The sequence below is a fragment of the Petromyzon marinus genome, chromosome 43 (genome assembly GCF_048934315.1).
Source record: "Petromyzon marinus isolate PM22_M1 ecotype Great Lakes invasive population chromosome 43, UKy_Petmar_22M1.pri1.0, whole genome shotgun sequence".
Classification (NCBI taxonomy): domain Eukaryota; kingdom Metazoa; phylum Chordata; class Hyperoartia; order Petromyzontiformes; family Petromyzontidae; genus Petromyzon; species Petromyzon marinus.
The window spans coordinates 17,424,059-17,537,900 of NC_133709.1; the positions used below are offsets into that span (position 1 = coordinate 17,424,059).

The 113,842-nt window shown below is 50.1% G+C and overlaps 5 protein-coding genes across 7 annotated transcripts; 3 read left to right on the top strand and 2 right to left on the bottom strand.

Annotated features, from left to right (window-relative positions):
- Nucleotides 1–1,653: 1,653 nt before the first annotated feature.
- On the bottom strand, nucleotides 1,654–17,856 carry LOC116957806 (delayed-rectifier potassium channel regulatory subunit KCNS3-like). The gene is made up of 5 exons (XM_032980183.2): nucleotides 17,065–17,856; nucleotides 6,392–6,869; nucleotides 5,969–6,211; nucleotides 5,264–5,677; nucleotides 1,654–4,600 (listed from the first exon to the last, which is right to left on the bottom strand). Exons 2-5 carry the CDS (start codon nucleotides 6,811–6,813, stop codon nucleotides 3,736–3,738), a joined length of 1,944 nt encoding a protein of 647 aa, XP_032836074.1. The 5' UTR covers nucleotides 6,814–6,869; nucleotides 17,065–17,856; the 3' UTR covers nucleotides 1,654–3,735.
- Nucleotides 17,857–34,139: 16,283 nt separating this feature from the next.
- Nucleotides 34,140–41,772, top strand: RPL30 (ribosomal protein L30). The gene is made up of 5 exons (XM_032980158.2): nucleotides 34,140–34,262; nucleotides 34,363–34,410; nucleotides 38,020–38,165; nucleotides 38,884–39,014; nucleotides 41,647–41,772. Exons 2-5 carry the CDS (start codon nucleotides 34,393–34,395, stop codon nucleotides 41,706–41,708), a joined length of 357 nt encoding a protein of 118 aa, XP_032836049.1. The 5' UTR covers nucleotides 34,140–34,262; nucleotides 34,363–34,392; the 3' UTR covers nucleotides 41,709–41,772.
- Nucleotides 41,773–43,546: 1,774 nt separating this feature from the next.
- LOC116957803 (recombining binding protein suppressor of hairless-like) lies at nucleotides 43,547–69,334 on the top strand. Its single transcript, XM_076073881.1, has 11 exons — nucleotides 43,547–44,880; nucleotides 47,246–47,350; nucleotides 50,042–50,106; nucleotides 56,023–56,147; nucleotides 57,654–57,828; nucleotides 58,911–59,048; nucleotides 59,630–59,742; nucleotides 60,134–60,274; nucleotides 60,784–60,972; nucleotides 62,969–63,072; nucleotides 65,499–69,334. The coding sequence occupies exons 1-11, from the start codon at nucleotides 44,432–44,434 to the stop codon at nucleotides 65,899–65,901; spliced, it is 2,007 nt and encodes a 668-aa protein (XP_075929996.1). The 5' UTR covers nucleotides 43,547–44,431; the 3' UTR covers nucleotides 65,902–69,334.
- Nucleotides 69,335–88,295: 18,961 nt separating this feature from the next.
- Nucleotides 88,296–102,273, top strand: MRGBP (MRG domain binding protein). Of its 3 annotated transcripts, none has more exons than XM_032980174.2 (5): nucleotides 88,296–88,591; nucleotides 95,505–95,638; nucleotides 98,471–98,561; nucleotides 99,051–99,116; nucleotides 100,878–102,273. In XM_032980174.2, exons 1-5 carry the CDS (start codon nucleotides 88,462–88,464, stop codon nucleotides 101,033–101,035), a joined length of 579 nt encoding a protein of 192 aa, XP_032836065.1. In that variant the 5' UTR covers nucleotides 88,296–88,461; the 3' UTR covers nucleotides 101,036–102,273. The 3 variants fall into 3 exon arrangements, with proteins under 3 accessions (XP_032836065.1, XP_032836066.1, XP_075929997.1); XM_032980175.2 differs by having other exon boundaries at nucleotides 88,298–88,591; nucleotides 100,914–102,273; XM_076073882.1 differs by lacking the exon at nucleotides 88,296–88,591 and adding an exon at nucleotides 94,575–94,611.
- Nucleotides 102,274–102,896: 623 nt separating this feature from the next.
- Nucleotides 102,897–110,075, bottom strand: CIMIP5 (ciliary microtubule inner protein 5). The gene is made up of 3 exons (XM_076073883.1): nucleotides 108,872–110,075; nucleotides 106,020–106,059; nucleotides 102,897–105,584 (listed from the first exon to the last, which is right to left on the bottom strand). The coding sequence occupies exons 1-3, from the start codon at nucleotides 109,099–109,101 to the stop codon at nucleotides 105,327–105,329; spliced, it is 528 nt and encodes a 175-aa protein (XP_075929998.1). The 5' UTR covers nucleotides 109,102–110,075; the 3' UTR covers nucleotides 102,897–105,326.
- Nucleotides 110,076–113,842: the final 3,767 nt, after the last annotated feature.

Below are 113,842 nucleotides of genomic sequence, written 5' to 3' on the forward strand. Positions count from 1 at the left end.
CAAAAGAATTATGTCATCAAAACGTTATACCACAGGGCTCATTGCATTTCGGACCAACACCACTTGACCAGTGAATTAAAACATGTGCATCTGGCCCTCAAAAGAAATGGATACTCTGACCGTACTATCCGCCAAGCTGTTTCTCCCTTCATACAGAAACAACCACTTGATACTCCGATCAAAACCATCACACTGCCATATATAGCAGACGTTACTAAAAAGATCTCCAAAATTCTAAACAAACACAAGATCCTGGTCCGGTTCAATACAGTACACAAAATCCGTGACCTGATCCCATCCGTGAAGGATGTCATTCCTGACTTACAGTACCCCGGGGTTTACAAATTGAGCTGCACCTGTGGTGACTGCTATATTGGGGAGACGAAACGACATGTCTCTGACCGAATTCGCGAGCACAAATCAGATTTGAAACACGGCAGAACGAATTCTTCTGCCGTAGCTGATCACTGTTACAACGTTGTGGGTGATCACGATATAATTTTCTCCGATACCAAGGTTCTTTGCAAACCCACGGGTTTTTATCAGAGATTTGTTCACGAGGCAATTCAGATTTACAAACACAAACACAATTTCAACCGAGAAGATGGTTTAAAATTAAGAAACCATTGGAAACATGTGCTAAATCGAACCAAACATTAAACTAATTTTCAATGGTACAGTATATATTTTCAAGTAGTGGTATCCCAATCTTTCGCAGCTGCTTAAATTCCCTTTTCACACCATCAATATGTAAACTCCCCCTCCCCCCCTCGCCGGTCTGCACATGTTCACCCCCTCTACACCATTCACCATGCTAAGTCCGCCAATTGAATTATAATTTTTATGCTAATTCCTTTGTCAAGGCACCTTAATTCCTCTCACACAAGCTTAAAGGTCGCGGTCTGAGCGTGGCAGTGTTCACTCTAGCGCTGTCCTCGAGACAGTCTGGTCCCTTCACCTGATGAAGGCCACTTGTGTTGTGGCCAAAACGTCGTGAATTTTTTTTTGTTGTTTTATACTTTTACGTGACTTTACCGAATAGAACCAAAGACTATGGATCCTTGCAGTCACGAAAGCTTGAAATCTAGAAATGATTAACTACTCTCTTGAGCTGCGTGGCTGAGCGGTTACAATGATACAGTAATGCAGAATGATACAGTAACACGGCGGTGTACCCCCAGTATCCGCCATCTCACCGCATGATGTGCACAGTAGTAACATTGTACATTTGCCAAACTTCATCGTTTTCGCTCGACGCCTTCTTTGCTTCACACGGCACTTTAACCGCATCTACGGGGTCGATTGTTCGCGCGTTAAACGAGGACTTCCCGTGTTCGGGAATGGCGCGTTCGCTGCGTAGCGAGGCGAGCGGAGCGGCCGCTGTACGCGCGATGGCACGCACGCAGCTCGCACATTACTTTCCACGTCGTCCACGTATTTATTGTCGCGCGTGCGAGAAGTCAATCATGCCCCGATTCGTGATCATAAACCCGGATCGTCATCGTCGTCGCCTGCAACTGCTTTGTCCATTTCTGAGCGAGCAGTTGGGCAACTCCTCTGGGCGTGGCTACAGAGTGGTCTAGCCACGCCCCCATTCACAGGGTAGCCCCACCCCTAGCTCTACCTACTCCCACCCGCCCCGCCCCCCCACCAATACCAATACAGCGACTCCTCTAATTACAAATGAGTTAGATTCCAGAAGCTGGTTCGTAAGCCTAAATTTACTCCTGTCGATTCTGAACACATTGTACGGCGTGTACACTAAACATGGGGAATTGCTTTAAAAGTTGTCTAATCTCCTGTAGATGCTACTAGTTTTTCAGATTCTGCAGATGTAGATGCCACTGGTTCTTCACGTTCTGCAGATGTAGATGCCACCGCCGCCATTTATTGCGCGGCGGTTGAACTTACGACTCTTGGTTTGAATGGGCAACTGGACATACGGACAGGTTTGTTCGTATCTCTGAAAGGTCGAAATATTCGTAAGTAAAGTAGTACCTGTACCATTATTCGCCATTTGCCACTAAGGCACAGTGATGTCACCACGGCGCCTGTGCCAGGCCAGGTGCACTCTGAGGCCACGTGAAGTGTCGAAGGCTCGCTGACAGGAGGTCACGGGACAGACCCAGGTGCCATGGGTTGGCAGACTGAGATGACCAGTAGATGCACCACCAGCTGTACCCCCTACTGTGGCAACTTGCTGCATTTTAGCTGCCCGGCGCTCTGCTCGTTGTTGTGAGCGTCGCTCCTCTGCCCTCTGTTTTTCGAGGGTGACTACTGTGCCTCTGCAGTGGTGGCGGTGAAATGCGTCACCACAAATCGCTGAGCGGATCGACGCTCAGCTGGTTGCGCCCGCTCATCTCTCTCGCCGTGTGTGGGCGGGCAGCAACTGGCTGCAGAGAGAATGTCGAGCGTTTAGGTTACTCACAACCGAGCCAATTTTTTCGTGAGAGAGCCAACCCCGGCGTCTTTCAGCCACGCTTACGGGAGGGTGGCCAGGGGATGGGAGGGCCTGTAACGCAGTCAGCGAGATAAATGAAAGGGAATAGTGCGTGGCATCACACCCTTGGACGGGCGCGTCTTTGCCCCATCCATGTTACGGTCTCGAGTCCCAGATTTGGAGGGTAATCGAGGGCTTAATCACCGCGTCGATTTTATTGCCAAAGCGATCCCTGGATCGAGTATTCCCATCGGTTAGTCTTGCGTGCCGCGTGGACCCCCTAAATGTTTTGTGACCTGCCAATATCTGCACTGACATACGTATGTGTGCATGTTGAACTTCTGCCGCACCGCACGTAGCCGAACGTGCTAATCGGTTGTGCGGGGGTGAGTGTCAGAGGTTGAAAATGGCTGACGAGCATGACAACAACGACGACCGGTCACGCTGTGCTTCGGGCCTGCCGTGTTCCCCGCAGTACACCGAAGAAGCTGAGCGAAGGTCGGCGATATCCATCGCGGTCCGTTTGTACTGCATCAATAAAATCGTACGGAATCACCGATGAAAGAATTTGCCCCCCCTCCAATATATGGAAATATGGAAGAAGGTGGGCATGGCATTAACCATATACGGTGTCGTGGCCCGGGAAATCGAGCCTAATCCCATGGATCGAGAGTAACGATTTGACACGGAGACCTTCGTTTGAGTGCCTGATAATCAGCAAGGTCAACGATTCCGTCACAGTCCTCTTCTTATTGTACCGCCGGCGCAATTCGGCGGAGGAGTGGCAGCGCATCGGTCGGTGCATCTGCGCCTACAAATGGGAGAGACCTGCAGGTGATTTCCCGGCCAAAGTTGAACGGCAACGGCGTAAACGACGACATCAAAACTCCTCGTCGTGGCCCCCCTTGGGCCCCTCCTGTCCAAACACAACCCTTGCATCCAACATCGCTGCCATCATCATCATCATCGTCAATTTCCACGGGTTGACTCTGACACCAAGTCGGCAAGGCTACTGAGGCTATGGTAGTCGAGGTTGGGGTGGAGGCTCCACCGTCGACGAGCGATAGTGGCAGCAGCGGCAGCTTGGCATGAGGTTTGTTGGCATTCCGGAGCTTAAGGGGGTGTCTGGGCCAGGTGAGTGCTGTAGCTGTAATTCGGCAGGGTGGTGGTTGTGAGTGGTGGTGGTGGTGGTTGGCGGTGTAGGTGGTGGTGGTGGCGGTGGTGGCAGTAGGGAGGGAGGGCAGCATCCTCCCACAGACGTTGGGCTCATTCGCGACCTGCGACCCACGGCCCTCTCACTCCACCGGCTGGTAGACCTTCCGGCCCGGCCCGATGTCCCGCACCTGCGCGAGGCCCACGGCGGCCTCCAACGGCCTCAGCTCGAGGTCCCCGCGGCCGTGAGCCGGGGACGCGGGCGTCCCCCCAGGCGTCCCGCCGCTCTGCCGCCTCCCCCCGCCACCAGTGCCGGATGACGACGGCAGGAGGCGCTCGGCCAGCGCTGCCCACGCGCGACACGGTCGCCTGCGCCCCCTGCGGCCCCGCGAGCCCGAGGCGAAGGATTCGCGTGGCCCCACGCAGAGGCCCGGGTCGGCGCCGACTCCGAGGCCCACCCCGAGCGCAGACGCGGAGACCAGCCCCACGACCACCCTGCGGGCCTTCCCCGTCCTGCCGTCGCCGAGGTCGCGGTCGCGGTCAAGGTCATCGTCGTCATCGTCGTCGCGGTGCGACTCAAAGAGTTCCCTCGGCAGAGCGTTCCGGGCCAACCGCCGGCGCAGGGTGACCTCGCGCGCCTTCTGTCGGCGGTAGTACTTGATGAACTTGTTGAAGATGATGGTGACGGGCATGGACATGATCAGGATGCCGCAGAGGACACAGCAGACGCTCACCGCCTTGCCGGCGGGCGTCGTGGGCACCGCGTCGCCGTAGCCCACCGTTGTCATGCTGATGGTCGCCCACCAGTAGCAGAGGGGGATGGTGCCCATGTTCTCGCCGTCGTCGCGCTCCAGGTAGTAGGCGAGCGAGGCAAAGATGAGGATGCCCGTGGCGAGGAAGAGGAGCAGCACGCCGATGTCGCTGTGGCTGTGCGCCAGTGTCTCGCCCAGCGAGCGCAGGCCCGCCGAGTGGCGCGCCAGCTTGAGGATGCGGAAGACGCGCAGCAGCCTGTGGGTGGGTGTGGGTGGGTGCATGGGTGGGTGAGTGGGGGTGAGAGTGGTTGGGTGGGTGAGAGTGGGTTGGTGAGTGGGTGGGTGCGTGGGGGTGAGAGTGGGTGGGTGTGTGGGGGTAAGAGTGGTTGGGTGGGTGAGAGTGGGTGGGTGCGTGGGGGTAAGAGTGGTTGGGTGGGAGAGAGTGGGTGGGTGCGTGGGGGTGAGAGTGGTTGGGTGGGTGAGAGTGGGTTTGTTTGTGGGATTGAGAGTGGTTGGGTGGGTGAGAGTGGGTGCGTGGGGGTAAGAGTGGTTGGGTGGGAGAGAGTGGGTTGGTGCGTGGGGGTAAGAGTGGTTGGGTGGGAGAGAGTGGGTGGGTGCGTGGGGGTGAGAGTGAGTGGGTGCGTGGGGGTAAGAGTGTGGGTGGGTGCGTGGGGTGTGTGGGTGGGTAAGGAGGTGAGTGGGTGTGTGGGGGTGAGTGGGTGAGAGTAGGTGAGAGTGCGTTGGTGCGTGTGTGGGCGTACAGGTGGACAACAGGAAGGGTCGACATTTGGCAGCGACTTCAGCTCACCTGCTCCTCACTCCCTCACTCCCCCGCGCTAGCCAACAACTCGCCTGCCCGTCACATCGTCCCCGAGCGAGCTGCTCGCTCTCCGTCCCTCCCCCCGCCCCAGCGGCTCACCTGAGCGACTGCGTGACTCGCCCCACGTCGCGCATGCGCACGCCGCTCGAGAGCAGCGCGCGCACCGCCTCGGTGGCGTAGTAGGGCAGCACGGAGACGGCGTCGATGACATTCAGGGGCTCGCGCACGAAGCGGCCGAGCCGCGGCGCCGCCGCCAGCCGCAGCACCAGCTCGGCGGTGAACCACGCGATGCACATGCGCTCCACCTGCGCCAGCACGCCCCTCTCCTCCTCTAGCTCCTCGGCCGCCGTGGCGCCAGCGGCGCCGCGCCGGCGCGCAGCCGCCTGAAACTCGGGCATGCTGTTGACGCACATGGCCGCGACGGACGTGAGCACGGCCAGCACGGAGACGGCGGCGATGACGCGCGCGAAGGCCGAGAAGTCCGGGTTCTCCAGGGTCAGCCACAGCAGGCGCCTGCGGGGGTGGGGGGGAGGTGGGCAGAGACTATACAGGTGAGAGCTTACACGGTTAGAATGTGTACAAGAGTAGACAGGTGAGTTTGTACACGTGAGCCTATACAGGTCTGCGGGTGAGCGTACAGATGAGACTACACAGGTGAGTTTGTACACGAGTGCCTATGCAGGCGAGTGTATGCAGGTGAGCTCACAGGCAACAATATATACGAGTCTGTACGGGTGAGCCTACACAGGTGAGAACATCTCGATACAGGTGAGCGTACGCCGAAGAGCCCGCCTGCACACGCACCTCCGCTGGCCGCAGCACTTGCGCGTGAACTCCTCCATGTCTCTCTCCACAGACGCCATCTCCTCCTCGGGGGAGCCCTTGGGTGGGGCCCTCTCCCCCCTGGCCCCGCCGCTGCCGCCGTCGTCACTGTCGCCACTTCCGCCATCGTCGTCGTCGTCGTGAGTGAATCCCTCCTCGTCGTCGTCGTCCTCGTCGAACTCCCCGCTGTCCCCGCAGTTCTCCTTGCGCTCGTGGTACTTGTAGCTGTGCGGGGAGGACGGAGAGAGAGCCCCCTCACGAAACTCACGGTCAGCGCAGGGGTAGCACCGGTCCTCGCCTGCAGCAGGAGTCCACATAGTACTTGTCCTCACCTGCAGAAGGAGCCCACATAGTACATGTCCTCACCTGCAGCAGGATCTTGTGTACGTGTCCCTGCTTGCTCACCTGCAGCAGGAGCCCATGTAGTAGTCCTGCACGCCCCAGTACTCGAGCTCCTGGCTGAAGGAGAAGACGCACAGCTCTTCGATGAGGTGCAGGCGTCCAGTGCGGTACAGGTTGAGGACGCCGCGGAATGCCGCCGGGTTGCGGTCGAAGTAGAACTCGTCCGCGGCATCACAGTAGTCGTCACAGAGGCGCAGCGCCTGCTCGTGGCTCTCGCAACGCGCCAGCTTGCCCAGGCGCGAGTGCGGGAACCGGCGGGCGCTGCCGCGTGCCACGCGCTCCCGGAGACCCCCCACGTTGACGTGCAGCGGCGCCGTCGATGCCGCGCCCCCCGAGCCGGCGCTGCCGGAGCTGCCGATGGAGGCGATGGAGGTGGCGGTGGCGACCCCCGCGGTTGGCGACGGAGTGGGCTCCGCGTCGCCCATCGTGATGATGTTGCGACCGCACGCAAGAGGTGGCGGGGGTGGCCTGGGTTGTGTTCCTTGGGAGAGGGGGGGCGTGGTTAGAGGTGGTGTGGTCACGGTTGCTGAGTGGTCGGGTGGCTGAATGAGTGTCACAGTGGGCGACTGACTGGGTGGCTGGGTGAGTTATCACGTGAGACCAGAGAGAGGACAGCCGAGGTCACGATGGCAGCTTCTCTTAACCACCGTTCAATGCGTGGAGAGCAGAGAAAGCCCCGTGGCAATGGGGTGGACGTGGTCGGGGCAGGATTGAGGAGAGCTGGGAAGCTGTTAACAAAAGCCTTACACGCAGGCAGCTCGGACCAGATGGTCGCAGACTTTGTCGATTGAGCTGCAACAGTTTTGAGGCTGCAGTCTCATAGCTGTCAACCCATGCGGTTTACCCCATATTGCCACACAGGGAAATTGAGTTTTCAGGTCGATATGGCGTACGGCCATTTCAATATGGCTTTGTAGGATGAACGTTGAGATTTATGAGGACACAGGGTGACCAGTAAGTTCTGAATTGACACTGATAAGGGGTTGACAGGTATGCAGTCTGGGCATCCAGGCAGCCCTATTCAGGGAGAGCCACTGGTTGCCCTCGAGGGGTGGGGGGAGCTCCTAGAAAAGGTGAGGTCAAATGCAAGCTCTCTCGTTTCAAACCACCTGGTTGCAAGCAGGCCGCCAACGGGGCCTTCGAACTTGCGCGGTAAAACAAAACGGACACGTAAAGGTTGAACATCGCTACTCGGAATGCCTGGACACTACTTGGACAGGAGTTGCTTCCGATCGACCTGAAAGGACATCTATTTTTTGTCCCCTTGTACCAAGCTCGTCATCGTCATTCTGTCTAAATGATGTATCTACTGCTTTTGAGTGCAAATCAAAGTGTGCGTGCATTGAAAATCTAGCTTTATATTACCTGATAATCGTCTGTGTTGTAATTGTTGGTCTCGCGCTCAGGGAGCAGGCAGCCACAGCGGCCGCTCCTGCGCCATGACGAGCGGCGACAGACGCGCGCCTTTCATTGGTCATAGGCTGGCCAGCAACAGCCGCTGTGATTGGACCAGACGTTTGTAATTGCTCGCTCTGGCCACTGCTGTCAGAAGGTGCCTCCAACACTCCGAGAGGGAGCGCTCGAGTAGCCCCTCTCTGGACTCGAGAGCAGGGGTCCTCAACCCGGGCCACGGACCGGTACTGGTCCGTGGCCTGTTAGGAACCAGGCTGCGCAGCAGGAGGCGAGAGCGGTGAGTCCGCACGTGGCCCGCCGCCATTATTTTATTATTTGACACTTCCGTCCGCGCCTCTTTCCCGCACAGGGCACTTGTCTCAGTCAAAGTGTTGGTAAGCCCACAAGCTAACAACCCTAGTAGCTCATATTCTTGGTTCTTTCGGTAAAGTCACGTTGAAGGGAAACAATAACAGGTCCCTGCAGGGTGGGTTGGTAGGACAAGTCTCTGCGCTGTCTATTGCTTATTTTACACCCAACAGCACGAGATTTCACTTTTAAAGTATTGAAAGGGGACGGACGGACGAACGGACGGACACATTAATCTATTGCAGGCTGGTACACTCAGTTTACAACTTCGTTCCTACCAGTAAAAACAGGTCCCTGCAGGGTGGGCTGGTAGGAACATTGGAATTTTGCGCAATTTTATGACATTGTTATGTAAAATTGTGCAAATTAAGAGCGTCTTCCCACCTTTTTGCCCTCAAAATCTTTGAGGGTTCTTCGGACAAATTAACCTCTGTAGAGGAATGGAATGGTGAAATCCTTTTTCCTACCAGTTTAAGACATATCAAGTCTCTGCGCTGTCTATTGCTGATTTTACACCCAACAGCACGAGATTTCACTTCGTTAAAGTATTGAAAGGGGACGGGCGGACGGATGGACGGACGGACGGACACATTAATCTATTGCAAGCTGGTACACTCAGTTTACAACTTCGTTCCTACCAGTATAATAAAATATATAAAACCCTAGTAGCCACAATGAGTAAGCCCACAAGCTAACAACCCTAGTAGCCACAATGAGTAAAAAAACAAACGTCGCTGGAGAGCTTCTTTGAAAAGGGGGAAAGACCCAATGATGAACCTCCCCCGCCGCTCCCCCGGTCCGTGAAAAAAAATTGCCAAAAAGTTTGGGGACCGCTGCTCTCGAGGGTGTTTGGTCTACTCTTCCAAGCTGCCCATACGTCTCGAAAAAAGCCTCATCTATGTCAACCATCGATTGTTTTTGTTATTTTGCCAGGTAAGGCCCACCGAATCATACTGCTCTTTTTTTTAATAGCGACCTGGCTATCACAAATGATAGCTCAACGAAGTGGCCTTATCATCATCATCATCACGTGGTGATTTATAGCAGCCAAAGACTCGGAACGCGTGACGTTGATTCTCAATGTGCAGGGAAAAACCTGGAGGACCCGGAGAAAATGTCACGTGACCACGGGGAGATAGAGAAAGACACGCAAACTCCAAATATACACCAGGTGGCAGGGTCGGGATCGAACCCACAACCTCCTTCATACCAGGCGAGGGAGTTAACATCTCCTAGCCAACGCGATGAGAGAGAGAGACAGCAGAAACTCGAAGTCGGTAACATTTCCAAGCCACACACCACCGTATTAATGAGGGCGGCCGGCCGGATTCGAGCCGCGGACTTCTGGAACAAGGCTGTCGGGACGCGCTACATACGGCCGGGCTGCGTGACCGCCATGTTCCATCTTCGCTCGATCGATCGCTCGATCGCTACTGAGCACCACTGCACTTGCCCAGGAAGTTGATAGACGAGCCACCGTCTCCGTCTCTCTCTGTACACGAAGCACCCTGCGCTTCATCATGAAGGTAAAGGCACAGCCCTGCAAGTGCACGCTTTTACCCCACTACTGCGGTGGCGAGATGTTATCACCCTCGCTTGGTATGCATGAGGTCGTGGGTCCGATCCCAACCCTGGCCCCTGCTATATATTTGGAGTTTGCGTCTCTTATAATCATCACGGTGGCGAGATGTTATCACCCTCGCTTGGTATGCATGAGATCGTGGGTTCGATCCAGACCCTAACACCTGCTGTAAATTTGGAGTTTGCGGTGTCTCTCTCCCTGCGGCCGCGTGGATTTTTCTCCTAGGTTTTTCTCTCCACATTTAGAATCAACATCACGCGTTTAGAGTATTTGGCTACTCGTTGAGCTGGCATTTGTGATGTCCAGGTCGCTTCTGAAAAAGAGCTACACAGTAGCTCAGTGGGGCCTTACCTGGTACAATAAAATAGTTTGCCGTTTTAGTTTAGATTGGGAAGAGTCCCTCCGGATGGAACTTTGGCCTCCTCTTCCACCCTTTCCAGACGTCCTCGGAGCAGCCAGAGTAATGCCGCATCGGAGTACCCACACTTTACCCCACCGCACGCGACCTGGTGCGTGAGCTGAGGCGAGGTTGTGGATGGGGGATTTAAACACCGCCACCTTGGTTACACCGTAAAATTGAATTAAATCACAATTAATTCAAAGTTAAGCGCACATTTGGCTTTTTTAATATATACGTGTGCGGGTAGTGGGGGGGGGGGAACGGTGGTAAAACGGTTAGCACACTCCGCTAACAAACCCCCGGCCACCCGAGTTCGATTCCGAGCCACGGCCACCACCAGCTGACTCCACCTTCTCCTCCCTCCACCAACTTGCGCACCGACCAGCATGGTTAAGTATGCCCCCCCCCCCCCCACGGTGTTGACAGCATGACTTTGTTTGTAGCGGTGGATTGGCAAGGGGTTAGTTATAAAATCATGTTTTCTACATTGTTTTTTAAAATATTTATATTAAATTGCATTTAATTGGAGCGCGTTATAGATAGGTTTGGGGCAACTGCTTGTGAATCCCATTAAAGATTGAGAGGCTGCCTTGCCAGCGGAAGTCATCACAAAGACAAATTCCCTCCCCGTATAGCCTCAACAGACTGTTGGGGCAAGTGCTGTCAGCGAGCAGTAGCACCCACGAAGGCCGGCACTGTGGCTGCACATCTGAGTGTGCCTTGCCTGGTTAAATAGTGTAATGATGATGACGCAGTCAAGGCTCCATTCATATACGCGTCGCCACTTTATTAACACTGCCACCAGATTTTGCGTCGCCTCAAAGCCCACACTCGCGTCGCTGACAAGCCTCGTCCTCCGCCCTTTCCCGTTATCCGTCGCTTCTCAGGAACTTATCCCCAGCGTAAATCGAGGCGTTACGGTAAAGTGCCGCTTATTTTATCCATGCTGCAGCAGCAACAACACTGAGACCCGTAGACTCACACTGAAACCCATAGACTCACACTGAAACCCGTAGACTCGTATTAAGTCCCGTAGACTCACGCAGAGACCCGTAGACTCACACAGATACACATAGACTCACATAGAGACCCGTAGACTCACATTGAAACCCATAGATTCACACTGAGGCCCGTAGACTCACTCTGAGACCTGTAGGCTCGCACTTAGGATCCGTAGACTCACACTGAAACCCGTAGACTCACGTAGAGACACACAGCCTCACACAGAGACCCACAGATTTAGACAAACCCACAGACTCACACAGACCCAAGGACTCACACATAGACCCACGGACTCACACAGAGACCCACGGACTCACAAAGAGACCCACGGATTCACACAGAGACCCATAGACTCACACAGAGACCCACGGACTCACACAGAGAGCCATAGACTTACACAGAGACCCACGGACTCACACAGAGATCCATAGACTCACACAGAGACCCACGGACTCACATAGAGACCCACGGATTCACACAGAGACCCATAGACTCACACAGAGACCCACAGACTCACAAAGAGATCCACGGATTCACACAGAGAGCCATAGACTTACACAGAGACCCACGGACTCACACAGAGACCCACGGACTCACACAGAGACCGACGGACCCACACAGCGACCCACAGACTCACACAGAGACCCACGGACTCACACAGAGAACCATAGACTCACACAGAGACCCATAAACTCACACAGAGAGCCATAGACTTACATAGAGACCCACGGACTCACACAAAGACCCACGGACTCACACAGAGAACCATCGACTCACACAGAGACCCACGGAGTCACACAGAGAGCCATAGACTTACATAGAGACCCACGGACTCACACAAAGACCCACGGACTTACACAGAGACCCACGGACTTACACAGAGACCCGCGGACTCACACAAAGACCCGCGGACTCACACAAAGACCCACGGACTCGCACAGAGAACCACAGACTCGCACAGAGACCCACAGACTCACACAAAGACCCATAGGCTCACACAGAGACCCACAGACTCACACGGAGACACAGAGACTCACGCAGAGACTCACGGACTCGCACAGAGACCCACGGACTCACACAGAGATCCATAGACTCACACAGAGACCCACGGACTCACATAGAGACCCACGGATTCACACAGAGACCCATAGACTCACACAGAGACCCACAGACTCACAAAGAGATCCACGGACTCACACAGAGATCCACGGATTCACACAGAGACCCATAGACTCACACAGAGACCCACGGACTCACACAGAGACCCACGGATTCACACAGAGAGCCATAGACTTACACAGAGACCCACGGACTCACACAGAGACCCACGGACTCACACAGAGACCGACGGACCCACACAGCGACCCACAGACTCACACAGAGACCCACGGACTCACACAGAGAACCATAGACTCACACAGAGACCCATAAACTCACACAGAGAGCCATAGACTTACATAGAGACCCACGGACTCACACAAAGACCCACGGACTCACACAGAGAACCATCGACTCACACAGAGACCCACGGAGTCACACAGAGAGCCATAGACTTACATAGAGACCCACGGACTCACACAAAGACCCACGGACTTACACAGAGACCCACGGACTTACACAGAGACCCGCGGACTCACACAAAGACCCGCGGACTCACACAAAGACCCACGGACTCGCACAGAGAACCACAGACTCGCACAGAGACCCACAGACTCACACAAAGACCCATAGGCTCACACAGAGACCCACAGACTCACACGGAGACACAGAGACTCACGCAGAGACTCACGGACTCGCACAGAGACCCATAGACTCACACAGAGACCCATAGACTCACGCAGAGACTCACGGACTCGCACAGCCGTCGTCATCACCACTCCACTACTCCTCCTGACAATCGTCTGGCTCATCAACCACCCCAATGTAGCATCACAGCTGCTGCCGTTCCACAGCAACAACAGCCGTCGGATGATGATGATGAAGAAGCAGTTCGCTGACTAACGTCTAAAAGAAACGTTCGCTTTGATTTTAGATTTCATCCGAGAAAAAAGAAATCGGCGAACAAAAATAAAAGAAAATCCACGCCGGTGAAATCCTCGCTCCAAACAACGACACCAACATCGTGTTTAGGTTGTCGTTCTTCCCCCGCCGCATCTCCCGATGAACACAGTTGGCTACGTACGGTGCGAAAGAAGTGCAACATAAATACTGCCCATAGATGATTTGAAGCTTTCGTTACTGCAGGAATTACTCTTTGGTTCTTTCGGTAAAGTCACGTAGAAAGAAAATAAATTAAATAATAGAATACGTTTCGATTGCAACACAAGCAGTCGTCATCAGGTAGAACTAAATTTGAGAGAGTAACAAAACACAAACACGGAGACACACAGACATACACACAAGCAGAGAGAGACACACAGCAAAGACGCACAGACATACACACAAGCAGGGAGAGACACACATCATAGACACACAGACATACACACAAGCAGAGAGAGACACACAGCATAGACACACAGACATACACACAAGCAGAGAGCGATACACAGCACAGACACACAGACAGACACACAAGCAGAGAGAGACACACAGCATAGACACACAGACATACACACAAGCAGAGAGAGACACACAGCATAGACACACAGACACACAAGCAGAGAGAGACACACAGCATAGACACACAGACACACAAGCAGAGAGACACAACACAGAGACACACAGACACACACACAAGCAGAGAGACACACAGCATAGACACACAGACAGACACACAAGCAGAGAGAGACAACACAGAGACACAGACATACACACAAGCAGAGAGCGATACACAGCATAGACACACAGACATACACGCACGCATAGAGAGATACACACAGCATAGACGCACAGACATACACACAAGCAGAGAGACACACAGCATAGACACAGACATACACACAAGCAGAGAGACACACAGCATAGACACCGACATACACACAAGCAGAGAGACACACAGCATAGACACAGACATACACACAAGCAGAGAGAGACACAGTATAGACACACAGATATACACACAAGCAGAGAGAGACAACACAGAGACACAGACATACACACAAGCAGAGAGCGATACACAGCATAGACACACAGACATACACACAAGCAGAGAGAGAGACACACAGCATAGACGCACAGACAGACACACAAGCAGAGAGAGACACACAGCATAGACACACAGACATACACACAAGCAGAGAGAGACACACAGCATAGACACACAGACAGACACACAAGCAGAGAGAGACACACAGCATAGACACACAGACATACACACAAGCAGAGAGCGATACGCAGCATAGACACACAGACATACACACAAGCAGAGAGAGACACACAGCATATACACACAGACAGACACACAAGCAGAGAGAGACACACAGCATAGACACACAGACAGACACACAAGCAGAGAGATACAACACAGAGACACACAGACAGACACACAAGCAGGAGAGACGCACAACATAGACACACAGACATACACACAAGCAAAGAGACACAACACAGAGACACACAGACATACACACAAGCAGAGAGCGATACGCAGCATAGACACACAGACATACACACAAGCAGAGAGAGACACACAGCATATACACACAGACAGACACACAAGCAGAGAGAGACACACAGCATAGACACACAGACATACACACAAGCAGAGAGCGATACACAGCATAGACACACAGACATACACACAAGCAGAGAGAGACACACAGCATAGACACACAGACATACACACAAGCAGAGAGAGACACACAGCATATACACACAGACAGACACACAAGCAGAGAGAGACACACAGCATAGACACACAGACAGACACACAAGCAGAGAGATACAACACAGAGACACACAGACAGACACACAAGCAGGAGAGACGCACAACATAGACACACAGACATACACACAAGCAAAGAGACACAACGCAGAGACACACAAACATACACACAAGCAGAGAGCGATTCGCAGCATAGACACACAGACATACACACAAGCAGAGAGAGACACACAGCATATACACACAGACAGACACACAAGCAGAGAGAGACACACAGCATAGACACACAGACATACACACAAGCAGAGAGCGATACACAGCATAGACACACAGACATACACACAAGCAGAGAGAGACACACAGCATAGACACACAGACATACACACAAGCAGAGAGAGACAACACAGAGACACACAGACATACACACAAGCAGAGAGACACACAGCATAGACACACAGACATACACACAAGCAGAGAGAGACACACAGCATAGACACACAGACATACACACAAGCAGAGAGCGATACACAGCATAGACACACAGACAGACACACAAGCAGAGAGAGACACACAGCATAGACACACAGACAGACACACAAGCAGAGAGAGACACACAGCATAGACACACAGACGGACACACAACCAGAGAGAGACACAGTATAGACACACAGACATACACACAAGCAGAGAGAGACACACAGCATAGACACACAGACATACACACAAGCAGAGAGAGACACACAGCATAGACACACAGACATACACACAAGCAGAGAGAGACAATACAGAGTCACACAGACAGACACACAAGCAGAGAGAGACACACAGCATAGACACACAAGCAGAGAGAGACACAGCATAGACACACAGACATATACACAAGCAGAGAGAGACACACGGCATAGACACACAGACAGACACACAAGCAGAGAGAGACAACACAGAGAGAGACACACAACATTGTGTCTCTCTCTGTGAGAGACACACAACATTGTGTCTCTCTTTATTTTATTCCTACGTGACTTTACCGAAAGAACCAAAGATTATGGATTCCTGCAGTCACTAAAGCTTCAAATCAACACTGCCCATAGACTCAACACTCCCCATAGACTCAACACTACTTATAGACTCAGCACTGCCCATAGACTCAACACTGCCCGTAGACTCAACACTGCCCATATACTCAACACTGCTCATAGACTCAGCACTGCCCATAGACTCAACACTCTCCATAGACTCAACACTGGCCATAGACTAACACTACCCATACATTTCGAAACGTCGTGAGAATATTATTGTTTTATTTTATTTTATCAATTTATTATTTTATTCTCATTCTACGTGACTTTACCGAAAGAACCAAAGAAGAACTACCCATACACTAACACTGCCCATAGGATAACATTGCCCATAGTCTAACACTACCCATAGATTAACACTGCCCATAGACTCAACACTGCCCATAGACTCAACACTGCACCAACAATGTACGCACAGTGCGCACACGCGACTTGAACACGAAGTGCATTCTCGTTCGAGCAGGACAGCGCCAACGGTTTGGAGTAACATCAACAAAAACATTATCAACAACATCACTATCAACAAACATTAACGGCATAAAAAACATCAACAGAAACATCAACATCATCAACCCGCCAGACCCTCCTCGGTATGTTCACGAACCGCAAACACAAGCGTCGTGCTGGAGAATGTTGAACAACACAACGACGACTCATCCCATCAGCCCCACGACCTTTCTGGGAGCGTGGCAAGTTCCGCAGCACTGGTTCAACACAAGCTCCAACTGTTGGGCAGGTTTCCACATTCAGTGTCTCATCAGCGGCGGGTGAACTGCCCAAATGTGTATCGGGCAAGGACTGGTTTCGACATTCATTGTCTCATCAGCAGCAGTCAGGCTTCGCTCGAACCAAAGCTGGTAAACCGCCAGATGTGATTACCAAGGATCACACCCTCCCTCCCCCTCTCTATAAGCCACGAGTCCCCCCGTGGTTCTACGCGGTTCTATTCAACACAAGACACAGACAACAACACAAAGTCACCAAGCGTTAGCGGCGCAGAGGAATGTACGAATCAATGTGTGCACTCACCTCTCTCAATCTCTCTCTGTCTCGGGAAAGAGGAGGAGTAGTTGGTGGTGAAGGAGCAGTGTGTGTGGGGGGGTAATGTTGGTGGTGCGAGTGATGATGGAGGTGGGGGTGGTGATGTGCGGGGAGCGGTGGCGCAGCGGTTAGCGCTGTTGCTGCGCTACGAACCCCGGCGACGCGAGTTCAATGTCGCGCTCACGACCAAAAACAGTGGCGAATGTTGGAACCGGGTACTGGGCCTCCCCTAGGTCAACTCAGCCTCCAGTGAGTACCTGGTGCGGTGTGGAGCAAACATCGCCACTCGGGAGACAAAGGCGACCGGGCGTGGTGTTGACTACCCACCCCCTCGCGTGCCGTGCCGGCCTTCACAGGTGCTACTCGCTAACAGCACTTGCCCCAACAGTCTGTTAAGGCTACACAGGGGATCTTTGTCTTGTGCATGATAGTGGTGGTGGTTGTGATTTTGAAGGGGGTGGGCTGGAGGTTTGCAGTTCGCGACCTTGACGCCTGCTCGATAGAGTCTGCGTGTCTCTCTCCCCGTGGTAGAGTGGATTTTTAAAAGGATAAAAACAATTGTGTATTTCATCTTACCAGGTAAAGGCCCCACTGAGCTACTGTGTAGCTCTTTTTCAGAAGCGACCTGGCCATCACAAATGATAGCTCAACGAAGTTGCTTATCACGTGGACATTTATAGCAGCTAAAATACTCTAAACACGCGTGATGTTGATTCTAAACGTGAAGGGAAAACCCGGAGGACCTTGAGAAAAATCCACGCGACCACGGGGAGAGTGACACGCAGACTCCACAAAGCAGGCGTCAGGGTCGGGATCGAACCCACGACCTCCTGTGGACCAGGTGAAGTAGAATCAACATCACCCGTGTTTAGAGTATTTGGTTGCTGCTATGAATATCCACACTACGACGACGATGATGACGATGAGCCCACGTGGTTGAGCTTGCTATCATTTGTGATAGGGTCGCTTCTGAAAAAGCTCAGTGGAGCCTGACACCTGGTAAAATACAAAATAGTTTCTAGTTTGGTTTATTCCACATGTAGGGGTAATCGTCACTCACCACTCCGTGGGCTGGTAGCTTCCCCTTATCATCAATAGGGGGCGGAAACACTACCACGCCAGGGCTCATGTATAAGGCCCAAAAAGGGGCCAACGACAAACCCGAGCAAGCGGATCCTGCGGCACATTCCCCGGGGCCCCGGGAGGGGGGAACCGGGGGATGATGTCACCTTCCAGAAAGTTCTAGAAGGGAGGCGTGGCTATGGCGGAGCAAGCCACGAATCAGTATATAAGCCGGACCTCTCAGAGGTCTGGCTCAGTCATCTGCAAGCTGATGAAGGAAGACCTGGGCTGAAGATAGAACCCTGGACCCCAAGCTCCGATGTCCTTCTAAGGGCCGGAGCTCAGTGAGGCCAGTGGTCAGGACCTCCCCTCGGGCCCCAGCCAGAGGACGAAGGGTAACGGGGTGCCCAGTGATAGGGCGCGTATAGTCCGGAGGCCATACCTCCCCAGGTATCGGGTAAAGGGGCAGATATACCCTTTGTGTTAGGGACTTGTAAGACAATAAATATCGAGTTGCCTCATCAGAAGTTTATTCGTCAATTCATACCCACGACACACACATTGGAAAGATCACGCGTGGTAGGGTGGCAAGTGGTGACGGGGTGGGGAGGTGGAGGTGAAAGAGTGGGGGGAGGGGGGCTCTCTTAGTGAGTTGTGGGGGGAGGGGGGCTCTCTTAGTGAGTTGAGGGGGGGCTCTCTTCTTGAGTCCAGGGGGGAGGGGGCTCTCTTACTGAGTTAAGGGGGGCCGGGGGGGGGCTCTCTTAGTGACTTGATGGAGGAGAGGGGCTCTCTTAGTGCATTGTGGGGGGAGGGGGGCTCTCTTCGTGAGTTGTGGGCGGAGGGGGGCTCTCTTTGTGAGTTGTGGGAGGAGGGGGGCTCTCTTCGTGAATTGTGGGAGGAGGGGGGGCTCTCTTAGTGAGTTGTGGGAGGAGGGGGGCTCTCTTCGTGAGTTGTGGGAGGAGGGGGGCTCTCTTCGTGAGTTGTGGGAGGAGGGGGGGCACTCTTAGTGAGTTGTGGGGGGGAAGGGGCCTCTCTTAGTGAATTAAAGGGGGGCTCTCTGAGTGTGTTGAGGGGGAGGGGGGGCTCTCTTTAGTGAGTTGAGGGGGGGCTCTCTTATTGAGTCCAGGGGGGAGGAGAGCTCTCTTAGTGCATTGAGGGGGGCTATCTTAGTGAGTTATGGGGGGAGAAGGGCTCTCTTTGTGAGTTGAGGGGGGAGGGGGGCTCTCTTAGTAAGTTGTGGGGGGCTCTTTTAATGAGTTGTGGGGGGCTCTCTTACTGAGTTGAGGGGGGCAGGGGGGGCTCTCTTAGTGACTTGATGGAGGAGATGGGCTCTCTTCGTGAGTTGTGGGGTGGAGGGGGGCTCTCTTAGTGAGTTGTGGGGCGGAAGGGGGGCTCTCTTAGTGAGTTGTGGGGTGGAGGGGGCTGTCTTAGTGAGTTGTGGGGGGAGGGGGGCTCTCTTAGTGAGTTAAAGGGGGGCTCGCTGAGTTGTTGAGGGGGGGCTCTCTTGAGTGAGTTGAGGGGGGGCTCTCTTATTGAGTCCAGGGGGGAGGGGAGCTCTCTTAGTGCGTTGAGGGTGGATATCTTAGTGAGTTATGTGGGGAGGGGGGCTCTTTTAGTGAGTTGAGGAGAGGGGGCTCTATTAGTGAGTTGAGGAGGAGAGGGGGGCCTCTCTGAGTGAGTTGAGGGGGCCTCTCTGAGTGAGTTGAGGGGGGCTCTCTTAGTGAGTTGTGGGGGGGAGATGGAGCTTTCTTGGTGAGTTGTGGGGGGGAGGGGGGCTCTCTTCGTGAGTTGTGGGGGGTAGGCTCTCCGTGTCCCAAGGCCAAGTTTCCGCACCGCCAACAACGACCGCCAAATCAATGGCACGGTCGTCCTTCCCTCCCGCCCCTCCCTTCCCGCCCTTCCCTCCCGCCCCTCCCTTCCCGCTCCTCCTCCCCTGCAATGGGTGCGCGGAGTCTTCCTGGTCAGGCCAATGAGACACCGACTTCATGGCGGTGCGCACCACGATGCCCTTCATTGTCATGCCGAGAGCAACTGCCGGATTAAGTTCCACCACCCAACGCCGTGGGAGTTGTCCGCTTGGGGCCAGGGCACGCGGCCGCTAACATGCGGCCAGCGATGTTTGTCCATGGCCGGGTGGTATTTGTTTTTGTTATCAGGAAGTGCATTAACCTCTGCGCGACCGCTGCCTCTTCGCCCACAGGCACACGATGCCAGCTATATACGCACACAGCAACAACAGCCGCCCTTCGCCACTCAGTGTCAGTGACGTCACCATGACAACTGTGCCAGGCTAGGTACACTTTCAGGCCACGTGGCCAATGTGCCCCCTACTGTGCCAACGTGCTGTGATTTAGCCGCCCGGCGCTCCGCTCGTTTTGTGAGCGGCGCTCCTCTGCCCTCCGTTGCTGGAGGGCGATTGCCTCCGACTGCCTGGGCATCAATCAGCCTCCCGTTGTATCTGTACCAGATGGAAATTCCTCCGGTATAGCCATGGATCAATTCTCCAACTACGTGGTCACGTAGTTTTACCCGGGCCTGCTCACCATCATGAAGGTCCTTAATTATTGTGAGAAGAGGGTCTGTGTATCAGAAAGCACGATGAACAACCCAGAGTCCTGATCTATTGATAGCACCATAGGCCTTGACCACGTCAATAAACCAGTGATGTGAGTTCCGTTGAAATCCCTTACACCTCTGCTGTAGCAGACGGACAGAGTATAGGGCATCAGTGCAGGACAGCGCATACATTTGTTGAGTGGAAGAATCGACACGGAGACGTCTCTTCTGGTACGGGCTCACGCCAGGTTTATTAGGGGCTTACGCCTAGGAACTAAGTAGGGGCTTACGCCTAACAGTTATTATGTACTATCGTATAACTCCCCAGGGAATGGGTACTGGGAGGTCCCTAGCAACCACCCAGGCTATTCAGGCTCTTCCATCATCACCGACCGAGGGATCTGCTAACTCGGTCAGCCGGGTGAAGTAGCCCCCCTAGCCTGGTGCTAATTTCCCCTACCCTGGGTCCCCCCGTCTAACCTCTCTGTTCCCGGCCCCTCACGACGACCCCGTTCATGTCACTGGTCTCAGCTTATATATCCCCAGGTGACAAGCCGTCATCCATTCTACACCCCAGGGTGACATAACGTCATCAACTACTCCACAACATCACCCCCCCCTCCCCCCGTGAAAAAAAAAACAGCCGACCCGGCTGCAACTATTACGTGAGCAGAGTCTGTCCGGGCGGAAGCCACAAAGACAAGGAAGACAGGACCGGCTGCTAGCAGGAACACAACATTAGGGCAGCACGGAACATAATAAGTCAGGACAGAGTCGCCACTCGTGGCAACGTAAGTGGCGACAAGGTAGGGGATTTAAGAAGACGGCCCCACAGGCCGTCAGCGTACGCGCACGCCCCTCGAGCGCGTACTGGCTGCCAGCCCGCTCCCACGCGTGGCGTCAGCCGGCACATGGGCGGGTTGAGACGCCGCCGGCGGCACCACCGGCGGGGGCACCGTAGGAGCGCCCAACGGTGGGCCACTGCCCCCTGCAGCGTCGGCCTCCGGAACAGGTGGTGGCCCGGAGGGAGATAGGACCTTCGCCAGGACATCCTCCGGACGGCCCGATGCTGGCGGCGTCACTGGCGGTGGTTCTGCGGGCGTACACAAGGGCAGGGCATCGCTCGCATCACTACGACCCCCGCGGCACGACTCGTCGGACGCATCCATCGCCGGCCACTCCAGAATTGGGGATGAATCAGGAGGACCCGGCGGCACCACCCCCTTGAGTCACGGCGGGTGCATGATCCAGCGTCAACGGCCCCACCAAATGCGGACACATTGAGGTCGGCGGACCTCCACGACCTCGACAGGGCCCTGCCACGGGCGATGTAATTTAGGGGAGGTACCCACCGGCACTTCAGGGCAGTGCAGCCACGCCAACTGGCCCTCTTCCCACGGCAGGCCAACCGTCTGGTGCTTGGGCAAGCGCTCGGTGGCCGCCTGCCAGCTGGCCGAATTCTCCAGAGCCGCCTGCCGCACCTCGCGCAGCCGATCGAGCGCGACCCTCATTGGGACAGGAACAGGCGAACCTTTTTTGGCAAGACCTAGGTCCAGTTGGACGTGCATGGGGGGCTCGGGTTCCCTCCCATACATGAGGTAAAAAGGGGAGAACCCCGTCGAGGCATGAGGAGCCAACCTGTACGCTGCCAGCACCCCCGGGATGAACAGGTCCCAGTCCGATTGGGACATGCTCACGTGATGGCACAGCATGGATGTGAGCATGCGGTTGAATCGCTCTACCATCCTGTCAGACTGGGGGTGGTGGGGCGAGGTGCGGACTGTCTTCGTGCCAAGGAGGTCACAGACCTCCTTGAGCAACCGGGAAGAAAAATTCCACCCTTGATCACTCAGGAGCTGTTTTGGCGCCCCCTTGTCGAGAACATATTCCTAAACGAACGCCTCAGTGATGGACGAGGCCGATTGGTCCACCAGAGGCCACGCCATAGGCCAACGCATGAGGTACTCCACCCCCACCAAGAGGTACCTGTGGCCCCGTTGGGATGCAGGGACTGGCCCCAAAATGTCGAGTGCCACAAGCTCATTAACACGAGAAACCCAGATGGACTGCAGCGGGGCCCGGTCCTGACCAAAATAAGCACCACATCATCCTCCACACCCGGCCAATAGTAGTCCCGTTTAAGGGTTAACAAGGAATTATTGTAGCCGAGGTGCATAAGTTCCTCGTGAATGGCCCGGGTCAACTTACCTCGCAAGCCAATGGGCACAACCACACAATAGCGCTCCAACTGAGCATCCCAATGCATGAGGAAGCCGTCATGCACTGCAATCACCGGGGCAGCCGACGGAGCTGAGCTCCGGGCCTTTTAACCCAAGACGGCGTCGCAGCCTCAGCAGAAAGGAATCCTCCATCTGCAGCTTGGACCATACCTCCCGGCGGAGTCCCAGGCCGAAATCAACAGGCAATGCCACACCCGGAGAGGGTGCCGCTTCGGCAGACGAAACCAACTGAGCCGCGGTGTCCACTGGGGCCTTACAGCGGCTGGAACCCAGAGCACAAGCGCACCCGCCATCCAGGGGAAGCCTGGAAAGGCCATCCGCATTCCCATGCCGAGTCCCCTTCCTGTGGATGACATCGAAGGGGTACTCCTGGAGCACCTCGAGCCAGCGGGATAGCTGACCCGAGGGCTGATCATGGTCGGTCCGGACGGTGAACCGGCGACCATACAGATATGGCCTGTACAATTGGACAAATAAAACAATGGCCAGCAGCTCCCTCCTGGTCACAAAGTACCGCTAGTCAGTGGGGGACAGAACACGGCTACCATAGGCAACTACCCGCTCCACCCCGTCGACGACCTGAGCCAGGACAGCCCCAATGCCCGTATCACTGGCGTCGGTGTCGAGGAGGAATGGCCGTGAAAACTCCGGGTACCCCAAGGGTGGCGCGTCCGCTAAGGCTGTGCAAAGCGCCAAAAAAGCGACTTCCTCCTCCTTCCCCCAGCGAAATTTCTGACCCTTGGCAGAGAGTGCATGCAGTGGCTTCGCAATGGTCGCAAAATTACGGACGAACCGGCGATAGTACGACACGAAGCCAACAAAGCTACGTACCTCAGCGACAGATGTAGGAGCTGGCCACGGCCAGACACAAGCAGTCTTTTTCGGATCCGAGGCCACACCTAACGCACTCACAATGTGTCCCAAATACTTCACCGATGTTTGCAAAATATGGCATTTCTGTGGTTTGAATTTCAAGCCCGCGGCTCGCATCTTGGCGAACACTGCCTCAAGACGCCACAAGTGCTCGTCAAACGTACGTCCGAAAACAATAACGTCATCCAAATAGATTTAACAAGATTCCCACTGCAGCCCCACCAAGACCATCTCCATGAGACGCTGGAAGGTGGCCCGGGCCGAATGAAGACCCATAGGAAGCCGATTGAATTGGAACAGCCCCTGGGGTGTGTGGAAAGCGGTCTTGGGTCTAGAGGCATCGTCGAGCGGCAACTGCCAAATGCCCAAGAGCAAATCTAGGGTCGAAAAGAACCGAGCACCCAAGAGAGCATCGAGGGAATCATCCATGCGAGGCAATTGATACATATTGGCCACCGAAATCTTGTTTAATTTACAGAAGTCGACGCAGAAATGGAGACTCCTGTCCCATTTCTTGACTAGCACGATGGGGGCCCCCCAAGGGCTAGTGGAAGGGGAGATAATGTCCGCCGCCAACATCTCATCAACTGCGGATTGGACATGATCCTTTTCCGCCAGGCTAAAGCGGTGTGAATTTAACCGAATTGGGTCCGAGTCGCCCGTATCAACAGATCGGTGAACCTGAAGATGAGTTCGCAGAGCCGCTGGCGCTCCTCGGAGCACAACGAGGCGTTCTCGTTGCACAACGTATCAATCCATGATGCGTTGGCCCTCCCCGTGGGCAACACACCTGCCACAACCCCTCACCTGGGCCACCACGATGGCGAGCTGCGCCATCGTGAGCTGGAGCAGCTCCAGCTTGGCCGCGATGTCACGCCATGCGTCATACGGTGGCGCGACAGCACCTCCACCGGCTCCAACCGAGCCGTCTCCGCGGGGCGCATCTCCGTGGCCCCGGCCTTCGGGATCATCATCAGACTCTCCATGATGGTGTCTTCTTCACTGGCCTGCGTCCCAAGCGTGATTTTCCGTCTCGCGCCGGACTTAGACATGGTGGCGAGCGCGGAAGTCACTTCTGACACCAGTTGTTGTGTTGAAGAATCGACACGGAGACGTCTCTTCTGGTAAGGGCTCACGCCAGGTTTATTAGGGGCTTACGCCTAGGAACTAAGTAAGGGCTTACGCCTAACAGTTATTATGTACTACCATATAACTTTCCAGGGAAAGGGTGCCGGGAGGTCCCTAGCACCCACCCAGGCTATTCAGGCTCTTCCCTCAGCACCGACCGAGGGATCAGCCAACTTGGTCGACAGGGTAAAGTAGCCCACCTAGCCTGGTGCTAATTTCCCCCTACCCTGGGTCCCCCCATCTAACCTCTCTGTTCCCAGCCCCTTACGACGACCCCATTCACATCACTGGTCTCAGCGTATATATCCCCGGGTGACAAGTCGTCATCCATTTTACACCCCAGGGTGACATGACGTTATCAACTACTCCACAACACATTCACACAGTACACAAACATCCCCCATAAAGCCTTAACAGACTGTCGGGGCCAATTCTGTGAGCGAGTAACACCTATGCCGGTATGGCGCACGAGGGTGTGGGTGGCCAGCACCACGCCCGGCCAGTGAAATTTACGCACCGCACCAAGTCACTCATTTCAGGCTGAGCCAAGACCGGTTTCAAACATTCGTCACTGGTGTTGGCTGAACTCGGGTCGCCGGGTTCGTAGGGCGGAGCGCTAACCGCTGCGCCACTGCTCCACATCTACCCCCCACCCCCCACAAAGTCACAGACCGCCGGAGGCCCCCCCCCCCTTCGGGCGTACAGTGCTGTGGGGGGCTGCGAGCCAAAGGGGCCATTAGCGCAGCAGCCTCATCAATAATTGAGCATGGCAACAGCCGAGCTCCCGGCACGGGAACGCGTCGTGCGCCCCACGTGCACCTCTATCCAACGGCTACACGATGCATTGTACAAAGCCCAATGGTGTACATAGGTTGTACATTGTTCATAGCTCCACACTATACATAGCTCAACATTTTAGACAGCTCAACATTGGACATAGCTCAATATTGTTCATAGATTAACGTTGTACATAGCTGCACGTTGTACTTAGCTCAACATTATACACAGCTCCACCTGGTACACAGCTCTACATTGTAAATAGCTCAACATTGTACGTAGCTCAACATTGCACGTAGCTCAACAATGTACAAGCTCCACATTGTACGTAGCTCAACATTGTACGTAGCTCAACATTGTACATAGCTCTACATTGTACATAGCTCAACATTGTACATAGCTCCACGTTGTACTTAGCTCAACATTGTGCATAGCTCCACGTGGTATACAGCTCTACATTGTACATAGCTCAAAATTGTACATAGCTCAACATTGTACATAGCTCCACGTGGTACACAGCTCTACATTGTAAACAGCTCAACATTGTACATAGCTCAACATTGTACATAGCTCAACATTGTACAAAGCTCCACAATGTACGTAGCTCAACATTGTACGTAGCTCAACATTGTACATAGCTCAACATTGTACATAGCCCCACATTGTACATAGCTCAACATTGTACATAGCTCAACATTGTACATACCTCAACATTGTACATAGCTCCACGTTGTACTTAGCTCAACATTGTACATAGCTCCACGTGGTATACAGCTCTACATTGTACATAGCTCAAAAATGTACATAGCTCAACATTGTACATAGCTCAACAATGGACATAGCTCAACATTGTACATAGTTCAACATTGTACATAGCTCAACATTGTACATAGCTCAACATTGTACATAGCTCAACATTGGACATAAGTCAACATTGAGCATAGCCCCACATTGTACGTAGCTCAACATTGTACACAGCTCCACGTTGCACATAGCTTAACATTGTACATAGCTCCACATTGTACTTAGCTCAACATTGTACGTAGCTCAACATTGTACACAGCTCAACATTGTACACAGCTCCACGTTATATACAGCTCCACATTGTATATAGCTCAACATTGTACGTAGCTCAACATTGTACATAGCTCAACATTGTGCATAGCCGCACATTGTACGTAGCGCAACATTGTATGTAGCCAACATTGTACATAGCTCAACATTGTACATAGCTCAACATTGTACATAGCTCAACATTGTACATAGCTCCACGTTGTACTTAGCTCAACATTGTACATAGCTCAAAATTGTACACAGCCCCACATTGTACACAACTCAACATTGTACACACCTTCACATTGTACACAGCTCAACATTGTACATAGCCCCACATTGTACATAGGTCAACATTGTACACAGCTCCACATTGTACACAGCTCAAAATTGTACATAGCTCAACATTGTGCATAGGTCAACATTGTACATAGCTCAACATTGTACATAGCTCAAAATTGCACGTAGCTCAACATTGTACATAGGTCAACATTGTACATAGCTCAACATTGTACATAGCTCAAAATTGTACGTAGCTCAACAATGTACATATCCCCACATTGTACATAGCTCCACATTGTACACAGCTCAACATTGTGCATAGCTCAACATTGTACATAGCTCCACATTGTACATAGCTCAACATTGTACATAGCTCAACATTGTGCATAGCTCCACGTTGTACACAGCTCAACATTGCACACAGCTCCACGTTGTACTTAGCTCAATATTGTACGTAGCTCAGCATTGTACATAGCCCCACATTGTACGTAGCTCAACATTGTACTTAGCTCAACATTGTACGTAGATCAACATTGTACGTAGCTCAACATTGCACATAGCTCCACATTGTACATAGCTAAACATTGTACATCGCTCAACATTGTACATAGCTCAACATTGTACATAGCTCCACACTGTACATAGCTCAACATTTTAGACAGCTCAACATTGTACATAGCTCAACATTGTACATAGATCAACGTTGTACATAGCTCCACATTGTACATAGCTCAACATTGTACGTAGCTCAACATTGCACGTAGCTCAACATTGTACAAAGCTCCACATTGTACGGAGCTCAACATTGTACGTAGCTCAACATTGTACGTAGCTCAACATTGTACATAGCCCCACATTGTACATAGCTCAACATTGTACATAGATCAACATTGTGCATAGCTCAACATTGTACGTAGCTCAACATTGCACATAGCTCCACATTGTACATAGCTAAACATTGTACATCGCTCAACATTGTACATAGCTCAACATTGTACATAGCTCCACACTGTACATAGCTCAACATTTTAGACAGCTCAACATTGTACATAGCTCAACATTGTACATAGATCAACGTTGTACATAGCTCCACATTGTACATAGCTCAACATTGTACGTAGCTCAACATTGCACGTAGCTCAACATTGTACAAAGCTCCACATTGTACGGAGCTCAACATTGTACGTAGCTCAACATTGTACGTAGCTCAACATTGTACATAGCCCCACATTGTACATAGCTCAACATTGTACATAGCTCAACATTGTACATAGCTTCACGTGGTATACAGCTCTACATTGTACATAGCTTAACATTGTACATAGCTCAACATTGTACATAGTTCAACATTGTACATAGCTCAACATTGTACATAGTTCAACATTGTACATAGCTCAACATTGTACATAGCTCAACATTGTACATAGCTCAACATTGGACATGGCTCAACATTGAGCATAGCCCCACATTGTACGTAGCTCAACATTGTACGTAGCTCAACATTGTACATAGCTTAACATTGTACATAGTTCAACATTGTACATAGCTCAACATTGTACATAGTTCAACATTGTACATAGCTCTACATTGTACATAGTTCAACATTGTACATAGCTCAACATTGTACATAGCTTAACATTGTACATAGCTCCACATTGTACATAGGTCAACATTGTGCACAGCCGCACATTGTACACAGCTCAACATTGTACATAGCTCCACATTGTACATAGGTCAACATTGTGCACAGCCGCACATTGTACACAGCTCAACATTTTACACAGCTCCACGTTGTACACAGCTCCACATTGTACATAGCTCAACATTGTACGTAGCTCAACATTGCACATAGCTCAACATTGTACATATTGTACACGTAGAGTTGCGTATAAGCAAGAGACAGAGAGTGTGTAACAGTGTAGGGTGTGTATTGTATATAATGTGCAATGTGTGCTCGGTGTTTAATTAAAGAATTGCCTCCAAGAAGTTACGTCTCCAAGTCAGTCACTACACTAGGACAGCACACCAGTGTGTTGGAGAGCAAATCCACAACATTTCCAAACTGAGTATGACGTTTCGCCGGTAATTACAACCAGAATCATCAGGCGGACAGCAGACTGCAGGAGGATTTTTTTTAGACTGCAGGAGGAATCCGATGAGCTATGAAGCTCTTTTTGCACACGTTCAACAAATAACAACACTACAACAAATAACAACACAATACAACACAATAGTAGGGGTGCAAAAGAGAGACAATGGTATGCGAGTCACGAAATATAAATAAGTAATAAATTATCAAGATTGGGCAAGGCAGCAAAGACAATAAGAACAACAAGATAACACCACACAGCAGTTGCAGCAGTAGTCCCTTAATTAACTATCAATGACTACACTGCAGGTAAATGATCAACGTTACAAAGCCACATTCGCAAATGTGACTGTAAATGTGATAGCACTCAATCTTCTTTTACACATCAAATCAGCCCCCACGGCCTTATTATTGTGCTTAAAATAAACTAAACATTATTCCGTTTAACACGTAGTAGGCTTTCGTGACCAGTGTCATCCATAATACAAGCTTTTTTTGGGTTAGATCGCGTAAATATATAAATGCGTCGTTAAACCCGCCTGATGATGCCGGTTGTAATTTCTGGTGAAGCGTCGTACTCAGATTATAAACGTTGTGTATTTGCTCTTCAACACACCGGTGTGCTGAACTGGTAACGAATTCGCATGTTCTGTTTAAGTGACAAACCTTATTAATTGATTGTGTCTGGTTGTGGCGGGTTTAATGACACATTTCTATATTTACACGCTCTAACTCAACATTATACGTAAATAGCACCGTGTGTCATGGGACTTGCCTTACTACTGTAATGAGCGACTTCTGTGACACGTTGTGTAAGGCCAATACGTATTTCTTCTCACACTGAGTAGAACACTAGGTATTAACGTCTCTGCTGGCTACATACAGCCAATCACTCGGCGTGGTCCCATCGCCCTCACTCAGCTACGCCGCTGGCTGGCTGGCTTGACAATGACATCGATGGAAACCACGCAGGAGCTCTTCCACGTGGCCAGACGACGGAGAGAGATGTCTGCAAGTAGCGACGCAGCCAGGACCCAAGACACCACACAAGCCCCAGGTCCGCTCCCCCTTATATCCACCCCAGGCGTGGCTAGGCCCAACCTCCGGCCACGCCCTCTTGTGGAACCTTCGAGCAGGTTCCCACAGTTTCTCGGATAACCCCATCTTTTCCCTTTACCCCAGATACACCTCCTCCTCTGATTGGTTGTTACTTAACTGTGCCCGTACACGTGATTCCCCTTCAGGTGTCACCCTGTCATTACGCTACTATCAAAATATAAGAATAGGTTTTGCCCTTTCTGGCAATAAAGCATGTGTGTTAAGATGTTATAACACCAAACTGAAACATTTTGCAAGGAATCACGTCTGCATTAAACACATATACTCGTGGTGAACATGTGTAGTGACATCAGTGATGTCACTGTAGGGTGCCGGCCCGAGAGGGTCGTGGCGTGCGATGTCCCTACATCACGGACAGCACCGGGTGGGTTGCTGTGTGAGGCCGGCTCTAGCACAGCATGGCGTGCGATGCACTGTCACACCCCGTAGGCGGGTGTAGTACCAGCCCTAGCGGGGCTTGGTGAGCGCTAGGATAGCGTGGGCACTACGCATAGCGTGTAGTGCAGGCTCCCACAAGGGGGAGTACTCTGGTTGACCTCGTAGACACGTGATCCGGAGTGTCCACAGAGTGGGCCTAAGGTGGGGGGGCTAGGGGGTGATCACGTGTCCGGGGAGAGCTCCCAAGAGGGATCGAGAGGGAGTTAGAATGCTCGAGGTGGGCGGGGCCAAGGGCGGAGTGGCCCTGACCCGGGAGGATATAAGGTGGGTCCCTGAGAGGGACCGGGGTCGCTGCATCCTACAAGCTGGAAGCTCCACGTCGACAAGCTGGAAACTCTACCTCCTACAAGGCATCAACACGTGGTCAGGGATCCGAGTGAGGGTCTGACCCTTCGTAGCTGTGACTCCTACGTATAGAGTAGTTAGCTGGGTGATCACCACCCTAGGCTGTATCTGGTGAAGGGGCAGTTACCCCTTTGTGTTAAAGGGTTGATGTTACAATAAAAGTGTTGCCTCTAAAGAACGACGTCTGCACCTCAGTTGGACTCACTACACATGTGTAGTGACTGTGGTTGTCACTGTATGGTGCCGGGGCTTACGAAGCCATGGCGGATAATGTGTTGTCATTATGGGCAGCCCGGGTTATGGGTGTAGTACCAGCCCTAGCGGGACTTGGGTGAGTGCTGGTTGGCGCGGAGGCACCGCGAGCAGTGTGCGGTGCGGGCTCCTGGTGAGGGAGCGAGAGGGAGCGTCAGCCAGCCAGGGTTACGTTGGGGCATGATACGTTGGTTGACCTGCTGACACTTGACCGGGTGATATTGGAGGGGGGCCACCGATGGACGGGGGCTGCGGGGTGGTCACGTGGTCCAAAAGAGCTCTCGGGAACCTTCGAGAAAGAGCTCGAGAGACCTGGAAGGTGGGCGGGGCGAAGGGCGGAGCCAGCCCCAGCCCGGGGGGCATATAACGAGGGCCTCGTGAGGAGCTCGAGGATCTTCGTGTGCATGGTGTTATGAAAATCCACATCGGGGAGAAGAAGCCTCTAGCCACGCAGTCCGGGACCCAGCTTGTGGTCCGAACCGGGATAGCGAACCGTGTCTAGTACTGCCGTAGCGTGGTTAGATGGGCATTCGAGACCCGAGTGTAGATCATATTATGTTGCGTGCTGTTGTATAATAAAGTGTTGCTTCCAAGATAACGTCTGCAACTCAGTTGAACTCACTACACATGGAAAAAAAAATGCTCTGATATTATATTCTTATAGCACAGTGTGTGTCTGTGTGTGAATGTGCGTGGCCTTGGGTGGTGAGCGGTAGTGTAAACTGTAAGCGCACTGCGCTACTTAACCCGGCTACCCGTGTTCGATTCCTGCTCACGGCTAACGCCGTTGACGATTATCTGAACCAGTCCTGGGCCTCCCTCGGTCGACTCAGCCTCGAATGAGTACCTGGTGGCGGTGTGTAAGCATCGTCACCAGGGAGACAAAACCGATCGGGCGTGGTGCTGGTCACCCACCCCCTCGTGTGCCGTGCCGGCCTTCATAGGTGTTACTCGCTAACAGCACTTGCCCCAACAGTCTGTTAACTGAATACTCGGCGACGTTTTGGCCAACGAGCCCACTTTCTATCACAACATCGATTATTATGTTTTTAATTGATTTGCATGTGTCATGAATAAGGGTAATTACCCAAAACGTCGCCTCGAGTATATATGTATATGCTCTTTTAAGACCATATACGTATATATTTGCCGCGATAAATATCCGCGTGATAAGCCCACTTTTGTTGAGTGGCTATCATTTGCATACCCGTCAACCCCTTATCAGTGCCCTACCCTATTACAGACCAATTCAGACTGTATTGATGACCCCGTCCCCTTTATACATCTCAACGTTCATTCTACAACGTTTCATCACAAGGAGAAAAACAGAAATAAATAGTTTAACACCTAGTAGGCTTTCGCGACCAATATCATCCATAATACAGTTTTTTTATTAGATCACATTAAAATATGTGTCGTTAAACCACCGCCACCCGACATAGCCAATTAGTCGTCAAACTACGCCTCTATTTAAGGACCGAAACAGCACTTCTCCAACAATCTGGCAGTCACCTGATGAAGCTAGTTGTAATTACTGGCGAAACGTCGTACTCATATTGTAAATGTTGTGGATTTGCTCTCCAACACACCGGCGTCCTGTACTAGTAACGAATTGGCACGTTCTGCTTACGTGACAAACCTTACTAGTTGGCTGTGCCGAGTGGTTCAGTTTCGGTTCAGTTTCTTTTATCAGGTATACCCCTGTGAGCCATGCGGCTCTTGACTCGGGTGCAACCGCAACAAACAACAAGATGAACAAACATGAACAAACAAAAAAGACGTGAGAAAATCTCGACTTAAAGCTGTCGCGACTGCAGGAATTCATATTTTTTGGATCTTTCGGTAAAGTCACGTAGATAGGTAAAATAATAAAATAATAAAACAGCACGACGTTTCGATCGCAACACAAGGAATCGTCTTCAGGTGAAAAAATACAGCAGGCGGACTGCTGAGGCAGGAAGAAATGTAGCGAGAGAGCTGCTGCAGCCAAAGGTTATAAAGGTTGAGATGGGTACAACCCAAGGGTAAGTGGGCGGGGCTAGAGATGGAATTTGCAAGTAAATGTCAGATCGCAGAACTAGGAATACCTCGGCTAATTATGTCTGCATTAACCACAATACTTGTGGTCAGAATGCAAAAGACCGAAAGAATATTGCAGACGTGAGGTTCGAGTGGGGGGGGGGGGGTGCATTATAACGGTTGTGAAAGAATGCATTGAGACAGCGTAAATATATAAACGACACATTGATATATTTACGCGATCTAACCCAAAAAAAACATGAATTCTGGACAAACAAATAGACAATTTTAATGTTGCCCGTATTGAAACGGCTGTACGCCGTATGGACCTGCAAACTCAATTTCCCTGTTTAAGAATACGGAGTAAACCACGCGGGTTGTGACAGCTATGAATAATTTGTGATAGCCAGGTCGCTTCTGAAAAAAACAAGTTAATACCCCCAGTGCGGATTTGCGTGGTAATATTACAAAAAATATATAGTTTTAGTTTTTTTTAAGTGATTATTTTACCTATCCTATACTTTGTACTCGTGTCGTGTTGTTTTGTTTGTTGTTGTAACGTCTCTGATCTACGTGACCACATTGGACATCTTTTTAAAAAGAAGAGCTTTTTGGCCCATCGGATTCCTCCAAGTATAAATATTCTGCTAGGCGTCTTTAATAATCAATTCTTAGACTCACATACCCTTCGATTAAAATTAATCGATTCATCGACACTCAGCCCTCCCCTCCCTTCAACGCTACCCAAAAAACTCTCGCGATATTTGGGGTGGGGGGCAGGTGTGGCGCGAGTCTCGCGAGAGCTGGCGGCGGTGGAAGGGGTTGGGGTGGGATTGCGCGAAGTTCGCGAGAGTTGGCGACGTGGGAGGGGGGGGGGAGTCGCGGTGCACGCCGGGAGCTCTCTCTCTTCCCCCCTCTCGCCATCTTGAGGCAGCAGCATTAGCGGCTCCGTGGTGAGACTCGCACCGCGTACTCGGCGCAACACCTCACCCTCACGCGACAAACTTTACCCCCCTAACACAGCCTCCGCATCCTTTTTTTGTCACCTTGCAGGTGCGGACGGATACTTGACGCTCACTGAAAATGTCCGCCAAAAAGACGGTGAGTTGCCGCGAGGCGGGCTTGGGGGCGTCGGCTAGGCGAGGCCGGAAAAAGCCTGCGGCCTACCCACGTGTCCGCCACCCGTGGGGGTCCCGCGTAGAAACCAGCTCCGCGTGGTCGCTTGAGACTTTTGCCACGGAAGCCCCGTGGTCTCGGGTGTCTCTACCCTCTTCACTTCTCCCCAGCGCACTGTCCCTCGTTAGCCCGGGTCCCACACACACTCGGTCCCCCTTGTTTATCGGCATCTTTTAAGCACCTGTAACCAAGTTAGCGCCGGGGGCTTCAGCCATCGTGTTCCCTGGCGGCCCTAGCTAGCGCCTCCGCCCCGTGTATCGTTGGATGTTTCCACACCCCCCCCCCCCCCCATAGATCAGAGAGGTCTTCATCCCCGGGTATCTCCCGCGTCTCCGTGTCATGGTGGTGGTACCAGGGTCCCCTCCACCCCTAAGTCACCGGGGTCTTGATTCCCCCACCATTGTCTTCACCACCCTCGTACCAAGATCTCCACAAGCGGCGGTCCCCGAATATTCACTCGCGTCTCCGCCTCTGCGTCTGTGCCCGAAGTAGCGAGATGTTAACTATCTCGCCATGTATACAGGTGGTCGTGGGTTCGATCCCGACGCCTCCTGCTGTATATTTGTGATCACGTGGATTTTTCTCCGAGTACTCTGGTTTTTTCCCCTTCACATTTAGAATCACCACGCCCTTAAGGTTATTTGGCTGCTATAGATTTCCACACGATGACGATAAGCCACTATCAGTTGTGACGGCCTGGTCGCTTCTGAATAAAGAGCTGTGCGCCTCTGGGCATTTCCTGGTGAAATTTAAAATAGTTTAGAGCTGTTCAGTGTTCCCGGGGTCTCGGGATGGTCGCTGTGAATGCAGACAGACGCGTGGTTCAGTCCGCCACGTTGGGCACCTCCGCGCCGTATCCCCACTGAAGACGGTGCAAATAGAAACAGACGTGACAGCGAGCATTCTATTAAATCCGTCACTATACCTACATCATGTTTGTCAATCCACTGCTGGATGAAGGCCATGTCGGTCGGTGCGGGTTCGTGAAGTTGTGGAATGGGGATTTGCCCAGAACTTGCGATGGTTCTCTCTGGGTTGCCTCCCCGGTTCATCATCTCCGCAACCCAGTGCTGCTGCTACTACTACAGTGCAGTTAACTTGTTGGAATTTTTTTTTAAACCCAAACTCCACCGCGGATATTGAGCGGTGAAAATGAGCCCGGTGTCGGCGCGTGTGCTGGATGGATTGTTGCCTCGCCGGATCCTGAGAGGCGACGGGGCTTGGTGGGGGAGGTCGGGGCTTAATATCCAGCAGTGGATGGATCTTGGCTTTTGAGTGAAAGGTAGCGAGATGTTAACTACCTCGTCCTGGTATGCAGGAGATTGTTGGTTCGCTCGCGACCCTAACACCTGTATATTTGTACTTTGCGTGTCTATCTCTCTCCTTCTCCACACGGTCGTGTGGATTTTTCTCCGGAGTCCTCCGGAGTTTATTTTTTTTCCATCACATGATGATAAGCCACTTGGTCAGGTGACTTGTGAAAAATAGCCACGCAATATAGTTCAGTCGACCGGCCCTTACTTGAATGCAAATTTAGATATTGCTCACAATGCGAGAAAGGGTTAGAGACACGTGACGAGGTTTGCGCGAGTTGTCGTTTCCCGGAAGATATCCGAGAGGGTAGGGGCCGGATGTGCTCAGAGCCGCTCACTGCATTCTCTCCGCGTCAATGCACTGCTGGGTGAAGGACCCCTCACCCGGAGCGAGTCGTGGGGATTATTTGACCATACTTCACCCGTGCTTGTCACACAGTTCGGGTTGGTGAAGGCAGAGTGGGGGTGGTGGGAGAGAGGCTTGGCCATGCAGGGGATTGATGAAGCCACCGCTGCCTCTGATCAAGTGAAATTGAGGCAGGATTGACAGAAGCCAATGACCACTTAACTTGAATCTGACTGCTTTATCCGGTAATTATTAGCACGCTTTACCCAGGAAGAATGTAGGTGATTTGCTCTTCGAAGAACATTCGGTTGTTACTCAGTCTCCCTTTCATAGCTCTAAAGGCAGTTTTGGGAATTCTGCATTTAATTGTGTACGTTGAACTTTTGCGCCGCACGTAGCCAACCGTGCAAATCGGAGGTGCAGTGTTAGTCGATTGTCACTGTTAGTCTATGGGCAGTATGTATGTTGAACTTCTTTCACACCGAATGTAGCTAACCGTGCAAATTGGAGATGCAGTGTTAGTCACCACCCTACACACCTTACTAATTGGCTGTCGGGTGGTGGCGGGTTTAACGACACATTTACACGTTCTAACCCAAAAAACCTGTATTATGGATGATATTGGTTGCGAATGCCTATGACATGTTAAACAAACTAAACAACACCAACAAGCAGTTCTAAAGAAATTAGTTTGTCGATCTCGATGATTTAAAAGTTGCATAGCTCCCAGTGTCTTCCTAATATCGGAAGGAAGAGCATTCCAGACGGCCGCATTATCAACATCACCACCATGAAGTATGTATGTTGAACTTTAACACCATACGTAGCCAACCGCACTAATCGGAGGTGCAGGGGAAGGACAACAAACTGAACACAAACAAGCAGTTCGAAATGCGTTTCAATCTAGATGACGATTTTAATAAGTTGCAAAGCTCACAGTGGCTTCCTAATATCGGAAGGCAGACCGTTACAGACGGCCGCAGAAGCGCATCTGAAAACGCTGCGCGATGCGGTGACCACCATCGTCTTTGTTCGATGGTTAGCCCAGAAGGCGCCGCTGCTGCTGCGAGGGTGATCAAGTTTGCCTGATAAACATGGATGAAGCATTACTATAACAGGGGGGTGAGTCTTATCCATTTAGACGACTGCTGTTGACTTCCCTCACACTGATACCGATGTTTTTTATCGACCCCAAAGGGATGCGTTGCTGAGACAACAAGCACCCCACAGACAAGTTTTGAACTTGACAAAGCAACTTTCCAATGAATTGCGAGCCACTCAGTTTACCGCCCAACCACCAGGGAGGGGAGCAGAGTGAGACAGGGGGAGAGAGTGAGAGGTTGATGGTGGTCGTTGGTCATGGTTGATGCTGTTTTGTGTTTAGCTTGTCGTACTTCCTCCGCACCTCCGATTAGCATGGTTGGGGGCTATGATTGGTGCAAAAGAAGTTTGGCATGCATACAGTAGTAACGACGGTAATTGGTTCACCCAAAAAAACTTACTTCATAATTTTTATACAACATAAGCACATATTAAAAGTAACACTGTTAATGCATTAATTAATATTTACTGTACCTACAACAGCCCATCGTTAATACGGGAATGGTCGGTAAGCGAACACATTGGCCTCTATGGAGGCCCTACACTACTATACACTACACATTGGGCTGTATGGAGGCCCGTCGTTAAGCGATCAGTCATTTATGTATGGGCGTTAAGGGGGGTTCTACTATCCATACATCGTGTGTTGGCGCTTTTGCATTGGTAGCACTGCTGGCGTGGCGTTGATGGCGTTTGGGTGTCCGTCGCTGTGCTGCTGTGTCCTGTGGTGCGTCAGTCCTGTCATCGCTGCCGTCGTTGTTCCCTTGCGTGCAGAAAAAGGCGATCGAGTCCATCAACTCGCGACTCCAGCTGGTGATGAAGAGTGGCAAATATTGCCTGGGCTACAGACAGACACTCAAGATGATCCGGCAAGGCAAGGCCAAGCTGGTGCTGCTCGCCAACAACTGCCCGGCACTGAGGTGTGTGGCGAACAGCGCTCGGGCCCCTCGGCTCCGCGTGTGCATGGTTGTCTCCCTACCGGACCCCTCCGTCGATGCCGCTGCTGGATGAAAAAGTTCTCGGGGTGCTGGCCGTTACCTCGGACGGAGCTTCATAGCTTATTGCTACTCCCCCCTCCTCATACAGTGATGAGAAGGAAACTTGGCACTGTGTGGAGTCACATAGGTTAGAATGGACAACAACGAGTACATTAAAAGTGTGGTTGTTTGGATGGGAACAAATATTGTAGGAACGGGAAAGAGGGAGGACCTTGACAGATAATGGTTTGACGATGACGACATTAAGAGATTGGTGCTTGAAAGATGTGGCCACAACTTGATCCATATTGGCACTCCATAGTCAGAGAGGAAAGTGAAAACAACAAATTTCGATTTAAAGCTTTCGTGACTGCAATGATTCAGAATGAGAATTCTACGTGACTTTACCGAAAGAACCAAAGAAGATGAAAACAACAAATGACGAAATATGCAGTGGACACACCTATTCTAGGGGCTATCTGCTCATGGATCGTGGTGGTGGTGATGATGACTCCCCTCCACACGTGCGTATGTCGCCTCTGACTTCCGAGCCCGTGGCTCCCGATTCGAGGCTCCCGGGCCGTGGCTCCTGGGTCGTGACTCCCGGCCAGCGTCTCTCGAGGTTCTGACTGCCCCCCCCCCACCCTACCGCTGCGTGCAGGAAGTCCGAGATTGAGTACTACGCCATGCTGGCCAAGACGGGCGTCCACCACTACAGCGGCAACAACATCGAGATGGGCACGGCGTGCGGAAAGTACTACCGCGTGTGTACGCTCGCCATCATCGACCCCGGTGAGTGGGGGGGCACGGGTGGTGATGAGAGGTTTGTGCCCGGCCTGATGAAGTGGTTGAAAAACGAATGAACACATTTGTGACGTGCTCGGTTCATGATCGCAGTCAGAGACGGAACAATTGGGAGGGAGAGAATTATTGATAAGAGATTGGTTTGTGGGAGTGATTCATAAGAGTGATTAATTAGAGTGTATGTATGTTGAACTTGTTTTGCATCGTACGTAGCCAACCGTGCTCATCAGAGGCACGGGGGAAGGACAACAAAACTAAACACAAATAATGTGGAGGGAGAGTCCAGAATGATTCAAAGAGCGTAGAGAATGATACGGTGAGAGGGAGATAGACAGAATGATTCAAAGTGTGTAGAGAATGATACGATAGCCGAGAGGTTCGTGCGAGACCTGGTGAAGTGGCTTGAAAAGGTTTGAACACATTTGTGAAGAGGTCGGTTCGTGTTCGCAGTCGGAGAGATAATAGGGATGGAGAATATGGTTCCTAAGGGAACGTATGTTCAACTTCTTTTGCATCGTGCTAATCGGAGGTACTGAGGGAAGGATAAACTAAAACACATGATTTGGTGGGAGTTTCGAGTGATTTAAAGAATGTAGAGAATTTTACGGTGAGAGAGGGAGAGACAATTATTCAAAGAACGTACTGAATGATACGGTGAGAGTGAGAGACAATGATTCAAAGAGCGTACAGAATGATACGGTGAGAGGGAGAGAGACAATGAATCGGGGGGTAGAGAATGATACGGTGAGAGGGAGAGAGACAATGATTCAGGGGGTAGAGAATGATACGGTGAGAGGGAGAGAGACAATGATTCAGGGGGTAGAGAATGATTCGGTGAGAGGGAGAGAGACAATGATTCAGGGGGTAGAGAATGATTCGGTGAGAGGGAGAGAGACAATGATTCAAAGAGCGTACAGAATGATACGGTGAGAGGGAGAGAGACAATGATTCAAAGAGCGTACAGAATGATACGGTGAGAGGGAGAGAGACTGATTCAGGGGGTAGAGAATGATATGGTGAGAGGGAGAGAGACAATGATTCAGGGGGTAGAGAATGATACGGTGAGAGGGAGAGAGACAATGATTCAGGGGGTAGAGAATTATACGGTGAGAGGGAGAGAGACAATGATTCAGGGGGTAGAGAATGATTCGGTGAGAGGGAGAGAGACAATGATTCAGGGGGTAGAGAATGATACGGTGAGAGGGAGAGAGAATGATTCAGGGGGTAGAGAATGATTCGGTGAGAGGGAGAGAGACAATGATTCAGGGGGTAGAGAATGATACGGTGAGAGGGAGAGAGACAATGATTCAGGGGGTAGAGAATGATACGGTGAGAGGGAGGAGAGAGTGATTTTGAGTCGCCGGAAACTGCAGAAAAGCGGGGAAGGCGACGGCTGTGATGTTTGTCCAACTCTCCGCGAAAAAGTGATCGTGCATGAAATTGATGAGAAGAATTGAGGTGCGAGTGATGGGGTGCGAACAGAGGAGACGAGAGGGTCTCTGACCGATGCCGCTGCGCAACGTGCCACAGTTGGAGGGGGGTCGGCTTGTCCAGCTGTCGTCTCTATGGCCATATTGCTACTTGTCTCTTTTCACGTTCCTCCTCCACCGATGGTGTTTTTTTGTTTTCGTCTCGTGACGAGAGAGAAACAATTCACATCTCAGGCAGAGCGGCGCAGAAAGCGGATCTCACGGAGCTACCTTCTTGAGATCCTTCAAGTGACCTCTGGTCTGCCCCAGGAGAGGGCAGCACTTCCCCTACCCCCTACCCGACCATACGAGAGTGACCTCTGGTCCACCCCGGTAGGGGGCAGCATTACCCCCGCCCTACCATACGAGAATGACCTCTGGTCCGCCCTGGTAGGGGCAGCACTTCTACCAGCGCAACCACGCGAGGGTAACGTTCGTTGCCCGACGGTCGGCCCTGGCCGCAATCGAAGTGGCGGCTTATCAATATTGTGTAGAAATTTATAGCAGCAGCCAAATAACACTCTAAACGCGTGATGTTGATTCTAAATTTGGAGGACAAAACTGGAGAACCCGTAATAAAAATCCACGCGACCATGGGGAGAGGGAAACACGCAAACATAACAGATTTTGGGGTCGGGAACGAACCCCACGACCCCCTATATACCAGGTGAGGTAGTTAACATCTCGCCAACCATGCGAAGGGAGCCACAGCTGCCGTGCGTGTCCGGACAACTCCTCCCGCTCCACGCCATCAGCGCCATTCAATGCAGAGTCGTTTTACACTTTTACTGTCATGCCGCTTGCCTGACCCAGGAGAAAGCCTCGCCGAGTCTCGCGACTCTTGTTCTCAGGAGGGGCCTGAACAGGTTTTCGCTGTCGGGGAGGGGGTGGTGATGGCTTTGAGTGCTCCCAATTGAGTCTCTTTGGTGGAGTAGTTGAACAAAATGTGGCGAACTTAAACCCTGACTGCACCGTTGTGGCCAATGAGTGATGATTGTGCCACGTGCGTGCTAACCTTGTCTATCTACCCCCCTGTGTCCCCTCGCCCACGTCTCTCCCACCCCGTCTCCCCCACTTGTCCCCCACTTCCGTGGCTCCCTCACCACCGTGTCTTCCCCCCCCCCCCCGCGCGCGTCTCGTCCATGCTCCAGGTGACTCGGACATCATCCGCTCCATGCCGGAGCAGCAGCAGCCGCAGCCCGGGGACAAGTGAAGCGGCGGGGGTCCCACAGCGCCCCCCCCACACCACCAATAAAGCCCCCCCATCGAGTCCCGTGGTTCGCTTCCTGCCTCCGTTCCTCGCGTACCGTGAACGCCGCTCGGAATGAAAGCCGGTGTTTGCTGCAGAGCGGTTGAGTAGGGACTTGCCAGGTTTTGTCTGTAGACTTTTAGCGCCGGTTTTTGTTTTTCCGGCTTCCTATCCCCCCATAGGGGAGATACCGGCATCGGCGGTGACTCGCGGCTTTTGCGAGGTTCTGGTCTGTAAGTGTCGTGTACAGGCCTTGAATGGAGCACGAGGTTGCTGTAAGAAACTTGGAGGGAAAAAGATAATTGATGGGAGTTAATTTTTAAGTGTGGTGAGTGGATGTTGTGACCTGCAGTGTGGTGAGTGGGTTTTGTGACCTGCAGTGTGGTGAGTGGGTATTGTGATCTGCAGTGTGGTGAGTGGGTTTTGTGACCTGCAGTGTGGTGAGTGGGTTTTGTGACCTGCAGTGTGGTGAGTGGGTATTGTGATCTGCAGCGTGGTGAGTGGGTTTTGTGACCTGCAGTGTGGCGAGTGGGTTTTGTGATCTGCAGCGTGGTGAGCGGGTTTTGTGACCTGCAGTGTGGTGAGTGGGTTTTGTGACTTGGTGGGCGACTTCCTCCAACTGCCCAGTAGCAGTGTCTTTCACGAGCCTCTGCCACAGACCGACTCGTGGGTACACGAGCCCCCACTTAGCTCCACATGCACCTTCCCGTACGCCATCTCCATCTCTTCACCCAGCCTGCCGGCCCTCTCAACTCCCTCGGTCGAGCCTGCGCTGTTGTGGGCGAACACGCAGGAGACGGGGACGGAGGTGGCCAGCGAATGAATGCGCTGCTACAGAATGCAGTGCATCCGTGACTGATACATGTGGAAGTTGTAGGTACACGTATGGAGTAATTGGGCGTGGCTTTGCCATATAAGGAATATTGGAAATGGAATTGCGTTTTTAACGATTGATTAAACGAGAATCGAACGATACAAAGCTTGATCCATACACGAACACAGGCACGCATATTCAAAATATAAGCTTGCAGCGCGAATAACTGAGAACGAGTTGCATACAGGGACACGGGAGACATTGGTAGACGCGAGGAGACGGACAAGAACACCGCCGAGTGAGGCTTTGTTGCCTCGCCTCTCAATGCAACCGAATCTGAACGCTGCGCATAGAGCGGTGGGAACGTAGAAACTTAAAGGCGCTAAAGCACAGCTACGTAGCTGTTTTTCGGAAGCGACCAAGCTTTCACAAATAATATAGCCCATTAAAGTGGCTTCTCGTGTCTAAAATTTATAGCAGCCAAAATAATCTAAACGCGTGCTTCTTAATGTGGAGGGAACAACCGGAGGACACGGAGAAATCCTCGCGACCACGGGGGGGAGAGAGTGACACCGCAGACTCCAAATACACGGCAGCAGGCATCGGGGTCTGGATCGAACCCACAACCTGTAGACCAGGCGAGGTCGCATCTAGCCACCGCGGTGAGAGGGATAGTCGTAGGTCGGTGTCTGGATCGCTGTGTGAGTGGGAAAAAGAACAGTGGAGGTCGTAGGCAGAGGAAGGTCTTGGAAGGAGCCCGGGAGTTTAAAGCACGGACGGCTGGAGGGATGTTCCAGACAGTGGGAGCAACAGAGGAAAATGAGTGACCACTGAGTCAATGAAAGGTAACTCGGGGAGTGCACAGGAAGCCTGGACGGGAATGAAGCGAGATTAGAGGGGTGACACGAGAGGGGAGAGGCAGGAGAGTGAGTGGAGTGAGATGAGTGGGGAGAGTGCGTGGAGTGAGATGAAAGGGGAGAGGTGGGAGAGTGAGGGGAGGGGTAGGCAAGAGTGAGTGGATGGGTGAGGAGCGGTGGTGTTGCGGTTAGCGCGCTGCACTACGAACTTGGCGACCCGAGTTTGATTCCTGCTTACGACCAATAACAGTGGCAAATGTGTGAACCGGTACTGGGCCTCCCCTAGGGCGACTCAGCCTTAATTGAGTGCCTCGTAAAAACATTAACAATACGGAGACAAAGGCGTTGTGCTGACCACCCACCCCATCGTGTGCCGTACCGGCCGTCATAGGTGTGGGTGGATAAGTGAGTGGATGAATGAGTGGGTGGGTGAGTGAAGTTGATTAGTGAGTGGGTGATTTAGTGGGCGAGTGTAAAAAGTGAGTGGATGGGTGGTTGAGTGAATGCATTGGTAAGTGGGTGAGTGAGTGGGTGAGTGTGATCTTGCGACCCGCAGTGTAGTTGCTAGTGGGACACACGTGGGCATCCCGTGGGCACAGTGTCTTGTTGACCGCATCATCTTACACGGGTGGAGGAATCAATGATGTGCGGAGAGGACCGTAGTGGAGGGGGGCGTGTAGTGGGGGGGGGGCGCGTGGGAACCCCAGGGCGACGCGCATCTGGAGACTCAGCTGATAACGAGGGGAGGTCATAAACGAGAGAGGGGGGGGGGCAAAAACAAACAACGAGAGAGTGGAGGAGAGAGAGCGCGTGGAGTAGGCAAGAGATTGGGGAAGACTTACGGAGAGAGAAGAGGATATTGGAAGAGGGGAAGGAGAGATACAAAGGCGGTCGGGAGTGAAACGTGTCGACCATGGCCCGGGAGCTCAGCTTCATGGAGGAGCTGCTGCTGCTGCCCCGCGAGCACGAGGGAGTGGAGGCCCCCCACTTCTCGACGAGTACGCGGCACCCGGGACATGGCTAGCCGTGGGTACTTCGTGGGTTTACGTGGACGTGGATACATGGACATGGTTACACGTGGGTACGGCTGGGTACATGGACATGTGTACACGTGGGTACGGGTGGGCACACGGACATGGGTACACCTGGAGACGCGAGGGTACACGGACATGGGCCCACGTGGGCACACAGACGTGGACACAGGGGAGGCGGGACGATGCCACCCTGCCTCCCTGCGTTGCCCCTTTTTTTTGTTGCCAACAGCGGACGAGGAGATAGATCCGTCCGCGGCGGGATCTCTGCTCCCCTTGGGGGGCTCTCTGGGCCCCCAGCTGGCGGGACCCCCACTCACCCCCACCATGGCTCGGTACGAGATGCTGCAGGCCGAACCTGAGTTCGCCTGCACGGAGGAGCCGGCCGCTGCCTGCGTGCACGCTGCACTGCCCGCGCTCACCTGGGACAGCAGGTGGGTGGGTGCGTGGGCAGAGGTTGATGATGACGGTCAGGGTGATATGCTCGGTGATGGTGATGGGTGGTGATGGGAGGTAATGTTAGATGATGGTGGGTAATGCTAGGTGATGTTGATGGGTGATGTTGGGTTATATGTGATGCTAGGTTATTTTGGGTGATGTTGGGTGATTGTTAGGTGGTGATTGGTGATGTGTGATGTTGGGCGATGTTTGGTGATGTTGTTGGGTGATGCAGGTGATGTTGGGTGACATTGGGTTATATGTAATGCTAGGTGATGTTGATGGGTGATGTTGGGTTATATGTGATGCTAGGTTATTTTGGGTGATGTTGGGTGATTGCTAGGTGGTGTTGGTGATGTGTGATGTTGGGCTATGTTGTTGGGTGATGCAGGTGATGTTGGGTGACATTGGGTTATATGTGATGCTAGGTTATGTTAAGTGATGTTGTTGGGTGATGTTAGGTGGTGTTCGGTTATCTGGTTTTGTGATGTTGGGTGATCCATCATAGGAAGTTTTTTGGGTTAGATCGCGTAAATATATAAATGTGTCGTTAAAACCCACCACCACCCGACACAACCAACTAGTAAGGGTTATCACGTAAACAGAACGTGGCCAATTCGTCACTAGTACAGCACACCGGTGTGTTGGAGAGGCAAGCTACAGCATTTGCAATCTGAGTACGACGTTTCGCCAGTAATTATAACTAGCTTCATCAGGCGACAGTCAGATTTGTGGAGAAGTCCACCTGTTTTGTTCCTTATATAGAGGCGTAGATGTGGTGACCACGCTTCTGCGCTCTTGCGCCTACAAAGGGGAGCATGCTTCAATCGGGATTACCGTTGGTACGGCTATTTAAATACACACAATACACAGGAAGGAAACGTTCAAAGGGCTCGCATAATCCACATGTGTAGCGTCGGATCGCGTATGCAGACGTAGCGTTGGATCGAGTATGCAGATACCGCCGGTATCCACTTACCTGCCGTTCGCCTGAGTCACTTACCTGTAGTTGCAGCCAGAGGTCGGTGGGGTGTGCCAGCGAGTACATAGGGGATGGAGAGGGAGCCTGACCCAAGAGAGGCGGGGTTCCCCTCCCCTCACCCAGGTGGGGGGCTGGGAGGGGGCCTTCCAGGAACTTCTGGAAGGTTCCAGAAAGAGGGCGGTACCAGGGGGGCAGGGTTCCCTGAAGGTGTATAAAAGGGGCACCCCGGGTACGAAGACTGAAGGCCAGCTATACTAGGACCCTGGGATTTCGAGTCCACTGCCCTTGTAAGGGTCGGGTCAAGCTTGGACCAGTGGTCGGGACCACTGGTCAGATAGCCTCCCCTAGGCCACTGATAGCCGGCGGGCTGAGAGCCAGGTTACCGAGTGTGGACGTTAAGGGGAGCCGTGGAATAGTTTAACAATAAACCGTGTTGCCACTACGACAACGTCTCCGTCTCCATACAAACTCACTACACATGCATAATGTACGTTGCCTCAGTAATACCCTCCCACCCCACAAATCTGGCTGTCGCCTGATGAAGCTAGTTGTAATTACTGGCGAAACGTCGTACTCAGATTGTAAATGTTGTGGCTTGGCTTTCCAACACACCGGTGTGCTGTACTAGTGACGAATTGGCACGTTCTGTTTACGTGACAACCCTTACTAGTTGGCTGTGTCGGGTGTTAGCGGGTTTTAATGAGACATTTACGCGATCTAACCCAACAAACCTCTATTATTGATGATATTGGTCGCGACAGCCTATGTGTTAAAATGTTGGGTGATGTTAGGTGATGTTCGGTGATGTTAGTTCATGTTGGGTGATGTGTGATATTAGGTGATGTTGGGTGTTGTTAGATGGTATTGCGTGATGTTAGGTGGTGTTGAGTTATGTGTGATGTGGTGATGATGTTCGTTAAGATGATCGCAATGATGATGGTAATGATGATGATCGATGATGATGATGGTGGTGGTGGTAATGATGATGATGGTGGTGGTAATGATGATGGTGGTAATGATGATGGTGGCGGCGGCGATGGTGCTGTGGTGTACATGGTGGAATGGTGGCGCAATGGGGAGCGGTGGTGCAGCGGTTAGCGCGCTGTGCTACGCAAGAAACCCGGCAACCCGAGTTCCATCCCAGCTCACGGCCAACATCACCGACGATTATCTGAACCGGTCCTGGTCCTCCTCCCCTAGGTCGACTCGGCCTCAAATTCGAGTGTTAAACATCGCCACTGGGGAGACAAGGCGGCCAGGCGTGGTGCTGCCCAGCAGCCCCCGTCGTGTGGCACAGGGTGCTTGCTGCTCGCTAACAGCACTTGACCACGAATGTGTCGAAGGCTACACGGGGGATCTTTGTCTGTCCTTGGGTGCAGTGGGTCGTGTGACGGAGCCTCGCCGTGGCCCGGCGCTCTGGGGTGGTGCTCGGTTCTCATCCTGCACGCGCGCGTCGCTCAGAAGTCGTACGGGAGCGAGAAGCGGTGAGTCGCCCCACCAACCGCAGCGCCACCCATCACTACCGTAAATACACTAACACTGCCACACATCACTACCGTAAATACACTAATACTGCCACCCATCACTACCGTAAATACACTAATACTGCCACCCATCACTACCGTGAATACACTAATACTGCCACCCATCACTACCGTAAATACACTAATACTGCCACACATCACTACCGTAAATACACTAATACTGCCACACATCACTACCGTAAATACACTAATACTGCCACCCATCACTGCCATAAATACACTAATACTGCCACACATCACTACCGTAAATACACTAATACTGCCACCCATCACTACCATAAATACACTAATACTGCCACCCAACACTACCGTAAATACACTTATCTTGCGCCACGAGCACGACCACACTCCCACACATCACTGCTTGTAGCTAAGTTACCCAGCAGTGCGTCTCGTCTCTCACCGCGTCTCGGAAGCTCAGATGGGGTTGAGCCTGGACAATGCCGAGTCAGGTGCGGCCACCGTGCAGTGTAAGACTGACTGGTTGTTGAAGGCGGCAGAGGGCAGTGCAGCAACAACAAATAACCTAATGTTGTACTGTACTATGTGACAACGTATCTACGTATTCTTAGCTCTTTCGGTAAAGTCACGTTGAAGGGAAACAATAAAATATATATATAAAACAATAAAAATTCTCACGACGTTTCGACCATAACACAAACACACCTGATGACGACCGTTTGTGTTATGGTCGAAACGTCGTGAGAATTTTTATTGTTTTATATATTTTATTTTATTGTTTCCCTTCAACGTGACTTTACCGAAAGAGCTAAGAATATGAATTACTGCAGTCACGAAAGCTTTAAATCAACATATCTACGCTCCGATCTCTGTTTGTCCTGGAAGAATCCAATCTAACAATTCTACTTTTTTATTTTACCAGCTAAGGCCCAGTGAGCTATGCAGATCACTTTTGGAAAGCGACCTGGCCATCACAGATGATAGCTAGCTCAACAGAAATGCATTATCATCATGTGCGAATGTATAGCAGCAGTCCAAATACTCTAAACGAGTGATGTGGATTGTAAATGTGGAGGGTAAAACCCGGAGAACCCGGAGAAAAATCCACGCGACCACGGAGAGAGAGACACGCAAACTCCAAATATCCATAATTGAGGTTTTTTGGGGGGGTTATATCGTGTAAATATAAATGTGTCATTAAACCGCTGCCACCCAACACAGCCAATTTAGTTAAGGTTTGTCACGTAAACAAAACGTGGCCGATTCGTTACGAGTACAGCACTACACCAGTGTGTGTTGGAGTGTAAACCCACTAAAACATTTTACAATTCTAGTAGAGTGATGTCTTGCCGGTAATTACAACAACCAGCATCATCATCAGGTGGACAGCCACAGAGAGTTGCGGATAAATCCTCCTCCTGTGCTGTTCTTAAATGAAGGTGTCTACAGCAGGCATTGTCAGGCTCCGGAGGTTCCTCATCCAGCAGTGGATCAACGAAGGGTGCGGTGCGTGTACAACTGAGCACTGGTGCAGGGTCTGTCTCTGGGCTGGCCTGCTGATGAGCAACCACCCCTCTCTCTCTCTCTGGGTCCTCGGTTTTTCCCTCCATATTTAAAAACCTGTGACTAGACCAGTGGTTTTCACCCTTTTACTGTAGCATAGCACCCCTTTGGTTCTCAGTCGTTAACAAAAATGTACACTGTTAATAACTACACAGGGTTTGATGAAACAACGCAAGTTGTAACATCGTCAATATCAGTATCATCAACATCGTCATCAATATCATCGACATCAACATCGTCATCCTCATCATCGGCATAATTAACGTGCCCATGCTTAATTTGTGTTTTCAATTATTTACCTTCTAAAATAATCTGGCCATGTCTCGCTACCCCCCCCCCCCCAGAAAGTGCATCTCGCAGCACCCCCATGGGGTACCTTGGGGTGACGTGCACCCCAGGGTAAGAAGAACCACTGCTCCAGATTATTTTGATTATTTTGCTACTATAAATACCCAAATGATGGGCCACTTTGTGGAGCAGCTATCATCTGTGATGCCCAGGTCGCTTCTGAATAATAAGTTAATACCTTAAATAAGTTACAAACAAGTTAATAAGTGGGCTTTGTCTGGTAGGATGGTTTAGTTTTACGTGTATGTGTGTGCGTGATTTGTTTACACTTTTTGTACTTTGCACTACCATGCTGTTTGTGGACTGTTTATTGTTGTAACGTTCTTGCCCCGTGCCCCTACTGGAGACATCTGCGAAAAAGAGCCTCATAGCTCATCGGACTCTTCCAGTGTCAATAAATATTCTAATTCTGTCTAGATTATGTAGATTATTTTGCTGCTATAAATTTCCACATGATGATGATGATCATAAGCCACTTGGTTGGGCTCTCATTTTTGATAGCCAGGGTCGCTTCTGAAAAAATAGCGACAGAGCTCAGTGGGGCCTTACCTGGTAAAATAAAAAATATATAGTTTAATCAGTATATAAATATTTTAATCAATTTTTTTACAATGCCTATATTTTGCACTCCTTTCGTGTCTGTGTAGTATTTAACGTTCCGACCACCCGTGCCCCCTACTGGACATCTGTAAAAAAAAGAGCTTAATAGATCTTCGGATTCCTCCTTTCAGTCTAAGTACGCATTGTGCGAGCGAGCAGGTTCTTCTGCCCACCGCCCTGTGTCTACCTGCACGGGCCTGGCTGGAGGAGACACCAGGGGCCCGGTGAGGCCTGGGCCACACGCAGCTCACTGGGGACCAAAATCACCGCCTGGGAGGCTTCGCTTTGAATGGGAGCCGCTCAACCCCAGGGGGCTGAGCTCTGGAAAATAACAGCGTTGGGTTGTGATGCGGACAGTGGGCGGGGCTACACGAGCAGTGAACAGCTACCGGTGTTGTGGGCAGTGCTACATTGGCAGTGGGCGGGGCTACATACATAGTGGGCGGGGTTACCTGTCCAGTAGGCGGGGTTGCCCATGCAGTAGGCGGAGCTATCTGAACAGTGGGCAGGGTTACCAGAGCAGTGGGTGGGGTTGCAGGGGCAGTGGGCGGGGCTGTGTAATAGGGGGAGGGGCGTGGCAGCTGACTTCCGTGTGTCCCGGTTGAGCCTCGCAGACTTTAGAACTGTAGGACCGTGTGTGTGTGTCCATGTGTGTGTCCATGTGTGGGGAGCGATAGTGTAGCGGTTAGCGCGTTGCGTTATGAACCTGGCGACCCGGGTTCGATTCCCGCTCACGGCCAACACCAGTGACGATTATCTGAACCGGTCCCGGGCCTCCCCTAGGTCGACTCAGCCTCAAATGAGTACCTGGTGTGGTGTGTAAACATTGCCACTAGGGAGACAAAGGCGGTCGGGCGTGGCGCTGGCCACCCACCCCCTCGTGTACCGTTCCGGCCTTCATAGGTGCTCGCTAACAGCACTTGCTCCTACAGTCTGTCAAGGCTATATGGGGGATCTTTGTCTTTGTCTTTTGTCCATGTGTGTGTCCATGTGTGTATGTCCATGTGTGTGAGATGGAATCTGCCTCAGTGGACCGCGATCACAAATCGCTCTTTAATTCCATAAAAAAGTAACTTGCAGCGCAACACCTATTGCCATCATTAGGGGAAAGAATAGTAATCCAATCTCCGACCCCCAGAAACAGGTTTGCAGATTTGCTGAGCATTTCTGTGAGGTCCTGGGGGAGGGGAAATCCCTCAGCATGGAAAATATCATGGGGCAAAGTGGGGATGACCCTGCTGAGGCTGCGGTGCCTCAAATATTGGAGGAAGATGTCACCCCCTGTGAGTGGCTGGCTGAGGTGCCATCTGTTGAGGAAGTACTGAGAGCAATCCAGAGTCTGAGACCAGGAAAGGCACCGGGCAGAGATGATATCCCAAGCGAAATGCTGAGGGAGGGTGGCGTTTGTGCACATCCTGTCCTATATGACATCATAACAGTCTGGACCACTGGATGGGTTCCGCAGGATTGGAAGGATGCCCTGGTGGTCCCCCTCTTTAAGAAGGAGGACCGCACAGACTAACGACTACAGGGGCTGCCAGGTAAAAATGTGCATGTTAATGTAAAACCATTGAGCGGCCTCCACGGCCAGCGCCCTGAGGTGGCTATGTTAATGTGAGAGATTAGCATGTTAATGTAAGAGATTATCATGTTAATGTGAGCGATTAGCGTATTAATGTGAGAGATTAACATGTCAATGTGAGAGATTAACATGTCAATGTGAGAGATTAACATGTCAATGTGAGAGATTAGCATGTTGATGTGAGTGATTGGTATGTTATATGGATGGCTTCATGACCAAATCTTTGTTGATGGCCAGTGGGTTTGCAGAGTACCTTCGTCTTAGAAAAATCAATTTCGTGTAAGCCCACAGCATTAAAACAATGATCAGCCACGGCCAAGGTATTGGTCCTACCATGTTTCAGATCTGCCATATGTTCACGAACACTGTCCGAGACATGTCGCTTAGTTTCTCCAATGTAACTACTGCCGCAGACACAGCTTAGTTTGTAGACACCGGGGTATTGTTTGCTCATGATTTTGGAGATATTTTTGGTGACCCCTGCTATGTATAGCAAGATGATGGTTTTGATTGGGTCCTCAGATGGTTCTTTCCTAACGGTTGAGTTAATAGCTTTACGGATTGCGTAATCTGAATATCCATTCATCTTGAGAGCTTTGTGTACGTGTTTCAGTTCATTGGCTAGGTGATGATGGTCGGAAATACATCAAGCTCTATGGTGTAGAGTTTTTTATGAGGGAATTCTTCTGGGAAGGATGGTGGTTGGAGTCAGGTTTTATATTTGCATCCGTATCGGTGACTTTCCTGTAGACAGTGTCCCATTGAGCCATCTGGTCTCCTTTAGATTAAAACATCCACGAATGGTAGCTTGCCATCCTTTTTCATCTTCATGGTGAATTTGATGGTTGGATGTATGGAATTGATGTGGTTGAGGAATTGGTTCAGAGCTGGTCGGCCATGTGGCCAGATGACGAATGTGTCATCTACGTACCTCTTCCACAAGGACAGACGTAGAGTGGATTCCTAGATGGCATCTGTCTCAATTTTTCCCATGAAAACATTGGCTACAATTGGAGATAAGGGAGAACCCATTGGGGTACCTTCAACTTGTTTGTAGAAAGTTCCATTCCAGGTGAATTAAGTGTTGGTGAGGCAGTGTCTCACCAGGGCCGGTACATCAGCATTCAGTCCTTGTTGGACCAAGTCATCAATGATTGCAATGGTGTCAGGCACAGGAACAGGAGACTACATGGAAACTAATGAGCAAATTACCTGGAGATATTGAGATGTCCTTAATTAACGATACCAAGTGAGCTGAGTTAAGTACAGCTGAGGTGTTCTTACCAGTGAATGGTTATAAGGTCTCAGACAGAAATCGGGCCAGTTTGTAGGTGGGTGTGTCAATGGTCGAGACGATAGGACAAAGGGGTGTACCCTCTTTATGAATTTTTGGTAAGCCATACAATCTGGGTGGTCTAGTAGCAGAGGGTTTTAAGGAGAACCGCTTGGTTCAGTTAAATATGTGGAATCGGTGATGATATTTTTGGTTTTCGTAACGAGGCTGTTGGTGGGATCTCTTTAAATTTTTGTATAGCTACCATCATTAAGTAGGTCCTGAATTTTGTTATTGTATGTGGTTTTATCCATGATGACTGTGGCATTGCCTTTGTCGGCAGAGAGGATAACGATGTCATCTCTCTTTTTTAATTGGGAAATCTCAAAGTGCTTATCCTTACTGATGTTGCTAATAGGTATCTTAGTGTTTTTGAGGATTGCAGCGATTTCCGATATTGCCACGTCTGTAGTAATGTGTTCCAAACCCTTAAGGGCTATGTCAACCTGGGCAATGATATCATCAACTGGAATGTGTATAGGGGTGATTGATAATAATCTTGTCAACATCTACATTTTTAACGTGTGGTTCTGGCTTTTTCTTGGAAAGGAGGTTGAACTTGGAAATCAGGTTATCTTTGCATTTAGCTGATATTGAGGCAGCTGAAGAGGCTGTCATGTTATCTACATGTTCCTAATCAGATGTAGACATTTTTTCAGTCAATGTTAAGTGTAATTTCAGGAGAGTCTTGTCTAAATTATCTAGTTCAAATCGGAGCAATCTTATTCTCTCTGAGTTCCGGGCTAAGCCGGCCCTGAACAAGATCCGTTTAACAATGGGATAAGTGACAGCAGCAGATGTCAATGTAAAGGCGATCGGTATTACCTTAGTGTCGCGGAATCTCTTCAGAGCTGGAGGCTGCTGCTCTGCGATCTGCCATTAACATGCTAATCTCTCACATTAACATAGCCACCTCAACGGTTTTACATTAACATGCACATTTTTACCTGGCAGCCCTTTGATTGGTGGAAAACCCACCACCGTCGCGGTCGCTGCCCACCACTTGCATTAACATTGGCTGCTGACATTTGGGCTATGCCCAATTCAAACCTTTATAAACAGTTTGCCTTGAGAAGCTAACCCCCTCTTCCTGATGACGAACGTTTTGTTGCGATCGAAACGTCATAGTTTTTGTTATTTTCTTAGAAGCTATCTATATGACTTTACCGAAAGACCCAAAGAATAAGGATTAGTTAATTATTCAACATTGCCTTGCCAGGCACGCTGAAGAGAGGCTTGCGGAGCCCCAATGTGGTTTCAGGAAAGTGCGGTCGGCACAGATGCCATATTTTCTGTCTGTCTGCTACAGCAGAGGTGTAGAGAATTCCATCAAGACCTACATCTTTGCTTTATTAACCTGGTCAAGGCCTATGATACCATCAGTAGGCCTGGGCTCTGGGTTGTTCTTCATGATTTCGGAGTCCCTGACCCTCTGCTCACGATCATTAATGACCTTCATGATGGTGAGTGGGCCCGGGTAAAGCTACGTGTCCGGAGTCGGAGCCATTCCCTGTATACCTTGGTGTGCGACAGCGGTGTCCTCTGACTCCGACATTATTTAACATCTATTTTAACCACGTAGTTCGTGAAGCCTTCAATTGCAATACTGGAGGAATTTCCATCTGGTACAGATACAATGGGAGGCTGATCGATGCCCGGGTGCGGTCAAGGGATGGCTCCGTATTGGTCAAACATGTTACGTATGCCGATGATCTGGTAACTAAGAGGTGGGGCCTTACCATCAGCCCCACCAAAACTAAGCGCCTGCCTGGGTATTTTGTACCATTGGACACTCCACCCCCACAACTCCCAATTGGTGATGGGGCAGTTGTGCAGAGAGTGGAGAGCTTCCCATACTTGGGCAGTCTGCTTATGAGTGGCTCTGGTTTGACAGCAGAGGTCTCACTCCGAATCAGTCGAGCGGCATTATCTTTTCATCGGTTGCGTAACGCTACCTGGTCTGTCACTCCACATGAAGCTTCAGGTCTTCTCAGCCATAGTCATGCCCTCCCTTCTCTATGCCTGCGAAACGTGGACGCCCCTAATGGAACATCTTCATCGGTTAGAAACATTTAGGCTAGCCTGCCTACGATCCATCCTGGGTTTAACCAGGCTAGATTGTGTGAGGAACTCACAAATCCTTGAAAGATCTGGACAAAGTCCCATCACGCATGGCCAGCCACCGATTGGCTAAATAGCTTTTGTTCGGTCGACATCAAGGGGGCTAAATGGATGCGGCATGGGTTAGAGAAGAGATGGAGTCATGTGGTACAGGAGGACGTGGAGCTGAGTGGACTTGCCGATGACTGGAACCGGTGGCGTCAAGATCGGCCTCTGTGGAGGAGGCTCGTGAAGGATGCTACTGGGCAGTTGGAGGCAGTCACCCTCCAGCAACAACGGAGGGCAGAGGAGCAATGCTCACAACAACGAGCTGAGCGCCAGGTGGCTAAGGCACAACAAGTTGGCACAGTAGGGGGCACAGGTGGTGGATCGGCCAGTCATCTCAGTCAGTCAACCCATGGCACCTGCGTCTACCCCATGACCTACTGCCAGCGGGCGTTCGACATATCACGTGGCCTCAACGTGCACATACCTGGCACAAGCGTCGTGGTGACGTCACCACCACTTAGTGGTGAATGGCGGTTGTTGTGTGTCCGTGTATGTCCATGTGTGTGTCCATGTGTGTCCGTGTATGTCCATGTGTGTGTCTATGCGGTTAAAATGCAACAAGTTGTCACAGTGGGGGTACAGCTGGTGCATACCTGTCCTGACACCTCCTGACAGCGAGCCTTCGATACTTCACGTGGCCTCAAAGTGCACCTGGCCTGGCACAGGCGCTGTGGTAACGTCACCGTCACTTAGTGGCGAATGGCGGCTGTATTGGTATTTGTCTGTGTTTGTCCATGTGTTAGTGTAGTGTGTGTGGGGGGCGCTAGTGTCGCGGTTAAAGCGCGGCGACCTGAGTTCGATTCCCGCTCACGGCCACCAACACCAGTGACGATTATCTGAACCGTCCTCCTTCTGTAGATCGACTCAGCCTCAAATGAGTACCTGGTGCGGCGCGTAAAAACATCGCCACTGGGGAGACAAAGGCGGCCGGGCGTGGTGCTGGCCACCCACCCCCTCGTGTGCCGTGCCGGCCTTCATAGATGCTGCTACTCGCTGCTAACAGCACTTGCCCTAGCAGTCTGTTAAGGCTACGTTTTTGTGTGTTGTGCCCCCTAGATGGGGGGCCCGTGGCTGTGGTGGCCTGCATGGGGATCCTGCAGGAGGGGGGGGCAGCTGCGGGGCCGCGATGCGAGGAGGCGCAGAGAATCCCGCTGCAGCAGCAGCAACAGCACGCGGGGATGGTACGACAACATCGTCATCATCGTTATCATTGACATTGTCATCAGCATCGTCGTCATCAACATCGTCATTGGCATCATCGACATCGTCGTCATCGTAAACATCGTCATCAGCATCGTCGTCATCAACATCGTCATCAGCATCGTCATCAACATCGTCATCATCGTTATCATCGACATCGTCATCAGCATCGTCGTCATCAACATCGTCATTGGCATCATCGACATCGTCGTCATCATAAACATCATCATCATCAGCATCGTCATCATCAACATCGTCATCAGCTTCGTCGTCACCAATATCGGCATTGTTGGCATCATCGTCATCAACATCGTCATCAGCATCGTCGTCATCAGCATCGTCATCAACATCGTCATCGGCATCATCGACATCGTCGTCATCGTAAACATCGTCATCAGCATCGTCATCATCAACATCGTCATCAGCATCGTCATCTATCAATATCGTCATCAACAGCATCGTCATCAATATCGGCAACATCGTCATGGGCAATATCATCATCAACATCATCGACGTCATTATCGACATCGTCATCACCAACATCATTATCGTTATCGTCAACATCGTCGTCAACAACGTCGTCACCACACATCGTCGTCATCAACATCGGCATCGTCGTCGTACGCATCGTCATCACATCGTAAATATCATCAGCATCATCGTCATCAATATCATCAACATCATGGTCATCGGCATTGTCGTCATCAACATCGTCATCAGCATAATCAACATTGTCAATATCATCAGTATCAACATCGTCATCAACATCGTTATCAGCATCATCATCAACATCAGCAGCATCATCATCATCGAAATCAATATCATCAGCATCCTCAACATAATCATCAACATTATCAGCTTCATCAAAATCATTATCACGCTATTATACGCATCACCACTATCATCAAAATCAACATCACGACCATCATCACCATCGTTATCACTGTCGTTAACATCATCATAGCATCATCACTATCAGCATCATCATCAGCTACCACTCCTTACCCACACACAAACACCCGTATTAAGGTATGCACATGAGTGGTGGCGTAGTGGTTAGCGCACAGCATGTCTCTCTATCTGTCTGTCAATCTGTGTTTCTCTGTCTGTATCTGTCTATCTGTGTCTCTGTTTTGCTATCTGTGTCTATCTCTGTCTCTCTCTGTGTGTCTATCTGTGTATTTCTATCTCTCTGTGTCTCTCCTCCCTATTTGTCTCTCTCTGTATCTATCTGTCTATCTATCTAGATCTCTCTCTCTCTCTGTGCAATTATTTGTGTCTCTTTCTCTCTGTCTCTCGCTTCTCCCCGTTTGTCTCTCCACCACCGCAGAGTTTCGGCTGTTCCAAGACCCTGTTCGTGTCGATCTGTATCTCTCTCTGTATCTATATATCTGTATATCTTTCTCCGTGTATCGCTCTGTCCGTGTCTCTCCTCTCTATGTGTGTCTCTCTCTCCCTTCTCCCCGTTTGTCTCTCCACCACCGCAGAGTTTCGGCTGTGCCAAGACCCTGTTCGTGTCGGACCAGGACAAGAGAAAGCACTTCCGTCTGGAGCTCACGCTGGGGTTGGTGGACGGGCAGGAGATCGGTTCCTTCCTCAGCCGAACCATCAAAGTTATCTCCAAGCCATCGAAGAAGAAGCAATCGATCAAGAACGCCGAGCGTGCGTGCTCTGTCTGTGTGTGTGTGCCTTCCTGGGTCGACTCAGCCTCAAATGTGTACCTGTGTGTGTGGTGTGTAAACATCGCCACTGGGGCTGTGTTGTTTGTTGGTGATGTTGATGTTGGTTGTTTATCCTGTTATTGATTATGTTTTTTGTTGTTAATGTTGTTTGTTGATGATATTGATGTTGTTTGTTGATGATGTTGCTTATTGTTTGTTGATGATGTTGGCTTTTATGTTGGTTGTTTGTTGTTGATGATGTTGGTTGTTTGTTTGTTGATGTTGTTTGTTGTTGATGATGTTGGTTGTTTGTTGATGTTGTTTGTTGTTGATGATGTTGTTTATTGTTTGTTGATGTTGTTTGTTGTTGATGATGTTGGTTGTTTGTTGATGTTGTTTGTTGATGATGTTGTTGTTTGTTTGTTAATGATGTTTGTTTTTATGTTGGTTGTTTGTTGATGATGATGTTGGTTATTTGTTGATGTTGTTTGTTGATGATGTTGTTTATTGTTGATGATTGCTGTTGGTTGTTTGTTGATGTTGTTTGTTAATGATGTTTGTTGATGTTGGTTGATGTTGTTTGTTAATTATGTGTTTTGACGTTGGTTGTTTGTTGATGTTTTTTGTTAATGATGTTTGTTGATGTTGGTTGTTTGTTGAAGATGTTTGTTGATGATATGGTTGTTTGTTGGTGATGTTTGTTGATGATGTTGGTTATTTGTTGATGATGTTTGTTGATGTTGGTTGTTTATTGATGTTGTTTGTTAATGATGTTTGTTGATGTTGGTTGTTTGTTGAAGATGTTTGTTAATGATGTTGGTTGTTTGTTGGTGCTTTGTCATTTGTCGATGATGTTTGTTGATGCTTTGTTGTTTATTGATGATGTTTGTTGTTGATGATGTTTGGTGATGTTGTTGTTTTTTTGTTGATGATGTTTGTTGTTCATGTTGGTTTGTTGACGTTGTTTGTTGATGATGTTTGTTGTTCATGTTGGTTTGTTGACGTTGTTTGTTGATGATGTTGGTTGTTTGTTGATGATGTTTGTTTATGATGTTCATGTTGTTGGTTGTGGTGGTGCCCCAGTCTGTATCCCGTCAGGGTCACGCGTGGCACTGTTCAACCGCCTACGCTCGCAGACTGTGAGCACGCGCTACCTGCACACACAGGGGGGCGGCTTCGTCGCCAGCGGGCAGCAGTGGGGCGCCTTCACTCTGCACCTGGGTGAGGGCACGGGGCACCCATGGAGGGTGCTGAACTGGTGGTGGTGATGGTGGTGGGCTGGTGGTGATGATCCCGTGGTGGTGATGGTGGTGAAGATGATGATGGTGTTGGTGGTGATGATGATGATGGTGGTGGACTGGTGGTGATGGTCCCATAGTGGTGATGATGGTGGTGAAGATGATGATGGTGTTGGTGGTAATGATGATGATGGTGGTGTTGGTGGTGATGATGATGGTGGTGGACTGGTGGTGATGTTCCCGTAGTGGTGATGATGGAGGTGATTGTGGTGACGATGATGTCGCCAGCAGGCAGCAGTGAAGCACTTTGAGCCTGCACCTGGGTGCGGGCACGGGGCACCCACCGGGGGTGCTGGTGGTGATGGTCTTGTGGTGGTGGTGGTGGACATGGTGGTGATGGTGGTGGTGATGGTCCCGTGGTGGTGATGATGATGACGGTGGTGATGGTCCCGTGGTGATGATGGTGGTGGTGGTGATGATGGTAGACTGGCGATGGTGGTGGTGATGATGGTGGTGATAGTCCTGTGGTCATTATGATGGTGGTGATGTCGCGTGCGAGAGCAGTGGAGGACTCGAGGCCTATGCAAGGAGGCTTCTCGCTGCGTGATGGCTTCGTACGCTACGGGGCGAGTGTGCGGCTCGTGTGCCCAGAGAGCGGCCTGGCACTGCCCACCATGGTGACTCACCCTCTTCACCACCCTTCTCACCACCCTCCTAACCTCCCTCACAACCCTTACCCTCCTCATCGTCACCCTCACCGGCCTGGCATTGCCCACGATGGTGACTCACTCTAACCCCCCTCATCCTTCTCATCATCATGACCCTCATCGTCACCCTCACCGTGACCCTCATTATCACCACCCTCATTGTCCTCACCCTCGCTCTCATTGTCGCCCTCCTCCTGTCTCCTCATCAGCATCCTCCTCACGTCTCCCCCATCGTTATCAATCTCCTCGCGTCTCTCTTCCTCATGCTCGATCTCAACGTTGAGAACCCTTGGTCTGTCTTCCTCACCAGGTGCATCTCAACATTGAGAAACCCTTGCACTGCCTTTCCCTCCCCCGCCAGGTGATTCGGAAGGTGGAGAAGCAGAGCGCCCTGCTGGCCGTGGACGAGCCGGTGTCCCAGCTGCACAAGTGCGCGCTGCTGGTGAAGGGCAGCGCCAGTGCCTACCTGTGCCTCTCCAACGACCGCATCGTCCTCTACCGAGTAACTCCCCACCACCCCCTCGACCCCCCCTACCCCTCCATTGTCGCTCCCCCCCCCTTCCGCGCCTCCCCCAATCAATTAGTTGCCCCCCCCCACCCTTTCATCATCGCCCCACCCACCCCCTCGGTCGCTCCCCCACCGCTCCGTCGCCACCCCCCTCCCCTCGGTCGCCCCCCCACCCCTCCATAGCCCCCCCACCTCCGTCACCACAAGGATGACCGCCGGAGTCCGCGTGCTGATGGTTTAACAGCTCCGTGCAAGGCGCATCGCGGCCCATTTGTGGCCGAGCCTCTCTGTCGCGTGTAATGAGCGTGGGCGGACATTTATACACGCACTCATGGGACCGTCGGATCTTGCGGTAATCCCGGGGGGGGGGGGTCACGACACATGCCCAAGAATCTCGTACACACGCACACACACGTACACGCACCAAAGCACACACGTCTCCCCGACGGCCCATGAAAGAGTACGGGCGGAGTATGGACTTTCGCCTGTGGTGCGCGCCACAGGCCTCTCCGTGCGCCCGCGACCCGGCACGGGAGCTGCTGGGCGACGGAGCCTGCTGGACCATCATCGGCACGGAGCGCGTGGAGCACAACTTCTTGCAGCCCGCCGGGGCGGCGGGGCCGGGGGGGGGTGGCCCCCTACCCCCGCAGCTGGGGCCAGTCACCCCCATCCCGAGCATCACTGGCTTGGAGGTGTGCCCCTACTTACAGAGATACGCAGCCTGTTGGGCAGGCGCTCACTCTGCCCGACAATGATAATTATTATAATCGGATCATTATTGAAGTATCAGTCAGAATAACAATTAGAATGATAATTCAATCGTGACTGCAGGAATTCAAATTCTTGGGTCTTTCGGCCCCACCCACCTCCTCGAGCTCTCTAGCTCCCTCTCGATCCCTTTTGAGAGCTCTCCCTGGACACGTGATCACCCCCTAGCCCCCCACCTGGGGCCGTCTCTGTGGACACTCCAGATCACGTGTCTACGGGGTCAACCAGAGTGCCATGGCCCGGGGCAACCCTGTCCCTGGGCTGACACTCTCCCGCTCCCCCTTGTGGGAGCCCACACTACACACTATGCGTGGTGCCCACGCTATCCCAGCTCTCACCAAGCCCCGCTAGGGCTGGTACTATATCCATCTACGGGGTGTACGCGATGACGGCGCATCGCACACCGTGCTGTGCTAAAGCCGGCATCACGCAGCAACCCACCCGGTGCTCTCTGCGACGTAAGGATATCGCATGCCACGGCCCTCCCGGGCCGGCACCATACAGTGCCATCGCCGATGTCACTACAATTGGAAGGACATTATCAACCAGTTTAAGTCATAATTGGCGATGATGTTCCCATTCTACCACCTTCCGATGTTAGTTGTGCTTTTCGCCCATTTCAAACTTGCGCTTTCACAGTTACTTCGCTCGCCGACCCCTTGGTTACGGCTCTGCGATCTACCATTAACATGCTAATCTCTTTAACATGCTAATTTTCACCTGGCAGCCCTTTGATTGGTGAAAAACCAATCACCGTCGGGTTGGCTACCCACCACTTACATTATCATTGGCTGCTGACATTTGGGCTACGCCCAATTCAAACCCTTATAAACAGTTTGCCTTGGAAGCTAACCCCCCTTTTCCTGAAGACGACCGCTTGTGTTGCAATCAAAACATCGTAGTTTTTTGTAATTTTTTTGTTATTTTCTTTGAACCTATCTACATGACTTTACCGAAAGACCCAAGAATATGATAATTCAATCATTGTTGAAGTATCATTCAGAATAGCAATAATTCACTGTGTAACAAAACATTGTTTTGTTCCTGAGTAGTGTCATTTCCTAATTGGTTATGCCTCAAAAGTACATAAAATGGCTATTATTCCCCACAAACTTTGCAATTTTTTTATGAGAAAACGTGTGCATTTGTGTCTTTCGTTCACATAAAGTCCTGGCTATAAAGCAAAGTTTTGGTTATAAAAGCAAAGTTTGTAGAGAATAATAGACATTTTCTATACTTTTTAGGCATGAGCAATTAAAAAATAACACAGTACCCAGGAACAAAAATTGTGTTACATAGTGATATATAATCAGAATAACAATAATTAGAATGATAATCCAATTATTATTGAAGTATTATTTAGAAAAACAATAATTTAAATAATAATAAATTGAAGGATAGTCGAATGATAATTCAATTGAATTAAAAAAATGATTGCATTAATATCATTCTCATTATATATCGTGAGAATTATGTAATTATCGATATAATGATAATGATTGGTAATGATTGAATGATTTAATTATTATAATTGTTATGATTCAGTACGTTCAGAGGCAGCGCAGTGGTCACACTCGGTGCAACCTCGTGGCAAGAAGGATGCCCGTGTTCGATTTCTGACTCAGGGCGCCTCTCTCTGTGTGGAGTTTGTACGTTCTGCCCCTCGTTCTAGTGAATGAGTGTGCGTGTGTACTGGGGAGCGGTGGTGAGGCAGCGGTTAGCGCTCCGCTGTTCTACGAACCCCGTCGAACTGGAGCTCGATTCCCTCTCACGGCCAACACCGTGAGAGGGAATCGAGGTCGACTCAGCCTCAAGTTCGTACCTGGTGCGGTGTATGTGTGTGGGTGTGTGGGATATGTGTGCGTGGGTGTGTGGGTGCACCGCTTGACATGGGAGTACGCGGGCGCTGTTGTGTGACAGCTGCATGGCGGGGGTGACGTGGCTACGCTGGAGCTGACCGGGGAGCACCTGGAGCCCGGTCTCAAGGTGTGGTTCGGCGCGGTGGAGGCTGAAACGCTCTATAGGTGAGGGGGCCACGACACTCTGCGGACGCCTTCACAGCAAACAGGAAAGAGCCCCGGGGTCGGTTCCCCGACTCTCGGGCACCGTTCTGTGTTGGGGAATTCTGTGTGCTTTCGTGAGTGAGAGTGTGAGAGTGTAAGTGAGTGAGAGTGTGTGGAGTCTGTGTGTTCCAGAGAGTGTGAGAGTGAGTGAGAGTGAGTGAAAGTGTGTGGAGTCTGTGTGTTTCAGTGAGGGAGTGTGAGAGTGAATGAGAGTGTGTGAGTGTGTAGAGTGTATGTGTTCTCGTGAGTGAGTGAGAGTGAATGAGAGTGTGTGGAGTCTGTGTTCCGGTGAATGAGTGAGTGTGAGAGTGAATGAGAGTGTGTGAGTATGTGGAGTATGTGTGTTCCAGTAAGTGAGAGTAAGAGTGTATGTGTTAGTGAGTGTATGTGAATGTAAGAGTATGTGAGAGAGTGAGAGTATGTTTGAGTAAGAGTGTGTGAGTGTGTGGAGTGGTAGTGTAATAGTGGGGAGTGGTAGCGTGCTGTGCTACGTACCCGGTGATCCGAGTTCGATTCCCACTCACGGCCAACACCAGTGACGGTTATCTGAACCGGTTCTGGGCCTCCTCTAGGTCGACGCAGCCTCAAATGAGTACTGGGCAGACAAAGGGGGCCAGGCGTGACGTTGGCCACCCACCCCGTCGTGTGCCTTCATAGGTGTTACAAGCTAACAGCACTAGCCCCAGCAGTCTGTGAAGACTATACGGGGGATTTTTGTCTTTTTGTCTTTGAGTGTGATAGTTCTGCAATGGGTTTCCTCCGGGTTCTCCGATTTCCTCCCATAGCCAAACCCACCGACACACACACAGTGGGCACAATGTAACTGGTGCAGCTCCCAAGCTTTGGAATGCAGTCGCGTAGAGTTCCAGATGCAATTCGTGGACAGCCAACTTCGTGAATACCGTGGGAATACCGTAATGTGATTATAATACCTAAATCTGATTATAATACCGAGGGAATATCGTAATTTGATTATAAAACCGAGAGAATACTATAATCTTGGCTTAAATCTTTCGTGACTGCAGGAATTCAAACTCTTTGGGTCTTTCGGTAAAGTCACGTAGAGAGAAAAATAATAAAATAATGATAATAAAATCACGACGTTTCGATCGCAACACAAGCAATTGTCTTCAGGTAAAAAAATACAGCAGGCGGACTGCTGAGGCAGGAAGAAATACAGCGAGAGAGCTACTGCAGCCATTGGATTGCTCGAGATGAGAGATTAGCATGTCAATGTGAGACGGCTCCCGCAGCGGCGGCTGTGTTAATGAGAGACATTCAGCCTATTCAACAACGAGCGCCATCGTCGCATCGAGGAAAAGGGAGCAGCAGCTATGTTAGTGAGACATTTAGCCTGTTAATGTAAAGACATTTAATAAGGTAATGTAACTACATTAACACATTGACATGATAATCTCTAATCGCGAGCAATACAATGGCTTCTTCAGCACTGTAAGCATGGGGTTACATTAACACATTGACATGCTAATCTCTAATCTCGAGCAATACAATGGCTTCTTCAGCACCGTAAGCGTGGGGTTACATTAACACATTGACATGATAATCTCTAATCGCGAGCAATACAATGGCTTCTTCAGCACCGTAAGCGTGGCGTTACATTAACACATTGACATGATAATCTCTAATCTCGAGCAATACAATGGCTTCTTCAGCACTGTAACCGTGGGGTTACCATTAACAGTTTGACATGATAATCTCTAGCAACACAATAACTGAGGTATACCTAGCTCTGCGATTTGACATTTACTTGCAAATTCCATCTCTAGCCCCGCCCACTTACCCTTGGGTTGTACCCATCTCAACCTTTATAACCTTTGGCTGCAGTAGCTCTCTCGCTACATTTCTTCCTGCCTCGGCAGTCTTCCTGCTGTATTTTTTCACCTGAAGACGATTCCTTGTGTTGCGATCGAAACGTCGTGATGATTTATTATTTTATTATTTTTCTATCTACGTGACTTTACCGAAAGACCCAAAGAGTACGAATACTATAATGTAATTATAATAATGTGGGAATACCGTAATGTGATTCTAATACCGCTCACTAATAATAATGTGGGAATACCGTAGTGTGATAATTATAATACTGAGGGAATACCATAATATAATTAGAATAATGTGGGAATACTGTTACGTGGTTATAATACTGTAATCTAACTATAATAATGAGGGACATTGTAATGTGATTATTACATAAACTAATTATAATAATATGGAATACAGTGATGTGATTATGATATCGAGGGTATATTGTAATATCATTATAATAATGAGGAAATACCATAATGTGTTTATGATAATGAGGGAATACTGTAATTACCACAACATACATTCCAAAAAAAGTTACGAATGGTGCCACCTCCCCAAAGGCCGCCGCGGGGCCTCCTGTGCGCGGTCCCCGACGTGTCGGCCCACGGCGGCGAGTGGCGCTGGGCCCTCCAGCCCACGCGGGTCCCCCTCACGCTGGCGCGCCCCGACGGCCTCCTGTACCCAACAGCCTACAGCTTCTGCTACACACCGGAGCCCGCGTGGGCCCTGCCGGCGGCTTCTTCATTCGACTGCGGCTCTCCGCCCACGGCGGAGCCCGCCCTGGGCCACGCGTCGACGTTGCCACCATCTTTGTCCTCCTCGTTTTCGTCATTGTTCGCCTCCTCCGGTGGGCTGGGGGTCGTGGAGGCAGCAGCAGCATCAGGAGGAGGAGGAGATACGATCCTGAGCTCCATTCACCAAGAGTTCACGAGATGCGGACTTCATCTGCTCGCTCAGAGCTAGAAGATGCAGACCTCATCTGCTCGCTCAGAGCTAGACGATGCAGACCTCATCTGCTCGCTCAGAGCTAGAAGATGCAGACCTCATCTGCTCGCTCAGAGCTAGAAGATGCAGACCTCATCTGCTCGCTCAGAGCTAGAAGATGCAGACCTCATCTGCTCGCTCAGAGCCAGAAGAAGCAAATTTCATCTGCTCGCTCAGAGCTAGAAGATGCAGACTTCATCTGCTCGCTCAGAGCTAAAAGATGTAGACTTCATCTGCTCGCTCAGAGCAAGACGATGCAGACCTCATCTGCTCGCTCAGAGCTAGAAGATGCAGACCTCAACTGCTCGCTCAGAGCTAGAAGATGCAGACCTCATCTGCTCGCTCAGAGCTAGAAGAAGCAAACTTCATCTGCTCGCTCAGAGCTAGAAGATGCAGACTTCATCTGCTCGCTCAGAGCTAAAAGATGTAGACTTCATCTGCTCGCTCAGAGCTAGACGATGCAGACCTCATCTGCTCGCTCAGAGCTAGAAGATGCAGACCTCAACTGCTCGCTCAGAGCTAGAAGATGCAGACCTCATCTGCTCGCTCAGAGCTAGAAGAAGCAAACTTCATCTGCTCGCTCAGAGCTAGAAGATGCGGACTTCATTTGGAACCCCCTCCCTCTCTCTCCCCCTGTATCTGCCTTCTTCCTCCCCCACCCCCCCCCATTGTCTGCTCCTACATTAGCGCTGGCTGACTGGCTGCCCCGCCCTTGCTGTTTGCGCTGCACAAACTCACCTCCTCCCAACTCTCCCATTGTTTTGCTCCTGCATTAGCGTGTTGCTTGCTTGTCCACCACCCACTCACTTTAGAACCCTTATAAGCAGTTACATTTGGAGGCTTAAGCCCTCTTTTCTCTCTGCCTGATGAAGACCACTTTCGTTGCGATCGAAACGTCATGGGTTTTTTGCTTTTATTTTTTCAACTTATTAATATTTTAAATTTAATTTTCCTATTTTAATCGTGGTTTTAAGCTTTAATTATTTTCAATTTATATTATTATTTTAATTTGATTATTTTTTTTGCTTTCTATCTACGTGACTTTACCGAAAGAACCAAGAATATGAATAAGACTTCATCTAGTAATAGGTTTTACCCTTTTAACTGGCACAAAAACTGACACCTTTATTCAAGGCATCATATTTGCAATAACCACAACACAAGCAGTAAAAATGCAAACAAAAAAGACAACTCTGATAATAATATGCACTGTCCTTGAATTTGATTGGTCAACACCCGAGACGGCTTTTCTTAGAGCCTAGTCTCCACTGGTGTTGGACCAGAAGACGCCAAAAGGCGTAAAACTCAAAAACAGCACACTATCAGAGTATTGAGGGCTCGGGGTGAGCATTTACATTATGAGACCTCCTTTGCCACTAACAAGATATAGTTATAGGTTTTACCCTTTTAACTGGCACAGTACAAAAACACAATAGTAGTGCATTGTACTAGAATGGTAAACAAATTATACAAAAATAAACAAATAAAACTAAACCATCCCCATCCTACCAGGCATAACACATTGGGGAATTAATTGAGGCTGAGTCGACCTAGGGGAGGCCTAGGACCGGTTCAGATAATCGTCACTTGTGTGGTGGGAATCGAACTCGGGGGTCCGCGGGATCGTAGCGTAGCACAGCACGAACCGCTACGACGCTACCAGCTCCCTTAACAACAATTCCATTCACAATCACGATGGCAGCGTTACGTGGGTCAGGATCTCGATGCCAATGTCGAAGTCTGCTGCTGATGCTATTTACACGACTAGAGAGAGAGGGCAGAGAGAGACTTCATGTGTTGTCATTGTTCCTCCTCCTCTGTTGAAGCAACGCAGACCACATTGAAGTAGGTTATTTGAAACAACAACAACAACCGTCTTCTTTGGTTCTTTCGGTAAAGCCACGTAGAATGAGAATAAAATAATACATTGATAAAATAAAATAACACAATAATATTCTCACGACGTTTCAACAACAACCGTGTTGAGTCTGTTGCAGAAACTGTCTCAGACTCAGGATCCTGGTAGCGGTGATCCAGGGTCTTTGGGCCGGAGGCCGTACCGCACGCGACGTTTACAGGGGAGGGTACAGCACAGCAAGCGAGAGGGTACAGCACAGCAGGCGGGCGATCGGCGCGAGCCCGCGGGTCGTAGTCGGGAGTCGATTGGGGTCCGTTTAAGCCGGTACGCCACTGATCAGCGAGATAGGATGGAGCAGATCGATGGGGGCTCTTGAGAAGACGAGCAGGAGGCGCGATGACGTCTGCGTCTCGAACAAGGTGCTTACTTAACGACAATCATCATGAATAGTTATCATCGATAGTTAATCGTCATCTTTGATATTGACCAATGATGTACGTGGGGCCGTTCGTGCGAAATGCATCCCAGAGTGCTCAGAGGGAGTTTGCAGCGTGCGCAGCTTTCGCACGGCGGTGCAGGAAGCCGCAGGCAGCGGAGTGGGAAGGCGGCCAGACAGAATGGACAACCGCCAAGAACTTGCCCGAGCTCTGTGGTCCTATATTTAGATGTTTGGCCAGGAATGTTTTACGCTGGTACGATGTTAACTTACAATGGGTGGTAAATGTCCCATGGGGGTGCCAGATGCTCTTTCTGGTGGGCGTGCGAGATGTGGCAAAAAACATTTTTAGAAGGTAAATCATCTAAAACACAAAATAAGCACGGGACACGTGAAGTAACACAATTTGTTTCATCAAACCCTATGTGGTTTATGAACATTACATTTTTTTTCAAAGATTGAGAACCAAAGGAGTCTATAGGCGGCGGTAAAAGGTTGAGATACCGCTAGGTTTAAAACGCATTTGCTGCTTACTCTTAGAGTGAGAAAGGGGAAGATGATACTTGGAGATACTTGAAGAGGCCCCCGCCCCCCGCATATTTTTGAACTAGAAGGAAAACCGCGTTGCCGATTAACCACAAAAAAAATATGACGATCGGTTTACATGTGTAATGACAGGGTGACATCTGTCGGCCTGGAGTGGTAATTGCCATTATGGTGGCATTACGTAACGCCTTATTATAAGGGGCGCGTATCTGCGGTAAAGGTGAAAGGCGGAGTCAGTCGAAAAACTCCAGGAACTGGCTCGAGGGTTCTGGAAGGGGGCGTGGCCAGAGGTGGAGCTTGGCCATGCCGGGGCGGATATAAGGAGGATCGAACCAGAGGTTCGGGGCTGTTTGGAGTACTGGGTCCAGGCTGCGTCGCTGCCCGTCATCATCTCTTTGTTCTCCGACCACGTGGCTGATCTGCTGCAAGACCCTCTTTGCCGCTGTTGCTACGCTAGTCGGACAGCTGCATAGTTGTATGTGATGGGGCTGTGAGTGTTAGGATCGCCTATGTGTAGCTGCATTACATAATGTATCACCCACTGTGCTCTTAATAAATAATTAAGCCTTCTACTCAACGTGTCTCGAAAGTCGCTCACTACACAGATGTAGAGGTGCTAACTACTCACTGTTGGGTAACCTGCATTGCCACTAGGTATCAAAGGGGCAGTGCAGCATTACCTCTGTGTGAATAATGGTTGGGGTCAGACGAGGTGAAGTGGATCATAGCCACAGTTTGGTAAGAACCAATCAGACAGTTCCACGTGGGAATGTGTGATTGGTTACACCTGGCCACGAACGAGTATGAGAAGGGTGAGCGCGCAGAGCGCAGGGAGTTCTCCCCCTACACGAAGACCGAAGCCCGGGCTGAAGATAGCCAGGACCCTGGACCCAGCCTTCCAGCCCTTCTGAGGGCTAAGGCTCGGCGTATCCAGTGGTCAAGACCCGCCGGGCCAGCGGTGGGTCAGATAGCCTCCCCTAGGTCTCAGCCGGAGGACTCTAGGATAGTGAAAGACGTGTGAGTAAGTCCCGCCAAGATAGGAGGCTGTACCTCCTTAGGTTAGGAAGAGACCTGTGTGTAGGTCCCGCTAAGTCTGGAGGCTGTACCTCCTTAGGTTAGGAAGAGACCTGTGTGTAGGTCACGCTAAGTCCGGAGGCTGTACCTCCTTAGGGTATCGGGTGAGGGGACCGCATACCCCTTTGTGTGATAAGGACTGTGTACTAGTAGAAAGACAATAAACAGAGTGTGCCTCATAAAAAGTGTATTCGTCATTATAAACACTACACATGTATAATATCGTTTTTTCTTTTCTTGGGTTAGATCGCGTAAATATAAATGTGTCGTTAAACCCGTGACCACTAGTAACGAATTGGCGTGTTCTGTTTACGTGACAAACCTTACTAATATGACAGCTGTGTCGGTTGGTGGCGGGTTTACATTTATATTTTGGGTGATCTAAACAAAACAAAAACCCTGTATTATGGATGATATTGATCGCAAAAGCCTCCTTATACGTGTTAAACTGGTTTACATGTCAATTGTCCCTCCGAATGTTGGTGATTTAGAGATAATAAAGAGAAAGAATTTGCACTGCGTATGTATTTAAAATGAAATTATTCGATTCGCCCATGAATGTATTAAACTCGTGATCTTATTTATCCGCTGTGTCACACTCACTTCTTGCTCTTGTGTGCGGTAGCAGCAGCAGTGATGTTGTGTTGTGGTCCAGGATCTCGATTCCAATATCGAGGTACTGCTGTTGCTGCTACCACGACGAGAGGACCTCAGTAGAGAGTTCGTGTCGTGTCTCTGTTCCTCCTCCTGTGTTCACGGAGCGCAGATTGCCACAATGGGTTTACTCTAAGGATTTTACGTATATATATGAGACTCTGTGTATCTTTATGGGTTTCTATAGGTCTCTGTGTATCTCTATGAGTCTCTCTAGATCCCTATCATTCTCTATGTGTCTCTATATATCTTTAAGTGTCTCTACGTGGCTCTACGTATCTATGTGTCTCTATCTCTAAGTGTCTATACGTGTCTCTATGTGTCTCTATGTTCTTCCCCGAGTCTATGGGTTCTCTGTATGGTCCGTGGTGTGGCAATCCACAAGCCGGGGAGCCTCATCACCCTCGGTGCTACGGACATCAACGATGGCCCTCGCATACTCTGTAGCCGAGCACTGTGCACCAACATGGATCAAAAGTAGTCACCACTCAACTTGTTGATATCCAACTGAACCATCATCAACATCACCCCATCGTGAACATCACGATCAACAACATCGCGTGCCATCATCGCCACGTATCATCATCACTACCTATCGCCATCATCGCCACGTGTCACCATCACTACCCATCGCCATCACCACCAAGTGTCACCATCACTACCCATCGCCATCACCGCCACGTGTCACAATTACTACCCATCGCCATCACCACCACGTGTCACCATCACGGCCCATCGCCATCATTGCCACGTGTCACCATCACTACCCATCACCATCATCACCACGTGTCACCATCACTACCCATCGCCACTGAACACCGCAATACGGTGGTGAATTGTTGGAACCCTCAGATCGACCCCAACTACCCTGGCTGCCCGTGCTGTCACGAAATCTCTCCCCCAACCATCCGCCACGACGCAGCAACCCTCCGGGAAGTCCCCTGCGAATCATCAGGGACAACAGTCGCCCCCTTCCCCTCCGCCAGGACCTCAATAACATCCCTCGACATCGCTTGAAGTCACGCAGCAAGCCCCTTTTGGACCCTATCCACTTAACCTTCAATGATGCAAGTTCAAATCCCCGATGAAGCTTTGGAGAGCTGAATACAGGTTAACAGAACTCACGAACAGACACCGCCTTTCTGTGAAAGAGCCAACGCAGAAGATCCCCTGGTGTTTTTTTTTTTATCTTCCACGACGCTGCACACAGTCCACCTTAAACTGCATCATCCAAACCGTGGCAGCAACAGTCGATGCAGATACACCTGATTATGATGACGCACACATGGGGAATTAAAACTCTCCAGTAGTAGTGGGTGGCGACTGTTGTCATCCAGATCGAAAGACCGCGCAGCGTGGAACCACGCCAATGCCCCCAATCCACAAATACAAAGGAGACGTCACAGCGATGATGATGATGATGCACTACTCCGCTATTGCTCCTGACGCGGTTATCTGCTGGCTTGACCACCCGCATGTGAAATTGTAGTCATTGCTGGCTCTGCATCTATATGAACAGCCGAACTACAAAAATACTTTAAGGTATCTATGTATCTCTTCGTATAAGGAACATACACGCGCATCTGCTGTTACAACACCGACCACCTCTCGTCTCCAACGAAGCAGCTGCAGTGTGCGCTGGGAAGTCAACCATCCCCTCGTCCGAGGAGATCTTCACTGCGGGTCGCCCTACAGAGTGGAGATCCGGAGGGAGGCCGGCTCGGACGACATCGAGCCACCAGGAGCAACCCAAGACGGCGGGTGCACTCGTCACCTGCTACAACTGTGGCCTCAAGGGCCACGTGGCTTCGGGATGACGGGCGCCGCGACAGCGACCGCTAGGACCCCGGCCGGACGGCGCTCCAGCCTTCAAGCCTTCGCATCAAACTCTGGCAAGTCGCGGCACCCCACATGCTCGACCTGTGCACGCACCTGTCACTACCTCACGCGCTTCGATGTACGGATCTCGTGGTACGGCCGCCGGTTCGTCGGGTTTCGGCGGGGTCGAGAGGGCGCTCAGGCCGGGTCAGTGGTCTGAATTGGCTCACCGAGTTGTTGCTGCGTCGGCGGGTTCGTCCGTTGTTGCGGGTCGTATCGATGGAGTTGAGGTGCGTGTCCTTGTCGATACGGGGGCATCGGCAACAATTGTGCCGGATTTGATCTATACAGTGAGGGAAAAAAGTATTTGATCCCCTGCTGATTTTGTACGTTTGCCCACTGAAAAAGAAATGATCAGTCTATAAATTTAATGGTAGGTTTATTTGAACAGTGAGAGACAGAATAACGACAACAAAATCCAGAAAAACGCATGTCAAAAATGTTATAAATTGATTTTCATTTTAATGAGGGAAATAAGTATTTGACCCCCTCTCAATCAGAAAGATTTCTGACACCCAGGTGTCTTTTATACAGGTAACGAGCTGAGATTAGGAGCACACTCTTAAAGGGAGTGCTCCTAATCTCGGCTTGTTACCTGTATAAGACACCTGTCCACAGAAGCAATCAATCAATCAGACACCAAACTCTCCACCATGGCCAAGACCAAAGAGCTCTCCAAGGATGTCAGGGACAAGATTGTAGACCTACACAAGGCTGGAATGGGTTACAAGACCATTGCAAAGCAGCTTGGTGAGAAGGTGACAACAGTTGGTGCGATTATTCGCAAATGGAAGAAACACAAAAGAACTGTCAATCTCCCTCGGCCTTGGGTTCGATGCAAGATCTCACTTCGTGGAGTTGCAATGATCATTAGAACGGTGAGGAATCAGCCCAGAACTACACGGGAGGATCTTGTCAATGATCTCAAGCAGCTGGGACCATAGTCACCAAGAAAACAATTGGTAACACACTACGCCGTGAAGGACTGAAATCCTGCAGCGTCCGCAAGGTCCCCCTGCTCAAGAAAGCACATATACATGCCCGTCTGAAGTTTGCCAATGAACATCTGAATGATTCAGAGGACAACTGGATGAAAGTGTTGTGGTCAGATGAGACCAAAATGGAGATCTTTGGCATCAACTCAACTCGCTGTGTTTGGAGAAGGAATGCTGCCTATGACCCCAAGAACACCATCCCCACCGTCAAACATGGAGGTGGAAACATTATGCTTTGGGGGTGTCATTCTGCTAAGGGGACAGGACAACTTCACCGCATCAAAGGGACGATGGACGGGGCCATGTACCGTCAAATCCTGGGTGAGAACCTCCTTCCCTCAGCCAGGGCATTGACATTGGATCGTGGATGGGTATTCCAGCATGACAATGACCCAAAACACACGGCCAAGGCAACAAAGCAGTGGCTCAAGAAGAAGCACATTAAGGTCCTGGAGTGGCCTAGCCAGTCTCCAGACCTTAATCCCATATAAAATATGTGGAGAGAGCTGAAGGTTCGGGTTGCCAAACGTTAGCCTCGAAACCTTAATGACTTGGAGAAGATCTGCAAAGAGGAGTGGGACAAAATACCTCCTGAGATGTGTGCAAACCTGGTGGCCAACTACAAGAAACGTCTGACCTCTGTGATTGCCAACAAGGGTTTTGCCACCAAGTACTAAGTCATGTTTTGCAGAGGGGTCAAATACTTATTTCCCTCATTGAAATGCAAATCAATTTATGACATTTTGACGTGCGTTTTTCTGGATTTCTTTGTTGTTATTCTGTCTCTCACTGTTAAAATAAACCTACCATTAAAATTATAGACTGATCATTTCTTTTTCAGTGGGCAAACGTACAAAATCAGGAGGGGATCAAATACTTTTTTCCCTCACTGTAATATCCTCCCCGTTCAGAGCCGCTCTTTGCTGCCAGTCGACGTTCCGTGTTACGCAGCAAACGGGGGTTCGTTGGGTATCATCGGCCAAATCCGAGCACAAATTTGCAATGGGGACATCAAATTATCTGGGCCAATATTAGTCTCATCCTCACTGGCGGTTCCGTGCTTGTTGGGGACAGACTTTTTAGCCAAAATGCCGATTAAAATATTAATTGACCAGGGATGCATTGAGCTCCCTTCGGGCCGACGTATAATGTTCCTGCCCTCCCCCGTCACCTCAGGGACGGCCTGCGCGACGATACAGGCATTCGTCACTCGTACTGTGCGTGTGCCACCGGGTGCGCAAATGCTCGTACCTCTTCGGTTGCGTCGACCTTTCGCGCCGGGTGTTTCGGACCACGGCGTTCTGTTAGGGCCCTCGAAGGCTGGGGAAAACGGGCTGGATTTGGTGGCCGCTCAAACGATTGTGAAGGGGAGCGATGACCCGTTCACTATGGTCCTTTATGTCGGGGCGCAGACGGCTGTGGTTCCCCAGGGGACCGTGCTTGCACATGCTACGCCGGTACCCGTAGAAGAAACGGTTATGGGACATGTGGGGACCGACCCTCCGACTCGGCCACGTTCCATTGAGGACGATAGTTGGATGGATGCACTGTGTTCAGGGACGAACGATCTATCCGACTCCCAGCGTGCCGGATTACGGAACCTTTTGATTGAATTCGCTGACGTCTTTAGCAAGCACAAATATGACATTGGGTGCACGAATTTGCTGCGACACCACATCGACACAGGTGCAAATGCCCCGGTACGTCAGAATCCTTTTCGGTTGAGTCCTGCCGAAAAGGATCATGTTAAAACGGCTGTGGACGACATGTTGGCTGCAGAAATTATATCTCCTTCCACCAGTCCGTGGGGGCACCCATAGTGCTCGTGAAAAAGCATGATGGGTCTTTGAGATTTTGTGTGGATTTTCGTCGCCTAAATAAAATCTCGGTGGCCGATGCATATCCACTCCCCCGAATGAACGAATCTCTGGATGCTCTAGCAGGGGCACGATTTTTCTCTGCATTGGACTTGTCAGGTTTCTGGCAACTTCAATTGGATGACGAGTCCAGACCAAAGACTGCATTCCTTACACCACGACCTATTTCAATTTAACCGGTTGCCTATGGGATTACACTCCGCTCCGGCGACATTTCAGCACCTTATGGAACTGGTTTTGGCTGGCTTACAATGGGACGTTTGTCTGATCTATCTGGACGATGTAATTGTATTTAGCAAAACGTTTAACGAACACCTTTTGAGATTGCGCGCCGTGTTCCTCAAAAATGTGCGCTGCAAATTTAAAATTCAAACCACAGAAGTGCCACTTGCTCCAAGAATCCGTGCCGTATTTAGGGCACATCGTCAGTTGATCGGGCATATCTACTGATCCCGACAAAACGAAGTGTGTCAGCTCCTGGCCGACCCCCACTTCGGTGGATGAGGTCAGGAGTTTCATTGGGTTCGCATCTTATTACCGGCGGTTCGTTGCGGACTTTGCGACCATTGCTAAACCTTTACATGCCCTGATGGCAAAGGGAGTGAAATTTCACTGGGGCCAGGTCGAGGAGATCGCTTTCCGTTCCCTTCGCGACGCTCTCGTGGGGGCCCCACCATTGAGCTACCCCGATTTTTCCGAACCCTTCCTGCTCGATACAGACGCCAGCAATACGGGTATTGGGGGTGTGCTCTCGCAGGTTGTCGGTGGTGTGGAGCGCGTTGTGGCTTACGGCAGTAAGCCACAACTCTGCTCCGGCGGAGCAGAGATACTGCGTCAAACGTCGAGAGCTGTTAGGGTGGAACAGCCTTCGGGGCAATTGTCTCGATGGCTCGAGGTCCTTCAGGATTATGATTTCACAACCACATATCGGAAGGGTGTTCGACACACTTATGCGAACGCGCTGTCTCACCTGCCACCCGCCTCAGATTGCGCTTGTCTCATGGGATCGGGGCGTTGTAAGCCGCCAGATGACAGCCCCGCTTTAAACGTTCCGATTATTGCTGCCGCCACCGAGGACCCTGTGTCTGCGGGTCCTATCGAGCAGGGGGGAGGAGATTCCTTGCTGGGATTGTCTGTTACAGAATGGGGGTGCCTCCAGATGGAGGACGCATCCCTCCTCCCGTTGCATCATCGCGCAGGGGGTTCCATGAGGGGGGTGACAGGGGCTGATTCATTCGGGCTGCACCAGGGGCTCCTTATGCATTGGGATGGGAAGGCCTGCCGTCACAGGCTGGTGGTGCCTTCTGCTCTGTGGGGTAAGGCCATGTGGGCTACTCACGAGCGACTTTTGCACCTAGGGACCCACAACACCCTTGCCATGCTCCAGCTGGATTTCTTCTGGCCGGGCATGGCAAGGGATGTGGATGACCTCCTGGGTGCATGTACTCAGTGCGCCCAATGGAAGCCACCAGCGAGGAGCGCCTGTCCGCCAATACAATCTATTATGGTCTCTCGAGTTAACGTACTCGTCGCACTCGATATATTGGGGCCCTTCCCTGCGACCCCTAGGGGTAATAAGTACCTGCTGGTTGGCGTAGAATACTTTACTCGATAGCCTATGGCATGGCCCCTTGCCAACCAGTCAGCAGCAGCCATCGCCGAGGCCTTTGTCCAGGGCTATGTCCTCGACAAAGGTGATCCCGAACGGCTGCTGACTGACCAAGGGAAAAACTTATCTGGCGTTCTTCTGCACGAGGTGTGTGCACTCCTCGGTACAAAAAAAATCCGTACTTCCCCCTATCACCCGCAAACGGATGGAATGGTGGAACGCCTTTATAGGACCCTCACGTCCATGTTGTGTCACCAAGTGTGTGACTCCCAGACCGATTGGGACCTTCAGATCCCGGGGGTTTTGGCTGCCTACAGAATGGCTCCTCACGCGGCGACCGAATTCTCGCCGTTCTTTCTAATGTACGGTCGCGATGTTGATCCACCTATTGAGACTCAGCTGCGGGTCTCCAAACCAAACGAAAAATCGAAATTGGCCGACCATGTCAATTTTAATATCCTGGGGTTGACTGAGGCGCGAGTGGCAGCCGCCCAAAACTCTAATTCCCGACAGAAGGCTAACGAGAGGTTGCGATCGCGCCAGTCACGCACACATGCATGGAGACCGGGTGACAGAGCCTGGCTGCACTGCCCTCAAGTACCGTTGGCAACCTTGGCGAAATTGTTGCGGCCATGGAGAGGTCCTGTGGAAATTGTGCAGGTCATGCAGCCACAGTGTATTCATATTCAGTGGGGAAACGTCGCTGGTATGTACACCCCTTGCGCCTGAAGCCGTTTGTGGCACCGTGCGTTCCTCCACCACATTACACAGGCCGAGCATGTGATGTGTCCGCTGACTCCCAGACGGCGACTTCGCGCCTTCCCCTGCTATGCCACTAACTGTCCCATCTTCAGGTGCCTCGAGAATGACGGCCTCCCAGCTGCCTGCGCCACCCGGTGGGGACGGGGTTTGTCCTTCCGGGATGCCGGAGGGTTGCGCACCCGAACGGACAGCGCCCACCGCCGGCCCGACCGGTTCCCCCCCCTACGATGGCCCCGCAAAACGGACTCGCGCCAAAACGCGCCGGTTTTTGTAATATTGCCTTCTGGTTGCACTTGTTCTGTTCACACTGTTCTACTCACCTGTTACATCTCCTTTTGCTGCGCTGACGGGTGGCTAGGGTTGAATGCGTGGGGGGGGGGGGGGAATGTATATGCTGTATATAGTGTATCTTTGTATCGGTGGGTTGGGTTATTTATTGGGGCATTTGGTTGTTATAAGGCACACACGGTTCGGGGTTTTGTTGTGTTCTTATTGGTCAATATTGTTGCAGCCGGGACGGCTGCGGGCTGTACAGGAGGGGGTGATGTAGGGGTGTTGTAGGAAGGAAACACACAGTGTGGGAAGGTAACACACAGCCACACCTTGGTGGCTACAACCACGTCCGCCATAGCCCCGCCCTCAGTGGTGTATGGGTATAAAAGGTGGGGAGCCAGAGAGCTCGGGGCAGTGTGTTGGGGCGAAGAATGAAGAATCAGTGAAGAAGGAAGACCAGCTAGATAGACCCTGGGACTTCCCTCACCGCTGTACTTTTAAGGGCCGGCAGGGTAAGCCAGTGGTGCGGCCCCAGAGCCTCAGAGCCGGAGCCCTTTTAAGGGTTGGTCTGGTTGGTGAGGTGCCGTGATCTGTGGTTGACCAGGGCCAGATCAGATAGCCTCCTCTAGCGCCTGTAGCTGGAGGAACTGGGAGCACAGGAATTAGGCTAGATAGCCTAGGGGGTGTCCCAGCGTGTATACGGGTGAAGGGGCCAATGCCCCTTCCAGTGTAACCCTTGTTAAGTTGAATAAACAGTGCTGCCTCTACTCCACCGTCTCCGTGTTCCGTGAACCCACTCCACTACTATGACTGCTGCTGATGCTACTACCACTGCTGATGATTCTACTGCCACTGCTGCTGGTGCTACTGCTGTTGCTACTACCACTTCTGCTAATGCTACTGCCACTGCTGCTGATGCTACTGCTGCTACAAGCACTGCTGCTGATGCTACTGCTGATGCTACTCCCACTGCTGCTGATGCTACTACCACTGCTGCTGGTGCTACTACCACTGTTGATGCTACTATGGCTGCGGCTGATGCTCCTGTAGTGAGTCCAACTGAGTCGCAGACGTTATTCTTCAGAGGCAACACATTTATTGTAACACGTATATACAAATGGGTAACTGCCCCTTTACCAGATACAGCATGGAGTGGTGTACACCCAGCTAACCACACTATACGTAGGAGTTACATCTACGAAGGGTCGGACCCTCACTCGTATCCCCGGCCACGTGTTGATGTCTCATAGGACGTAGAGCTTCCAGCTTGTAGACGTGGAGCTTCCAGCTTGTAGAACGAAGCGACCCCGGTCTCTCTCAGGGACCCACCTTATATCCTCCCGGGTCGGGGCCGGCTCCGCCCTCGGCCCTGCCCATCTACTCGAGCATTCTTGCTCCCTTTCGATCCCCCTCGAGAGCTCTCCCTGGACACGTGATTACCCCCTAGCCCCCCTTACCTGGGGCCTTCTCTGTGGACACTCCAGATCACGTGTCTACGGGGTCAACCAGAGTGCCATGGCCCGGGGCAACCCTGTCCCTGGGCTGACACTCTCCCGCTCCCCCTTGTGGGAGCCCGCACTACACACTATGCGTGGTGCCCGCGCTATGCCAGTTCTCACAAAGCCCCGCTAGGGCTGGTACTACACCCATCTACGGGGGTGTACGCGATGACGATGCATCGCACGCCGTGCTATGCTAAAGCATCACACAGCAACCCACCCGATGCTGTCCGCGATGTAGGAACATCGCACGCCACGGCCCTCCCGAGCCGGCACCATACAGTAACATCACTACCACTCAGTTTAACACATAGGCTTTCGCGACCAATATTATTCATAATAAAGGTTTTTGGGTAAGATCGCGTTATTTATAAATGTGTCGTAACCCTCCACCACCCGACACGGCCAAACAAATGTGTCACGTTTACAAAAGACAAATAGTTCATTATTCTTAGTTCTTTCGGTAAAGTCACGCTGAAGGGAAACAATAAAATAATAAAATATATAAAACAATAAAAATTCTCAAGATGGTCGAAACGTCGTGAGAATTTTTATTGTTTTATATATATTTTATTATTTTATTGTTTCCCTTCAACGTGACTTTACCGAAAGAACTAAGAATATGAATTACTGCAGTCACGAAAGCTTTAAATCAAAATTTAAATAGTTCACTACTTTAGCCCACCGGTGTGTTGAAGAGTGAATCCACAACATTTACAGTTTGAGTACGACGTTTTGCTGGTAAATACATCCAGCATCATCGAGCAATTCGCCAGAATGGTAAAGCCCTCGCTTGCTCCCGGTTTTAAATAGAGCAGCAGGGTGACGTCATCATTTAACTCATATCAGGTGCAGTGATTAGAGGCGGAGGGGGGGTATTGTAATTATATAATCGATTAGTAATCAGTAAATGTTTATGATTAGTAATGAGTTGTAGATTAGTAATTAGTTGTAATGTGTGTTAGTGATTATATGCTATGTTAGTAATCCGTTAATTAGTATGTGTTTCCCCTATAAGGAATTGTAATGTGCATTCATATTCTTAGCTCCCTCGGCAAAGCCACGCTGAAGGGAAACAACAAAACAACAAATATATTTTATTATTTTATTGCTTCCCCCCAACGCGACTCCACCGAAAGAGCCAAGAACATGAATTACTGCAGTCACGAAAGCTTTAAATCAAAATGTAACGTGTATTATTTAATAATATGCTTCCAGGCCGCACTAAGCCTGTAGCTGTCAAAGCGATTAAAGTTATTTTTATTCCTCTCAATTTCAATGGATTCTCTAATTAGTCTTTGCCAGTAATAATTAGTTTTACACAACACTGCAACATTGTCAAAATCAATTGAGTGTCCTTGTTGACAAGCATGTTCTGCCACTGCCGACAGTTGTGTTTGAGATAATTTAATATTTATATGATGTTCTTTTAGTCTTACGCTGATGTTACATCCCGTCTGTCCAATATAGCATCTGCCACGTAAACAATTAATTCGATATACACCTTCTGTTGATAATTTAGATAATGCGTCTTTAGTGCAAGATACTAGTTTTTGAATTTTGTGTACTGTACCAAATCTTACTGTAATGTTTTGCTTTTGCAAAACACGGGCTAATTTGTCAGTTACTCCTGAGATATATGGAATTTTTTATTGTTTTAACAATCTGATCGCTTTCAGCAGTATTGCTTTGCGATCGTGATTTGGCATTCAGTGCTCTGTTAATTTGAACATTATTGTAGCCATTCTGTCGTAGTGCGTCTTGAACGTGTTTGATCTCTCTCACTAGACTCTCACCATCTGACACTGTTTTAGCCCGATGTATGAGCGCCTTGATAAGAGAGGATTTCTGAGCTGGATGATGATGTGAATCTGCATTCAGATAGGCATCAGTGTGCGTTTGCTTTCTGTAAACGTTGTGTGTGTTATTTTACCGTTTAGGCCATGTCAAAGCAAAATATCTAGGAATGGGAGTGTGTTATTCACCTCCATTTCCATGGTGAACTGGATGGCTGGGTTTTGTGCATTGAGATGATTTAGAAAATCATTAAGTGTATCTTTACCATGTGGCCAGACAACCAAAGTGTCATCCACATATCTAAACCAAAAGGATGGTTTTAATGTGCTCGAGGCAAGTGCTCTTATTTCAAAGTTTTCCATGTACAAATTTGCTATAGCAGGGGATAAAGGAGAGCCCATTGCTGCTCATTCCTTTTGTTTAAAGAAATCCCCTCTCCATAAGAATTAAGTGTTATTTAAACAATGGGCAGCAAGTTTCGGAATATCTTTTGGTAAACCGGTATTCTTTACTAGTGTATCAAGTAATTTAAGCGATTCGCTCACTGGAACCTATATTGGACAGCCGGGACGTAACATCAGCGTAAGACTAAAAGAACATCAGAGAAATATTAAATTATCTCAAACACAACTGTCGGCAGAACATGCTTGTCAACAAGGATACTCAATTGATTTTGACAATGTTGCAGTGTTGTGTAAAACGAATTATTACTGGCAAAGACTAATTAGAGAATCCATTGAAATTGAAAGGAATAAAAATAACTTTAATCGCTCTGACAGCTACAGGCTTAGTGCGGCCTGGAAGCGTATTATTAAATAATACACGTTACATTTTGATTTAAAGCTTTCGTGACTGCAGTAATTCATGTTCTTGGCTCTTTCGGTGGAGTCGCGTTGGGGGGAAGCAATAAAATATATATTTGTTGTTTTGTTGTTTCCCTTCAGCGTGGCTTTGACGAGGGAGCTAAGAATATGAATGCAAATTACAATTCCTCATAGGGGAAACACATACTAATTAACGGATTACTAACATAGCATATAATCACTAACACACATTACAACTAATTACTAATCTACAACTCATTACTAATCATAACCATTGACTGATTACTAATCGATTATATAATTACAATACCCCCCCTCCGCCTCTAATCACTGCACCTGATATGAGTTAAATGATGACGTCACCCTGCTGCTCTATTTAAAACCGGGAGCAAGCGAGGGCTTTACCATTCTGGCGAATTGCCCGATGATGCTGGATGTATTTACCAGCGAAACGTCGTACTCAAACTGTATATGTTGTGGATTCACTCTTCAACACACCGGTGGGCTAAAGTAGTTAATTATTTGTCTTTTGTCAACGTGACACTTTTTTTGCTGATTGGCCGTGTCGGGTGGTGGAGGGTTACGACACATTTATAAATAACGCGATCTAACCCAAAAACCTTTATTATGAATCACTACCACTGCTGCTAATGCTACTATCACTGCTACTAATGCTACTGCCACTGCTGCTGATTCTACTGCCACTGCTGCTAGTGCTACTGCTGTTGCTACAACCACTGCTGCTGATGCTACTGCTGGGGGGGCCGACGGGGCCGGGGGGGCCGACGGAGCCAGGGGGGGGCGAACGGAGCCAGGGGGGGCCGACGGAGCTGGGGGGGGGCGACGGAGCCGGGGGGGTTGACGGAGCCGGGGGGGTCGACGGAGCTGGGGGGGGGGGGGCGACAGAGCCAGGGGGGGGGGGCGACGGAGCCAGGGGGGGGGGGGCGACGGCACGAGGAGAGGGAGCCAACACTGACTTTCTCACACATCATGCACTGACTCACTCATATCATGCACTGACTCACTCCAACATCATGCACTGACTCGCTCATCATGCACTTACTCACTCACACATCATACACTCGCACAACCACTGACCCATTCACTCATCATACACAGGTTCACTCATCGTGTACTGGCTCACTCACTCATCATACACTAACTCACACTGCCGCTGACTCGCTCACACATCATACACTCGCTCACACATCATACACTCACTCACTCATCATGCGCTAACACAGGGGTCGGGAACCTTTTTGACTAAGAGAGCCATGAAAGCAAAAAATTTGGAAATTTATTTCAGTGAGAGCCATATAATATATTTTAAAAGTGAATTCAACTAAATGTCAGTATAATAAGCCTCTGAATTTATTCTTTTAAATAATGTTGTTATAACACTCACCATTAATGCGACTTCTGGTGCTGCATGGATTTGCTGATGTCTTTGTAGTCGGGTTGGTACTTGGTGAGGTTAAGCTTCATGCAAGCGTTGAGGCTTTCATCCGTTAAACGTGATCGTAGGTTGGACTTGATGTTTTTAAGATGTGAGAATGACTGCTCACATGCATACGTAGATCCAAACATGGTCAATACAGCAATACTCACACGCTGCAGTGTGTGGTATGTGACAGGAAGCGCGTTCCAAGTTTTGAGAATCAGCTGGTCTTCGGGTTGGAGTTTTTTCATTTCTGTCCACATGTGCTTGCTCGCCAACTCCGCTTTCTGTCGTGTGATTCTTTCCAAATCTTCATTCAGTGACTTGAACTTATTCACCCACATGTCTGAGGCCTTCAGGTCAGCCACTTCTGCTTCAAAATCTCTGACGGAGACACCAGGGATGTAATTCAGGTCGGCTGTGTTCAGTGAACACTCGTTTGGATGGGTGATGAACTTAAAAAGACGAGTGTGCTCACGAAATTCTCCAAAGCGTGCTTTGAAGGACTGTAGGAGACTGGATGTGCAGCCAGCTAGCTGGTGGAGATCAAGGTTTTGAATGGGCTCACTTGCTGTGCATGCATCTTTAAATTGGCTCAGTTTTTCAAAATGTAGTAAACGACCTGTTTCAAGATCCGTGATGAAAAGCTCCAGCTTGTTTTCAAAAGCAAATACAGCTTGTTGAAGGGATAACACTGTATTTCCAATGCCTTGCATTTTCACGTTGAGCTGGTTCAGATGTTCAGTCAGATCTACGAGATAGTAAAACTTGAGGAGCCACTCGGTGTCGGCTAGCTCAGGATGCCCGACGCCTTTCATTTCAAGGAAAGTCCGGATTTCGTTCAGGCAAGCCGCAAAACGGCTAAGCACCTTCCCTCTTGACAACCAACGCACATTGCTGTGCAAAAGCAGACCAGGATAGTTATTTACAACTTCATCCAGCAGTGTTTTAAACTGGCGATCATTTAAGGCTCGGGCAACAATAAAGTTGATCACACGAATGACCAGCGACATCACTTCGCCAAACTGCCTGTCACACATCTGAGCACAAAGTGCCTCCTGGTGTATAATGCAATGGAAACTTAGGATGGGTCTATTTTCATGTTCACGGAGAAGCGCCACATATCCTTTGTTTTTCCCCACCATACACGGAGAACCATCAGTACACACTGAGAGAAGTTTATCCATAGGTAGACTTTTTTCTTGAGCAAACTCCATGAAAGACTTGAATAAATCCTCACCTCTTGTGGACCCTTTTAATGGCAGAACAGCAAGACTTTCTTCGCGCAGTGTGTCACCAACAGCATATCTTGCAATCACGCTGAACTGCGACAAATGGCTCACGTCTGTTGACTCATCCAAAGCCAGAGAAAAGAACGGCGCTGCATTTATGTCCTTCACTTGCGTTTCCTCCACTTTGTTTGCCATCACGATGGTACGATCATGAACAGTTCTTGCCGACAGAGGCATGTCTTGTATCCGTTTGATTATCTTGTCTTTGTTCGGAAGATCATCAAAAAGTTCATTGGCTACATCCAGCATGAACGTTTTAGCATACTCGCCATCTGTGAATGGTTTTCCGTTCCTCACTATTGCTAAAGAACCAGCAAAGCTAGCCGAATTATAGTCACCTTGCCGGGTCCATACGCGGAGTTGCTGCTGGCTAGCTTGCACCCTGCTCAGAAGCTCTTGGCACGCTTTCTTTCTGCTGTCTCCCGCAGGGTATTTTGATGCAAAGGTAGCGTGGCGCGTGTCGAAGTGCCGCTTTACATTCGACCGTTTCAACGATGTAATTTTGTCATTGCAAATTAGACACACCGCAGAACCCGCTCTCTCCACAAAGGCGAATTCTTCGGTCCATTCGTCCTGAAATGTACGATACTCGTCGTCTTTTTTTCTTTTCGCCATCTTCTTCGTCGAAGGGTTAGCTTTGAGCTAATGACCGAGCAGACGCAGTCTCAGACTGATTCAAAAGGGGGCGTTTACCTGTTTTACCCAGCAACGGCAAACGTAGGCCAGTATCATCCAATTAAAATAATGGACAATTGCTCCTGCAGCCCTGAACAGGACATGCGCAGTGAAAAATCGATGGATGGATTAAAACAAGTGAGAATATTTTGTTTTATCTGCGAGCCATATGCAATCATCAAAAGAGCCACATCTGGCTCGCGAGCCATAGGTTCCCGACCCCTGCGCTAACACATCGTGCGCTGACTCACGCATCATACACTCACGCTGCTGCTGACTCACTCACACATCATATACGCGCTCACTCATCATACACTAACTCACTCATCATATGTTGACCCGCATATCATACGCTGACTCACACATCATAGTCACTCACGCTGCTGCTGACTCACTCAGACATCATACACTGGGAGTGTCGTGCTGCCAGCTATGGCTGCAGGTTTTGTCGTACGTGTTATGTATATCGTTTATTGTTAAATTTTAAATCACAGTTCCTATGATTACTGTTGTTACATTGTTTTTGTAGCTTTATTTTTGGTAATTCGAAAACATATGGTTCATCTTATGGTTGTTGGCTTGCACCACATTGTGATTTTTGCACACAGCGTTTTAATAAGTTTTTTTTTTGTGTGTGGAATATTTGCTGGTTTATTCCAGGATGTTTCTGGTACGCGTTGTCGCTTTAAGATGTTCTGTGTTCAAATTTTGTTTGTTGTGGTTGCACCCGACTTAATAGCCGCATGGCTCACAGGGCTGTACCTAATAAATGAAACTTGAAACAAATGAAACTTGAAATGCTACTACCACTGCTGCTGATGCTACTGCTGATGCTACTATCACTGCTGCTGATGCGATTGCCACTGCTGCTGATGCTACTACCACTGCTGCTGATGCGATTGCCACTGCTGCTGATGCTACTACCACTGCTGCTGATGCGATTGCCACTGCTGCTGATGCTACTATCACTGCTGCTGATACTACTACCACTGCTGCTACTATCACTGCTGCTGATGCTACTACCACTGCTGCTACTATCACTGCTGCTAATGCTACTATCACTGCTGCTATCACTGCTGCTGATGCTACTATCACTGCTGCTGATACTACTACCACTGCTGCTGATACTACTACCACTGCTGTTAATGCTACTACCACTGCTGCTACTATCACTGCTGCTAATGCTACTATCACTGCTGCTATCACTGCTGCTGCTACTATCACTGCTGCTGATACTACTATCACTGCTGCTAATGCTACTACCACTGCTGCTAATGCTACTATCACTGCTGCTAATGCTACTACCACTGCTGCTACTATCACTGCTGCTGATGCTACTATCACTGCTGCTAATGCTACTACCACTGCTGCTACTACCACTGCTGCTAATGCTACTACCACTGCTGCTACTATCACTGCTGCTGATGCTACTACCACTGCTGCTAATGCTACTATCACTGCTGCTAATGCTACTACCACTGCTGCTACTACCACTGCTGCTAATGCTACTATCACTGCTGCTAATGCTACTACCACTGCTGCTACTACCACTGCTGCTAATGCTACTATCACTGCTGCTAATGCTACTACCACTGCTGCTACTATCACTGCTGCTAATGCTACTATCACTGCTGCTAATGCTACTACCACTGCTGCTACTATCACTGTTGCTGATGCTACTATCACTGCTGCTGATACTACTACCACTGCTGCTAATGCTACTACCACTGCTGCTAATGCTACTATCACTGCTGCTATCACTGCTGCTGATGCTACTATCACTGCTGCTGATACTACTACCACTGCTGCTAATGCTACTACCACTGCTGCTAATGCTACTATCACTGCTATCACTGCTGCGGATGCTACTATCACTGCTGCTGATACTACTACCACTGCTGCTAATGCTACTATCACTGCTGCTGATACTACTACCACTGCTGCTACTACCACTGCTGCTGATGCTACTACCACTGCTGCTACTATCACTGCTGCTGATGCTACTACCACTGATGCTACTATCACTGCTGCTGATACTACTACCACTGCTGCTAATGCTACTATCACTGCTGCTGATGCTACTACTACTGCTGCTGATGCTACTACCGCTGCTGCTGATGCTACTACCACTGCTGCTACTACCACTGCTGCTGATGCTACTACCACTGCTGCTACTATCACTGCTGCTAATGCTACTATCACTGCTGCTAATGCTACTACCACTGCTGCTACTATCACTGTTGCTGATGCTACTATCACTGCTGCTGATACTACTACCACTGCTGCTAATGCTACTACCACTGCTGCTAATGCTATTATCACTGCTATCACTGCTGCGGATGCTCTAATCACTGCTGCTGATACTACTACCACTGCTGCTAATGCTACTATCACTGCTGCTGATACTACTACCACTGCTGCTACTACCACTGCTGCTGATGCTACTACCACTGCTGCTACTATCACTGCTGCTGATGCTACTACCACTGATGCTACTATCACTGCTGCTGATACTACTACCACTGCTGCTAATGCTACTATCACTGCTGCTGATGCTACTACTACTGCGGCTGATGCTACTACCGCTGCTGCTGATGCTACTACCACTGCTGCTACTACCACTGCTGCTGATCCTACTATCACTGCTGCTGATGCTACTACCACTGCTGCTATTATCACTGCTGCTGATGCGACTGCCACTGCTGCTACTACCACTGCTGCTGATGCTACTACCACTGCTGCTGATGCTACTGCTGATGCTATCACTGCTGCTGATACGACTGCTGGAGCTGTTGCTCTGTAAAATAGCGATTCGGAATCGATTCCCGGAACCTCAACCCCGCCTCTACCGGCGAATGCAATCGATATCGGAATCTTGCTCTATTATTAATCGACGAATCGATTCGTACAGTATTCATTATAAGCCGCCGGGGCTCATCCGCGCATCGTCCGTGGTGGTGGTTGTTGTGGTTATTGTGGTGGTGGTTGTTGTGGTTATTGTGGTGGTTGTTGTGGTTGTCGTGGTTGTTGTAGCTGAGAGGGATACGCGGCCATGGCCGGAGAGGCGGCGGCGGCGGTGGCCGGCGCGGCGGTGGGGGAGAGCTTGGACGAGGCGGCCGTCGTATGGAGCCCCGAGGTTGAAGTTTGTCTATTCCACGCCATGCTGGGTCACAAGCCCGTGGGTGAGACGACTACCACCACCATACTATACTACTACCATAACTACCACTATATTACTACCATCACTACTACCACTATACTACTACCATAACTACCACTATACTACTACCATCACTACTACCACTATACTACTACCATCACTACTACCACTATACTACTACCATCACTACCACTATACTACTACCATCACTACCACTACACTACTACCATCACTACCACTATACTACTACCATCACTACCACTATACTACTACCATCACTACCACTATACTACTACCATCACTACCACTATACTACTACCACCACTATACTATACTACTACCATAACTACCACTATACTACTACCACCACTATACTATACTACTACCATAACTACCACTATACTACTACCATCACTACCACTACACTACTACCATCACTACCACTACACTACTACCATCACTACCACTATACTACTACCATCACTACCACTACGCTACTACCATCACTACTACTATACTACTACCATCACTACCACTATACTACTACCATAACTACCACTATACTACTACCATCACTATCACTACACTACTACCACTATACTACTATACTACTACCATCACTATCACTACACTACTACCACTATACTACTATACTACTACCATCACTACCACTATACTACTACCACCACTATACTATACTACTACCATAACTACCACTATACTACTACCACCACTATACTATACTACTACCATAACTACCACTATACTACTACCACCACTATACTATACTACTACCATAACTACCACTATACTACTACCATCACTACCACTACACTACTACCACTATACTATACTACTACCATCACTACCACTATACTACTACCATCACTACCACTACACTACTACCACTATACTACTATACTACTACCATCACTACCACTATACTACTACCACTATACTATACTATTACCATCACTACCACTATACTACTACCATCACTACCACTATACTACTACCACCACTATACTATACTATTACCATAACTACCACTATACTACTACCACCACTATACTATACTACTACCATAACTACCACTATACTACTACCATCACTACCACTACACTACTACCACTATACTATACTACTACCATCACTACCACTATACTACTACCATCACTACCACTACACTACTACCACTATACTACTATACTACTACCATCACTACCACTATACTACTACCACTATACTATACTACTACCATCACTACCACTATACTACTACCATCACTACCACTATACTACTACCATCACTACCACTATACTACTACCATCACTACCACTATACTACCACCACTACTACTATACTACCACCGCCACTACTACTATACTACTACCATCACTACCCCTATACTACTACCATCACTACCACTATACTACTACCATCACTACCACTATACTACTACCATCACTACCACTATACTATTACCATCACTACCACTATACTACTACCATCACTACCACTACACTACCACCACTACTACTATACTACCACCACCACTACTACTATACTACTACCATCACTACCCCTATACTACTACCATCACTACCACTATACTACCACCATCACTACCACTATACTACCATCACTACCACTATACTACCACCACTACTACTATACTACCACCACCACTACTACTATACTATTACCATCACTACCCCTATACTACTACCATCACTACCACTATACTACTACCATCACTACCACTTTACTACTACCATCACTACCACTATACTACTACCACTATACTACTATACTACTACCATCACTACCACTATACTACTACCACTATACTACTACCATCACTACCACTACACTACTACCATCACTACCACTATACTACTACCGCCACTACTACTATACTACTACCACTATACTACTATACTACTACCATCACTACCACTATATTACTACCACTATACTACTACCATCACTACCACTGTACTACTACCATCACTACCACTACACTACTACCATCACTACCACTATACTACTACCACCACTACTACTATACTATTACCATCACTACCACTACACTACTACCATCACTACTACTATACTACTACCACTATACTACTACCATCACAACCACTATACCACTACCACTACACAACTACCACTATACTACTATACTACTACCATCACTACCACTACACTACTGCCACTATACTACTACCATCACTACCACTACACTACTACCATAAATACCACTATACTACTACCATCACTACCACTATACTACTACCATCACTACCACTATACTACTACCACCATACTACTACCATCACTACTACTATACTACTACCATCACTATCACTATACTACTACCATCACTACCACTATACTACTACCATCACTACCACTATACTACTACCACTATACTACTACCATCACTACCACTATACTACTACCACTATACTATACTATTACCATCACTACCACTATACTACTACCATCACTACCACTATACTACTACCACCACTATACTATACTATTACCATAACTACCACTATACTACTACCACCACTATACTATACTACTACCATAACTACCACTATACTACTACCATCACTACCACTACACTACTACCACTATACTATACTACTACCATCACTACCACTATACTACTACCATCACTACCACTACACTACTACCACTATACTACTATACTACTACCATCACTACCACTATACTACTACCACTATACTATACTACTACCATCACTACCACTATACTACTACCATCACTACCACTATACTACTACCATCACTACCACTATACTACTACCATCACTACCACTATACTACCACCACTACTACTATACTACCACCGCCACTACTACTATACTACTACCATCACTACCCCTATACTACTACCATCACTACCACTATACTACTACCATCACTACCACTATACTACTACCATCACTACCACTATACTATTACCATCACTACCACTATACTACTACCATCACTACCACTACACTACCACCACTACTACTATACTACCACCACCACTACTACTATACTACTACCATCACTACCCCTATACTACTACCATCACTACCACTATACTACCACCATCACTACCACTATACTACCATCACTACCACTATACTACCACCACTACTACTATACTACCACCACCACTACTACTATACTATTACCATCACTACCCCTATACTACTACCATCACTACCACTATACTACTACCATCACTACCACTTTACTACTACCATCACTACCACTATACTACTACCACTATACTACTATACTACTACCATCACTACCACTATACTACTACCACTATACTACTACCATCACTACCACTACACTACTACCATCACTACCACTATACTACTACCGCCACTACTACTATACTACTACCACTATACTACTATACTACTACCATCACTACCACTATATTACTACCACTATACTACTACCATCACTACCACTGTACTACTACCATCACTACCACTACACTACTACCATCACTACCACTATACTACTACCACCACTACTACTATACTATTACCATCACTACCACTACACTACTACCATCACTACTACTATACTACTACCACTATACTACTACCATCACAACCACTATACCACTACCACTACACAACTACCACTATACTACTACCATCACTACCACTACACTACTGCCACTATACTACTACCATCACTACCACTACACTACTACCATAAATACCACTATACTACTACCATCACTACCACTATACTACTACCATCACTACCACTATACTACTACCACCATACTACTACCATCACTACTACTATACTACTACCATCACTATCACTATACTACTACCATCACTACCACTATACTACTACCATCACTACCACTATACTACTACCACTATACTACTACCATCACTACCACTATACTACTACCATCACTACCACTATACTACCATTATACTACTACAATCACTACCACTATACTACTACCATCACTACCACTATACTACCATCACTACTCCTATACTACTACCATCACTACCACTATACTACTACCATCACTACCACTATACTACTACAATAACTACCACAATACTACTACCATCACTACCATTTTACTACTACCATCACTACCACTATACTACTACCATCACTACCACTATACTACTCCCACCACCACCACTATACTACTATACTACTACCATCACTACCACTATACTACTACCATCACTACCACTATACTACTACAATATCTACCACTATACTACTACCATCACTACCACTATACTACTATACTACTACCACCACTACTACTATACTCCTACCATCACTACCACTATACTACTACCATCACTACCACTATACTACTACAATAACTACCACTATACTACTACAATAACTACCACTATACTACTACCACTATACTCCAACCATCATTACTACTATACTACTACCATCACTACCACTATACTACTACAATAACTACCACTATAATACTACCATCACTACCACTATACTACTACCACCACTACCACTATATTACAACTACCATCACTACCACTATACTACTACCACCACTACCACTATACTACTACCATCACTACCACTATTACTACCATCACTACCACTATACTACTACCATCACTACCACTATACTACTACTATCACTACCACTATACTCCTACCACTATACTACTACCACGATACTACTACCATCACTACCACTATACTACTACCATCAATACCACTATACTACTACCACTATACTACTACCATCACTACCACTATACTACTACCACCACTACCCCTATACTCCAACCATCATTACTACTATACTACTACCATCACTACCACTATACTACTACAATAACTACCACTATAATACTACCATCACTACCACTATACTACTACCACCACTACCACTATATTACAACTACCATCACTACCACTATACTACTACCACCACTACCACTATACTACTACCATCACTACCACTATTACTACCATCACTACCACTATACTACTACCATCACTACCACTATACTACTACAATAACTACCACTATAATACTACCATCACTACCACTATACTACTACCACCACTACCACTATATTACAACTACCATCACTACCACTATACTACTACCACCACTACCACTATACTACTACCATCACTACCACTATTACTACCATCACTACCACTATACTACTACCATCACTACCACTATACTACTACTATCACTACCACTATACTCCTACCACTATACTACTACCACGATACTACTACCATCACTACCACTATACTACTACCATCACTACCACTATACTACTACCACTATACTACTACCATCACTACCACTATACTACTACCACCACTACCACTATACTACTACCACTATAATACTACCATTATACTACTGTACTACTACCACCACTACCACTATACTACTACCACGATACTACTACCATCACTACTACTATACTACTACCATCACTACCACTATACTACTACCACCACTACCACTATACTACTACCACTATAATACTACCATCACTACCACTACACTACTACCACCACTACCACTATACTACTACCACGATACTACTACCATCACTACCACTATACTACTACCATCACTACCACTATACTACTACCACGATACTACTACCATCACTACCACTATACTACTACCACCACTACCACTATACTACTACCACTACCACTATACTACTACCATCACTACCACTATACTACTACCACCACTACCACTATACTACTACCACCACTACCACTATACTACTACCATCACTACCATTACTGTCATAACTTTACTATAGTAAGGCCATGCTGGGACACGTGGGTGAGACTACCACTGCTATACTAACTACCATAACTACCATAACCACGATATTACTTGCCATAACTGCCACTATACTACCATCACTACTGTCATAACTACTACAGTAACACCACACCATGCTGGGACACAAGCCCGTGGGTGAGACTACCACCGCTATACTACCATTACTACAATTATACTACTACCATGACTACCACGACTATCATAACTACTGCAGTTATTATAGTGTAGTGGGTTCTATGGAGGCACATACTTGACTTTGGAGGCAACACGTTTATTATAACACCCCAACAGGGTAACTGCATAAACGGGTCAGGCCAGCAACACACTGCCTGACCCACGAAGCCGAGCTTAACGACCGAAGACCGAAGAGACGTAGCACCGAGGGTTCCACTCCAGCAGACAGCCGCGATTGCTCTCGGGACCTCTCCTTTATGCTCCCGAGCGTGGCCTTGCTCCGCCCTCGGCCATGCCCCCTTCTGTATCTCACCAGAAGGTTCTCGACCGAGCACCACGTGTCCCTCAAACCACCCTTTGGGCCTCCTCGCTACCCTGTCCCGGTCACGTGCCCTCTCGGGTTCACCCAGACTGTCACGTCCTTACTTGCCCTCTCTCTAACTGCCACCAGAACCATGCCCCCTAGGGCCTGCTTCCATGCCATACCTACTCTGGTGCCAGAGAGAGGCTCAGGACACACACTTCCACTCTTGTGACAGTAGCTGGCGCTAAACACCATAGTGACTCCATTAACGTCACTACAATAGTAACACCACGCCCGTGCCTACCATTAGACAGTGGTAAAGGCGGAGCGCCGCAAGTGCCCACTCACGCCGCTGGCTGCGGGACATGCGCGGAGTTCACGAGGTGGTGGAGGTGGTGGTGGAGGAGGTGGAGGAGGTGGAGGAGGTGGTGGAGGTGGTGGAGGTGGTGGTGGAGGTTGATGGTTGTCGTGGCGGTGGCGGTGGTGGCGGCGGTGTAGGTGGTGGCGGTGGCGATGGTAGTGGTGTGAAAGCGTCTCCGTCTCCCCACAGGGATCAACCGACACTTCCACATGGTGTGCATCCGCGACAAGTTCAGTCAGAACATCGGGCGACAGGTCCCCTCCAGAGTCATCTGGGATCACCTGGCCGCCATGTATGACATTCCGGCCTTGGTGCGAGCGCAGGTGAGGCATTTAAACTCTTTCACCAACTATATTTATTTTACCAGGTAAAGGACCCATCACTGAGCTGCTGTGTAGCAAATGATAGCCTGACAAAGTGGCGGTATCATCATCGTGTGCAAATTTACAGCAGCCAAGTGCTCTTGAATGCGCGTTGATTGTAAATGCGGAGGGGAAAAACTGGAGGACCCGGATAAAAATCCACGCGACCACGGGAGAGAGAGGGAGATGCAAACTCAACTAAATTATAAACTATTTTAAAACTGAACTATTTTGATTTTACCAGGTAAGTCCCACTTAGCCATGTAGCTATTTTTTAAGTAGCGACCTGGCTATCACAAATGATAGCTCAACGAAGTGGCTTGTCACCATCGCGTGGAAATTTATAGCAGCAGCCAAATGCTCTAAACGCGTGAGATTTCTAAATGTGGAGGGGAAAAACCGGAGGACCGGGAGAAAAATCTACGTCACCACGGGAAGAGGGAAAACGCAAATTCCAAATATACCGCAGGCGTCAGGGTCGGGATCGAACTGACAACCTCCTGTCGACCAGGTGAGGTAGTTAACATCTCATAGCCACCGTGGCGCCCTTTCCCGCGGTCCTGGGCTGAGTTTGTGTTTGGAGAAACTGCACACACTTCCCCACATGTCAAAACTACTAGTTACGATAGTAACCAGCAGGGTCGTTAGTTGTCTCAACCTCTGGACAGCATGTTTGGTCGCGTACACAGGGGCGATAGAAGTTCAACATGCAAGTGCATGTTGAACACAGACAAGACAAAGATCACCCGCGTAGCCTTCAGCAGACTGTCGGGGCCAGTGTTGTTGAGCAAGTAGTGCCTATGAAGGCTGGCACGGCACACGAGGGGATGAGTGGCCAGGACCACGCTCGGCCGCCTTTGTCTCCCCCAGTGGTGATGTTTACTACACACCGCACCAGGTACGCATTTGAGGCCGAGGGCAGGCATGCAGATGTCTCGTGCTGTCTTGTAGTGTGTGGTGTGTATCATGTTGTCGTGTCTTGCCGTGTGTGGTGTTTATCGTGTTGTGTCTTGTCTTGTGGTGTGTATCGTGCTGTGTCTTGTGGTGTGTGGCGTGTATCATGTTGTGTCTTGTGGTGTGTATCGTGTTGTGTCTTGTTGTGTGTGGTATCGTGTTGTGTCTTGTGGTGTGTATCGTGTTGTGTCTTGTGGTGTGTGGTGTGTATCGTGTTGTGTCTTGTGGTGTGTATCGTGCTGTGCTGTGTCTTGTGGTGTGTATCATGCTGTCGTGTCTTGTGGCATGTATCATGTTGTGTCTTGTGGTGTGTGGTATCGTGTTGTCGTGTCTTGTGGTGTGTGGCGTGTATCGTGCTGTCGTGTCTTGTGGTGTGTGTCGTGCTGTCGTGTCTTGTGGTGTGTGGTGTGTGTCGTGCTGTCGTGTCTTGTGGTGTGTGGTGTGTGTCGTGCTGTCGTGTCTTGTGGTGTGTCTCGTGTTGTGTCTTGTGGTATGTATCGTGTTGTCGTGTCTTGTGGTGTGTGGTGTTTATCGTGTTGTGTCTTGTCTTGTGGTGTGTATCGTGCTGTGCTGTGTCCTGTGGTGTGTGTCGTGTTGTGTCTTGTGGTGTGTGGCGTGTATCGTGTTGTGTTTTGTGGTGTGTATATCGTGTTGTCGTGTCTTGTGGTGTGTGGTGTGTGTCGTGCTGTCGTGTCTTGTGGTGTGTGGCGTGTATCGTGTTGTGTCTTGTGGTGTGTGGCGTGTATCGTGCTGTGTCTTGTGGTGTGTGGTGTGTATCATGCTGTCGTGTTTTGTGGTGTGTGGCGTGTATCGTGTCTTGTGGTGTGTATCGTGTCGTGATTTGTGGTGTGTATCGTGTTGTCGTGTCTTATGGTGTGTGGTGTGTATCGTGTCTTGTGGTGTGTGGTGTGTGTCGTGTTGTGTCTTGTGGTGTGTGGTGTGTGTCGTGTCTTGCCGTGTGTGGTGTGTCGTGCTGTGTCTTGTGGTGTGTGGTGTGTATCGTGTTGTGTCTTGTGGTGTGTGGTGTGTATCGTGTTGTCGTGTCTTGTGGTGTGTGGTGTGTATCGTGTTTTCGTGTCTTGCCGTGTGTGGTGTGTATCGGGTTGTCTTGTGGTGTGTATCGTGCTGTGTCTTGTGGTGTGTGGTGTGTATCGTGCTGTGTCTTGTGGTGTGTGGTGTGTATCGTGTTGTGTCTTGTGGTGTGTATCGTGCTGTGTCTTGTGGTGTGTGGTGTGTATCGTGTCTTGTGGTGTGTGGTGTGTATCGTGCTGTGGCTTGTGGTGTGTATCGTGTTGTTGTGTCTTGTCGTGTGTGGTGTGTGTCGTGCTGTGTCTTGTGGTGTGTGGTGTGTATCGTGTTGTGTCTTGTGGTGTGTATCATGTCGTGACTTGTGGTGTGTGGTGTTTATCGTGTTGTGTCGTGTGGTGTGTGGTGTGTGTCGTGCTGTCGTGTCTTGTGGTGTGTGGTGTATCGTGTTGTCTTGTGGTGTGTATCGTGTCGTGTCTTGTGGTGTGTATCGTGTTGTGTCTTGTGGTGTGTGGTGTCTATCGTGTTGTGTCTTGTGGTGTGTATCGTGTTGTGTCTTGTGGTGTGTGGTGTGTATCGTGGTGTGTCTTGTGGTGTGTATCGTGCTGTGTCTTGTGGTGTGTATCGTGTTGTGTCTTGTGGTGTGTATCGTGTTGTGTCTTGTGGTGTGTGGTGTGTATCGTGTTGTGTCTTGTGGTGTGTATCGTGCTGTGTCTTGTGGTGTGTGGTGTGTATCGTGTTGTGTCTTGTGGTGTGTATCGTGTCGTGACTTGTGGTGTGTGGTGTGTATCGTGTTCCGCGCCTTATGAGCAGAACGACTCTGAGTCGCTGCCCTTCCCCAACACGGAGCGGCCTTTCTGCCTCCCGGACGACATCCTCCATGACGGTCGCGACATCAAGGAAGGTAACCTAGCCTGGCACCAACCACCAGCCGGCCTCGCCGCCCTTCATGAGTGCCACCCTCACGACTACTCGATCTCTCTAATCTGGCCTTTAACTTCCCCCCACTCGATCGCTCCCTGGTCCTGGCTGTGTAGCCCTGCAGGTTCTGCTGATTTCCTAGCTTTCCATACACGGCGGTTGGCACATCGATGGGGTGTACGGATTAATTGTTGCACTTTTATAAAAGTACATGGGTGGGTGGGTGGGTGGTTTGGTGGGTGGGTGGATGGGTTGGTGGGTGGGTGGTTGGGTTGGTGGGTGGGTGGTTGGGTTGGTGGGTGGTTGGGTTGGTGGGTGGGTTGGTGGGTTGGTGGGTGGGCTGGTGGGTGGGCTGGTGGGTGGGCTGGTGGGTGGGTTGGTGGGTGGGTTGATGGGTCGGTGGGTGGGTCGGTGGATGGGTGGGTGGGTCGATGGTAATGCACTGCACTGTTGCTCCCCTCCCCACCCCCAGGGAAAGTTGTGGAGGTCCAAGAAGACGCGCCAGAGAGGGAGTCGAGCCAGGGTCCTGCCGAAGACAGTAAGTCACTCCTCACCATCACCCCTCACCACGTCCACAACCGTTACCACGTCCACCAGCATCACCCCTCACCACGTCCACCACCATCACCCTCATCACGTCCACCACCATCACCTTCACCCCGTCCACCACCATTACCCTCGCCACGTCCACCACCATCATCCTCACCACGTCCACCATCATCACCCCTCAGCACGTCCACCATCATCACCCCTCAGCACGTCCACCACCATGACCCCTCAGCACGTCCACCACCATCACCCTCACCATGTCCACCATCCACCATCATCACCCCTCAGCACGTCCACCACCATCACCCTCACCACGTCCACCATCACCCTCACCACATGCTAGTCTGTGGGTCTCTACACGAGTCAGTGGGTCTCTACGCTAGTCTGTGGGTCTCTATGCGAGGCAGTGGGTCTCTACGCGAGTCTGTGGGTCTCTACGCGAGTCTGTGGGTCTCTACGCGAGTCTGTGGGTCTCTACGTGAGTAAGTAGGTCTCTACGCTAGCCTGTGGGTCTCTACACGAGTCAGTGGGTCTCTACGCTGGTCTGTGGGTCTCTATGCGAGGCAGTGCGTAATCTGCGCAAGTCTGTCGGTCACTACGTGAGTCTGTGGGTCTCTATGCGAGTCTGTGGGTCTCTACGCGAGTCTGTGGGTCTCTACGTGAGTCTGTGGGTTTCTACACGAGTCTGTGGGTCTCTACGCTAGTCAGTGGGTCTCTACGCTAGTCAGTGGGTCTCTACGCGAGTCTGTGGGCCTCTACGCGAGTCAGTGGGTCTCTACGCGAGTCTGTGGGTCTCTACGTGAGCAAGTGGGTCTCTACGCTAGTCTGTGGGTCTCTATGCGAGTCAGTGGGTCTCTACGCGAGTCAGTGGGTCTCTACGTGAGTCTGTGGGTCTCTACGTGAGCAAGTGGGTCTCTACGTGAGTCTGTGGGTCTCTACACGAGTCAGTGGGTCTCTACGCTAGCCTGTGGGTCTCTACGCGAGTCTGTGGGTCTCTACGCGAGTCTGTGGGTCTCTACGCGAGTCTGTGGGTCTCTACGCGAGTCAGTGGGTCTCTACGCGAGTCAGTGGGTCTCTACGCGAGTCTGTGGGTCTCTACGCGAGTCAGTGGGTCTCTACGCGAGTCTGTGGGTCTCTACGCGAGTCAGTGGGTCTCTACGCGAGTCAGTGGGTCTCTACGCGAGTCTGTGGGTCTCTACGCGAGTCAGTGGGTCTCTACGCGAGTCAGTGGGTCTCTACGCGAGTCTGTGGGTCTCTACGCGAGTCAGTGGGTCTCTACGCGAGCCTGTGGGTCTCTACGTGAGTCAGTGGGTCTCTACGCGAGTCAGTGGGTCTCTACGCGAGTCTGTGGGTCTCTACGTGAGTCTGTGGGTCTCTACGCGAGTCTGTGGGTCTCTACGCGAGTCTATGGGTCTCTACGCGAGTCTGTGGGTCTCTACGCGAGTCTATGGGTCTCTACGCGAGTCAGTGGGTCTCTACGCGAGTCTATGGGTCTCTACGCGAGTCTGTGGGTCTCTACGCGAGTCTGTGGGTCTCTACGCGAGTCAGTGGGTCTCTACGCGAGTCTGTGGGTCTCTACGCGAGTCTGTGGGTCTCTACGCGAGTCTGTGGGTCTCTACGCGAGTCAGTGGGTCTCTACGCGAGTCTGTGGGTCTCTACGCGAGTCTGTGGGTCTCTACGCGAGTCTGTGGGTCTCTACGCGAGTCAGTGGGTTGACCACCCACCGCCCTGTGTCTGGACGCTCACGCAGCCGTCGCTGTGATCCCACCCCGACCCCGCCCGGCAGAGTCAGGGAGCCGCGACCCTACTGACAAGCGCAAGCGGTCGCGCGCCCCCGCCAGCACCTCCTCTTCCAGCCCCGCCAGTCCTGGGGGCGCTGCCCCCGTAAGCAAGCGGCGTCGCACGTGAAGCACACATGAAGCGCACGTGAAGCGCACATGAAGCGCACACGCAGCGCTCTCCAGCAGGTCGGGTAGCAGGATTATTGAGCGAGTGGGTGGGTGGTTGGGTGAGTGAGCGGGAGAATGAGTGAGCGGGAGAATGAGTGAGTTGGCAAATTGGTGGGCGGATGAGTGAGTGGGTTGGTGAATGAGTGGGCAGGTGAGTGAGCTGGTAAGTGAGTAGGCGGGTGAGTGTGTGAATGGGTGAGCGATTGATTGAGTGAGCGGGCAAGCGAGCGGGCACGTCAGTGGGTGAGCGATTAAATGAGTGGGCAGATGGGCGAGTGAGTGGGCGGGCAGACGGGCGGGCAGAGAGCGGGCAGGCGGGCGAGAGAGCAGAGGGTTGTGAAATGCACCAGGACACGCCGGCCGTCACCGGACTGGACATCCTGGCGTTTGGCACAGACCCTCCGGAGAAAACAACTCCCACGTGATCATCGTCACGGCTACCTCCGAATCCTCTTCGGCTGCTGCTGCTGTCTCACCGAAGAGAGCAGAGTTTGTTCGTCTTTCCGTCTTCTTACTATCGGCCTTCCCCATGGACTGCAGCATTCCACTCGTCGCCGTCGTAATCACAGACTCTGGTTGCAGGTTAAGACCGGAGGAGAACCTCCCCGGACTTCAATTTAAATACATTGCCAGCTCCTCGGCCGCCCAGTGTCCAGTGTGGCAGAACGGCCCAAACAAAGACGAAGATCTCCCGTGCAGCCTTAACAGACTGTTGGGGCAAGTGCTGTTAGCGAGTAGCACCTGTGAAGTCCAGCAGGGCACACGAGGTGGGTAGCCAGCACCATGCCTGGCCGCCTTTGTCTCCGACATTGGCGATGTTTACTACACACCGCACCGGTCCTTGGAGGCCCAGGACCAGTACAGATAATCGTCGCCGGTGTTGGCCGTGAGTGGGAATCGAACTCGGGTCACCGGGTTCGTAGCACAGGAACACGGGGGTGGGGGGGGGGTGTGGGCGGGAGCATCGCAGATTTGTGGAGTTCCACGTTTAGCGATTTCCTTTCTCTCTGTGGAACTTCGCACGGCAGTGAGGGACGGGGGGGGGAAGCTTTCTCAACGTACACCCCCCCTCTGCCGGCCCCCCCCCACCAGCCAAAGAGAGGAACGTTCGTGTGGCACTCGGCGGTCGCCCACCGGTGTTTTGTTTTCATCTAGAGCTGGAATTCGGTCAAATAAAAGTGCGGAATGAAATTAAAATTGTGTTCTTTGTTGCGTATGCGTAGTTATTACCGACCAAGGGACCAGAGTATTGTTATCGCGCGTTTGGTTTACAAGATTTGTAAAGTTTGGTTTACAATAAGATGTCGGAAGTCTGGTTTACGACGGTGAACATGGTTGCCTTGGCAGTGCATCGCCGCTGCTCGCTCTTGTCGGTCGCATTTACTCTTAATTTCGATGGTGACCTGAGACTAAAGGAGAGCCCGGCAATGCGGTTCTCCGGGTACTGTCGATGGTTTTTGCAGAGTGCGTGGTGTGCTTTTTGTGCCTGTCTGTGTGTTGCTGTTTAGGTTGGCTCAGCCTCAAGTGAGTACCTGTTGCGGTGTGTAGTGAACATCGCCATTAGGGAGACAAAGGCGGTAGGGCGTGGTACTGGCCACCCACCCCCTCGTGTGCCACTGCTGGCCTTCATAGGTGCCCGCTAACAGCACTTTCCCCAGCAGTCTGTTAAGGCTACACCGGGATCTATATGTGAATGTGTGTGTATACGGATCATTGCACCTACTACAGTAAGAGAGTGAACACGTGGGAGAAACGCATTGGGTTTCTGGGGTTTAACTTTAACCACCTATCTCTGGTCACAAATCAAAGCAAGAACGTCATTTTATTTTTTCCATTTAATGTTTGTTAGCGAGAGGTAAACAATGACACTGTTTAATTAACCGGTTGTTTATTATATGACGTTGACAGCAGTGATGCTGTTTGATATCCGGCCAAAGAGTTGGGCTGCATTTTTTAATTTTCAAGTAAAATGTATTTTATTGATTTCTGAAAACGGGAGAGCTTGGGAAAAAAAGGTTATCACTTGCAAAGGGCGTGGTGCTGACCGCCCACCGTTCCGGCCTTCATCGATAATGCTTGCCGCTAACAGCACTTGCCTCAACAACCTATTTAGGCTATACTGGTGGGAAATTTGTCTTTGTTATTGGCGTCACAGTCCAAACAACTTGAGGTAAAAAAAAATTTTACACCGCTAATTACTTTATTGGAATTCCCAACAGTAACATCGGCCCACCTCGCCCTCCCACCCACTATTGGCAGACTAAAGGCCGGCACTGTGGCACACGGGGGTTGAGTGACCACCACCATGCCCGGCCGCCTTTGTCTCTCGAGTGGCGATCATGTTTACACATTGCACGAGGTACCTGATTGAGGCTGAGTCGACCTAGAGGAGGCCCAGGACCGGTTCAGATAATCACTGGTGTTGGCCATGAACGGTAATCAAACTTCGGGATGGCCAGGTTCGTAGCACAGTGTTAACCGCTACCCCACCGCTACACCACCGCTCCCCACATCAAACACAAATATTCCCCCTAAAGCCTTCACACTGTTCAGGCAAGTGTTGTTCGCGAGCAGCAGTGTCTATGAAGGCTGGGGCACGGCACACGAGGGGGTGGGTGGCTGGCCAACACCACGCCCGGGCGGGCCACCTATATCGTCACGCACACACACTGTGGTCCTACGACTCTTGCGCTTTCCACGTCACGGAATCTTTAACCTTCGCCCTGAAGGTGGACGTCGGCGCCGGATGTCCTGATCCGCACGCCCAGCACTGCAGTATTAACCAGGGGCTGCCCGCCGGAGCCCCACCGGCAAACCTCCACAACGGCCGGCAGTCCCGCTATTTAATCCATTACTTAATCCTATTAATAGCGCTGTTAACTTGTATTAATAGTGATAATTGCAATTAATCGCGCTATTAACGCCTATTAACAGTGATACTAATTGTAATCAATCCCATTAATTGCTATTACTTATTAATAGTGATATTAATAATTTGAATTAATCATTAATTGCGCTACTAATCCTATCCGTCCATCAATTCGCACCAACTCATTTGACCGGAACCTCACTCATCCATCCTTGCACTGGCTGGCTGGGTGAGTGAGTGTGTATGGGTGGCTGGCTGGCTGGGTGAGTGAGTGAGTGGGTATGGGTGGCTGGCTGGGCTGGCTGGTTGAGAGTGGTATGGGTGGCTGGATGGGCTGGTTGGCTGAGTGAGTGGGTATGGGTAGCTAGCTTGAGTGAGTGGGTATGGGTGTCTGGCTGTGGTTGGGCTGGCTGGGCTGGGTAAGTGGGTAAGGGTGTCTGGTTGGGCTGGCTGGCTGGGCTGGCTGGGCTGGCTAGCTTGGTGAGTGAGTGGGTATGGGTGGCTGGTTGTGGTTGAGCTGGCTGGGTGAGTGAGTATGGGTGGCTGGCTGGGTGAGTGAGTGGGTATGGGTGGCTAGCTGGGTGGGTGAGTGAGTGGGTATGGGTGGCTAGCTGGGTGGGTATGGCTGGCTGGGCGAGTGATTTTTGCTGGCTGGCTGTGTGAGTGGGTATGGATGGCTGGCTGTCTGGGTGAGTGGGTCTGGATGGCTGTCTGGGTGAGTGAGTATGGATGGCTGTCTGGGTGAGTGAGTATGGATAGCTGGCTGTCTGGGTGAGTGAGTATGGATAGCTGGCTGGCTGGGTGAGTGGGTATGGGTGGCTGGCTGGCTGTGTGAGTGGGTATGGGTGGCTGACTGGCTGGGTGAGTGGGTATTGCTGGCTGGCTGGCTGGGTGAGTGAGTATGGGTGGCTGGCTGGGTGATTGGGTATGGGTGGCTGTCTGGGTGAGTGAGTATGGGTGGCTGGCTGGGTGAGTGAGTATGGGTGGCTGGCTGGCTGGCTGTGTGAGTGGGTATGGGTGGCTGGCTGGCTGTGTGAGTGGGTATGGGTGGCTGGCCGGCTGGCTGTGTGAGTGGGTATGGGTGGCTGGCCGGCTGGCTGTGTGAGTGGGTATGGGTGGCTGGCCGGCTGGCTGTGTGAGTGGGTATGGGTGGCTGACTGGCTGGGTGAGTGGGTATTGCTGGCTGGCTGGCTCTGTGAGTGGGTATGGGTGGCTGTCTGGGTGAGTGAGTATGGGTGGCTGTCTGGGTGAGTGAGTATGGGTGGCTGGCTGGGTGAGTGGGTATGGGTGGCTGGCCGGCTGGCTGTGTGAGTGGGTATGGGTGGCTGACTGGCTGGGTGAGTGGGTATTGCTGGCTGGCTGGCCTTGGCTCTTTGCTCAGTCAGAAGGGCACCATCTCAGATGGCAGTCGCCGCTTATGGTGCTGCGGCGAGAGTGCGAAGTCGAGGCGGATCAGCTCCCGGCCCCCCGCAGTGTTCACGTTGCTGCCGGGGCCTCGATGTGCCGTGGTCAAGTATGGGAAGTGCCCCCCCGCCTCGTCCGGCTCCGACTCCAGGGGAGCCACCGACACCGCTGTTGCAGCCGCAGAGCTCAAGTCATCCGGGTTCGACTCCGGGTCATCGGGAAACACGAGCTCCCCCTGCGCGAATGCGTGGGGTGGGGGAGAGGGGAAGCCGGCCGTCGGAGTTGGTTAAGGCCGCCGTGGCCTGCAATCCAGAGTGTCGCCGGTTCGACTACAGCTCCTGGCGTGACTGTTGTATATCTATAAACTGGAAAAGAAAAACTATAAGTGATATTATGGGACCTTTTTTTCCAGTGTCAAAGTATGAAACATTAAAATACATGTTTACCCTCTGGCAATAAAACATGTTAAGATGTTAAACCACCAAATAAATACCTTCTGCAAGGAATCAAGTCTGCAGAAAGAAGGCTGCTGTCTGGTGTAGGCCAATCTTTTTCAAAGACAATGCCATCTATTAACAGCATGTTTGTTTGCATGTTCACCACAGATACCATGTGTGGTTAATGCAGTACTTGATTCCTTGCCGCTGGCTCAGCCAGTGGAAGCTCTCACCTGCTCGTTGTAGTTGGTGAGGAAGCCCCACTTCTTCTTCCTGAGAAACAGTCAAGTCGCACCCATCAGAGACACCGAGATCACCACCACCACCATCATTATTATTATTTAGAGTATTTGGCTGCTGCTGCTATAAATTTCCACATAAGCCACCTTGAACACGAGAAAACTCTGGACCGGTTTCGACACGCAATGTCTCATTGGCAGAAGGATCAGTCTTGCTTGGGGCAGCCACGGTGGCTCGGAGATGTTAATTACCTCGCCTGGTATGCAGTAGGTCGTAGCTTCGACCCTGACGCCCGCTGCTGTATATATTGAACTTTAAGTGTCCCTCTCTCCCTGTGGTCGCACGGATTTTTCTCCAGGTCGTGCAGTTCTTTACCCCCCCCGCCCCTCACATTTAGGATCAACGTCACGCGTTTCGAATATTAGCTGTTATAAATGTCCACACGACGACAACGACGATGATAAGCCACTTCGTTGAGCTATCATTTGTGATAGCCAAGGTCGCTAGAACCCGATGCGATTGAACTGTCAGTTAATGAGCAACAGGGCAGCAGTGACGGAGCAGTCAAGAGACAACCTCGTGTATTAAATGTCCATGCGCTGATGATGATAAGCCACATCGTTGAGCTGCTAACATTCGTGATGGCCAAGGGAGGCTTCTCAAAAAATAAGTCAATATAGCTCAGTGGGCCTTACACGCTGGGTAAAAATACAAAATGTAGTTTATAGTTTCAATTAAAAAAAACGCGAGTTTATAGAACGAGCGAGCCGTCTTACTGTGAGCCTATATAGCGGTGGTGGGGGGGGGCTTAGGCTTAGACAGCCAGACATAAGCAGCAGCAGCCTACACACAAGGCCCTATTATTCGTCGGGTCTACGAAAACTAAAAGGGCCTAAGGACAAAAAATGTTAACCAAAATGTTGACCATTTTTGTTTGTGTGATGAAGAAAAATGTGGCTGAGATCTTTCTAGATTTGAAGTTTTCGTGACTGCAAGGATCCATATTCTTTGGATCTTTCGGTAAAGTTACGTAGATGAAAAATAAAAATAATGTTAACGTCGTGATTTAATTTAGTTATTTTCATTATTATTTTTCATCTACGTGACTTTACCAAAAGAACCAAAGAGTATGGCTGAGATCTCTTCTGAAGAAATATATTTTATACAGCAAGGATAGGCACTGTGTTTATACAAAGAGGCAGACTCATGTAAATCTTTTTTTCTCATAAGGCAAGAGAAAAATAACACCGGAGATGAACTTTTCGAGATTTTTTTCATTACAAAATTACATCTTAACATAAATATTCTCAATAAGAGTAGCAGTGCATGGGAAGACAAAGGCGTCGTTGCTTTCCTATAGTTAATCATAGACGGTGTTTAGCGAGCGACAGCGATGGCGGTAATAATGACAGGGGCAGCAATAGCAACTGTTGGAAAATAATCACTGAAGGCCTACGAAGCAGAAGTGCCGAGGGCCTACAAGAACAAGAAGTGCCTAGGGCTTACAAGAACCAGAAGTGCCTAGGGCCTACAAGAACCAGAAGTGCCTAGGGCCTACAAGAACCAGAAGTGCCTAGGGCCTACAAGAACCAGAAGTGCCTAGGGCCTACAAGAACCAGAAGTGCCTAGGGCCTACAAGAACCAGAAGTGCCTAGGGCCTACAAGAACCAGAAGTGCCTAGGGCCTACAAGAACCAGAAGTGCCTAGGACCTACAAGAACCAGAAGTGCCTAGGACCTACAAGAACCAGAAGTGCCTAGGGCCTACAAGAACAAGAAGTGCCTAGGGCCTACAAGAACCAGAAGTGCCTAGGGCTTACAAGAACCAGAAGTGCCTAGGGCTTACAAGAACCAGAAGTGCCTAGGGCCTACAAGAACCAGAAGTGCCTAGCGCCTACAAGAAACAGAAGTGCCTAGGGCCTACAAGAACCAGAAGTGCCTAGGGCTTACAAGAACCAGAAGTGCCTAGGGCCTACAAGAACCAGAAGTGCCTAGCGCCTACAAGAACCAGAAGTGCCTAGGGCCTACAAGAACCAGAAGTGCCTAGGGCCTACAAGAACCAGAAGTGCCCAGGGCCTACAAGAACCAGAAGTGCCTAGGGCCTACAAGCACCAGAAGTGCCTAGGGCCTACAATAATATATTTTTTAATGCGGCCCTGCGTACACGCCGAGTCATTTCAAGGCTACCGCCTCGATCTTCTCGCGCTCACAGGGCCTGATGAAGGTTCTTGTAGGCCCTAGGCATTGCTATTTTGTAGGCCTTCAGTGATAACTGCAGTGACAACGCCTCCTTCGCCTTCCCTTGCTGCTACTCTATTGAGAATGAGATTCGTGCGAAAAAATCATGAGGACGTTATTTTGCAATGAAAAATATCTCAAAAACTTAATCTGCGGTGCAAAATTTCCTACCTTACGAGAAAAAAACATTGACATTACTGCCTCTGTATATATGCACCGTGATTATCCAAGAAGATATCTTGATAAAAAATGATCATACAAAAACATTTTCTTCGTTAGTCCCTTTTAGTTTTTCAAAGGCCGTAGGCACAGTGCATAATACGGCCCTGGTGGGTGGGCCAGTCAGTGAAATGAGTGGTGAGTGAATGGCTGGGTGAGTGAATCAGTAAGTAGGCCCTAGGAACAGTGCCGACTGTGGTGCCTTTTGGATAATACGGCCCTGGTGGGTGGGCGAGTCAGTGAAATGAGTGGTGAGTGAATGGCTGGGTGAGTGAATGAGTAGGTGGGTGGCTGGGTGAGTGAATCAGTAAGCCCTAGGCACAGTGCCGACTGTGGTGCCTTTTAAATAATACGGCCCTGCTCACTCACCACCAACCCCGTTTTGCTCACCAGGTGTGCACGCTCCGCCTCTCCCGGGCCACGCTCTCCGTCCACACGCGCTCCCACTTGACCCGGTCTCCATCAAGGCCGTCCCTCCGACTTCGGGCACCCACACCCGGAACGCCACCCCCCGCCGCCGCCGCTACCCCCCTCAGTGCCCCCGAGGGGTCCCTGGCGCCCACCGGGAAGCGGTAGCCAGCAGAGGACGGCCGCTTGGCGTCCGCCGAGTTGCTTGGCATCACGGCGGTGGCGAGGGGCGGTTGGAGGGGCAGCGATGGGTTTGGTGGAAGCGGCTGCTGCAGTGGTGGTGGCGGCGACTGTGACGACTAAACGCGATGAGTTTGGTGGAAGTGGTGGCGGTGGTGACTGTGATGGTGACTGTGATGATTGTTTGTTTTGGTTGCTATGGTCACGGCGTCTCCACGGCGCGCGTCGCTTTCCACGATGGCGTCCACCGCCTCGAGACGCGGCAGTTGAAATGCAATTCGTATGCATCGATGTGTGTACTGTACGTTGAACTTCGTTCGCACCGTACGTAGCCTACCGCGCTAATCGGAGGTGCGGTATTAGTCGATGGGCAGTGTTGGTCTATGGGCAATGTTGAGTCTATGGGCAGTGTTGAGTCTATGAGCAGTGTTAGTCTATGGGCAGTGTTGAGTCTATGGGCAGTGTTAGCCTATGGGTAGTGTTGGTCTATGGGCAGTGTTGAGTCTATGGGCAGTGTTAGTCTATGGGTAGTGTTAGTCGATGGGTAGTGTTGAGTCTATGGGCAGTGTTAGTCTATGGGTAGTGTTGGTCTATGGGCAGTGTTGAGTCTATGGGCAGTGTTAGTCTATGGGTAGTGTTGGTCTATGGGTAGTGTTGAGTCTATGGGCAGTATTGAGTCTATGGGCAGTGTTGGTCTATGGGCAGTGTTGGTCTATGGGCAGTGTTGAGTCTATGGGCAGTGTTGGTCTATAAACAGCGTTGAGTCTATGGGCAGTGTTGAGTCTATGGGCAGTGTTAGCCTATGGGTAGTGTTGGTCTATGGGCAGTGTTGAGTCTATGGGCAGTGTTAGTCTATGGGTAGTGTTAGTCGATGGGTAGTGTTGAGTCTATGGGCAGTGTTAGTCTATGGGTAGTGTTGGTCTATGGGCAGTGTTGAGTCTATGGGCAGTGTTAGTCTATGGGTAGTGTTGGTCTATGGGTAGTGTTGAGTCTATGGGCAGTATTGAGTCTATGGGCAGTGTTGGTCTATGGGCAGTGTTGAGTCTATGGGCAGTGTTGGTCTATAAACAGCGTTGAGTCTATAGGCAGTGTTGAGTCTATGGGCAGAGTTAGTATATGGGTAGTGTTAGTCGATGGGCAGTGTTGGTCTATGGGCAGTGTTAGTCTATGGGTAGTGTTGGCCTATGGGCAGTGTTGAGTCTATGGGCAGTGTTGGTCTATGGGCAGTGTTGAGTCTATGGGTAGTGTTGAGTCTATGGGCAGCGTTGGTCTATGGACAATGTTGAGTCTATGGGCAGTGCTGAGTCTGTAAGTAGTGTTGAGTCTATGGGGAGTGTTGAGTCTATGGGCAGTGTTGAGTCTATGGGCAGTGTTGAGTCTATGAGCAGTGTTAGTCTATGGGCAGTGTTGAGTCTATGGGCAGTGTTAGTCTATGGGTAGTGTTGGTCTATAGGCAGTGTTGAGTCTATGGGCAGTGTTAGTCTATGGGTAGTGTTGAGTCTATGGGCAGTGTTAGTCTATGGGCAGTGTTGAGTCTATGGGCAGTGTTAGCCTATGGGTAGTGTTGGTCTATGGGCAGTGTTAGTCTATGGGTAGTGTTGGTCTATAGGCAGTGTTGAGTCTATGGGCAGTGTTAGTCTATGGGTAGTGTTGAGTCTATGGGCAGTGTTAGTCTATGGGCAGTGTTGAGTCTATGGGCAGTGTTAGCCTATGGGTAGTGTTGGTCTATGGGCAGTGTTGAGTCTATGGGCAGTGTTAGTCTATGGGTAGTGTTAGTCGATGGGTAGTGTTGAGTCTATGGGCAGTGTTAGTCTATGGGTAGTGTTGGTCTATGGGCAGTGTTGAGTCTATGGGCAGTGTTAGTCTATGGGTAGTGTTGGTCTATGGGTAGTGTTGAGTCTATGGGCAGTATTGAGTCTATTGGCAGTGTTGAGTCTATGGGCAGTGTTGGTCTATGGGCAGTGTTGGTCTATGGGCAGTGTTGAGTCTATGGGCAGTGTTGGTCTATAAACAGCGTTGAGTCTATGGGCAGTGTTGAGTCTATGGGCAGTGTTAGTATATGGGTAGTGTTAGTCGATGGGCAGTGTTGGTCTATGGGCAGTGTTAGTCTATGGGTAGTGTTGGCCTATGGGCAGTGTTGAGTCTATGGGCAGTGTTGGTCTATGGGCAGTGTTGAGTCTATGGGTAGTGTTGAGTCTATGGGCAGCGTTGGTCTATGGACAATGTTGAGTCTATGGGCAGTGCTGAGTCTGTAAGTAGTGTTGAGTCTATGGGGAGTGTTGAGTCTATGGGCAGTGTTGAGTCTATGGGCAGTGTTGGTCTATGGGCAGTGTTGAGTCTATGGGTAGTGTTAGTCGATGGGCAGTGTTGGTCTATGGGCAGTGTTAGTCTATGGGTAGTGTTGAGTCTATGGGCAGTGTTGGTCTATGGGTAGTGTTAGTCGATGGGCAGTGTTGGTCTATGGGTAGTGTTGAATCTATGGGCAGTGTTAGTCTATGGCTAGTGTTAGTCGATGGGCAGTGTTGGGCTATGGGTAGTGTTGAGTCTATTGGCAGTGTTGAGTCTATGGTCAGTGTTGGTCTATGGGCAGTGTTGGTCTATGGGTAGTGTTGAGTCTATGGGCAGTGTTAGTCTATGGGTAGTGTTAGTGGATGGGCAGTGTTGGTCTATGGGTAGTGTTGAGTCTATGGGCAGTGTTGAGTCTATGGGCAGAATACATGTATGTTGACCTTCTTTCGCACCATACGTAGCCAGCCGTGCTTATTGGTGGTGCGGGGGAAGAACAACACTGAACACACAAAGCAGTTCTGAATACGAGTTTGTCAATCTAGATGATCCTAAAAAGTTGCATAATCTCCCAGTGGCTTCCTAATATCGGAAGGAAAGAGCGTTCCAGACGGCCCACAGAAAGCGCCACGCAATGCAGCGGTGACCGCAGTCTTTGTTCGATGCCTCGCAGACAGAAGCCGCTGCTGCTGTGAGGATGACCGCCGGAGTTCGTATGACGATGGTTTATAGCTCCTTGACAAGAGCAGTGTAGGCGCCTCGATTCGATCTCCCGATGCGGCAGTTGAAATGTAATTCGTATATATTGATGTATATACTGGGCGTTGAACTTCTTTCGCACCGTACGTAGCCAACTGTGCTAATCGGTGGTGCGGGAATGACAACTAAACACTAAAAGCAGTTATAAATGAATGAGTTTTTTCCATCCAGATGATGATTTTAAAAAGTTGCAAAGCTCCCAGTCGCTTCCTGATATCGGAAGAGCATTCCAGATGAACACATCATCATCATCACCATCAACACCTCCCACTTCATCATATAGCTACCTCCCCAATGTCACCACCACCATCATGTATGTTGAACTTATTTTGCACCGTATGTAGCCAACCGTGCTAATCGGAGGTGCAGTGTTGAGTCTATGGGCAGTGTTGAGTCTATGGGAAGGGTTGAGTCTATGGGAAGTGTTGAGTCTATGGGTAGTGTAAGTCTATGGGCAGTGTAAGTCTATGGGCAGTGTTGAGTCTATGGGAAGTGTTGAGTCTATGGGCAGTGTTAGTCTATGGGCAGTGTTGAGTCTATGGGCAGTGTTGAGTCTATGGGCAGTGTTAGTCTATGGGTAGTGTTAGTCGATGGGCAGTGTTGGTCTATGGGCAGTGTTAGTCTATGGGTAGTGTTGGTCTATGGGCAGTGTTGAGTCTATGGGCAGTGTTGGTCTATGGGCAGTGTTGAGTCTATGGGTAGTGTTGAGTCTATGGGCAGTGTTGAGTCTACGGGAAGTGTTGAGTCTATGGGTAGTGGTAGTCTATGGGCAGTATGTATTTAGAACTTCTTCTGCACCGTACGTAGTCAACCGTGCTAATCGGAGGTGCAGGGGGGGACAACAAACTAAAACACAAAAATCAGTTTTAAAGTAATGAGTTTTTCAAACGGATGATTTAAAAGTGCACAGCTCCAGTGGCTTTCTAATATCGGAAGAGCGTTGCAGACGGCCGCAGAAGCACATCCGGAAGCGCCGCGGCGATGCGGTAGCCGTCGCTGTTCGATGACTAACCAAAAGCCGCCCCATGGGTCACCGCATGGTGGTCATTGTGATGACCCGACCTGGCCCAGCAGCTCCCAGGGGCAATCTGGGCCTGAGCCACTCGTGGACTTTCTCTTTATATCTTTGTTCTTTGCTCTAATTATATTTATTTTTGGCTCTGATGCCCATGTGCTTAACAGTTTTGTACGCGTCTTGAAGGGACCGCTCTCGCCATTTAGGATCCCTCAGAATGAAGGCCGGCAATGTGGCACACGAGGGAGTGGGTGTTAAGCGACACGCACTGCCGCCTAGAGACCATATAATCACGGACACCCGCAGACTCGCAAAGACCTTATGACCGCCTCTGAAGTTAACATCCTTATCGTTTGTCTAAGCGTCTTGAGATGCGGTCGCATTTGGGGGTTTCTCTGGGCCCCATGGCGTATTGTTCAGACAGCACCGTGCAGTATAAAAAATATACGTGGTACGAGAAAACATTTGTTCAGTGATTATAGAGGCGCAGCCCCTGCAATTGCTCGTCGATGCCACTGATGGCAGAATCTGTTCCACTGGAGGGAGCCCGAAGGCAGCTCATCTACAGCGGTGAGCTGCCTTAGGACGGCAACAACCGCCATTCGCCAGTAAATGTCGGTGACGTCACCACGGCGCTTACGCCTCTCGAGTTCCCAACCGTGTCAAACAAAAATAAATAAAACCCGACACTTGACTTGCAATCCGAGGACCAT

Coding starts and splice junctions, on each gene's coding strand:
- LOC116957806 (XM_032980183.2), bottom strand. CDS start 6,813: ATGGGCGACGCGGAGCCCACTCCGTCGCCAACCGCGGGGGTCGCCACC. Junction 6,212..6,391: donor TACATGGGCTCCTGCTGCAG/GTGAGCAAGCAG, acceptor CTCCCCGCACAG/CTACAAGTACCACGAGCGCA. Junction 4,601..5,263: donor CGAGTCACGCAGTCGCTCAG/GTGAGCCGCTGG, acceptor ACCCACCCACAG/GCTGCTGCGCGTCTTCCGCA.
- RPL30 (XM_032980158.2), top strand. Junction 38,166..38,883: donor AACAACTGCCCGGCACTGAG/GTGTGTGGCGAA, acceptor CGCTGCGTGCAG/GAAGTCCGAGATTGAGTACT. Junction 39,015..41,646: donor GCTCGCCATCATCGACCCCG/GTGAGTGGGGGG, acceptor TCCATGCTCCAG/GTGACTCGGACATCATCCGC.
- LOC116957803 (XM_076073881.1), top strand. CDS start 44,432: ATGGCTAGCCGTGGGTACTTCGTGGGTTTACGTGGACGTGGATACATG. Junction 57,829..58,910: donor ATCGATCAAGAACGCCGAGC/GTGCGTGCTCTG, acceptor GTGGTGCCCCAG/TCTGTATCCCGTCAGGGTCA. Junction 60,973..62,968: donor CGAGCATCACTGGCTTGGAG/GTGTGCCCCTAC, acceptor GTTGTGTGACAG/CTGCATGGCGGGGGTGACGT.
- MRGBP (XM_032980174.2), top strand. CDS start 88,462: ATGGCCGGAGAGGCGGCGGCGGCGGTGGCCGGCGCGGCGGTGGGGGAG. Junction 95,639..98,470: donor CGGCCTTGGTGCGAGCGCAG/GTGAGGCATTTA, acceptor CCTTATGAGCAG/AACGACTCTGAGTCGCTGCC. Junction 98,562..99,050: donor CGGTCGCGACATCAAGGAAG/GTAACCTAGCCT, acceptor CCCCACCCCCAG/GGAAAGTTGTGGAGGTCCAA.
- CIMIP5 (XM_076073883.1), bottom strand. CDS start 109,101: ATGCCAAGCAACTCGGCGGACGCCAAGCGGCCGTCCTCTGCTGGCTAC. Junction 106,060..108,871: donor AGGCGGAGCGTGCACACCTG/GTGAGCAAAACG, acceptor ACTGTTTCTCAG/GAAGAAGAAGTGGGGCTTCC. Junction 105,585..106,019: donor TCACCAACTACAACGAGCAG/GTGAGAGCTTCC, acceptor GCATTCGCGCAG/GGGGAGCTCGTGTTTCCCGA.